The sequence below is a fragment of the Lissotriton vulgaris genome, unplaced genomic scaffold (genome assembly GCF_964263255.1).
Source record: "Lissotriton vulgaris unplaced genomic scaffold, aLisVul1.2 SCAFFOLD_1763, whole genome shotgun sequence".
Taxonomy (NCBI): domain Eukaryota; kingdom Metazoa; phylum Chordata; class Amphibia; order Caudata; family Salamandridae; genus Lissotriton; species Lissotriton vulgaris.
The window spans coordinates 42,552-186,730 of NW_028248454.1; the positions used below are offsets into that span (position 1 = coordinate 42,552).

Here is a 144,179-nt window from a genome sequence, read left to right on the forward strand (position 1 = left end):
ATGGCGGCCGGTGGGCCTGTGTGGCAATAATGGTGACCGGTGGCCACGTGTAGGGATGTAGGAACGGGGCACCCGGCACCGGGTCAGAGCATGCAGGACGGGTTGTGTAGGGCTCTGGGCGGAATGGAGACAGGCCGACCAGTGGTTCTCGGGGTGCAGGATTGTGCGTACAGGGTGCTGAGGATCGGGGGGAACCACACCACGAGAGAACTACCCATCCTCTTGGGCGTTCTCTTCACTGAGGCGGAAGAACCGGGACAGGCCGTCTGCGTTGGTGTGGTCAGCACTGGGCCGGTGCTCAACAGTAAAATCCATCCCCTGGAGGCAGATGGACCAGCGTAGCAATTTCGGGTTCTCCCCTCATTTGCATTAGTCACCGGAGAGGTCGGTGGTCGGTTTGGACCAGGAAGTGAGTAGCGAACAGGTAGGGCCTCAGCTTCTTCAGGGGCCAAACCACCGCGAAGGCCTCCTGTTCGATGGTGCTCCACCTTTGCTCGCGAGGAAGTAGCCTCCAGCTAATAAATGCCACGGGGTGATCGATACCCTTGTCGTCTACCTGGGAGAGGACTGCCCCGATGCCGTGCTCGGATGCGTCCGTCTGGACCACAAACTCTCTGGAGTAATCGGGGGCCTGCAGTACTGGGGCGGTGCACATGGCAACTTTCAAATCTTCAAACGCCTTCTGACAGGCGGGGGTCCAACTAACTTTCTTCTGGTTCTTTTTTGGCGGTCAATTCTGTGAGGGGGCCTACAATGCTGCCATACCCCTTTATGAACCTACGATAGTACCCCGTGAGTCCCAGGAAAGCCCGCACTTCGGTTTGCGTCATGGGGGCCTCCCAGGCATTGATTGCATCGATTTTGGGTTGGAGGGGGGCGATGAGGCCGCTTCCGACCTCGTGCCCTAGGTAGATCACTGATCCCTGTCCTATTTGGCATTTGCTGGCTTTAATGGTGAGGCCCGCGCGTCGCAGGGCCTCCAACACCTCCCAGAGGTGTTGTAGGTGTTCGGACCATTGGGCACTGAACACCGCAATATCATCGAGGTAGGCTGTGCTGAACCCCTCCAACCCTGCCAGTACCTGGTTAACCATCCTCTGGAAGGTGGCGGGGGCATTTTTCATACAGAAGGGCAACCCTCTGAAGTGGTAGTGACCATCCGGAGTGGAGAAAGCGGATCTTTCCTTGGCCCCTTCCGTGAGGGCGATCTGCCAGTACCCACTGGTCAGATCAAAGGTACTGAGATATCGAGCCGACCCTAGGTGGTCAACGAGCTCGTCGGCTCGGGGAATGGGGTGCGCTTCGGTCCTGGTGCCTGCGTTCAGCCCGCGGTAGTCTATGCAGAACCTCAGCTCAGGAACAGCGCCGGGGGCGGCTGCCTTCGGAACCAGGACCACGGGGCTAGCCCATGGGCTGTCAGAGGCCTCGACCACTCCCAAGGCTAACATTTTGGCAACTTTGGCCTTAATACAGGCTCGGACCTGGTCAGGGATACGGTAGGCTCTGTGCCGTACCGGAGGGCTGTCCCCGTTGTCTACGTCGTGGACGCACCAGCGGGTGGCACCGGGGGTTAGGGAAAAGAGGTCCGAGAACTGTCCCAGCAACCGGCGACAGTCTTCACGCTGCTCGGGGGTGAGGGAGGAGGAGAGACTCACTCCCTCTACGGAGCCATCTTTTTCCTTCGCACACAGGAGGTCGGGGAGAGGCTCCGTGTCCTCTTCCGCTCCGTCGTCGGTGGCGAGGAGCAAACCCAACTCGGATCGTACGAAGTGGGGTTTGAGGCGGTTCACGTGGAGAACCCTTAGGGGGTTTCTGGCTGACTGCATATCGATGAGATATGTGACCTGGCTTTTTCGTTCCACCACTTTGAAGGGCCCGGTCCACTTGTCCTGAAGGGCACAAGGGTCCACCGGGGCCATTACCCAAACCTGTTGGCCGGGCTAAAACTCGACCAGAGTGGCGTTCAGGTCGTACCAGCATTTCGTTTCTTCTTGGCTGGTCTCGAGGTTTGCCTCGGCTAGCTCCCGGAACTTCTGAGTCTGGTTCCGGAGTGCCAGAATGTAGGAAAATACATCTGGGGGTGGATTCAGGGGGGCCGCTTCCCAACCTTCCTTGACCAGGCTGAGGGGTCCCCAGACGGGGTGCCCGTAGAGCAGCTCAAAGGGGCTAAACCCCAAGGATTTTTGGGGGACTTCTCGGTAGGCGAACAGGAGGCAGGGTAGGAGGATGTCCCACTTGCGCCTCAGGAGCTCCTCGAGACCCATGATCATTCCTTTGAGAGTGCGGTTGAATCGCTCAACCAGGCCGTTACCTTGAAGGTGGTATGGGGTGGTGAACTTGTACGTCACCCCACATTGTTGCCACAGGGACTCCATGTACCTCGAGATGAAGTTTGTACCTCGGTCACTCACCACTTCTCAGGGGAATCCCATCCGGGAGAAGATCCCCATGAGGGCCCACCCATTACGGGGGCCGCCACCGTCCTGAGGGGAATGGCCTCGGGGTACCGGGTGGCGTGATCTACCAAGACAAGGATGAACCGGTGGCCTAAGGAGGTCCGGGGGTCCAGGGGTCCCACGATGTCTATTCCCACCCGTTCAAAGGGGGTACTGACAACGGGGAAGGGTTGGAGAGGAGCCTTGCGCTTCCCTCCGCTCTTTCCGCTGGCCTGGCACATGGGGCAGGACTTACAGTGGGTCTCCACATCGGAGCGTGCATTCGGGCCAATAAAAATGGGTAACTAGGCACTGATAGGTCTTGTCCTGGCCCAAGTGTCCCGCCAGGGTCACATCTGGGTCAGGTTCAGGAGGAAACCGCGGAAACGTAGGGGTACAACCAGCACCCGCGCTGACCCTAGTTCGGCGGTTTTCTGCTCACTACATATCAGGCCATTTTCCCAATAGATGAAATGGGAGCCGGACTGGTCTCCGGCAGCCTGGGCGGCGGCCTGCTGCCGCGGCCCAACCAAGAAAGGACAGGAGGTCTGTTCCAGGCAGAATTTTTCTCAGGAAGGTCCTCCTTCCTGTCGCCACTGGGCTAACTCAGGGAGGTCGTTCAGGCTGGGATCTGTTTGACGGGGGCCCTAGGGGACCGTCGTCGGGGTCAATTTCTCTGCCTGGGGATAGGTCGAAGACCTCGGGTCGCTCGCTGCCCTCCAGGGCGTCAGAGGCCGGGCTAGGGATCTCTGGTTCCACTTCCCCGGGGGTGGCCATCCTGGCCGTCATGGCTCTTGTGCTCACGCAGGCCCAGTCGGGCAGGCCCATCATCTCGAGATGGGTCCTTCATTCTACCTGCTTCCTCAGGGAGCTCTCCAGGTCATTCCCCAGTAGGCAGTCCACTGGCATGTCAGTGCGTACTGCTACCCGTAAGACACCGGAGACTCCCCCCCACTCAAACGGGACTTAAGCTGTTCGGCAGGTGCAGATAGAGTTGTCGGCTGCTATTACCCTGCAGGAGGCGTGAGGGATGATCTGGGAATCAGTGACTAGGGTATATCTTACTAAAGTGATGCTGGCTCCTGTGTCGCGGAGGGCCCCTATGCTGCACCCGTTGATCATTACTTGTTGACGGTATTTCTCAGTGTTGTTGGGCAAGGGGTCTCCTGGGACCATCTCTCTATTCCCTAGGGATACTAATACCATGGCTGCGGGCTCCCACCCCTCGGGGTCCTCCATCCCTTCTTCCTCTATCGCTACGGAGGCTAGATGGCGCGTGGGTTGGACTCGCAGCGGCGGGTCTCTTGTTTATGGGGCATTGGGGGTCAGTGGCATAATGCCCTGGTTGCTGACATTTGTAGCAGGCTATGCTGGCGCGAGGGCCCTGTCTACTTGCGGGAGGAGCTGCTCTAGTCAAGGGAGGAGAGTTGGGTGGTTGGTTTCGGGGGGGGTACGCTGGGGCCCTGACTGTGACCCTTGCAGCCTACCTCGACCCCCCTCCTCTCTGGCGGGAAGATCCTTGGTCGTTCCAGTTGTAGTCCCCCACGGGTCCCCTCTGGACACGGGTGTTCACCCAACGATCGGCCTTGACAGCTAGCTTCCGTGGGTCTAGGGGAGGGGGACAGGGCACCCATCGTCAGCACTTTAGCCCACACAGGTTTAACTCAGCCCCCAAGCAATCGTCACACCTTCCGTCTGAAATGGGCTGGGGGAGGCTGAGAGGAGGAGCTGCGGCCCAGGTGGAGTCTGCACAAAGCAGCTTCCCCGAGATCAGAAGGTGTCACTTATGTAAATTTCATGGGGCCTTGCACATTCCCTTTTGCGCAGTGCCCCGAAAATCCTAGGACCGGTCCTGCCTGGGAGCCTAGCTGGGGGGGCGCGCACTGCACACTCGGCAGCTAGAAACAGAGGATGTGGAAGAGCAGCGATGACCCCGTTGCCGGAAAGGTGCTAGATTTGTGGTGGACGCTGTCCTTTGTCCCCAAAAAGCCAACACCCCTTCGCAGCGGTGCTCCTATTTCCCAGCACTGTGGTTCCCTATTTGCGAGGGGGAGAAGGTGTGAAAGCCAAGCGCCTGTTGCACGTGTTTTTTTTCTTTAATGGGCACAGTTATTACGGGGCTTGCTTTGTATGTTGTGTCACCGGTACAAAGCAAGCCCATTAAAGAAAAAAAACATGTGAACAAAGAACAGCAAAAGCGGAAGACACTTCAACATTATTTCACCACCATTAAAGGACAAAAAAACAAATGCGCGCACGAGTCGCGGTAAAGAAGGAGGCAGCAGAGGGAGGGAAGACTGGAGGGGGGGCCTGCGCTCGTTTCCCTTGTGGGAACGAGCAGGGGCACCATATGTTTGCAAGGTAATTACAAGCATATGTTGTCCTTGCTCGCTCCCGCCAGGGAATACCCAGACGTGCACGCTTTGCCATTGAAGGCAATGGAACGCGTGCACGTGTTTGCATAAAAGGGCGCATCGATGGCTATAGGTCTTTCTCCTATGCAACGCATGCACGTTGCGTAGGCGAGACCTAAAAATGAGGACCTGGTTTAGACGATTTCGAAAAAAAGGCGCCAGTTTAATACGTTGTGACCCTGGAGGCAGTAATTACATCTATCATTTGTTTGGACCAATCACAGCTTAAGAAGGCAGGCGCCTGCTGTTGCTGCAGCCAATGACAACACGCATTCTGTGAGTCACTATGAACCTTATCTGTTCCGAGGACGGAATTGAATGAGGGAAAAAACTGGAAACTGCTAATAAAACGCACTATTGACACTGCTGAGTTATTTACTGAGGATGTGGTAACGGTCAGAGTTGCCGATTTTAGATTCGCGCTATTTAAAACTGCCCAAAAAAAAAAACGTTCCAGGGATGAGCCGAAAATTATAAACACAACTGCTCCTCCCAACCCAGGTAGAGAGGGTGTGTCTACGAGGGTGATCGTGTCCAATGAGGGAAGAGAGGAGTGTGTGTGCGCGAGTGTGCAGCATTTTTCAAAAAAACAACCATGCGGCAACAGCTGTCTGTCGGCAAGTATGACCCTCCCTGTTATTTGGCGGCTTCAGCCGACTGAGACTGGTCTCCTCCGGCTCAGAGGCCAAGGGTGCACAGTCAGTGACCTGCCGGTACCGGGCACAACGCCTGTGTCACCTTCTCTGCCTGCCAGAGTGCGCATGCCTTCCAGGTAAGGGAAAAGCACCGTACACTGCGCCTCTGATGTGACACCCGATCCTGCAGCAGCACAATTACATGGAAGGCTCCTCCGCTGTGTCCAGGTTGGATTCAATGGCCTCCTCTTCAAAGCACCCTGTGGACCCCTGCAAGTGCCTTGGGAGTAAAACCTGTGTCTCAAGCAGAGTTTCCAACTCCGTTTATGTTTGCATTATTTAAAACCTGCGATAAAATAAAATGTTGATGTTATGCACCAGGCACTTCGCCGGAAGCTAACAACCAGCGTGCCTGGTCTTAGCAGACAAATGTGACCGCCCCTTTTCTAACACCACTAAAAAATGTTGCACCAGAACAAGCAAGTCCTGAATGTGTGGATTTATTTCTGATGCCTCCCTAAGCTGTTTACTTGCAACCGCACATGCTGTTCCGATCTCGGGGCACCGCCTCATTTATAAAAAAAAAACGCTTCTGAGCAATGGAAGGTTTTAGAATTTATTTTTTTACAATTCTGTCAAAACTCGGCGACGAGAGTTTGGACGGGTCGCCCGCATCTACCTCGTAAAGGAACCCCTCCGACTTTATTTTATTTCTTTGAACAGCGCCACGTCAGCTTTGCCCAGCACAGACCCGTTTGTATATGCCGAAAGGAGTTATAGGGGGTGCTATAGCATGCTCGTATGCACACTTGGGTGTCCGCACCTTTGTTTATGCACATTTAAGAGCAGTAGCGTCATTATTTGCACACTTACCTACACGCAAACGCCGGGAGAGGCCCGAAAGCGCCTTCCCTAAGAGTGGTCGAAATAGTTAAGTATATGGTTTCAGAAATAAATTCTCCTTAACATTATGTCCTCGCTGTTTTTTAATCAGTGTCAGATTTTACAGGCTTTTCCAGTTTGAGTGGGTTGTAGGCTCACCCCGTGCACGTTATTTTCTGTGCAGGTATAGCAGTTGTATATCTTTTCTTTACAGTTAATTAAATCCTGTACATGATTTAAAAAAAAAGTGCAAGTTGCATATATGAAACTAAATAAAAGACATGTGCACTGTCAAATCACTTAATTCTTGTGTGTCTTGGACTGGAACGAAAATCCGCTAATGTATGTTCACAATACGTAGTTGTGTTTGCACTTTGCTAGTGCTTACTGTATAGTTCATCTTTGAACTTGGTTTTTACAATGTTTATTGTTTTACATGTAAAACCTTCTGGAACTGTAACTTCGTTGGGCATTACAGAGCTCTGGGATCCCAGGGAAGGCCAGCTGCCTGCTGGTGTGGTCGTGGGTCCTTTTCGAAAATAAAAGTACTACAAAACCCAAGCTGGAAACTCCCGTCTTTCCCGTGAATCTATGAAAGCATATGTGGCCGTGGGCTACATTAGTGCGCGTTGCGGATTGCGAACAAGCTGAGAAAGAAACTGACAGTGCGTACATGTTTGTGACTAAAGATCCCCGCATGTATTCATTTTATTTTGTGATACTGGGGGAAGGGAGGATTTTCCTTGTGAATGTTAGTGCATGTGCTAGCTCCTGGGTATGCGCTGTTACCGCGGGGCGGGCCTGGTGTTGTACTACTCAATGGCTAACAAAACTTGAGGCCCCCCCCTGCAAACTACATGGAGGGCCCCCCCCCCCCTCCCATCCTCTGTGCCAGCCCAGAGCTCTCAGGCCAGTGACCCGCCATACTGCGGGGGATGCAGGCGATTGTTAATCCACTGTCACCAATACAGTTGTTATAGGTAACACTGGATGGTGGAGTCAAAGGTTGGGCTTAGTCTGGCAGCAGGCTGTCATAGGTGGCGGTCCATTCGTTGTTGTTGTAAATCTTGATTCGGTTATTTGCAGAAAACAACCATAACAGCACAATTTAATAGACATCACAAAAACGAAATAATTAAAAACCACATTGTCCCCGGGTATAAAACACAATTAATCTAGTAGAGAACATATACAACATAAACAGGCATTAACCCTCCATACTGTTTCTAAATTTAAGGGCTAATTTTAAAAAACCCGATTACAAATAAAGTGCATTCATTGTTTAGCAGCTGTAGATAACAAAGCGCGGGTTTAATCTGGATAAAATTCAGTCTTTTAAGAAGAGGCTTGAGATAGACCCTCCAGGGAATATCATAAGAAGGGGAAAAAAATAAAAAGTGCACCAGATCCTGCGGAGACACGCAGTCGCAGCCGCAGGAAGGTAGCACTTGGCTTTGGTGGCTGCCTCTTGGAACGGCTAACAGTAAGTGAAAAAGGCCCAGCCGGAATCTAGTTAACAGGAAGCGGTCAAAGCTCGACATTGGCCAAGTCAAGTAAGGTTCCATGCTTAATGTGGTTTGTAGATCATTACATGTAATGGGGTAACCCTGTAACCCTCAGAACCTGGGTGGGTAATAGACAAAATAATAATGGTTCTGTCGGACAAAAATACACACTGCTTTAGTATTTCAATGTTTCCTTTTGCAGGTCTCGTTCCTAACCAGGATATCAAGACAGGTGTACTAATACATTCACAAACGAACACACTGACCACAAAGAAAAATGAAAGCAAATTTTTACTCAAATACTTTCACATGTGAAGACAAATTACTTCAATCACTGTCCCAAGACGAATATTTAAAACATATATGGCACAAAACCTTTGTGCTAAAGCATAATACACACTAAAAACAACAAGTAAAATGTGTTACTTCATATACGTTTTGGAATCAACAACTATATATATACAATAATCCTGTAGGTACATCAATTTAATCTTGGATCCTACAGGGTTTTGAATAGTTTGTTCACGCCAAAAGCGGCCTTCACCTTCCGTTTGTGTCAATATCTGATATTGACACAAACGGAAGGTGAAGGACGCGATCCAGGAGAGTTAGAAATGCAAAGGAGCAACCTTTCAACCATCTGTATAGACTAAATCATTACAGAGGTTCATTCAACATCTAGCCGGCCTGACTAAGACGGACCGACAATAGGATTCAGAAAGAGACCAGGACTCCATGCAGAGCTAGGTCTGCAAGAGGCTGTCCCACATATATATACAGTCCTGATGAAGACCCGCCCCTGATGCGTGAAAACACTGCATCGTCCCCCAGGGTCGAAACGTCGACGCAATCCCCGCTTTTGACGTGAACAAACTATTCAAAACCCTGTAGGATCCAAGATTAAATTGATGTACCTACAGGATTATTGTATATATATAGTTGTTGATTCCAAAACGTATATGAAGTAACACATTTTACTTGTTGTTTTTAGTGTGTATTATGCTTTAGCACAAAGGTTTTGTGCCATATATGTTTTAAATATTTGTTTTGGGACAGTGATTGAAGTAATTTGTCTTCACATGTGAAAGTATTTGAGTACAAATTTGCTTTCATTTTTCTTTGTGGTCAGTGTGTTCGTTTGTGAATGTATTAGTACACCTGTCTTGATATCCTGGTTTGGAACAAGACCTGCAAAAGGAAACATTGAAATACTAAAGCAGTGTGTATTTTTGTCCGACAGAACCATTATTATTTTGTCTAATGTGGTTTGTAGGACAACATAGTTTCTATTGCTGCTTTTCTTTAGATCCACCTCCGCCCGTTGTAAAAGCTGCAAAAGGGAGAAAGTGTTTTTCACAGACTCTACATCAAGTAAAGTGATGGAGTCGGGGTTTGAGAAGAGTTCAGGACGCTTCAGTGCAGTGAAACATTTTTTCAAGTATTTCAACCACGGGATTTTTAACATATTGTCCCATGTCAGTGCTTCTCTCAGGAGCTGATGATTTAACGGGAGGTCCTTATTTAGCCAGCATTTCAGCCAGAATGTTAGAGGCCGGAGTACAGCAGGGCCCAATTTCAGTTGGTTATCAAACAGGACCCCCAGATATGAAAACGTTTTTGTCGTGGGAATCTTCTCCCCATCTACATAAAATGAAAACTCCTTGTTATGTGCTGTACCTACGTTCATAACAAAAGATTTTGAGTTATTAATGGAGAGATCCCGGGTTTTCATAAAAGTGAAAAAGTAGTTGAGCAGCAATTGGAGCCCTTTTGCGGTCCTTGCCAACAAAACGGCGTCGTTCGCATAAAGTAAAAAGGGTAACCCTTTACGTCCGACATAGGGGTAATCAGCATGTGTTTTTAAAAGAGTGTTTTCCAGGTCATTGATGTACAAGTTAAAAAGAAACGGGGCCAGGATACAGCCCTGTCTGACGCCCCGGTGTACTCCGAAACCCCTGGTCACCTTCAAGTCCTGGGTGTATCGCACATTAGCTCGAGTGTCCTGGTGTAAATCTGCCAAAAAGTTAACCAGGTTCTGCTCCACCCGCATGTTTCTCATAGCCTCCCATAGCTTGGCCCTGTTGACACAGTCAAAGGCTGAAGACAAGTCCATAAAATCCATGTGGACTGTGCCCTGACGTGCCAGCGTGTATTTTCCCAAGACCATGTATAAGTTGAGACACTGAGAGATGGTAGAGTGGCCTGGTCTAAAGCCATACTGAATTGGGGAAATTATGTTATTTTCGGCAGCCCAGGTTGTTAACTTATTCAGGATTACACCACCTACTACTTTTACGACCGAGTCGATTAAGGATATTGGCCTGTAGCAGGATGTACTGTTACGGTCCCCTTTTTTGAAAACGGGGACTATTGTGGACATCCCCCAGGACTTTGGGCATCCATGGTCAACGGCTGCATTAAATACAGCAGAGAGAACGGGTGCCAAAGTTGATATCCTTGATTTAAAAAGGTCCAGGGGCAGACCATCAGGTCCGGGTGCTTTCTTACTAGTAAGGCCCATAATGCCCTTCTCCACCTCATGAAGCGCAGAGGGTTAATCCCTGGGACACTTTTGTCATATATAGGCCGTGGTATATCGCTATTAAAAATACAGCTAAAATGGGAGACCCAATCATCTTCTGATATATTGGTGCCTATAGAGGAATCACCTGGGGAAACAAACAGGGGTTTATTTATGATACCCCAGAATTTAGCGCTATTACCAAGTATTTCGGGGTCTATCAGGTTTTCCCAGGTGGTTGCTTTTACTTCTGCTTTGCGTTTAACCAAAGCCCTTTTATAGGCAATCCGAGCTGCCCTAATATTTACCGGGTCCCTGATGAGTTGATGGTGGGCGTTGGTGGCGGCTCTGAAGTTGTTGTGGGCTTCTGTGGATTTGGTGTTTCTCCAGGCCTTTTCGAGGCGGCGGCATGTGCGCCTGGACTCTCGAAGTTCGGTGGTAAACCATCTGGCTTTCTTGGCACGGGTATTGTTGTTTTTCTTGAGGGGGGCTATGGTGTTGGTGCTGTCCGAGATCCATTTATGCAGGGTTCGGGCTGCAGTGTTGGGGTCGTCATTTTCCGCGATGGTTGGGGTGGAGTTGTTGAGTGAGGAGATGAGCTGGTCGTCGGTGATTTTGGTCCAGTTTCTTTGTGGAAGCAGGTGCTGGTGTCTGTGGATGGTGGGTGTTCTGAAGGTGAAGTGGACGCAACGATGGTCGGTCCATGGGAGTTCGGTGGTGTGGCTGAAGGTGATGGAGTTTCCTGTAGTGAAGAGGGGGTTGAGGGTGTGCCCTGCTGAGTGCGTGGGCTCGGTCACGATCTGGCAGAGCCCAGTGTTGTGGAGGTTGTCCAGGAGGCATGTGGTGTTGGGGTCCAGTTGATTGTCGAGGTGGAAGTTGAGGTCTCCCAGCAGGGTGTAGTTGGTGGATGCGATGGCCTGCGGGGAGATAATGTCCGTGATCAAGTTGGCGAAGGGTCCGCGGGGTCCAGGGGGTCGGTAGATGAGGGCGGCAGTGGGGCTGGCCAGTATCTTGAAGTGAAGGTGTTCCATCAGTTCTGTGGACTTGTCAGGGAGTGTGCTCAGGCGGAGGCTGGATTTGTGGACGATGGCGATTCCTCCTCCTGGGTGGGTGGGGCGGTCCTTCCTGTAGATCTTGTATCCTTGGGGGATGGCGATGGCGATGTCCGGTCCTGAGGTGGCGTTGGTCCAGGTTTTGGTGAAGAATGCTACGTCCGGGGTGGTGCTGTCGAGGAGGTCCCAGATTTCTGTGGCGTGTTTGTGGAGGGATCGGACGTTAAGGAGGATGCATTGCAGGGTCTTCGGTTCGGTTGTGTTCTTGTGGGCGGGTTGTTCTGGATCCGTATTCTTGGCGGTGCTGCAGGTGTGCCAGCAGCGGTGACAGCTGAAGGGTCCATGGGTGTCGGCTGGTGATGCTAGCTTGCAGTTGTTGTTGCAGCCTGGGTTGAGTGCGTGGAGTGCTGCTGGGTCGTAGTGTTGGCGGGGCGGAGGTCCAGGGTTCCCGGTGCTGGTCGCGGACGGGTCGCGGACGGGCGCAGACGTGCTTGCCTTTGACGCGCCTTCGGTGCACCAGCCGCGCGCCCGCAGCCCGCGGCCGCGCAGTGGCCCCATTAAGTAGGGGTCGGGGAGGGCTGGACAGCTGGGAGGCGGGAGCAGACGTCTCTTACCGTCCGTACATTTTAAAACCCCTCTGTCTGGTCCTTCTTCTCGTACATTGAGGAGCATACCTCCCAAGTAAATGCAAACGGGATTATGGTCACTCAATGAGTTCTCTAGAATTTTGAAGCCAGATATACAGGAACTAAGGTTGCTAGAATGAAGTATGTGGTCGATGTAAGAACCACCCACACTGCCTGGTGGTCCATTCATTACAGGGTTCACAGGGTCCCTGCCATCAGTGGGCCGGGGAAGTTTGCCCAATTTTAGGTGGGTTTCCTGATGCAGACTCCTGTCATGATATACAACACCGGGCCCACTCATCGTTCAGTTTTGACAAAAGTGCATCCACTGCTCCTTCTCGTTTCCATTTTAAAACATTAGACAATGCGACAATGCAGTATTTCAAAAGCAGATGTAACTTCAAAGAGCACATTTCGATAATACATTTTTATTAGTAGACTATAGCAATCTTAAGAGACATTGCTTAGCTCCATACACACTGTGACCCTAATTCCATCACAGTCTCAGTCTCTGTCTGTCTGTCTCTCTCTCTCTCTCTCTCTCAGTGAGTCAGTCTCTCTCTCTCAGTCAGTCAGTCTCTCTCTCTCTCTGTCATTCAGTCTCTCTCAGTCAGTCAGTGTCTCTCAGTCAGTCTGTCAGTCAGTCTGTCAGTCTCTCTCTCTCTCTGTCAGTCAGTCAGTCAGTCAGTCTCTCTCTCTCTCTGTCAGTCTTACTATCTGTCTCTTTCTGTCCATCTCTTTCTCTCTCTCTTTCAGTCAGTTTCTCAGCCAGTCAGACTCTCAGCCAGTCAGTATTCAGTCTCTGAGTCAGTCAGTCTCTACTCTCTCGCCACTCTTATCGCTCGCTCTCCATTCTCTCTCTCAACTCTGTCCACTCTATCTCCACTGTCTCTCTCTCCACTCTCTATCCACTGTCTTTCTCTCCACTGTCTCTCTCTCCACTGTCTCTCTCTCCATTTTCTCTCTCTCTATTCTCTCTCTCTCCACTCTCTCTCTCCTCACTCTCTCTCCTCACTCTCTCTCCTCACTCTCTCTCCTCTCTCTCCTCACTCTCTCTTTTGCACTCTCCACTCTCTCTTCTCTCTCTCTCTCTCCAATCTCTTTACTCTCTCCACTCTCTCTCTCCACTCTCATTCTCCACTCTCTCTCCACTATCTCTCTCCACTTTCTCTCTCTCGACTGTCTCTCTACACTTTCTCTCTCTCCACTCTCTCTTTCTCCACTGTCTATCTCCACTCTCTCTCTACACTCTCTCTCTCCACTGTCTCTCGCTCACTCTCTCCACTGTCTCTCCACGCTCTCTCCACTCTCTCTCTCCACTGTCTCTCTCCACTCTCTCTCCACTTTCTTTCTCTCCACTTTCTCTCTCTCCACTCTCTCTACTCTCTCTCCCTCTTTTCCACTCTCTCTCCACTCTCTCTACTCTCTCTCTCCACTCTCTCTCCCTCGTTTCCACTCTCTCTCCACTCTCTCTCTCTCCAATCTCTTTACTCTCTCCAGTCTCTCTCTCTCCACTGTCTCTCTCCACTGTCTCTCTCCATTTTCTCTCTCTACACTCTCTCTCTACTCTCTCTCCACTCTCTCTCCACTGTCTCTCGCTCACTCTCTCCACTGTCTCTCCACGCTCTCTCCACTCTCTCTCTCTCCACTGTCTATCTCCACTCTCTCTCTCTCTACTCTCTCTCCACTGTCTCTCTCCACTGTCCCTCCCCACTGTCTCTCTCCACTCTCTCTCCACTGTCTCTCTCTACCCTCTCCACACTCTCCACACTCTCCCTCCACTCTCTTTACTCTCTCTCTCTCTCTCTCTCCACTCTCTCTCCACTGTCTCCCTCCACTCTCTCTCCCCACTCTCTCTCTCCGCCCTCTCTCTCCCCACTCTCTCTTCACCCTCTCTCTCTACACTCTCTCTCCACTCGCTCTCTCCACTCTCTCTCTCTCTCTCCACTCTCCACTCTCTCTCCCACTCCACTCTCGCCCACTCTCTTTCACAAAGTAGTGTGCATTGCCATGGGCATCCGCAGAAATGTTTCCGGGTGTGGGGGGGAGGCACATTTTTTACTTCATCACCATCTGCCTTGCACCTTTCTCTATCCCCCGGCCTGCACCCTTCTCGCCCTCCCCCTTGCACCCTTTTCTACCTTGCACCATTCTCCCCTCTGCCTTGTACCATTCTCCCCTCTGCCTTGCACCCCTTCTCCCCTCTGCCTTGCACCCTTCTCCCCTCTGCCTTGCACCCTTCTCCCCTCTGCCATGCACCCTTCTTCCCTCTGCCCTGCACCCTTCTCCCCTTTGCCTTGCACCCTTCTCCCCTCTGCCTTGCACCCTTCTCCCCTCTGCCTTGCACCCTTCTACTCTCTGACTTGCACCCTTCTCCCCTCTGCCTTGCACCCTTCTCCCTTCTGCCTTGCACCCTTACCCCCTCTGCCTTGCACCCTTCTCCTCTCTGCCTTGCACCCTTCTCCCCTCTGCCATGTGCCGTTCTACTCTCTGACTTGCACCCTTCTCCCCTCTGCCTTGCACCTTTCTCCCCTCTGCCTTGCACCCTACTCCCCTCTGCCTTTCACCCTTCTTCTCTCTGCCTTTCACCCTTCTTCTCTCTGCCTTTCACCCTTCTTCTCTCTGCCTTGCACCCTTCTCCCTTGCACCCATGTCCCCTCGCCTTGCACCTTTCTTCTCTCTGCTCTCTCTCTCAGTTATGAGGCTGATGATTGCGAGGACCCGCGCTTCTGAGCCTGAGGAGCCCTTGGATTCGCCAGGGTCAATCCAGACTAAGGCTTGACTTGTGGATTCACTGAAGAGTAAAGTCCAGTTGGGTCTTCAGAGTATCCAGAATTACCACCTATAAAATGAATTCACATATAATTAATTTTAAATTCGATTCTATGTATATTTGACAGCCATCCTGAAAATGTGACTGACATATACTCATTGTCCATTTGACCCCAGAGCACGTTGACGTTTTGACTGCGCAGTCCATGTCACATGAGGGGCAGCACAAGTCTCTGTGGCCCCTCCTGTAGTTACCCGGGACACTTTTAATATGGCGTCCAGCGGTAAAAACTGCCCTTTTATAGGAGCAATGGTGTGCCTCATGTGCAGCTTAACTGAGACAGAGGCCCCCCTGATCCACTACTGGACGCAGAGTAGAGTTCACCTGCTTTAACTCGGCCCCCACCCCATCCTCTTTTCGGCCTGGCACCTCTGACTGAAGAGAAACATGTATGGTGATACTTTGTTTCTCTTCAGTCAGAGGGAGGGGGCGAGGGGCTCGGAGCAGGCTGCAGACAGCCTACACCTGCTTTAAAGGGAGAGAGGCTGGCTTCAGCGCAAGCCTCTCTCACAGCTCTCAGAAGAGCTGAGGGGGGGTGGGGGGGGGGGGGGGGGGGGCTGGCCCCCTTCATTTACCGGAGAGTGGGGCGACCTGCGGGGGCTTTTGTTACGCCCCTGGTGGCTGGTGCTACTGTTGTGAACCATGCCTGCCTCGCTGGAGGAGTGTTTACAGGGACGTGGGTGTGTGACAGGCGCATACTTACTATAAATACACATAACCAGTATCCAACTCCTCCCACCGCGCACTCTGGTGTCGGCGCAGCCTGCGACGGCTCGGGTGCACTGGGGGGCTTTCTGTACCGACCACTTTCTTACTAACAAACATTTAAAAAACAGAAAAGCTCAGTGTGACCATGGAAGAAGACCTTTATTTTAGCTCGGATCCCGCCTGCGCGCGCGCTTGACCATGACCACTGTCTGCGGATCAGCCACACTGAAAATCTCCGGGAGCCGTGAGCGCCCCCAAATGTCCCCCCCTACACATCAGTACTTTTTTTTATCCGTTTGTCAGCACGGCCCAATGCTCCAGCACAAAGAGGCGCATTTCACCCCGGAGAAGGGCTACATATGGTCACCTCATTAAGGCTGCGGATGCTCTTGTTTAACTACGTTACGGGCGTCCCCGTCCGTCTTCCATCCGTGCCGTCTCGAGGGTACTTATGAATTGCGAGGTCCCTTTAAACTGCTCAGCTATGGAAGCACGCGCACTCACTGAACGTCTGGAGAACGGGAATGGCGCCTGCAATTCGGGGACACTCCCTAAAAGTACACTGTCTGCCCCGACAGGTGAGTCAATGCCTCGACCCGCCCCCCGCAGCTCTGAGACCTTCGGGTAAAGTCCGCGCTTTATAAGAATGCATTAAATAAATTAAATAAATAAATAAAAGCAAACCTATCACACACAGCATGCGAACACATCCTGCACTGTGGTCTTCCGATTCACCAACATGTCACGGGTAGCGGAAGAGACATCACACCTCCCTCTTGGCCATGTTGGCTTCACGGAAAAGCCATCTTTCTGCAGTAGAAATAAAGTAAATTTATAAATACATAACGACATACAGAGGGTATGCATGTATACAGAAGATAATATATTGAGATTCACATTGTATTTTATAAACGAAGACATTCAAGTGTTGCTATACTTAAAGCTAATTTACTTGAGAATTTTTAACAATTATTTTTAGAATTTTTCTATATTTTAATAATGAAGCAATTGTAGACAAAATAGTTATGATAATATTTACATATTGTGATAAATAAAACAGAGACCCATAAGCATCTAATCAAATATCTTCTATGAAAAATATGCAGTGACCTATATATATGTGAAGCATAGAACAATGTATATATAGCTATAAGTAATATGTTAGGCAGATCTAAAGAATATATATATATATAAGTGGAAAACATAATTAGTAGACATCTGTACAATGAAATACACATATCTAGATACATATAGTCAAATTAAATGTTTATATACACAGGGATATGCTGTAAATTTACGTTTGAGTATGGTGGTTATGTAGTAAAGAACCTACCCCTGAGTAGTCTTCTGAAGAAAAGATTGTTATCCATGGATCTTGTGTTTGGGGGTAAAGAGTTCCATAGTGTTGGTGCTTGAACAGAGAAGGTTGTGCCGCCTGTGGTTTTTTCATGTATGGTTGTATTTTGAGGTGAGGCACCAATCTGTAGCAGATTTTTCTGTGTTTAGTGTATTTGATGATTTTATTCCTGATGAAAAGTGGTCCTGTCCCATGTATCGCTTGGTGGGCGATACAAAGCAGCTTAAAGGTGATCTTCAGGTAACCAATAACCAATGTCTTGGCAGGGGAAATGTGAACCTGTGGCTTTACATATAAGAGTTCTGAATCCGTTGTAGTCTTTTCATAGTAGATAAAGATGATCCGTGGTAGAGACTATTGGAGTAATCGAGTACAAGAGATAGTAGACTAGCCTGGACCTTGTGTGGAAATCCCAGGTGGGGGAAGACGTGTCACATAGTTTTCATGGTAATGAAGCTTGATTTTGCTGATTTGTCCACTTGGGCATTCATTGATAAATTGGAGTCCATAGTAATTCCAAGGTTACTTAGGCAATCAGTACCCTAAATCCAATAATATCCTAGCCCTAAGAATCAATCAAAACCCACACCTATCAGCCAATCCGAACTCTAACCCTAAGCCGAAAATAAACCCTAGCCCTAAGAACAAATCTGAACCCCAGACCTAGCAGCCAATGAGAACTCTAGCCCTAGGAACCAATCCAAACCCCAGATTTATTAGCCAATAGAAACCCTAGCCCTGGGAACCAATCCGAACCCCAGACTTATTAGCCAATAGAAACCCCAGCCCTGGAAACCAATTGGAGCACAGATGGAAAGAAAATCATTAAGAAACATATGTAAGGGCATGTGACTTTAAGCATAGGCCGATGGGCATGGGCAGGGTCCTGCTCATGAAGTCTGAATCGACTTGGACACAGACGGGCTCAATCCACACTTTTCAGATCTTGTTCAACCCTGCAACTAAGGCTCAAATCCTAAGCAACTAAAAATACTGCTTTTTGCGCACTTTTACATAACACATTTTCTAGCTAAAAACGAATGCTACATACACTTTCCAAACACAGTTTGCAAATCCTCTTTTTACTGTACAACTTTGGTAAGATATAGTGTATATTTTCGCTCTTGCTTAAGGCACATTATTTTAGAAACTGCATTTTATCAGTGACATTAAGGATAAAAATGTGAACTATGGCCATTTCATATATGCTAAACACTAGGTAGCAGATTTACAAGCCCCTTGCGCCACTTTTGTGTCATTTTTAACATGGGAAAAACGACACAAAAGTGACGCAGGGGGCTTGTAAATCTGCCCCTAGTTGAGAAACTGTCCTTATATGATTCAATATGAAATGCTTGAACTACTGTGTATGATAGTTTTCACATATCTGACTCCTCCCTCACATGTTCTACTCTCATATAGTAATTTAACGATATGGCTTTACTTGCCCCAAATGAAAGGATACCACAAAGTTTAGCCCGAACACCTCAATATCCCATTGGGTACAATACCCCATACATCGGACCGACTGATACAGCTCTGTGGACGGAAATAAAATGTACTGTTTGTTGTAGGGGTGGGTGGGTCCTTGTGGTGTGACGACAGGAGGTGTGAGGAAGATGGGGGGACAGGGGGTTGATAAGGTGCTAACAATGAAGCTGAGGTACATTAACGGCTGAATGCGAAGTCGACCAATTGGGACGGGCGAGCAACTCCCTGCTGCGCCCCTCGGAATATTGGCGGCCTGGGCCCAGCTCACCCAAGGCCAGCCTTGGCAGTGCACTCGTATGTTACATCATCGTTCTGACAGTTTGAGAATTATTGTCCTACCTGTGTCTGTGTGCTTCAGACCCCATGAAGGTCATCTTGTGTGCGCGCGGGTGTCTGCAGGCCAAGACCCCCTGCGGCTGCGGACCACACAGCATGGTCTTAAAGAACAGACAGCTCCAAACTCTTTTCATGCCACACCTAAAAATGGCTGGAAACTCAACATTTTGGGTTACGTTAACTGGATAGACATCACATTTATCTGTTTCTTTTATAGATCATGAGTGGTCCGACAGTGTGAGAAAAACGCCGAAAGGAGTGACCCGATTGCACGCGGCGCTGGGGCTGGCAGCTGTTCTGCTCATCATTACTGCATGTCTCGTAGCATACATCATAGGTGAGTATCAAACACTTCAGTTAATTGTACCCCTCCCCCCCCCCAACACCAGTAAAGGGACAGTGTTAATGGAGGACGTGCGACACCTAGTGGCCATTACTGGCTCTGCATTCAATTTATTGGATGAAACTGTTTAATTAACATTGTGCCTGGACAGGATTTCCTGACTTATAAAGGAAATGGAGTCTTGTACGTTTTTTTGTTGTTGACATGACGTTAAAGTAATGACAACACGCACATTTAGTGCCTCGCTCCCCCAAAAAGAAAGCATAATGGCATACTGTCCGCTCAGCCCAAAGAAATCCTACCTTGAATATTAACGAATTTATGCACCTTGCTCGGAGTGCAAATCCATCCGCACGACATTTGTTGCTCCTTTGGTGAGGATAGTAAATATATTTGCACCATGGCAAACGTGAATTAACAGCACTTAGTTGTATTTGTGTAAGATAATCCAAAACATATATTTCAGTTTTTGAATTTGAAAATTGTTACTTTGTGAGAGGCAACATCAATTTGGTTTAATTTTTCTTATTGCAAGAGCGACACAAGAGTACACAAGCACTTTACCATATCCTTGAAAGGTAACTTTTGGGTCGAAGCTCCCTTGTGTAAATGCATTACTAATTTTAAATGATTTAAAAGCAGTAACTGTTTCATTTGTTTTCACAACCCCCTTTCTCCATTCATGTTTTGTTGCAAAAATCTTTCCATGATATCAACAGGAGCCCCCCTTCAGTTTTTCAGTAGAAGTATGCCAATGATAGTGCAGTTGTAATCTGCACAGTGCTCGCGATACCTTCTGCCCAATTCCCTGCCTCCATGCTTGTATTGCTGCGCATACTCGATGTCCTGTCATTAATTTCACACCAGACCAGGTGTACAGGCTCCAAATTCCAAAACATGCCCGAAGCCATATCGGTAGATGGAGTGCCCAGCACTGGCATGTGTAAATAAACTAGTTGTGGTAAAGTACCTCTAGGGCCAACCACTCAGTTGACCCACAAACTGCAGTGCTTTCACCACATAGTAACTTACAAAATTAGCAGAAGGACTTGAGAGTGGTGTGATTTAATCCCCCCTCACAGCCTGAGATGAACGCTGCCCATGTGCAGATAATGACCGTGACGCGCCTGTCAGAAGTGTTATGTCCTTCGAGACACGTTCTAGTGTCTCAACAGGCATAGCGTTGATAGTCACTCCCCTAGGGGAGTGGGCACACTTGCACTCCCACACGCATCCCTCACAGGCATCACGAGTGACGAGAGCCCGTGAATAAAAGGGCCCGGGTGCACGTGCTCGTGGCCAGTTAACCAGTATGCGTCATGTGCCTATGGCATTCATTTCAGTAGCATGTGGGCCCAGGGCCCACAACACAACAATGGTGACGAGGCGGTCCTAGCCCCGCGTGTTTTGCTGGTACTTGCTCTGTTCGTGGGAGGAAGAGTAGCCTACCCCAGCCACGCAGCTAAAACAACTGATACTGGAGCAGACAGATCGAGACACTGGATACGGACGGAGCTGTAATGATGTCAATGCAATAGTGCCCAGTGACCAAACTGGTCAGGCACTAGGACCGGCCCGAGCGAGGGACGAGGGCGGGCGGAAAGGGAGGAGCCGGGGATCAAGGGGTCAGTTAGCCGTTAGCCCTGTACAAAGAAGGAGCTGAATAAAGGAGCTGGTACCTTCAACCGTGTCTGCGTGCATTCTGTAGAAAGAGCAACACTACATCTGGCGACGAAGGTGTCCTGTCCCCACGCGTGCATGAAGAAGGCTAACTCGGCACCCAGCGGTTATTGACCCGCCTGGAGCTCGCCCCACGTCCGGAGGTTTGAGCGTGTTGCCCATAACGCCCACCGGGAGCCACCCCGGCGGCGGAAATACCGGAGCTCGCCTCATGCATGGAGGCATGAGCGCGTTACCCACAGCGCCCACCGAGAGCCCACCTCGGCGGTGGAAACAGCGGAGCCCGCCTCGTGTCAAGAGGCCGAAGCACACTGCCCAAAGTCCCCACCGGGAGCCCACCCCGGTGGTAGAAGCAAAAGAAAGCTGCCCTACCTGTTTGTGACTCCAGCGGTGGATCCTGGCTGCATGCGGTGAGTGAAAGCACCGATTAACTGTGTCCCCGGTGAAGAAAACAAGAAAAACGGCCGAAATCTCGCCAGAAACGAAATTTACCGTGCGGCCATCTTAGAGTCAGGCATCATTGGCCAATCCCCTGCGAGGGATCATCGGGGGCCATTTTGAAGTCAGGCAAAGAGCCTGAAACAGCAAACAAGCATTGGCGAGTGATAAACAAGCATTGGCAAATGTGACAGGACCAACAAACAAGCACTGGTGAGTGCAACGGAAGTAACAAACAAGCACTGGTGAGTGCAATAAAGACAGCAAACAAGCACTGGCGAGTGCAACAAAGTAACAATCAAGCACTGGCGAGTGCAACAGGAGTAACAAACAAGCACTGGCGAGTGCAACAGAACATAACAGAGAGTAAATTAGGCCTGTAAAAGCAGTCAGGAACCACAGGTGTACAATGCCCGACCCAGCCCCCACAAGCATGATGAGAGCCTCATTTCTGCGCCGCCCCGAGCCCCTCGTTCTTGAATCTGGCGGGAGCATGGGTCCACAATGGCAAGAATGGATAGAAGATTTTGAGGACTTCATGAAAGCATCCAAGATGACAGACCTCGAAGAGCAACTGTTTGCGCTCAAGAACCTGATTGGCAGGGAAGGTGGACGAATCATAAAAGAACTGCCAGAAGAGTCCTCTGATTCCTACGATAAAGTACGCGAAGCACTAGACCGCAAGTTCCTACACAAAAGGAACATCGACTTTGAGCCGTACACATTCAACCTGGCCGCACAAGAGAAAGGTGAACAAATGGGGGCGTTCGTAACACGTCTGAGACGATTGGCGAAGTACTGTGATTTTGACAAGTTTTCAACTGAAGACGCCCTGCGACTAAGAGTCATAGATGGTTGTCTCTCCGAACCACTGAGACGCAAATTGCTCAAGAGAAGCTACGCGTTGGAAGAGATCGTAGAGATGACGAGAGTAGATGAACAAGCTGATGAACATGTGAAGAAAATGGAAGCCGGGAAAGGTGAGAGACGGGAACAAGTATTCAGGATGCAGTCTCGACAAGTGCACGGACGATCCCCACCACAGGTGCGTTCCTCCAGATCCAAGAGACATCACCACCAGTCAAGCAAAGGACACAAAGATACGAGTCACACGAGGGGACGATCAGACAGACAACTCAAATGCTACAGATGTGGATACGACTTCCCGCATGCAGATGCATGCCCAGCACTAGGACAACAATGCCGGAAGTGTGGTAGAGACAACCACTTTGAAAGCATGTGTGAGGTAGTACCAAAGAGTGACCACAGGGGAAGGCACCGGCAACACCAGCCTTCAAACAGTCGTCATCATGTCAGAGCAGTCCAGGATAGACGAGACTCATCCACTGGGTCGTCACAATCCAGCTGCCATTCTTGCAGGACATGTCAATCTCGGCAGTCGTCATCAAGAGAATCCCGATCCCCATCACCCATCTCTCAAGACCGAAAGGAATATATTTATTGTGTAGCTGACCCTGATCGGCTGAAAGAGTACCAGCGGCTAGACATCAGAGTTGGCTCTCACCCCACCAAGTTCGTGCTAGATAGTGGGGCAACGCTAAACTACTTACCAGTAACCGAATACCAACGCATGAAACAACTGCCAAAGCTGGCTAATGCCCATGTACAAGTGTATACGTGGATGTCCAAGAAGCCACTAACGTGTCTTGGGAAGTTCGCGACCGAACTGTCATACCAAGATCGCACAATATCAGCCTACATCCATGTCATCGAGGGGCCTGAAGCAGACTGCCTCCTGAGCCTAGCCACTGCAGAACGATTGAAATTGGTGAACATCATATTCAGAGTCACTGACAAACCACCACTCATCCAGAAGTTCCCCAAGCTCTTTCAAGGCCTGGGAAAAATGAAGAACTGCCAAATAAAATTGCATATAAACGAACAAATCACACCGGTGGCACAACACCACCGAAAAATCCTGTTTCACCTGCAAGAAGCCGTGGAGAAGGAACTCCAAGACCTGCTAGAAGCCGATATCATCGAGAGAACAGATGGACCAACCCTATGGGTCTCCCCAGTCGTGGTAGTCCCAAAGAAAGGAGAAACCAGCCGAGTCCGTCTGTGTGTGGATATGAGAGCACCCAACACGGCAAGAGAGAGAGAGAGACATCCAGGCCCTCACATCAGTGACATGATCACTTCACTCAATGGAGCCAAGATCTTTTCAAAACTAGACCTCAATAAAGGATACCACCAACTAGAACTGCACGAAAGGTCAAGATACATCACAACATTCTCGACACACCTCGGATTATTCAGATATAAAAGACTAAGTTTCGGGGTGTCATCAGCAGCGGAAATATTCCAAGAGGCCATCAGGAGAACAATACATCACATTCCACATGTCCTAAACTATAGTGATGACATCCTCGTATATGGAGCAACGACTCAAGAACACAACGAATCACTAGATCAGGTCTGTCAGGCGCTGATGGAACCCAACCTCACACTCAACCAAAATAAGTGTGAATTTCACAAACCCACGCTAAAATTTTTCGGACACACATTCTCTGGAAGTGGCATGAAACCAGACCTAGAAAAGGTAGCAGCGCTAAACGACACACCAAGCTCGCAGGACGTAGGCGATGTACGATCATTCCTAGGCATGGCCAGCTACTGCTCCAGATATATACCTGACTACGCCACGCTAAGCTACCCGCTAAGGATGTTCACTAAACAAGGACAGCCCTTCCAGTGGTCCACTCAATGTGAAGGGGCCTTTCGAGAGATCAAGAGGACTGTAGAGTCAGCAAAAAACCTGGCTTACTTCAGTCCAAAAAAGAAGACGGAGATAACAGTGGATGCCAGTCCCGTAGGATTAGGAGCCATCCTCGCACAATACGATAGAGAAGAAGACCAACGACACATAGTAGCATACGCCAGCAGAAGTCTAACAGACACGGAGAGAGCATATTCACAGCCAGAAAAAGAAAGCCTGGCTGTTGTCTGGGCGTGTGAACACTTCCACATTTTCATCTTTGGAAAACATTTTACACTAGTGACTGACCACCAAGCCTGGACCACAATCTTTGGAAATAGAGCGATGGGGCCTGCGGCTCCAAGAATACACCTACACCATAATTCACAAGCCAGGAAAAGATGCAAACCCTGCAGACTACCTGTCCCGGCACCCCACCAGATCCAGCAAATCAGAACAATCAATCGCGGACGAATACATTCAATTCGTAGTAGATCAAGCGAGGCCTCCGGCTGTTCCACTGGAGGCCATTTGTGAAGCGAAGCAAACCGATGCCACCCTGCAAGAGGTGAAACATCTGATCCAAACTAACAGCTGGAGACACACGCAAAGCAGTGAACAAAACGACCAAGATATGGCGGCATTCAAACATGTCCGCGAGGAACTGTCGATAGCAGCAAATGGTCTCATCTTACGAGACACCAGAATAGTGATCCCATGACGACTCAGACAAGGGGTCATCAACCTAGCACATGAAGGACACCGGGGCATAGCAGACACAAAAAGAGCACTCCGTGAAAGAGTCTGGTTCCCAACACTAGACCTGATGGTGGAGACGACCCTGAAGGACTGCCCGCAATGTCAACTGCTGAGCCGTCCGGATCCTCCTGCACCACTACAAATGTCTCCCCTACCAGAGGGTGTCTGGCAACACATTGCCATTGACTTCTTTGGGCCAATCAAATCAGGCCAATACGTCCTGGTCACCATGGACGAATATTCCAGATTCCCCATCGCACACCTGTGTGCATCCACAAAAGCATTGAGTGCCATACCAATCCTAGAGGAGGTCTTTGCCGGATGGGGCATTCCCCTAGTGGTGAAGTCAGATAATGGGTCTCCATTCAACAGCCATGACTTTGCTGATTTTGCTCAGCACCTTAACTTCACACACCACAAGATCACACCATTATGGCCGCAGGCCAACGGAATGATCGAACGTTTCATGGCCACGATCAAGAAGGCCATTCAGCAAGCAGAACTCACCGGAAAGAGCCTTCAGGCAGCACTCAATGAGGTATTGCGAGCATACCGAAATACGCCTCACTCCACCACAGGCAAATGTCCTGCCACTCTCATGCTGGGATGCCCAGTGCGCACCAGAATACCAATGATGAATACGGCAGCGAACGAACATTATCCCGACTCTGACCATGAGGAGATCGCGGCCAGAGACAAAATAAAGAAGGAAAAGATGAAGGACTAAGCCGATGAGCGGCGTCATGCTACTCCCCCTCAAATACAAGAGGGAGACTGGGTGCTGGCACGACAAGAGCAGCACCGGAAGACTGACTGCAGATGCCATGAGGTTCCGCTGAAGCTGATACAACAAAAAGGAACTATGATCACTGCAGAGACTGACGGAAGAAGACTTACCAGGAACGTGACGTACTTCAAAAAGTGCGGACCCAATGTTAAAGAGCTACTGACTGAACCGAAGCTGGAGCAGAGAGAACCAGAGACGCTGCCAATTCACAGTCAGGCATTGATGGAGATTGCCGATGAGAGTGAGCGTGACAGTCCCGACCTCCAGTCACGCCCCAGACGTGTGATCACAAAACCGTCTCGCCTTATCGAAGAACTTTAAAGAAAGACAGTTTGCTGTGGTGTCTATATTTTTGTTTCTTTTATTCACAGAGGGGGGAGATGTAATGATGTCAATGCAATAGTGCCCAGTGACCAAACTGGTCAGGCACTAGGACGGGCCCGAGCAAGGGACGAGGGCGGGCGGAAAGGGAGGAGCCGGGGACCAAGGGGTCAGTTAGCCGTTAGCCCTGTACTAAGAAGGAGCTGAATAAAGGAGCTGGTACCTTCAACCGTGTCTGCGTGCACTCTGTAGAAAGAGCGACACTACAGGAGCATGCAAGGTATGCCAGAGCTTGACATAGCCTTGCCCAATACCGCGTGAAGCACCCGCATTGTCTCTGAGCAGGATACCATCACAATGCCGAAAGGAGAAGTGCTGTCCCAACGAAGTGGAGTACTCCCCAGCTGCACCGCTGCTCCGGGTGTCAATGCCATCACCTGTATGAGGCTGGCTGCAGCCTAGAGCTTGAAGCGATCACAGCAGCAAATGAGTGTCCCCACTGCCCTCACACGGGGTGGAGAGTCAGCGGCCCCACCACCCCCACAGAGGTCTTGGAACCGGCAACTGCAACCCCCGCCAGCCCACAGAGGAGTAAAGCAAAGCAGCAGCAATGTGGTGGTGCATTGTGCAAGGTCCAAGCGGCCCGCTGAAGTCAAGTGCCTTCAGAAGTTACAAGAAGGCCCTGCCCTCTGCATCAAGAGTCTACAGGGCCCGAGACTACCCGACGAAATGCAGAAAAGAAGCACAGCTGCTGCATCAGTCTTCCGCCATGAACCTGAGGTGCCCTCTCTACGGCTCAGACTCACGCAATGTGGTGTGCGCCATATAGCAGCTGCACTACTCACCACTTACCGCCGTGACTCGCGGCAGAGGCCTTGTCCGGAGTCAACATGAAAATTAGCCGCAGCTAGCACCATGGGCCCTGATTGCTTGATGTGCCAACTCTGCCTGGGAAGTGAGCCATAAAGCCAGGATAGGCCCTGTGAGGCGGTGAGGCCCCTGTGCTGCCAGCTAGTATGAAACAACTGGGCGGCATCTCAGGCCGTTTAAAAAATGGCTGCATCTGGTGAAAGCCTCTGTGCTGCAAATCCCTGTGCACCCTGCAGCTGAAAGCAGACTGCCTATTACCACTGTGGCCCGCAAGCATAAGGCTGCCGTGGCCCTCTTTTGAAGTGGCAGCACGGAGCGGCAGAAGGACTGTCATACCTGACCTGACCAAGTAAGTGATTCAGGGCCATCGGGAGTAGCAAAGCCGCTCTGCTGCCCAGCGTGATGCCTGCAGTGACCTCCACTTACCTCCTTGGAATGCCCTCAGCAGCGAGAACTGCATGTGAGAACTGCACTGTAAAGTTCAAGCTCCCCAGGGGAAGGACACTCTCACACAGGAGGTTGCAGGTAAGTAAATTTATATTTATCATAGAAATACAATTAGGGAGAGCGCCGGGAGACCTCGGCTATGCTCGCGGGCTCCGCGCTCTTTCAGCCGCACCCAAAATGGCCACTGCGCTCTACGTCATCACGTTACATCGTGAAGACTAGAGCGCGACACTACATATCTCCCTCCTTTATGGATATACATTTCAAACATTAGGTAATGTCTCTCTTTCTACCTGCTGGTGGGCTCATTCCCGTCTCCCATCTCAAAGACTCGGTACTTCAACGGTCTTACCACAGCTCTGCCAGTGCGGGTATGCCTCACTGGGGTACTGGAAGTGTACACAGCAACTTCTTGGGGATTTCTTGCTCCACTTCTTTCTGTACTCAGGGGAACACTTCTACATGACATTTCACAGGTGCTTCACAAGAGTTCCAAGGCACCAGGATCACTCCCCATCTCTGCTTCCTCCTCTGTCTCTCCTTCTCTAGCATTTCCTGTTCCTTCTTCCACAGGAATGGCTTCAGTATCTTGAGTATGGGGGATTTCTGCCTGTCCACTTTCTCTTTCATTCCATCGCAATATCTTGTTGCATTTGGACATCCTGTCCAGAGACCAAACTTTCCCATCACTCAGCAGGGCTACTCGGTTCTAAACCTCTTCCACTTGCATAGGTGCACTGAACTTGCTATCACCTTTCTTTCTTAACTGGGCTAGTTTGAGTCGAACCCACTCTCCTCTCTTTAACTCCGTCTCCTTGACATTTCGTCTTCTATTGAAGTGTTCTGTATATATTCTTTGCGCCTTTCCCAGATTGTGGTGCACTACTGCTGGAGACCACTTGCTCGTGATAGTGCGCTCCTTCCATGCAACATTGTCCTTCGTGAATAGGTCTCGACCTCTTAAGATCTGGAAGGGGCTGTATCCTGTGCTGGTCGGGGTAATCCTGTAGGCCCACAACATGCACTTTAATTCTTCCTTCCCGGCTCCGATCGCTGACTGTACCGATCCCATGATGACTCTGTTGAACCTCTCGGCTAGACCGTTTCCCGCCGGATGATATATGGATGTGTGTTTGACCTTTATACCATTCCTTCCCATGTACGCGTTCCATTTCTCCGACGTAAACTGAGGCCCATTGTCACTTAGGATGGAGCGTGGAATACATTCTCTAAGGAAGATGGTTGTTAGAAATTTTAATACTTTGTCGGTGTCCATGTCTTCCTGTATGTCGATCTCAGGCCACTTGGAATACCGGTCTTCGAGTACTACCACATATTTCTGGACTCCCTGGGCATCCAATACTGGACCCAAGATGTATATCGACAGATCCTCCCATGAGGTAGCGGGGTTGTCAATCTTTCCTAAGGGTGGGCGCATCAGGCTTTGGGACTTGTCCGCTCTTTGGCATTGTTTGCACTCCCGCACGTGCCTTTCTATCTGGCTATCTATAGCAGGCCACCAGTACATCTGTTTCGCCCTGAGCTTCGTGTTCACAATACCCAGGTGTCCTTCATGCATAAGACCAAGTAAATGTGGCACCAGCGTGTTGGGAGTAACTACCTTTTCACCTCTCCGCAGGAAGATTCCATGGCCACAAACTGATAATTCCTCTCTCACTTCAAAGAATTTTCTGAGCTCAGCCTCCACGTGCCTCTTCTCTGGCCATCCTCTTAGTATGAACTGCTTGACAGCCCGATGTCTGATTCGTTCTCGTATGCTTCCTTCCATTCCTGTTCACTTATCACACGACCGTAATCCTCCATGAACGTCACTCTGGTATCCTCAGCTTCGGAACCTCGTGGAGCTTCTCCCATGGCTGAGGCTCGACTGAGATAGTCGGCTACCTTGTTTCTGGCTCCCCGGATGTGTTCTACATCATACCTGTAGTCCAACAATTTCAAGGTCATCTTAGCGATGCGGGGTGTCGCATTCGCATGTCCAGATGATATGAGGACTTTGACCAGAGGCTTATGGTCTGTTCTTAGCCTGAATTTCATGCCCCATAAGAACTGGCAGGACTTCTCCATGGCCCAGACCGCCGCCAACATCTCCTTTTCTATTACACTGTACTTCTGCTCCATAGGCGATAAAGATCTGGATGCAAAGCTGGGGGTGGCCAGTTCCCCATCTTTTGTCTCTTGCATTAGGACCGCTCCTAGGCCCCTCTCACTCGCGTCCGTCGTTAATACTGATCTTGCTTGCTGATCAAATCCACATAGAGGGACTGCTGTGCTGATGTCTGCTTTGATCTTCTGGAATTCTTCTTGTCTCTCCTCCATCCACTCAAAGGTTGTCTTGTCCCGGAGGAGTTGGCGCAAGTGGTGTGTCTTGGTGGCGAAATGCTGTACTAATTTGCTGTAAAACTCAGCCATACCAAGGAATGACCTGACTTCTTCCTTGTTTCCCGGAGGTGGTGCATCACATATCGCATTGACATTGGATTGTTTAGGTGTGATGCCTTGGTTGCTGATCTCGTGACCTAGGTATGTGACGGATGTCATTGCAAACCGGCACTTGTCCCACTCCGCAGTGAGTCCATTGCGTTCCAAGACATGTAGGACCTTGGACAACTTAGCGTCATGGTCTTTGTTTTGTTCATGCCCATCACCAAGATGTCATCTTGGAAGTACTGAACTCCATCCACTTCCTTGAACAGCTTGTGCATAAGTTTCTGAAATACGGCTGCTGCCGAGGCCAGTCCAAATGGCATCCTGCGAAACTGATAGCACCCGAAGGGGGTTATGAACGATGTCAATTTCTGGCATGTATGGTGTAGGGATATTTGATGGTAGGCTGAGGTGAGGTCGATGGTTGAGAACCATTTCACCCCCTTCGTTTTTGCCAGCATATTGTCTATTCTTGGTAGTGGGAATTTTTCCACTATGATGTTTTTGTTCAATTCCATCAGGTCCACGCAAAGACGCACCTTGCTGTTTGGCTTCATTGCTACTACCAAAGGTGCCAACCACTCTGCACTGGTTATCGGTTCTATGATGCCAGTATCTTCTAACCTGCGTAATTCTTGTTGTACTTTCTCTCTGATAGCCACTGGGATATTTCTCACCTTGTGGCACTCCGGTTTTGCAACAGCCTTGAGATCGATCCTGTGCGTGAATTTAGTCAATTTTCCGACTGTGCCTCCGAACACGGTGGGAAATTCTTCCTTCAGTCTTCTGATGTCCGGTTGTTGCTCGACGCTGGTCATCAGAACTTGTGTGGTGCCGCCGGGGTTCAACTGTATTCCCAAGTCTCCTTGGTCGATCCACCCCAGGACCGAAGGACCTTTCTCTGCCACGTATAGTTTGCACCTTGCGCTCCGTTCCTTGAATACAAATTTCAGGCTTCGGTATCCTACCATAGGAATGGGGTCTCCTGTGAATGTGACTGGTCAAATATCCGGGGGTTCCAGGTGGTGTCCCAGCTGGTCTTTGAAGTCTTCATCCCACACCGTCCGTTGTATTATGGTGTACGGGGATCTGGAATCTGCTACCATCTTTATCGGTATTCCTCCTATAATTAGGTCGCTTTGGGGTTTCTTAGAGCGGTTGCAGTTGATCCCCAGTATGTGTTCTTCTATGAACAACACGCTGTCTTCTTCTTCGCCTTATCCTTCTACATACTTTCTCGTAGTGCCCTACGATCCCGCAGAACATGCATTTTGCCCGAAAGGCTGGACGCCACTTATCATAGGCTGGATGGGACAGACTGCCGCACCTGTAGCGCGTGTTCTTGCCTTCATTGCCAGGTTTCTTCGCCGGTGCTGGTCTGGACGTCCATTTGGCCTTTGTCCTCATGTCCCCTGTTTCTCCCTTGCCTCTTTCCGGTGGTTCTGCCTCAGTGACTTTGTTCACCATGGGCCTGGCGGCTGTCTCCTTTTTCCCTGCCTCCGCACATCTTTTCAATAGCTTTGCCTTCTTCACCATGGCTATGACTTCCTTCAGGGTCGCATCTCCATTTAGCCATAGCTTGTCCTGGATCGCTGAGTTCGTGGTGTGCATGACAATTTGATCTTTAATGAATTCATCGTGTAAGGTGCCGAATTTACACGTGATTACCAATTTCTTCAACGCTGCTACGTACTCATCTATGGACTCCCCCACAGCTTGTTTCCTTTGTTGGAAGTTGTATCTGTCTATGGACATGCAAACACCGCCGGCCTATAATGTTTATTCAAATCATCAATGGCATGCTGGAATGCGTTGTCAATGGCCGCTTGTCGTGGAGTCAGGACAATATTCTGGAACACTCTGATGCCTTCTGGACCTAGGTTAAGAAGCAATATCCTCTTCCTTCTTTTGCTGGGAAATGCCTCTCCATTCTCGTCCCCCAGGGCCTCCAGATAGTTCAAAAAGTATTCCCCCCAATCTTCCCACTTTATCGAGGGATCTCCTGGTTTGGGTAAGAAGGGGATCGGAGTTGTGAGCGAGGACGTTCCAGGTGGCTCTTCCTCTCCTCGGACTGCCTGGCGCGCTTTGTCTGTCCAGGCGTGGGGGGCTCTGTTGCGATAAAGATCCGCCCCCTGTGCTGTGTTCTGCTTGCTCCGCCAGGGCCCCAGGCGTTCCTTCTATCTTCTTCGAACGTGGTACCAGCTGACTCTGCGCTTCAACAGTTGTTTTCTTGCCCTACTGCTCTTCTCACCTATGGGCAATATCTATTCTGCAGTGTTTGTTCCCTTCTGCGTCCTTGCATGTGTGTAGGGTGGCATGTGGTGACTATTGCCTTCCTTTTCTTGCCACGTGGGCAGATCACACTGGCTGCAGTCAACTTGGATGCAGCTGTTATGTTCAGGACTGTTTCTGCGCGTGGCTGGCTGCTTATGATGGTGAGCGTCCCCTCTGCCACGCTCTCCCTCTAGTTCCGTACCTGTTTGTAGCTGGCTTCTACACCCTGGCTGCTGGTGTGTGTTAAGCTGGTTCACTGTACCTGGTTTCACGTGGCCCTCGTGTTTCTCCCGTTTTTTTTTCTCGAGTCCCGTCCTCATCGCCAGTTGTAAAGTTCAAGCTCCCCTGGAGAAGGACATTCTCACACAGGAGTAAATTTATATTTATTATAGAAATACAATTAGGGAGAGCGCCGGGAGACCTCCGCTATGCTCGCGGGCTCCGCGCTCTTTCAGCCGCACCCAAAATGGCCGCCATGCTCTACATCATCACGTTACATTGTGAAGACTAGAGCGCGACACTACATACACGGCCCACAGTTTCGAGAAAGACTTCTTCGGCTTTGTAAAATACTGTGCTGCAGTGCCACCTAGTGGCCAGTACAGTTACCACACCTGAAGAACGAAAAGAAAAGTGACCTGTTTGAAAACAAGGCGGCCCGACGTGGCCAACAAAAGAAAACATGCAGCCCGATAATAAATGACTAGCATGAAGTAGCCCCTTTGCAGCTAAGGATTTTCAAACGGACATGCCACTCGACTAAATAGCCCTCAGTGCTCGCACATACCTCTACTAAAACCCGCTCCAGCAAAGATGAGCTCCGGTCTTGCCCATGAAAGCTGCAGGCCCTTGGCCTCACAAAGCTGTTCGTGTCTGTCAATCGTAGATGCAGTGACACCTGCTGGTGTCTCACCGCACCCTGTATTGGAAATAGCCAGCCACCGCCTGACGCAAATTCCCAATGCTACAGGGAAAGCACACGAGGCACCACAGACACTTCCTGGGATAAAAGCCACAAGCCTCCTGCATGCAAAAGGGTATGTTGTGAATGAAGGAAGGGGAGGTCTTTCCCATGGGAGACACATATCTATAAGCCAGTATTGCAAACAGGGAAAGGCAGCACTGCCAGAAGGACAACTGATCTGCCTGATGAAGATGTCAGCCGCACAAGCCCTACACTGAGCAAGAGGGAGACATGTGGTTAAAGGTGTCCTCGGCAGTGCCTCCAAGGTCTCAAGAAAACAGTGGTATTTAGTGATTGTGCACCCTGTGCAGAGAGACTGTTGACCCACAAGAAGGTCAAAGGTACCTCAGCCAATGGTAGCGACAAATGGCTAAATAAGGTCCAGCAGAGTGAGTCGGACTAGAGGCAGACAAACAGAAAGCAAGCCCCATGAAAGGCACAAGAAGGGAGTGCTCTGAGCACACAACCCCCTGTGGCGGTCTAACACCACCGCAAGCAAGAAAGAAGAGCAAGCACGTCCAGTGCCAGAAGAGGGCGCCCATGAAGGAGAACCAAGAGCGCTGTGTCCGAGGTGCGTCAACACGTACACCCAGAAGAGCGACCGCACAGGCTGGCGCCCGGGCAATAGAGACATCTCCACAGAAAATAAGCAATGCTGAAAGCAGCAAGACGAGCATCCACATCTTTCCTGCACCAGCAAAGCCCCGCAGCGGGCCAAAGACAGCACAGCGTGTCCTCCTTCACATTGCCTCAAGACGGAGTCGTCAGTGACCCAAGACACGCAAGAGGAGAGTTGAACACTACGAGTGGCCAGCCACCACCACAACTCACCACTGCCCATGGAAGCCATTCCCAGGAGACGGAACGCCCGGAGTAGGAGCACTCGGGACGAGTGGCTGCTCGCCATGGAGCAGAATGACAAAAGTTTTGCCTGCATGGTCAGGAGACCATTGAAGTTAGTAGGCCCAATTGGCCTTCGTGAACATAGTGCATGTCACTGCACCCGGAGGAGAAGCAGAAGAAGAGTGGAAATCGTGTCACCCAGAAGAGCTGGACAAACACAGGTGTGTCACAGACAATGAGAGGAGGAGCACGAGGACTCTTAGCACCACAAGCCAAGAACACCTCCAAAGACACCAGACAGTCACCAAGGGAGAACCACACGTAAGCTGCAGCAAGCGCAAACCGCGTTGCTCCCATCGCTTCACCGTGAGACCGCCCAGCCCGGAGTGCTTGCAGTTGGAGTCGAACGGCATCCCTGCCCGCAAATGCCAGAGGTGCAAGAGAAGATTCAGAAGAGGCCGTCATGTGGCTACGACATTTATTTTGAAACCTCTCCTAGCTCATCATCGCCACCTGTCATTCAGGCCCAATGGCAGCTACATCATCAGTGCCAAGTGCATGACACCGCACTCAGCAAGAAATGTGGAAGTGTGGCTGGAGGGTCTGGACCAAGAATCGGACAACCAGCTGAGGTCAGAAGAGGAAGTTGTGAGTGGCAGGGCCGGACGATGAAGAAAACCCAAGCTAAAACAGGAGTGAGTCCTGACACAGCGACAGTAAGCGAAGAGGGGGATAACCCGAAGAGGAATTGGCAACTGCACAGTCTGCTCGAACCGACTCTCATGCCTCATGTTTCTTAGCGGATGCATCACTCCTCCATCATCAAAGTCCCAACAGCCCAAGAATGCAAGTATCTCCCCAGAGAACATGGAGGTACCTGGCCACTCCCTGCCTCAGGTGATCGACTCCAGATTAAAAGCCTGCAACCACCAAGGCAAGTCTTCACCCGACATTGTCCAGATTCACCACATGGCTGGCAATGCTACCAGGCCAGTTCTCATCAAGTGCGTCTACCAACACCATCTTGAATACACATGGATTGGAGTCCTTCACTATTGCTAGTCTAGTCAGCAAGAAAACTCAGAGTCTATCTGCTAACCTGAACTGCGGCAGCAAGAGCATGTCCTGACCAAGACCCATATACCCTTGAGGTTTGTGCGAGAGACTGGCTACTAGCTCCTCAGTGGTTTGCAGCTGCCCCCAGCCGGCACATACGCAGCCCCATGGCAGCCTACCAGCAGTCCCGTGGCAAGTCGGACAAAGGGCCTCCCCAGGCGGGAGAGCGAAAGAGAAATTGCCTCCCGACAGGTCACCGGACACAGCAAAACAGCCTAAGAGAGACTTCAGGCGATCCAGAAATAATCCAGTGAACTTTCACCATGGACTCCCCACCATGATCTTGACGCACCCAGTTAATGAACTATCATCCAGGTCAGTGGACGGAAATTACGTGGGACTAAAGGACATGGTTACACCGGCACGTTCCTAGTGCGCAGACGACATCTTCAAGCAAGAGGTTGTGTCCTGAACCGATCAGGTTAAATGATGATTACCTGCTGAGAGTGTCCTGCCACAGTCTAATTCACCAGCCCTTGTCTGTCTTCTTCCTGATGCTGGACCCGAGAAACTGATGGACCCTGTGGGGTGTTTCGTTACTGGTTATCCCTAAGGGTTGAACTATAGAGCTTTTTGTTTTATTAAAATTTGGGAGGAATGTTATGTCCTGTGAGACACGTTTTAGTGCCTCGACAGGCATAGAGTTGATAGCCACTCCCCTAGGGGAGTGGGCACACTTGCACCCTCACACGTATCCCTCATATGCGTCACAAGTGACGTGAGCCTGTTAACAAAAGGTCCTGGGTGCACGTCCTCGTGGCCAGTTAACCAGTATGCGTCATGTGTCTATGACATTCATTTCAGTAGCATGTGGGCCCAGGGCCCAGAACACAACAAGAAGGTTTGTGTGCAGCACGTGCGCTCAGAGCCTCTTTGCCTTTACCCCGTGCTGCAGTGTTACAGTTCTGGGCCCATGCAATGGGGATTCCCTCAGGCTTATGAGGCATGTCACTATTTTAAGGAGACTCTGCAAAAAGAATTGTCACAATTGTTCCTAGACTATTTCGACAATATGAAGTTGCACACCAGTGTGCACTTTACAAATGTTGTTGCTTCAGTATTTGGTGTCGGTATAATCCATTTCCTTGCGATCTATTGTAACAAACGTGAAAGGCTGATTAGTGTGTCAACTGTGATTTTAACATACAACTTGCAACGTGGGACCCCGATGTTCTATTGCCGGGGCCCTCGTGTCCCGATTCCACCCCAGAATTGGCCTCCCCTGGTGACTTAAGAGTGCATATCGCCCGAGAAGGACCCCTGTGCACGAGTGTTACCACAGAGCCTGCCCTATTGTCATGACATTACCCCGTAGAGCCTGCCCTTGTGTCATGAGAGATTACCCAAAAAACTACAAGGGGGTGGCTCTAATCAGTATGGCTGAGCCAATATCTGGGAAAACAAAGCGAAAATGCCAGTACTGATGCAAAAGATTAATTAACAAATGTAAAAACACAGAACCTGAAAGAGTAATTCAAGACTGGGAGCTGATTGGTAGCTTTTATTATTTTGTTCAATTTTGTCAAAAAGCAGCTATGTTTTAGAAAAACTTGTTCAAAAAAGTAGACAATATTACATGCTAGGTACAAAAATAAGAGATAAGGGAATCTTTCATCATATCAAACATGTCACAAGCATACAACATTCAACCATTCAGGAGCAAAAGAAAAGTTATGACGTGTGTAATATATTACAGTGAACAGTATTTACAGTGAACAACAAGCACAAGAATGCTGGAGAAGGCCACGGTCTGCAAAGTATTTTGGAGGGTATTACTAGAAAATTATTTATACAAAACGTACATTCCTTCAACAAATTCAGATATTCTCAGTTTTTTTGTAAAAGAAGAAAAAATGAACGAAGTAATGTACAAGGAGTAGTGATAAGCAACAAGGCAATTCAGACGAGCTTATCACCCATGCAGACTCGAGAGTGGCAATGGGCCTACGCGTTTCGAATCCTGCTGGTCTAAGAGGATTCTCTTCAGGGCCTTTAGTTATATCTAGAAGAAGGAAAAGAAAGATTTAGGGGGAAAGTTATACAAGATATGCATTCAGTGAATCAGCATCAGATTCCCCACTCAGGTGGCACCCCCTCCTCCACAGCTTACCAAAATGGTGAAGTTACATCCAGATAATAAAATTCACAGCATCATGGCTGGGGGGAATTGTACCTGAAAATGATCAAGGCAGACTTAGATTACCTACGGGACTTAATCAGGGTGGCTGAAGGATGAAAGAATTGGAAAACTTTTAATCTTACCTGCCTGGGCGGGAGTGCTATACTAGAGGCAGAGTCACTTGGAAAAACGATTGTAGTACCTATAAATCAGTGGACACGTATATGATCAGGGCAGGTTTCTTACTAATAAGGAGCGAAAAGTTCTAAGATAGCTGCAGCAGTCCTTACCTACTATTCTTGAGCCTTTATTTTAGAGTGCAACCGCCGTCGAAATGGGAGTAAAACAAGGTGCGAGGTCTATAAAAGAGTAATGGAGCAAGAGCTTCAGTTAACTGGGACCGCCTCAAGATACTAACGTATCGATGTGTAACTGCTGAAATTTCTTACCAGAAAAACTGAACATTCAGTGTAGAAATTACTGTAACCGACACTTTTTCTCGAGTAGTTTGGGGAACCTAGGGAGGAACCAACATTGCGCCCGTCAGTACATTTGGGATATTAACCGCCAGTGATTAAACAACGCTCGGTGGAAGCAACGCGGCTTACCGTAGTTAATTACGAAGGGCGTGGTCCGCCGAACGCGGCTCGCTGATTACAAAGAAATCACAGGCCCTAGAAAATGTAACATAGCGAATGTCAGGAGACCATTGAAACAGATAAGTAAGACTAAATTTAAAATGGTTGTGGGTGTATTACCGTCAACGCGGCGCTGCACGCTGAGGGCATTTTTGAAGATGATTACTGCGATAAAAAACAACAGGGTAGGAGTTGGTTACACGGCGGTAAAGTATCACTGGCTAACACTGCGAGACATGCGTTTAGTAATACTCACAATTGAATCACTAGTCCAGAACCTCGGGCGACGGCGTGGCGAGGAGGCTGCACTCTGGCAAAAGCGCCTTAGCTGGCTGGGCTGCCGTGCGACCGCCCATATATACAAGTCGATAATTAGTAAACGCCCACTGTGTTTCCCGGTAGTCAGTTTGGAAACGGAAAACCAGGACCGGATTGACAGGTCCGCAAGGGTTTCCAGTGGTCTACTAGAAACCAAGGAATTTGCAGGCATAGGAGGAGTGAATAAAGGTGAAACAAACCTGCTTATAATTTAAATATTTCACTTAGTTCATTCAGCCCAGACACCGCTGTGTCAAATTTGACTATTAAAAAAGCTTCCCGTTTCGACAATGCAAGATTCTGATCGCCCCCACGAGGATTTTTTTCCACTTTGGAAATTACAGTCCATTTGAGGTCACTTACAACATGTTGCATCCGCGTCCAGTGGAGCACCAAAGGGGCGTTTTCGACCTTCCTTTTGATTCTCGATTTATGTTGCGAGATCCGCTGACGGATCTCCTGATTGGTTTTACCTATGTACAGTAGGCGACAAGGGCATGTGATGCCATAAACGACAAACTTGCTCTTACAGTTACTAAAGGATTCGTGTTTCCAGAAAATTCCGTTATGCTGGAACAGTGAACCCTCAATAGAAGATTCACAACAGAGGCAAGTGCCACATTTGTGATGTCCAAGGATGGGGGGCATCCCCATCATTTGGCGCAACGTCGCAGGTTTGGGTGCTGGCATGGCAGCCCGGACTATATGGTTGGCGATGTTTTTTCCTTTTTGAAGGCAAATAGGGGCATGTCTACAAGACTGTCATCCAGATCTTTCACTAGATGCCAATTCTGCTTTATGACTTTTTTCAGATGATTGGCATTAGGGCAATATGTCGTGACACAAACCTGTCGTTTTAATTCAGGTTTAGTCTTGCGTTCTAGTGTGGTCTCACGTGGTGTCCATTGTGCTCTCCTCATACAGCTCTTCACAAGTTTCTTAGGGTACCCCCTATCACCGAGGAACTGCACATTTAAAGAAGATTTTCAACATCACTCGGCAAAATTAACATCTAAATTGTGTGATAGGGGGTACCCTAAGAAACTTGTGAAGAGCTGTATGAGGAGAGCACAATGGACACCACGTGAGACCACACTAGAACGCAAGACTAAACCTGAATTAAAACGACAGGTTTGTGTCACGACATATTGCCCTAATGCCAATCATCTGAAAAAAGTCATAAAGCAGAATTGGCATCTAGTGAAAGATCTGGATGACAGTCTTGTAGACATGCCCCTATTTGCCTTCAAAAAGGAAAATAACATCGCCAACCATATAGTCCGGGCTGCCATGCCAGCACCCAAACCTACGACGTTGCGCCAAATGATGGGGATGCCCCCCATCCTTGGACATCACAAATGTGGCACTTGCCTCTGTTGTGAATCTTCTATTGAGGGTTCACTGTTCCAGCATAACGGAATTTTCTGGAAACACGAATCCTTTAGTAACTGTAAGAGCAAGTTTGTCGTTTATGGCATCACATGCCCTTGTCGCCTACTGTACATAGGTAAAACCAATCAGGAGATCCGTCAGCGGATCTCGCAACATAAATCGAGAATCAAAAGGAAGGTCGAAAACGCCCCTTTGGTGCTCCACTGGACGCGGATGCAACATGTTGTAAGTGACCTCAAATGGACTGTAATTTCCAAAGTGGAAAAAAATCCTCGTGGTGGCGATCAGAATCTTGCATTGTCGAAACGGGAAGCTTTTTTAATAGTCAAATTTGACACTGCGGTGTCTGGGCTGAATGAACTAAGTGAAATATTTAAATTATAAGCAGGTTTGTTTCACCTTTATTCACTCCTCCTATGCCTGCAAATTCCTTGGTTTCTAGTAGACCACTGGAAACCCTTGCGGACCTGTCAATCCGGTCCTGGTTTTCCATTTCCAAACTGACTACCGGGAAACACAGTGGGCGTTTACTAATTATCGACTTGTATATATGGGCGGTCGCACGGCAGCCCAGCCAGCTAAGGCGCTTTTGCCAGAGTGCAGCCTCCTCGCCACGCCGTCGCCCGAGGTTCTGGACTAGTGATTCAATTGTGAGTATTACTAAACGCATGTCTCGCAGTGTTAGCCAGTGATACTTTACCGCTGTGTAACCAACTCCTACCCCGTTGTTTTTTATCGCAGTAATCATCTTAAAAAATGCCCTCAGCGTGCAGCGCCGCGTTGACGGTAATACACCCACAGCCATTTTAAATTTAGTCTTACTTATCTGTTTCAATGGTCTCCTGACATTCGCTATGTTACATTTTGCAGGGCCTGTGATTTGTTTGTAATCAGCGAGCCGCGTTCGGCGGACCACGCCCTTCGTAATTAACTACGGTAAGCCGCGTTGCTTCCACCGAGCGTTGTTTAATCACTGGCGGTTAATATCCCAAATGTACTGACGGGCGCAATGTTGGTTCCTCCCTAGGTTCCCCAAACTACTCGAGAAAAAGTGTTGGTTATAGTAATTTCTACACTGAATGTTCAGTTTTTCTGGTAAGAAATTTCAGCAGTTACACATCGATACGTTAGTATCTTGAGGCGGTCCCAGTTAACTGAAGCTCTTGCTCCATTACTCTTTTATAGACCTCGCACCTTGTTTTACTCCCATTTCGACGGCGGTTGCACTCTAAAATAAAGGCTCAAGAATAGTAGGTAAGGACTGCTGCAGCTATCTTAGAACTTTTCGCTCCTTATTAGTAAGAAACCTGCCCTGATCATATACGTGTCCACTGATTTATAGGTACTACAATCGTTTTTCCAAGTGACTCTGCCTCTAGTATAGCACTCCCGCCCAGGCAGGTAAGATTAAAAGTTTTCCAATTCTTTCATCCTTCAGCCACCCTGATTAAGTCCCGTAGGTAATCTAAGTCTGCCTTGATCATTTTCAGGTACAATTCCCCCCAGCCATGATGCTGTGAATTTTATTATCTGGATGTAACTTCACCATTTTGGTAAGCTGTGGAGGAGGGGGTGCCACCTGAGTGGGGAATCTGATGCTGATTCACTGAATGCATATCTTGTATAACTTTCCCCCTAAATCTTTCTTTTCCTTCTTCTAGATATAACTAAAGGCCCTGAAGAGAATCCTCTTAGACCAGCAGGATTCGAAACGCGTAGGCCCATTGCCACTCTCGAGTCTGCATGGGTGATAAGCTCGTCTGAATTGCCTTGTTGCTTATCACTACTCCTTGTACATTACTTCGTTCATTTTTTCTTCTTTTACAAAAAAACTGAGAATATCTGAATTTGTTGAAGGAATGTACGTTTTGTATAAATAATTTTCTAGTAATACCCTCCAAAATACTTTGCAGACCGTGGCCTTCTCCAGCATTCTTGTGCTTGTTTGTTCACTGTAAATACTGTTCACTGTAATATATTACACACGTCATAACTTTTCTTTTGCTCCTGAATGGTTGAATGTTGTATGCTTGTGACATGTTTGATATGATGAAAGATTCCCTTATCTCTTATTTTTGTACCTAGCATGTAATATTGTCTACTTTTTTGAACAAGTTTTTCTAAAACATAGCTGCTTTTTGACAAAATTGAACAAAATAATAAAAGCTACCAATCAGCTCCCAGTCTAGAATTACTCTTTCAGGTTCTGTGTTTTTACATTTGTTAATTAATCTTTTGCATCAGTACTGGCATTTTCACTTTGTTTTCCCATGAGAGATTACCCAGCAGAGCCTGTCCTTGTGTTGTGAGATTACCCAGCAGAGCCTGCCCTTTTGTCATGAGATTACCCCCACAGAACCTGCCCTTGTGTCATGAGATTACCCCGCAGAGCCTGCCCTTGTGTCATGGAAGTACCCCGCAGAGCCTGCCCTTGTGTCATGAGAGTACCCCGCAGAGCCTGCCCTTGTGTCACAAACGATTACCCCCGCAGAGCCTGCGCTTGTGTTGAGAAAGATTACCCCTAGAGACCCTGCTCTTTTGTCAGGAGAGATTACCCCCTACAGATTCTGCCTTGTTTCATGCGATTACCCCCGCAGAACATGCCCTTATGTCATGAGATTACCCCACAGAATCTGCCCTTGTGTCATGAGATTACCCCTGCAGATCCTGCCCTTGTCATGAGAGTAACCCGCAGAGCCAGCCCTTGTGTCCTGAGAGATTACCCCCACAGAATCTGCTCATGTGTCCTGAGAGGTTACCCCCACAAAGCCAGCCCTTGTCATGAGATTAACTCACGAAACTACGAAAACGAGTAAACGAGCATGCATGGAGATTTTTTGAGTCCCAGCACTTGGGTCCTGTAGAGTGGTGGAAATGGCAACGAAAGCTGCAATAGGAGTGAAGGATAGGGATGAGCCCACCTTCTAAAAATTTTAAAAGGAATTTGTGATTACCAACAAAGGACATAATTGTTGGGATGCTCAAGTACATGGACCATATCCCATAGAGGAGGTTTGACTTGAAGGGATGAGCAGCAATACACTGTGACAGTCATTTATTGCCATGTTTCTGGGAAGAAGTTGTGAGATTCCCGTTCAATTCTGTGATTTTTATGCTGATGAACAATTGACATCATGAGAAAAGTTTTCCCTGTAAAACAGCCTATACGCCTAGGTCATGATAAAAAGTGATGGGATACTTTTTAAATTTAAAGCCTGAAGAAGGTGGTTGGACCTGCTGATACCACTGAAACACGTCACTTCTTGGTTTTCTTTAAAAATAATTCTGTATATACCATATGATGTTCTCTCAGACATAATAAGAAAAGAATATTATTAAATGTTGAATTGATCATCATTGTTGGTTTTGGAACTATACATTTGACTTGAACTTTGTTTTATATTTTGTTATGTATTTTGAACGAATTTTTGATAAAATTGGGATTTTAATATTAGAGTGGATACATTCATTTTAAATCAATTTTTAATAACTGTATTGACTTAATGAATAAACAATCCTATATTGGGATTTTTGGTTACTGCTATACTCTCTAGGTGATTGATTTTTGAATGTGTTGAGTGAATAGTGCGTTATGCTATTGCTGTATCCCGAAGGGGATTTATTTTAGACCTAGTGTCCATTTGGTGTCTTGTCCCTTTGGTTAGTAGGACCCCTCTCTTTTTTTGAGATTAACTCAGCAGAGCCTGTCCTTGTGTTTAAAGATTACCCCTGCAGAACTTGCACTTTGTGTCATGAGAGATTACCCTCCACGGAGCCTGCCCTTGTGTCTTGAGAGATTACCCTCCACGGAGCCTGCCCTTGTGTTTTGAGAGATTACCCTCCGCGGAGCTTGCCCTTGTGTCTTGAGAGATTACTCTCTGAGGAGCCTGCCCTTTTGTCTTGAGCGATTACCCAGCAAAGCCTGCCCTTGTCATGAGATCAACCCTGCAGAGTCTGCCCTTGTGTCTTGAAAGATTACCCTATAGAGTCTGCCACTGTGTCATGACAGATTACCCCCGCAGCGCCTGCCCTAATGTCATGAAATGTTAATTATGGCAGGGAAAATAACAGTAACAACCAGCCCAGCAGACCATAAAACAGGCCAACAAACAGCAGGGCCGGCTCTAGGCATGTGCAAGCTGTGCACCTGCACAGGGCCACCAAACCCCAGGGGCCACCACACCAATATATATCCTTAATATATTAATCCTCTGAGGATGGATACATATTTGCGGGGTGGCCCCTGGCAGGGATTTGGCGGCCTCCGGCTCTGTTCCTCTTCTAAACACCCTGACCCCCTCCCCTCTTTACTGGCCTGTGCACTCCGCCCCGCCCGGACCCCCTCTTCCGGGCCCCCTACCTATTCTCCTTGCCCAGGGCCACCATGAGCCTAGAGCCGGCCCTGCAAACAGCCCAAAAGAACACGGCACACACCAGATGCAGGACAAACTCTTCTGGCACTGCCTGCTTGACCTATAGGCCAGTCCGGCCCTGCCCACACCAGAGAGTTTGAGTACATCTTCCTTGCCCACTTTTTATAGCTATGTTCACTGCATTTCATCACAAAAAGTCTTAGGCTCATTTTATTTAGTTCAATATCTGCTTTACTAGTTCTAAAGGGAAGCCAGTGCTCTGAACATCCCCAGACAAAAGACGCACAACGCAGCACGGCTGCTGATGGAAAGGACGATAAAGAGCTGCCCCCTTGTGATGATGACTGGATCTGGTACCGGAACAGGTGTTATTATTTCTCTGAAGCTGAAGGAAACTGGACTGAGGCCAAAGACTCCTGCGCTGCAGTGAACTCTTCCCTGGCTCTGATTGACACCCAGAAGGAACTGGTAAGAACTGGGAAACTCTGTGTCTCTTGCTTTCTTTTATCCAGGAAACCATGACGAACTTAGTGGAAGCATGTAGGAAGCTGGCTCTTTATATGGTGTGTCAATAATCTAATATATCGTGCAAAGAGTCCAGCGGTTCCCTTATGAGTGGACACGGTCTTGCACTATCAATCCCAAGGTGCTCTCTTAAGGGGTAGTGTGGTCGAACTGCCTAAGGCTTAACCGAGAGGAGTGCAAGACATCTGCAGATACACACAATAGTCAATAAATGACCCACACAACTCAAGAAGGAGGTCCACCTCAAATTATTAAAAAAATAGCAAGTATCTTTATATATGTATGGGCACCAGAATCAATTCGATCAGTTAAGTAAGTTTTTAAAAATAATTATTGAAGTGTTCAAAAAGTCAACACTGCAATTTCTTGGGACTGCAATGTTATCCTATGAAAGAACAAGTTCTGCTAACAGGTACTGACATCAACTTACAGGACTCCATGAGTTAAGGTGAGTGGTGGGCAAGGTCCAAGGCAGCACCAGCAGAACACCACCAGTGGCACTTGGGTGGCCGGGTGCAGTGTGAATAACCGTGTTGTAAGCCCAATGTTGCTCTAAGGGGATGCGTCTCTGCGAAAAGAAGCTGCAGGTTTTGCCTGGGAGGCCAGTTGGGCTGAACCAAGAAGGGAACTCAGACCTTGTGATGATCAGGTACAGGGGAATATCTTTGGTCCTCATCTCCAGGGCCCAGGGGTGACGGGTGCAGAGGTAACTTTAGGCATTTGTTTTTTTTTACTGAAGCAGCCGCAGTAGAGGGGGTCTGTATGGAGAGGCTGCAGGCAACGTTGGAGGGTCCATGAGGGGGGAAACCATGGTGGAGTCCAGCTCAGGAGGCCTGGGGACCGTGATGACACATTTGCTCCACATCAACTCTGATTTGGAGTAAAGGGTGTAGTGGAGCTCTCTCAGGAGTCTTTGGTTGCCTCCAGGGAAGCAGATCTGCTACATCTCGGGAGGTTTTGGTTCCTGGGTGAAGTGCTGGCAGAGTTCCCAGGCTTTGGGGATTCAGCAGCTGCAGGACTTGTTGGCTTTTACCATAGTTGTTGGAAGTCAGCTGGCAGGGTTGGTGCCGAGTCAGTTGCTGGGACTTCGGTTCTTACTGGTTTGACTCTCCACGTCTTCTTTTTTCAGGTCGGCAGGATCTGATTCTCTGGTGCCAGGGGCTTCCGTAAATACTGAATTTAGGGGCTTAGGGGGGAAGTTAGGGAAGGAGCAAATGGGATACTGACTCCTTGGGTCACTAAGCCCTCTAAATGACAACTTCCTGTTGGAAGTGAGGATAACTCTCTCTCAGAATTCCTAAGTATGCCATCACAAAGATGGCTACTTCTAAACAGTCATGTCTACCTCTGTTTAACCCACCTAAGGGGTGGCACGCCTACCTGACTAGCTAATTTTCTCGCCTTTCCAGGTGGCAAAGGGGGCTCTAAACAAGGGGGTTGGCTTCCTCTCCTGTGAGGGGGAGTCAGATTCACATTTCAAAGGCGAAAGCTATTTGAAGCTTGAAGGCCCAGGAAGGCTAATCAGCAGGTCATCCTGTGGAAGGTGGATGTGACACTCTTTTCCCGAACAAGCTATTGTTCTCGGTCTCCTGAGAGCAAAAGGCTCTCACCCCAAAGGGTCAGAACAGTGTCTTGGGTGGCAGGCTGGCAGAAACCAGTCAGCAAGCACACCAGAGGCTGGTAGGTTTTCAGGGGGCATCTCTAATGTATCCTCTGGGTGCAGGCATTGGCAAATCCACACCTGGAGTCAGTGTGGGGTTATCAATACAAGATGTTTGATATCAAACATCGTTATCTTCAGTGAAGCCTTCATGTAGCTGGGGAACTTATTTTCACCAGTGTCAAGTACATGGTTTAAGATGAGTTCCCTTGTCACTTTTACTGGCAGTAATAGAACTGACCAGCACAGGGGCATATCTGCTCATAGAGTTATGACCTCACATGTATTATTAAGCACCCTGCCATGGAGCTGTAAGGATGCTGTAGGGTTGACTTACTAGTACAACGTGAAGTGTTGGGGGACATGGAACACAGGGATGTGTGACGTGTCTTGTTTTCACTTTTGGCTGCTTCAAAGCACGCAGTCTGCAATGGCAGCCTTGCATGTGGTTGGTAAGGGGTCCTTTAGAGTCGCATAATTCAAGCTGCACCCCTCAGGGACCCTCTTTAGTACTTCAGACCCTAGGTACCAGGGGTACCATTTGCTAGGGACTTACAAAGGGTGATAAAGGCATTGCCAAATGCGGGAAGCAATTGTACAGTTTTGGGAAAGAGATCTGGCACTGGGGATCCAGTTCACTTCAAGTCAAAATTACATCAAATGCCAGGCAAAAAGTGGGGGCAACCATTTCAAAAAGGGGCACTTTGCTACAAAGCTGTTTTTTGGAGGTGGCCAATAGGAGTGGGTATAGGAGGTAATGTATAGCCACTGGAAGCGTATCCAGGGGTATTATCACTCTGTGTGGCTGCGAATGGGAAGAGGCTCCGAGTAGGAGCAGTGAAAGGATAGTGAAGAGAAGACCAGTGATCATCCGTCTACTGCCAGCGTATGAAACGTGGTGTATGTATCTGCTGTTTATTTTCGAAGAGGAACCTAACAGTTGTGGGGAAGAGGAGGCGACCAAGGAGCTGAGCAGGAACAATGAGAGGAGAAAGACAGTCTCTCGGTACGGTCAAGCGAAATTTGCAAGTAAAATAAAGGAAATGCAGAAAATCTCAAACACTGGAAGCAGAAAATTAAAATAGCAGCCTATATTTTTGTTAATTCCCCGAAGCTACGCAAAAGGAACATATGTGTATTGTGCACATCGCTACCTTGACTCCACTTCCACTATTTCTCTAGCCCTCTGTTTCTAGAACAGTGTTCATGCTAGCTCATTTGAAGTGGATGTTTACATCTGCATTTGAAACTCAATCTCTGCACTCTCCCATTGGGCGGTTTAACACTTTGTCTACTGGAAATAGATGCATCAGTTTACAAATCCCTTTTCACACAGGTGACAAGCTGTTCCTTGACCCCAGACCATTAGCCATTCCGGAGTTTTTACCCAGACCTTCAGCTTAGAATTGGCTGATGGTGTCACCCACGACTCTTGGTAGCCATGCTTTAAAATGTTAGTAGTGCTCTAGCCCATGGCAATAAATCTGCTGGTTTCACAGGCAAAACCGGAAGTAAGCATGGCTTGCATATTATGTCCTGCATTAAAGCAAGCACCTACAATGTCAATCATCTTGGCTTTTTGTAGCATTAAAACAAACACTGGCAATGTCAATTATTTGGATTTTTTTTTTAGTGTAATATTTTACCGCAATCTTCAGTAGTGCAGAAAAAAGGACACTAAGATTAAATCAAGAATATGACTGAGCAGCGCACACGGAGCCTAATTTACGAGAAGTGGCGCATCACTGCGTGAAAGCAGCAATGCGCCACTTCTCAGTGCGCCCTCCATGCGACACCAATGATGCGTCATATTTACAGTATGACGCATCATGTGGCAAGGAATGATAGATACGTCAGTATAACTGAGGTATCTGTCGGCGAAAAAAGTGGCACATTGCTGGCGTTGTGTCGGAAGCCTGACGCAACTCCAGCAATGTTCCTCTCACGTGGGGCAAGCCCCATGTGAAAGAGCCTACGTCACCCTTACGCCTGCCATGAGGCAGGTGTAAGGTTTTGATGCATTGGCGTCCTAGAAGTGGCGCAGCAAAATCTCATAGATTTCACTGCGCCACTCCTACGACCCTTTCTTGCGGGGGAACACCCACCTTGCATACATTATACCTGGTGCAGGTATAAGGTAGCACAGGGGTTTACGAAGTGACACATCTACCTAGATGCGTCAGTTCGTAAATATGGGAATTTCTTTTACGCCACTGGTGCATCACAAAAAGTGACGCACCTGTGACGCATAAATGACGCAGGGGCTCATAATTAAAGCCCCATGGTTTTCACGCCCAGAACAGGTAGCAACAGTGCAAGTTTCCTTTCCTCACAGAATATGCACAACTGGAGCATATATGGTGCACACATCTCTCCCTCATACCCGGCACTGTAGGCGATAAAAGGGAAATTGCTACTTCTTTAAATGACAGCTGCAGCAGTGTGAGCATCTCTCCCTCTCCCTCCCTCCCTCGGTACAGCGTGGGGAGCAACAGTGCAAGCTTCCTCTCCTGACAGAATATGCACAACTGGACATACACGGTGCACACATCTCACCCTCATACCCGGCACCACAGGCGCTGGCAGGGAAATTGTTACTTCTTCAAATAACAGCTGCAGCAGTGTAAGCATCCCTCTCCTCTGCACTGGTACAGCGTGAGGAGTAACTCTGCAAGCTTCCTCTTCAGCAGACGAGGAAACTGCAGTGGAAGGGCGCATTCTTCATAGAATAGAAACAGTATGGCAGCAGCAAAACCAGCTTTCCTCTCCCACTGAACGACGACTGCAGTGCAAGCTTCTCTTCCCTGCAGAACAGAGCAGCACTGCAGCAGTGGAAGTGCAAGCTTCAGTCGCTCACAGGGCATGTACAGTCACTGTGAGTGGCTTGAAGGTTACACATCTCTCACTGAAGCAGGATCTTAATCCTCAGAAGTGTGTGTATAGAGATGGTTTAGCGAGCAATTGAGAACCTCTGCCTTTCTTCCCCAGACAGACTGCCTCCTAGATTACTATAATGGTACGTTGAAGCTCCCCTTAATGAAATAATGTTGGGCTATGAAGACCGACATTTGGATACGCTTTTGATTTGAATCCTTTTTATCTTCTGATGCTTGGTGTTGGGTTCAGGCAAGCCCTTGCTATTCACCCTTTAATCTCTAGTTCGTGAAGAAACCACACCCTTAGGTCTTCCACTCACTGCAGATTCTCTGTACCCCGTTTCAAGCGTGCCAGAGTCGGCGGACGCTCGTTCTCCCACCTGGCACCTGCGCTCTGGAACTCTCTTCCCATCCCTCTGCGGTCTGAAACATCTTATATCAAATTCCGCAAAGGTGTGAAAACCTGGCTGTTTTCCTTATAACCGATTCCTTAACTTCCGTTGTCCTCTCTTACTTCTATTTTCTTAGCGCCGGGAAACCTACGGGTAGCTGAACGCTCTACAAAATCAGATATAATAATAATAATAAACCAAAGACTGTGCTGGAAATGACTAGAGAATGCTAGGAAGAGACTCAGACAGAAGAAACCCCCGTTTAGGATATGATATACTCTTAAGTTCTTGGATTGGGAAGTTGAAGCAGTTAATGAGCGAGAATTTGGCCAGAGCACAAGAAAGATAAATGATATATGACAGGGACGCTCACTTCAGAGTATGCCAGGAGGAAGACTGGTTGCTACTGTGCTTTCCTGGTAATGGCCAAAAACGTGTCTATCTGTCATGTGCCATAACCTACTTTAGAGACGATTAAAGAAGCTACCTATCGGATCCAGGTGTCTGAGGGAAAGGAAAAACAAATCTTCCATGTAAATCATCTGAAAAAAGGGAAAGGTCCGGTTCTTCAAACGGTACTAGCTGACCACCTAATGGATAAGCCTGTCTTTGCTTTAAACAAATGAGTAATAGGTAGTTAGTTTACGGAAGAAAGGTTGGAATTGATGAGAGTTCTATCCATTCTCATCTATTTTCAGAATCACATGATAGAACGGAGTTAGTGTCTCAAAGAATGCATACAGAACCCGATAAAACCATCTTTTGTTCCCCCATTTTACAGCCCCTGCGTAATATTATTTTTAGTAAGTCTTGGTCTGAACACCAAAACATCTAGGGGCATATTATCAAGGGGGTTTATCTCCGCTTTTTTGGCTTTAAAAGCCAAGAAAGCGGAACCAGACGTTTTGGGAACATTGCGCTATTAAAAGAAATTTATCACAGACTGACTAATTTGTTACAGCAGAGTTCTTCAGATTAGGAGTTAAAGGACCGCAATGATGTGGCAGTAATATAGGAATTAAAATACTAAGACGTAATGCTTGTAAACCAATATTACAATCACTGAAATTTGATTGGCCCTTCATCCTGCAAAATTACGCCTCTAACTTAGATATTGGTGCTCTACTCTCTCAGCTCAATGAGAATCGGGAAGATGGACCAGTCGTGTTCATCAGCAGATTCCTGTTTCCTGGAGAGGAAAGGTATGCAGTAATTGGAAAGAATATATTGGCAATCAAGTGGACCATTAAGAAGATCAACTATTATTTGGAAGAAAGATGGTTCAATATATACTAGCAGCCCGTCCCGACATTGTCCGGGTATGAATTGCTGCCGGCCAGTAGTATATTGTTTTGTAGGATTTCGTTTTGATAGCATTTCTTATCTGTGACAGGCCTGTGAAACGCTCCGATTCACAGTGCACTGCTGATGCACTTAAGAGTGCGCGTTCAGTAGTGTGTGAACTCGAGTTTCCCTACTTTATTTTTCCTTGCAATATTATATAGCGCGAACTCGACAACATGGCATGAGCACAATTTACATTACAGAAGAACACATTCATTTGTGGTAGGCACGGGGAGACAAAGCGATTTGCCTGGAATCACAGGATGTTGAGCTGATGTCGAGATTCAAACGTAACTCCCCAGCTCTAAAGTTCGCAATTCTAGAACTTGTGGCGGGAGGTGTGTCTAAAAGTGTATGTCGGTGCTGGCCATCAATGAGAGAGACCTGTGCATTTTTCAAATGGGTGGTGAAAAAATATGAGTATGTTGCTGGAGATGTGGGCCGCCGTGCCACCAATGTACTTATCGGGGGAGGGTAAACACCCATTATTCCGCAACTTTTTTTCCGTATACCATCACTCCGCATACTTTCATTACGAAAGTACCATGACTCCGCAATGCCATTATAACGCATGGCATTACATTTTATATGCTTTTACCACGCATACATTTACAACGAAATTTGTTGTAAATGCATGAATGTTAAAAGCATGTTTTTTTAAATGTTTGGATAAGGTAAGTATGGGTATAGGGGTATATGTTTTGGGGTACTGAGGTATATGTTTTGGGGTGTTTGGGTATTTTAAGGGTGCAGATATAGTTTTGGGTTATGGGGTACAGGGGTAGTTTTAGGGTTTAGGGATAGGTATGGGTTTTGGGGTAATGGGGTATTTTTAGGGTTCAGGGCTAGGTTTGGGGTATTTTTTAGGGATCAGGGGTAGGTTTGGGGTACAGGGGCATTTTAAGGGTTCAGGGCTAGGTTTGGGTTTCGAGGTACAGGGGGTATTTTTAGGGTTCAGGGCTAGGTTTGGGTTTTGGGGTACAGGGGTATTTTAGGGTTCAGGGGTAGGCTTGGGTTTTGGGGTACAGGGTTATTTTTAGGGTTCAGGCCTAGGTTTGGGTTTTGGGGTACAGGGGTATTTTTAGGGTTCAGGGGTAGGTTTGGGTTTTGGGTACAGGGGTATTTTAAGGGTTCAGGGCTATGTTTGGGTTTTGGGGTACAGGGGTATTTTAGGGTTCAGGGGTAGGTTTGGGGTAAAGGAGTATTTTTAGGCTTCAGGGCTAAGTTTGGGTTTTGGGGTACAGGGGTATTTTTAGGGTTCAGGGGTAGGTTTGGGTTTTAGGGTACAGGGGTATTTTTAGGGTTTAGGGATAGGTTTGGGTTTTGGGGTACAGGGTATATTTATAGGGTTAAGATGGGTTAGTGTTTAGGGGTGTTGGGGTATTTTAAGGAGTAAGGGTGGGTTATGATTATGGGGTGCAGGGGTATTTAAAGGGAGCAGGGTGGGATTCGTTTTTAGGGTGTAAAGGGGTAATAAAATAAAATAATAAATTAAAATAATATAAAGAATGCAATTTAAAAGAATAAATGTTTTAATTAAATTGAAAAAATGCATATATATATATATATATATATATATATATATATATATATATATATATATATATATATATATATATATATATATATATATATATATATATATATATATAAATACGCATATGTACAAACATATATTTGATGTTTTAATAATGTACTTTTACAATGTATATGACTTGACCACACATGCATTTGCGTTATAATGGCATGCGTGATCAAGTCGTATGCGTTGTAAAAGTTTTAGAAATTATGTCTTTGCTGAGTAATAGTCCTGCGTTATAAAAATTGCGGAGTGATGGTATGAGGGATGTTGGTTTGTGGAATATCATCACATATTCCCGGGTCAAGGATAGTCCCTTTCTTGCTATTTCCGGGCCTTGTGTCCGGATGTGCGTGGCGCGAGACTTGTGCGCAACAGAAGTGGAAAATCTCCAGTGTGCGCTTCAGGCGTCACCGGAAGTTAAGGCGAGAATACATTTCCTGCACAATGGCCCCTGTTTGCGCTCCTTCCGGCCCTTGGGAATAGCGCCATGCCTGACCTCCATACAGTAAAGTAGGTGCACGTCACTGGGAGTGCGGGGCAAGCACACCCGGAGCTGGAATGTACAGAACCTGGGAAGAAAAACCAATGAAATATTGGGCACAACGCTGGCTTTTTTTCCCGTAATCCCGCGCCCCTCACACGCCCACGTCCACGCCCCCAGCACACGCTAAGGGCACACCATATGAGACATGGCATGAAGGGCGGAACGTACCACACGCCCCCAGCGTTTGTCACGCCCCCATCACATGCCCACAGCACAATGCAGACACGCCCACTTAAGAGTGCGCGTTCAGTAGTGTGTGAACTCGAGTTTCCCTACTTTATTTTTCCTTGCAATATTATATAGCGCGAACTCGACAACATGGCATGAGCACAATTTACATTACAGAAGAACACATTCATTTGTGGTAGGCACGGGGAGACAAAGCGATTTGCCTGGAATCACAGGATGTTGAGCTGATGTCGAGATTCAAACGTAACTCCCCAGCTCTAAAGTTCGCAATTCTAGAACTTGTGGCGGGAGGTGTGTCTAAAAGTGTATGTCGGTGCTGGCCATCAATGAGAGAGACCTGTGCATTTTTCAAATGGGTGGTGAAAAAATATGAGTATGTTGCTGGAGATGTGGGCCGCCGTGCCACCAATGTACTTATCGGGGGAGGGTAAACACCCATTATTCCGCAACTTTTTTTCCGTATACCATCACTCCGCATACTTTCATTACGAAAGTACCATGACTCCGCAATGCCATTATAACGCATGGCATTACATTTTATATGCTTTTACCACGCATACATTTACAACGAAATTTGTTGTAAATGCATGAATGTTAAAAGCATGTTTTTTTAAATGTTTGGATAAGGTAAGTATGGGTATAGGGGTATATGTTTTGGGGTACTGAGGTATATGTTTTGGGGTGTTTGGGTATTTTAAGGGTGCAGATATAGTTTTGGGTTATGGGGTACAGGGGTAGTTTTAGGGTTTAGGGATAGGTATGGGTTTTGGGGTAATGGGGTATTTTTAGGGTTCAGGGCTAGGTTTGGGGTATTTTTAGGGATCAGGGGTAGGTTTGGGGTACAGGGGCATTTTAAGGGTTCAGGGCTAGGTTTGGGTTTCGAGGTACAGGGGGTATTTTTAGGGTTCAGGGCTAGGTTTGGGTTTTGGGGTACAGGGGTATTTTAGGGTTCAGGGGTAGGCTTGGGTTTTGGGGTACAGGGTTATTTTTAGGGTTCAGGCCTAGGTTTGGGTTTTGGGGTACAGGGGTATTTTTAGGGTTCATGGGTAGGTTTGGGTTTTGGGTACAGGGGTATTTTAAGGGTTCAGGGCTATGTTTGGGTTTTGGGGTACAGGGGTATTTTAGGGTTCAGGGGTAGGTTTGGGGTAAATGAGTATTTTTAGGCTTCAGGGCTAAGTTTGGGTTTTGGGGTACAGGGGTATTTTTAGGGTTCAGGGGTAGGTTTGGGTTTTAGGGTACAGGGGTATTTTTAGGGTTTAGGGATAGGTTTGGGTTTTGGGGTACAGGGTATATTTATAGGGTTAAGATGGGTTAGTGTTTAGGGGTGTTGGGGTATTTTAAGGAGTAAGGGTGGGTTATGATTATGGGGTGCAGGGGTATTTAAAGGGAGCAGGGTGGGATTCGTTTTTAGGGTGTAAAGGGGTAATAAAATAAAATAATAAATTAAAATAATATAAAGAATGCAATTTAAAAGAATAAATGTTTTAATTAAATTTAAAAAATGCATATATATATATATATATATATATATATATATATATATATATATATAATACGCATATGTACAAACATATATTTGATGTTTTAATAATGTACTTTTACAATGTATATGACTTGACCACACATGCATTTGCGTTATAATGGCATGCGTGATCAAGTCGTATGCGTTGTAAAAGTTTTAGAAATTATGTCTTTGCTGAGTAATAGTCCTGCGTTATAAAAATTGCGGAGTGATGGTATGAGGGATGTTGGTTTGTGGAATATCATCACATATTCCCGGGTCAAGGATAGTCCCTTTCTTGCTATTTCCGGGCCTTGTGTCCGGATGTGCGTGGCGCGAGACTTGTGCGCAACAGAAGTGGAAAATCTCCAGTGTGCGCTTCAGGCGTCACCGGAAGTTAAGGCGAGAATACATTTCCTGCACAATGGCCCCTGTTTGCGCTCCTTCCGGCCCTTGGGAATAGCGCCATGCCTGACCTCCATACAGTAAAGTAGGTGCACGTCACTGGGAGTGCGGGGCAAGCACACCCGGAGCTGGAATGTACAGAACCTGGGAAGAAAAACCAATGAAATATTGGGCACAACGCTGGCTTTTTTTCCCGTAATCCCGCGCCCCGCACACGCCCACGCCCACGCCCCCAGCACACGCTAAGGGCACACCATGAGACATGGCATGAAGGGCGGAACGTACCACACGCCCCCAGCGTTTGTCACGCCCCCATCACATGCCCACAGCACAATGCAGACACGCCCACAAGGGACTACTTTGTTGGCACGGTTCTTTTACCTGGTAAATGTATATGGTGGGCGTCTGCATAGCCTATGTCCTTCTGCTGCAACTGCCCTTTCCAAATCTGTATTGGGTGTTGTGATTGGTGCTGTGGTTCCTGAGATTACCCACCTCAAAGGTTTGGGCTCTCTCTTTATTATATTAGTGTATATGTGTGTATATATATATATATATATATATATATATATGTGTGTGTGTGTTACATATAGCATCCTAGGACTGGTTTCAGGGGTTCGCCTCTCATCAGCCAAGATAGCTTGACTCCAGCGGCATGGAGAGCACGGAACCCACCTCTGGGCTTTGGCTTGCTGGTGAGGAGCGTTACCCCGAAACCGGTCCCAGGATGCTTCTTTCCGGTTAAGGGAAGACCTAGCTTGGCAGTTCGGGCTGGGCTGGACTGTTCTCATGAGGCACAGGTCAAGATTGATTTGCATGTAGCTGGGTCTGAACTGAGGTGGCGAAGTGAGCTAAAGAATGATGATGGATTCAACCCTGAACTGTGACTGAGGGTGAGTGTCTGAAAAGTTTCAGCGCTCCATCCATCATCTCCTTGTGTTCGCTTAGTTCTATATGAAGACCTTTCACCCTTCTCATGGGTGGCTTAGAACAAAGGTACACATTTCTGTGTTCAATTTAGTAGTTCCTTTCACTACAATCTTATAGTTTTGAAACTAAATGCAGTAAAGGAAAATAGCATGGAACTGTTGGCTTTTCTTTTTTATCACGGTTTCCCCTAAAACAATTCCAGAGTGGAAGAAACTAGATGAGGAGCTATGTTGCAGCATTCGTGCGCTTCCACCATGAATGGTAGAGGCAAGTAAGAAGGTGACACAAGAGAGAGTATAAAGACAGAAGATGTCCACCTGGAAACCAGAGACAGCAAGGAAAACCGACTTGAACAGAACAGTGAGGGAGAAGCCAATGCAGACTGCAGAAGTCACACCAGTCAAAGTGAAGGAGAGCCAGAGGAAAGCGGAATGGTCAGGACTCCAGAATAAGGAGGCACGAGGCAGTCAGAGCATGGACCACCCCTAGAGAAAACCACAGAGCTGCAGTACAGAGGAGGATCCATCTGACTTTACATATGAACCCTGCCACGATCCAAGAGGCTTCTAGTTTCTTAAAGTGGGTCAAACAAAAGTGTGGAAAGGGTCGATTCATGTGCTGTATCTGGGAAGGCGATTGGCGACATTTTAGCAATGGATCAGAGTTCCTTTATCCAATGGTTCTTGCCATGGATTTCTGTATTTTTGTAACATATATGCTACACTACTAGAAAGGTGTGGGGGACATGCCCCTGTAGTCACACATTCTTCAAAGGTGTCAGGTCTCCTGTTGCACCTACATGGGTCCCGTCTCCTCCCTGATGGGTGATCTAGTCCTGATGACAGCCCGGAACCCTATGGCCATTGCACTTTAGGACTGAAACATGTAGACTTTTAAATAGGGGTAGGTAGGATCATTATTACCATATACACACCCCTCCCAACGGGAGAATATCCAAAGTACTCCCTGGAATATATTTTTGAGCCCATCCCGTTTTTAAGGACCTGGATAAGACCCAATGATGGAGCATGATATACATATATACTGTGTGAGGGTCTAACAGACAACATAGTAATCATGTTTACTAGTTAGTGTAAAGATGTATACCCTTTGCAAGGGATTTCTGGCTCTCTACCCTATAAATACATAGGATACTTTTTGCTATACAGTCCATATTGGGGCAACCCAGTGATGTGAAGGGCCAGTTTACCCCAGCATGGTATTAATATATTATATATATTAGACCTTGCTGGCTCACAGACAATTGCTATACCCCCTCCTCTCTCGAGTAAGAAATGTGAAGAACTTGCCCAGTATTTTACATCTAAAATCGACACAATCTATAGAGATATTAAATCTCTTGAGGAATCTACTGCCTGCCCTTGGTCACCCCCTACTACCACTTGCCCTCCCCTGGCTTCTTTGCAGACTTGGCCTGACCTTGTACCTGCCACTCTCTTAGAAATTCTAAACAACATCAAATCTGGCTCACCCATGGATCCTGTACCTATTTCGGTTCTACGCCAGCTTGAATCTTCCCAACTTGAAGTGATCTGTTCCTTACTTAACGCTTCTCTTGCTTCAGCCACGGTCCCCCATTGCTGGAAGCATGCAATGGTTACCCCACTCCTTAAGAAACCCACTGCAGATCCTAATGTTGCTGCTAATTTCCGGCCTATCTCATTGCTGCCAGCCTTCTCAAAAATTTTGGAAAGACACGTTCATCTACATCTCTCACGCTTTGTCACTTCCAATAATCTTCTTCACTCATCTCAATCTGGCTTTCGCCAAGGCTTCTCCACAGAAACCACCCTATTAGGTGTTACTGAGAACATTCGCCAATTATTAGATCAAGGTCAAACGGCTGCACTGATTTTGCTTGATCTCAGTGCAGCCTTCGATACTGTCTCCCACAGTATCCTTCTCGATAGCCTTGCCTCCTTTGGCATTTGTGACAAAGCCTTACTCTGGTTTTCGTCCTTTCTTTCTGACAGGACCTTCCAAATTTTTTCTAATACTTCCACTTCAAACATCTACAATTCCCCTCATGGTGTTCCCCAGGGTTCTATCCTTAGCCCTCTCCTCTTCAATCTTTATGTTGTTCCGTTAGCTCATGTTGCACAGCTTTCTGGCCTCAATCTTTTCACTTATGCTGATGATTCTCAGATTGTGTTTTCCCTATCTCAAGCAGACCCTTTCTTCACCTTCCTCTCTGCAATCTGGTCTTAGTGACATTTCTCGCTGGATGAGCCGTAATTTTCTAAAACTTAACAGCGATAAGACGGAGGTGCTCGTCTTCGGCAACAAGCCTGACCTTTGGAGTCCGAGACACTGGCCGTCAACCATGGGCGTTCTACCCACTCCATCTGAACGTGCTAGGAACCTCGGGGTTCTCATTGACAGGGATCTGTCGATGAAAGACCAGGTCAATAAAGTCTCAGCCACCTGCTTTACTATTCTTAGATGGCTGAGAAAGATCTTTTGGATTTTGCCATCTGACACCCAAAGATCTGTTGTGACGGCCCTGGTGACCTCTAGACTGGATTACAGTAATGTGCTCTACCTGGGGGTTACCAAGGCGATCCTGCGTCGTCTCCAATTGGTTCAGAATGCTGCTGCCCGGCTCCTGTGTGGATGCCGGAAATATGATCCAATCACGAAACGCATTAAGCAACTTCATTGGCTTAACATTGAAAATCGAGTAAAATTTAAGGCACTATGCTTTATGCATAAGATTAAAATTGATGTTGCTCCCATTTATCTTCGAGCACTCGTCAAGCCTTATTTACCTACACGCTCACTTCGCTCTTCTTCCCAACATCTGTTCTGCGTTCCTAGGTTCAGGCTTTCCAGAGTGGGAGGCCGTTCCTTTGCTGTACTGGGACCCAAACTGTGGAACTCTCTTCCCGTGGACTTACGAAAGGAGCAGTGCCATCTCCGTTTTCGAAAAGCCCTAAAAACCTGGCTGTTTGCCCAATAATCCTTTTTCCTTCAGGATCAATCATGTTGTTTCTGTCAATTAGCGCCGGGAAACCCTTACGGGTAGCTGTCGCGCTCTATAAGATTAATAAATAAATAAATATAAATATATCTGAACCACCACAAGATTATACCATCTACATCTATCTTGGAAATGTCTATTAATCTGCACTCTGCAGTTCCATGAACTATTGTACTCAACCCTAATCATCGTTTCTGAATGTCCCTTTATTTTGTTGTGTTTACAGGATTTCACGATGCGTTACAAAGGGAAGCGTGATCACTGGATTGGTCTGCAGAGGGAAACTGATCAACCATGGAAATGGGTCAATGGCACAGAATTCAGCAACTGGCAAGTCCTCAGTCTTTTCTTTATCTCACTCTGACATGTTTTTCACTAATGCTATATGATGAACTGGTCACAGAATGAAGCTTTCCAATGGCCGAGTCACCAGTCGCAGGAGGACCGCCTTCAATAAAGAGACCAGTAGCCATCTTGAATTAAGAGACTAGGGCTGCTGTAATTAATAAAGACACAGGAGAAGGCAGAGGTCATCGGTGACCCATGAGCTTGTGGCCAAACCATATAAAAGGTGTGTTGTTGGCAGAACTCCTTTCAGAGGGCTACGGGGCAAGCAGGAGATCTATGGGCCCAACTGTGGTGGTTGATGCCTATTACACACAATGTCATGGGTCCGACCCACAATGGGTCCTGAGCAACTGCCCAAGTACAACTTCAACACTTTCAGTGTTAGTGTGACTTGAGCGGTTCAAGGCATCTTGGGGAGGAGGTAGGTTTGGGGTGAACACAGGCTCACAACTTAACATACGTTTAGCAACCTCAAAAACAGAATGTCCAACCAAATATTTACTTTTATAAAAAAGTAGTATTTATGCACACGCACAAGGCACAATACAGTACACACTAAACAATACCACACTGTTTATAAGTTCTGTATTCTAACACTCTCCATGTTAATCGAGTTAGACCCTGTGAAAGATTAGGAATTTTCGAAGTCCCATAGTGGTTATTAAAAGTCAAATATCTCCGCTCCATTAGCGCTCTAATCAGAGCAGATTCCCCCTACAAAGTCTTTGTAATTCGAGGTGCATTCTTACCTATTCTCACTGGAGATGAGACAGAAGTCCTAGAAGCATTTAGCTGTCCTAGATTGAGGTCGACTTCGGCTGGTGATGGCCAGGAGTGGTAATCTTGACAGACAGGGGTCTAGACCTTCACGTAGCTCCTCTGTCATCGCAGTAACTATTGTCTTTCTGTGATGGTTGACCTGTGGTACAACTCCAGTTCCAATGACAAAGTAGCAGGTCTGAGCTCATCGTTGCACACTGTTCATGGGCAAATTTCAGCTTCCTGCGTGTCAACCCCACCTGCCCCCTGAACTTGTTCCCTCCAGGCAATATTTGTCTCACAGAGTCCTTTGGTGTCTGGTCAGGATTTAGCTGGTGCTCCAGTCTCCATGTGAGTGTTCTTGATGCTCCTGTGTAATGTCCCCTCACCCAGCTGGGAGACTGCTATAGTAATGTCATTATATGATTGCTGTCCTAGGTTCCCAACTATAGGTTTCTAATAATAGCCAGAATGTATAGATATTTATGGCCTACCAATGCGGGTTATGGTAGAGTCCTCAATCGGCCAGTCAGTGTGTATCAAAACTTTTTCATCTGTCCAATTGATTTTAAATGGTCAGTTATAGTGGACTGGATGACAGCAATCCATCAATACGGATGGTATAACAATTTTATTTTTTGAAAGAAATATGAGCGACATTCCTGTCCTGTAAAATTGTTAATGGTTACACCCTAGAGCATTGCTTCAAACTTTTTAATGCTGCAACACCCCTCTTCCCCCCCGCCCATTGCAAAATAAAAATCATCGGGTCCCTTATCAAAATGTTTCACAATTATTCAGTTAAACTAGCAACGTGTAAATATGTCTAGACTTATTTAAACACTGCAGGTAAGCTCTGTTACCGGTTTATAAATGCAATCGAAAACATGATTGACACACATGCTGTTCTGGCCAGGTAGGCCTTACTGTGTAAACGTATCCTTAGTGTTATTATTCGAAATGGGGGTGGGGGTTTTGAAGAATATTTGGAGTCCATTCCCTTTTGACACCTTCTCCCAGCCAGAATATGAATGACAAAATGTTAGTGATGGCCCGTTACAAAGCGGCTTACTGCAGCTTATTTTTTGTTGTTGCTTAAACCAAAGCTCTTATCAGCTTAATGCTTCTTTTGGCTAAAGCCCATCCCCCCCACCTCATTTGAAGCCCCCTGCCCTAGAGCAACTAACCCTTAAAGTCCATGAGCCAAGACTTTGCACCAAAATGGAAGCAGGAAACAACTTTCAATATTTCTGTTCTGACCTTGACACGTTTCATCAGAGGGTCCCTGACCATAACAAGAGGGGCTAGTGTATCTAATAACCTATGAATGTGTGGCCCTCACAAAATATATATGGACATATGGTTTGGTGGGCTTTACATGGGGATTAATCGTTCTTTATATGTTTGTGGGGTGGGACTTGTCCCATGCAACATGGAGGACTGATGACGGAGGGGGGTGGAGCAATATTGGCGGGCACAAGGAATACACAAGGGAAAATAGGAAGGGGAGTAGGAGCAATGAGGAGTTCACAGGGATCAGTAAAATAGCAAGCAGTGGTTCCTTTTTTTAAAATGTTTTTTTTCATGGTTTTACATTTATTCCCCCCACCCCCAATCCCCCATATGACGGACAGTAAGCATACGCACATTAACATCATGCGCATTACATTGTTTTTTCCTTTTTGTTTAACCCATCGTTACAAAAACCAAACTTAAAAACAAAGTCCTATATACATTACAGCCTTGTAGGTACATTAGATTATGTTTGTGAATCCCGCCATTGTGTAAGAGGGGTCCAGATTTTCATACCCCTTTTGCGCCGCTGATTACCTTTTCGTTGATTTATGGCTGTCTCATTATTATGTACCGCCAATAGCCTAGCTAGCCACTGCTGGAAAGAGGGCGCTAACGGGTCGAGCCAAGCGGAAGCTATGGCATAACCGAAGGACAGCCATTGCTACAAATATGAACTCTTGTCCACTTTCAATTTTATCTGTTCGTCTGCCCCAAGTACCATTCCCTCTTTTGACAAAGTCACCTCTCTATGAAGAACGGATGATAAGAACCTCTCTATGTCTTGCTTTAAAGAAATTAACCCAGGGCAAGAAGCAAAGATATGTATGGAATCGGCTTTAGGTAAGTTGCATCTCGGGCAACAGGTCCCTTTGCCGGTTCCCCATTTTGCAATCTTGTCAGGTGTATAATAAAGAAAAAAGCAGGTTTTGTAGAATTGTGCCTGAAGTTTGGTGGAGATCAGAATAGTTTGAGCTAGCTGATAGGTGTGTAGAAAGCCTTTGTTTGAAATCTCAAGTTTGCTTTGCCACTTCAATGATGTTTTCTCTAGGTCGTCCGGGAATATGGTCAACAGCAGCACATAAACTCCACCTATAGTATGATTTTTAGAGTGTATGATCATCTCTACTAGAGTAGATTCTTCCCCCAATGTCCTGACTCCAGGTTTACGAGTTAAAAAATCCCTAATTTGGAGGTATTTAAAGAAATCCCGCCAGTCTAAGCTGTATTCTTTCTTCAAAGCTTCAAAAGATTGAATCCCCTGTGTTGTAAACATGTCCCCTAATTGTGTAATTCCTATTCTATGCCATTTGCTAACACAATTGTCCTTGAAGACCATTGGTGGAAGAATTGGATTGTTCCATATCGGTGTGTAGTGAGAGATTTGTCCTATTCCAAATGCTTCTCTTACGGCCTTCCATACTTTAAAACAGCTATAGAGAGTCTTAAATTTGACCTTTTTGTGCTAACTGTCATGAATATGCCTCCATAGATAACCATTACAAGAATTTCCAACTAGAAGCTGGAAGATCGATACTGTATGATCTTCTGTGTTATCCCCCTCTTGTAGTAGTTCCTTACTATAAAGTAATACACATGACCAATAATATCTTCTCAGATTAGCAAGGGCTAGTCCGCCTCTATCTTTAGGAAGGGTGAGATATTTATATGCTCGCCCGGGTTGTGCATATGCCCATATAAATCTTGAGAATATACGTTCAATTGAGGTGAGCCACTGGTTAGAGAATTCCAAACAAATTGCCCTAAATAAGTATAATATTTTTGGAAAAAATACCATTTTGATTGCGTTTGCTCTCCCAATTATGGACAGATGAAGGTAATCTAGGCGTCGTAAATCCTTATGCATTGAGTTCAGCATTGGCTTGACATTAATATCCACAACTTCCTCCAGGTTTGAGGAGATGGTAACCCCCAGGTAAGTTGCTCCCTTTACTACTCTAGGGTCGTCCATCACAGTTTTTTGATTTAAAACAATTTGTGTCTTCCCCTGATTGAGTGCATAGCCAGAGACAAGTCCAAATTTCACCGTCTCGATGTTCAGCATTGCACCTACAGGATCTGGGGTGACTATAGCAATATCGTCAGCATATGCTAACGTTTTGGTAGCGTGTCCCTGTGATATGATAGGTGCAATGTTGTCATTTTTTTCCAGGTAGCGAATAAAAGAGTCTATGTATATTGCAAAGAGCAATGGCGAGCAAGGGCATCCCTGGCGAGTACCTCTGGATATAAGGAATTCCTTAGTTAAGTTTCCATTAAGGGATACTACAGCCTTAGGATTAACGTACATTTTTTGTGTAGCCTGGATAAACCCTGTTCGAAATCCCATCTTTGCCATTGCTTTCCAGAGAAACTGCCAGGAGACCCTATCAAAGGCCTTCTCTGCATCCAGAAGGATTAGGGCCATAGGGTCTCCTGCAGTTCCTGCTCCATCAAAAAGCGTGATAACCCTCTGGATAGGATTTATTGTTGACCTCCCGGGAACAAAACCATGTTGGCTACTGGCAACTACTTTTTGTATAATTGGTGCTACCCGGTTTGCCAAGATTTTTGAGTATATTTTGGAATCAGCATTTATAAGAGTTATGGGGCGATATGACCCCAGGAGTTCAGGGGGCTTCCCTTTTTTTGCAAAGATCACAATTTTAGCCCTGGACCAGGAACTAGGTGGTTGACCCCCAGAGAAGATATGAATAATCAAGTCAATCAATATAAGCTTAATTTGATCTATAAATGTGCTATAGAACTCTGAGGGGATACTGTCAAGTCCTGTTGCCTTCCTTTTCAGGAGATTCTTGACAGCAGTTAGCATCTCCTCCATACTAGGAGTTTCCTCTAGAGCCTGCTGTACGTTTTCCTTAAGGCTGCCACTTTCACAGTTCTTTAGGTACCTTTCCATTTCGGCTATGTCCCCACTGCCATCTTCAAAGTATAATTCTGTATAAAACCGACAAAAAGCTTCCCTGATTAATTCTGGGTCTTTTAATTGTCCTGCCACTGGGTCTTTAATCTCCCTAATTATGTTAACATTAGTTTGTTGCCGCATTCGAACCGCTAGTTGATGACCCACTTGTTCATTTACTTCATATACTAGTTCTTTTCGTGCAGTGGCTTTCCGAATTGCTTTGTCTTTGAAGATATTAGTAATTGCTGCTTTAGCAACTGCTACTTGGGCTAAGCTACGCGAGATATCCCCAGTTGGATCACCATTGCTGGTGGCTCTAACAAGATCTACTTCTGCTATCGTGAGCTTATCCTGTAACCTCCGTATCTCCTCCTTCTCCTGCTTGTTTGATCTGAGTGAGAATAGCATGGTCTCGCCCCGTATCCCGGCTTTTAGAGCGTCCCATACAATTTCTATTGAAGTGCTGTAAATATTCTCTGCTAGAAATTTGGGGATCCAATTTTTCATATGGAGACAATATTGGGGGTCATTCAATAGGGCTTTCTCAAATGTCCAGGGGTTTCAATGGAGACCGAAGCATACACCTAAACGGTCATTAATGCTGACTCTATCATATCGCATAATCTTACATGAAGCGCCCTTGCAGCATCGGGGAGGGTGTTAACCTCCAGATATGAGGAAAGGTGCACCTACAGTTAACAGATTGACAACAAATAAATCCGCCTAGTCAATTGAATATGCCTCAAGACAGCTGACGACCATTAAAGTTAGGAACCATGAAGGTTTATTAAATAACTTCGGTACAACGCAAAAGGCCGAAATAATGGCCAAAATGCATAATAGATCAGCATATGGGATTAGCATAAAGCTGAATCAAATGCAACAGTGTCTGACATGAAGTCAAGTCTCAGAGTGAAAATATTCTAAATCCTAAAGAAGGGGCAAACCAGACTTAGCGCGCCTCCTGAAAGGAGCCTTTTTAAAATAAAGTGCACTGTGAAAATCAAACTTTCAGCATAAAGTTATTTAATTGTTACACAGGTTGACAAATCGAAATACAGAATATAATGCATTGTCACTTAACATAATTCCAACCCCAAAATAAATATTATCTAACCCTTTTTTGAACTAATTTCATTGGATACGACAGAATAAATCTAGGTACACTCAAAACACTGATGGTGTCATATAATGAAAAGTTTATACAGTGTTACAGGCAGGAAGAAACCTGATTTTTTTTTTTACAAAGGAATTAAAACTTTGTACAGAGTTCTTCTTCAACAGTAGGGCAACACCGTATTTCATAAATGCACAGTTTGCTACATGCAATGTAAGTAGAAATGAAAACACCAGCCCGGCATGGCTGCTTTTGAGATTCAAGATGGAGTCAGGTCTGTTTGGGCCTAGTTCAGCCAAGCGCAAAAAAAAACTGTTCTAGAGAGGGCAGTGTTTTCTTTATTAGTGCAAAATTTTCATGGTGTTAAGAACACATTATTTAAAAATCAGAAACATCATTCTCACTAGCATCAGATGAGAGCGAGAGATACTCCCCTGGACTTGGTTGGGCTTCTCAAAGACTCAAGCCAATGGCTCAGAGAGAGACGGATAAAAAAAAGGCAGTGGTTGAAAGAGGCGGTCTCCAAGTCCAGACTTTGCATATTGTACGCAACAGACTTTTAGTTCTAAGTCTGAGAGGCAGCTGTCTAACGAATGTGATAAGGGCTGCCATCTCAACCGTGTTCCCACTTTCAGAATGCTAGGGTTCATTGGGTGTGAATAAATGTAGAAAGGGAGAACGTGTGGTGTGGTGAAGCAGAGAAGTTCTTGTGTTGCAAGTCTTTCTCGGGAGCCAAGGGCAGTGCATTTTCTAACATTGCCTCGTAACTAGTGTAGGTGCTTAGCTATCTCTACAAAGAACAAACACTTTCCACCAGCCAGAAGCCAATCATTGTCAACATTTAAGAAAAGCAGAAGTATAAAAGACATAATGCAGAAGAGTCATTTGAAGAGTATGAAGAAGTTTTCATCAGGTGGGATTTAGAAGGTGCAGCACACACTCTAGGGGCCATATCATGCATTGTGGCTCACAGCGTATCAGCCATTTGCACCTGCTTTATGGACCCCCAGAGCACTCTGGTATTATAGAACAGACCACAGACGCTTGTGCATCCCCTTCTGTAATACGGATAGCACGGACACACCTGTAGCGCCAGCTCTATCTTGTGTGGGTATTCTCCTATTTAAATGGGGGCGTGGCACCAGGAAATTAGGAAATCACTTTGCCTCTGTGCTCTATTTACTCCAGCACAAAGGTAAATATGCCCTTAGGATGGTCACTGTCAGTGTGCCCCCTCAGGGCTTCCATCTGGAGTGGTGAAAGTGTCCCAGGGACACTTCCCCCACCCCCACCATAAAATCCCCTGCAAGTTGGTGCAGTCACTTACAGACTCCTCCTTAAAGTGACATGGAGCGGCTTGTATTCAGCCACTTTGTATTTCACTTGTGCCCGACCTGACTGCATCGCATTCATCATAATAGAGGGCACTCTCCTGGTCTGCACCTGCTGTACCCGCTGTACCCTTTGAAAGGTGCACCATGACTCAAAATGACCCAGTGCACCCATAGTTTAACACGGGGCAAGGTGATGAGTTTTAGGGCTGTTGAGAAAGAGTGGTATAGAAGACAGTGCCTTGATAAAGAGCTAATGTTGCCAGATAGGAGTCCTAGAGTAGAAGCGTCTATTGAACAATTACCCCACAGAAAGGTGACCCATCGGATTTTGTCTTATTGGGTTCATTATCTCACAACCTTAAAAATGCTGGACAACAGACTTTCATTATTAATAATTTTTTGACGCAAGGATGATAAGCCTTCAGCTCTTAACCTTTTGACTTCCGTGGACCCTAATTAATCATTGCAGAAACTCTGGGACTCCCCTCCCCCCACACTGAATCATTATTGGAATCCGGGTACCCTACTGAGACATTTTTAAAGATGGAGACCCCAGCTAAGCATTTTTGATTATTTGAACTGCAAAACGATAGGGAAGCAATCAATCTTCATTTCAAATTCCTTTGCATTTACAGAACAGGTTTAAAAAAAAAAATCATTTGACCTGTTGCTTCTTTTTTATATCCGTGTTAATATTATCTACATTTCTAAGCAGTTGATGACCCCTTGAAAAGTCTTTCCAGATTCCCAGGGTCCATGGAATAAACGTTAAGCAACACTGAATTAAGCCATTAGCCCAGCATCACAGGATGTTTACCTGACAGCAGGATTTATACTGGGTTCCTTAGGTTCAAACGTCTGGAACTTTAGCTGCTCGGTCACATCTCCTCCCCCATAGTTAGTAGAAACTCTTTTTAAAATAAAACTGTCCTTTTACCCAAGCACTGCAAGTTTGGGAAGGAAATAAATGACAGTCCTTAGAGGTAAATGTAATGCACAGACCTGCTGCACAAGTATTTGTGTATGCTTTATAGCACTAAATCCTGTTAGTTTTGTCAGTGTTTGTTGACCTGCTATAACTTAAAAGTTGTTTGGGATCACTTTTAAGAGATTTTCAACTACTATAACGGGTAAGGTATTTAATAGCTGTGCTTATAGGAAACTTATTTTAAAATGATCAGGCTTTCTATGATCAGATCTATAATGTTTGCTACTTATGCTAATTCCCTTCCTTCTTTTACAAGGCCTGTAAATATCCTCTAGCTGTGCAATGGGCAAACCAGTGTTGTGTCCATTTACTTTACTGTTTGTCTTTTCTATTAGGTCTGCTGTGACCCTGTTCTACGTATAAACTAATCTGTTTTGTGAACAGTTTTTGTAATTTTATTCCTGCTTTCCCAGCCCCCAGCTCAATATTGTGACCGGTTAATTACAACAACCATTTAAGTTAATTAATGTAACCTCTTTCGTTGTGTCCATTTCTCTAATAAGGTCTTCTTTAGGTAGTTTATATATTTTTTGCCTGTCTTTTTAAGACTTGTGAATTAAACTATTTGCTATTATGATATTCCACACTGAGTTGTCAGCCTTCGTAAGTTTAAACTCCAAAAATTGTGCAAAACTTCTGAGTCCAGGCCAACTGTAAAATATAGTACTGGATAGATCGATATGGTCCGGCTGTCATAGGACTTCGCCGCAGATTGATGGGTTTCAGTGCGCGCTCCTAAAAAAACATACATCACTGCTCAGAGGGAGTACGCTCTGAATAACTGCTTGGTTCACCCTGTGCCAGCTATGCGATAGGAAATTGGCATTTTATTTTTGCACAGGTTTTACATTTACTTGCGTGGTGCACCTGCCTCCAAAATTACATGGGAGCTGTGTCAGACTTTTTTTCTCTTTTAGGTTGAGCCCAGACAGGTTTGCGCTGTCTCTTCGAAACATGTTGTATATGCTTTGTTGGCATACAGCCTACCCATTGCTTTTGATTTGTTTATTTAAGTGACCTTTAAAAATCCTTACTTCCAAGTGGTTAATCTTTTCTATTTGTTCCTCTTTTTTGTCTTTTAACTCCCACAAAGCAGCACCCCATTACTTGTAGCCTTCCACCTGTGTGCATTTAAGCTTGTTTGTGTGCACAATTTTTATTTTGTTACTGCAAGGCAGCATGGGAAGTCTCTCTGTTAGCACAGCTGCTCCCCCTGGTTGAAAACACCTGTAAATCTTGTCATGATGCCCGCTTTCATGTTTCAACATCAGGCATCTAATAATATTTTATAACCACGACGCCCCATAGCTGGTCATCGGACTGCAAGGACTCCGATATGTGAAGCCTTGGACCAGGGAGTCTACAGGCATGCACTTTTTTGCCCTCTGTAAACAGGGCTGTAAATCTTGTTCTTATCTCGTTACATTTTAGCACTTTACAGACTCAGACCTACACAGGCATGGATAGTTAAGAGGCACGGAGGTACTACATTATTTTTTTTAATGTATTTACAAACAAGCACTGCATCTGCACTCTCGCCCTCCTCCCACTCCCGGTTTTGTAGCGTTACCATCTGCAGCACACATTACATGTGCTTGCAGACATTTGAATTATTTTCTGAAAATACACGTTACTTGATTATTGTTGGCAGCTATGCTTGTGTTGTTAAGAAATACCAGCCACTTGCCAAGCGGTGCTTTCTTTGGACTTCTTGAAAATGCTGCCTGTGAGCAGGCTGCCAATGGCGTCCTCTTGATGAACACTTATCTGCAGAGCTGGCAGTCAGATGAAACCGGGTGTTGAAGTATTTGTGCATTGAAGTAAAATAAACACAAAAAGTTCCTTGTGTACATTTTACGATTGAGAAATCTTAAGGGAACTAGATGATCATTCTGAATACTGGTGCCCTGCCACTAATGCTTTGTTTGCCCCAGTCATTTGTTCCTGGGCTTGTCACGTGCCGTGCTTCAGCCTTCCTGCTTGCACACTCGCCGGCTGCCTCTCCTAGAGGTTCCTTGTAAAAATATTGTGCCTCTGCCCGTACCAGACACAGCCTGTTGGATGTAAGGGTGTAGCTGTGAGCAAGGAAAAGCTCCCAAGTTGTCCCAGCACTGGGCTGTTAGATGAAGGTTATGCAGGCAGACTCCACCTCTTATTCAAACAGCTTATCAATATCTAGCTCTCTCCGTAGTCACACTCCGCTGTACAGAGAACATTATGGACACTACAATGAGGGACAAAAGCCACTTCAATGGAACTGAATATACGCATCTGTCCAGCATTTATTATCGAGTCCTTCCTTGATCACCAAACAGATCATCTTCTATGGACTCGCCACTCTGGACTCTGAATACTAAAGGTGGGCGAGTCAACAAATTAACAGGACGCAAACCAGAGTCAAACCATTTGTCTGGCTCAAATCTTTGAGCCCGTGATTGAGCCGAGCATTAAAAATGCTTGTTGTGTTAATCATTGGACAAACCTCAAATAAATTATGATAGGCTCTTCAAAATTCAAAAAGTTAAATATTTTTTTTTTAAAGTGAAAAAGCCAAAAGATCATGCTTAGGCAAAACCTATTGGCTTTGCCAATGCTTCTTTAATAAGTCCCTAAGCTGCAGAAAAATGATGTAAAGAAATTTGTATCTGTTTCAACTGAGTGCATGCTACATTGTACTGCTTATCTCACTGTTAGTGAAAGCGTTTTCCTTCTTAAAACACCGATGAAGCTTTACCTTACAACATGTTACTTCTGATGTGCTCAGACAAGGGTAGAGACACATCATTAAACACACAGGTGGGATGTAGTTTTCCACTGGTTCTGGGCAGTTTTGCTCAGGTATTGACCATTTGCAGTCACACTTGCACTGAGGTGAAGAGGTGTGCAAAAATGTTTTGTATGTCTTGTGGCACTCTCGCCCCATATTAAGGCATCGAAAGGTAAAATTAATCAAACATGCTTCCTTGTAGCTTGGAAGATTTTGTTTGTTTGTTCAGCTGCAGTGCTTTGGCTAGAGTTCAGCCGTCAAAGTAAACCGTGTCGCAAAAATAAACGCGTCCATTTCATCACAAACTTAAAATTCGTTTCAGAGCACTTAAACAATTTTAATTCTTAGTTTAAATGGAAGACTACATTTTGGGTAAAACAACCCACAGATCGTGTAAAACGACATCTCTAAGTAAAGGCATGGACATAATCTCTATATGCCTAAGCTTGTGTAACTTTAGGCATTCTGCACACCATGGGGATGTGTGCAGCTTGGCTAAAAACCATTGGCAAAGCCAACAGCTCGCAATGTGGTGACTGTTAGTTTTGCCAATGCTTGTGTTTCGATGATGTGTGCCGGTGACACAATCGGTGACCCAACTCATGCTTTGCCAATACTACTGAAAAGCATTGAAAATATAAGGTTAACTAAGGTGTTGGAGACGGAAGGAGGTGTGTTTCTGAGGCCGTACTATCCGTTTTATTTTCAGGTTTTCATTCCAGTGCTCGTGTGGAATCTGCCAATCAAAATTGCTTTTACCTGCGTTCATGTATCACTCCGCTGAGGGACTCTGGCACCTGCGTTCATGTATCACTCCGCTGTGGGACTCTGCCGAGCGAGTGCGACGCTAGAAGAGGATAGGAGACCTCTGTATGTCTTCTTTTGCACCTCATGGTACCAACTCCAGCTCTGGTTTGGTTTTTGCGGTGAGTTAGTTTACGTAAATGATATACCGTTAAGGCACTGAACAGTTGGATACGGAAAATAGTTCTCCATTTCTTTCATGCGCTGCAACAAGTATAAGAGACTTATTCTGGGTCTGTTGAATGGATTTCGCCGCTTTTTTTTATGTATGCGTCTTGTGTAAGAGCAACATGGAGGCTGCCTCGTGGACTGGAGTCAAGTGCGTTTTCCATGTTATTGCGTTAATTGACTGCACCTTGGCTCTTATTATTGCTTTCAATCACTGCACTGTGGCGCCTTAATTTTGAAGATGCCGTTAATGCCCCGGTTACTTACCGGTAATCTTCATTACTCCGAGTATAGTCTTCCTCGCCACATGACTAACAAAGTGAGCTTCAGCTCCACACCAGAACCCTTCAAAGCAAAAACAAGTCAACCTCCCATGCCTCCCATCCCTTCCCAATATGGCCAACCCAATACACCTTGACCTCTATAAGAGGCGGACCGGCCCAACCCTTCAGCCTGAAATACAAAGCAGAAAAACAGGAAGCCGATAGCTATACAGGGAGGGAGGGATGGGAACTCATGTGGTGAGGAAGACTATACTCGGAGTAATGAAGATTACCGGTAAGTAACCAGGGCATTACCTCCTCGTTAGTCTTCCTCGCCACATGACTAACAATGTGAGCACATACCAAAGCCAAGCGGATTCATGGAAACTCACAAGCAAACCAACGGACCAGAATGGGACCCCCAGGGAAGAGGGCAAACCCAACAGGCCAGACGAGCGGAAGAACCACCCAAGAGAGAGGCAAACACGAGCAGGAAGAAAACCGCCCGGGACAGAAAGACACCGGGAGGGCTGAAAAACACGGACCCCCGAGACACAAATGCAGCCAGAAAATGTGCCCAACCAAAGATCGAAGGAGGACAGAGAAGGCACGACACCAGACCACATGGAGCCAAAAGCAACTGCAAACAGGCCCGCGAACAGAAAGCAGCAAGCTAGTCCAAACACACCAAGACCGCCCAATGGACAGCCCAAAGCGAGAGGGGAGCAAAAACCCCACAGTACAAGAGTCACAGGAGCTCTATAGGAACTGAAGAAAAAGAGGGCAACCCCACCACAGTGACTCAACAAAAAAGCCACAGCAGCAAGAGGCAGTCCGACCAAAAACCAACCACACCGCACGGCGGACCTCCAACAGCGAGAGAGTCGAACCACAAACAAACCAAACACTGGAGTGGAAAAGAAAACAAAATCCACCAGGCCCGGCGGCATTCAAGGGCAGAAGCAAAGGAACCAGATGGAACCAACCCAGAACTGGCAGGAGCCGCGAGAACGGATGGAGGTGCAGAAAAAGAAACCTGCACCCCACCCGAACAACAAAAATGAAGGTCCCCAAAACCTCACCAGCTAGGAGAGGCAGGCAGGACACAGACCACAGCCACCCAAAGTAACCCCGGACCGGAGCGTGACAGCAACATTAAAGTCCAGGCAGGTGCAAGGCAAAACAGACTCTGGGAGCCGCAGGAAACCACCACAAAGGTACCCCTCCATCAAGGGTACCGAAGAGGACCAGGACCAAGGCCAAGACCCAAACAGGAAGGCGAACACCCACCAGGGGACCTCATGCGCAAGAAAGCATAACAAACCCGGAAGGAAGGGGAATGCAGAAGGAACAAACAAGACAGCCCAGCACAGGGAACAAGCAAACCGCCCCCGCAATGTTCCACATGCAACAAATGAGCCACCGAGGCAAGCACCCAAGAGCACAAATGCACAACCAACACCCAGGACCGACCCAGCCGAATAACGGAGATCGGACAGGAACCGGAGTGAACACAGGGGCAAAGCCACAGGCAGCAACCCACTAAGGCGAGAAAGACAGAAGAGCCGGGCGGAACGAGCCCGAGAAATGTCAACATCCCCAGGGACCAAACCCAAGCCGGCAGGACCCAGTACCCCAAAACCAGGGACAAAGAAGAAGAGGATGCAACCCGCACAGGGAACGCCAATCCCTGGCCGGGGAAAAGAACCAGAAAAACCAGCACCCCCGGACAATCACAAGCACAGTGTGACTTTCTGGAAAAGGTGAATGCTATTTATCGGGCCTTTCCTCTGCCCACTCCCCTGGCTAATCCATCTTTTATGCCATTACCATCTGAGGGACTGCATTCCTTTCCTATTTTAACTTCTGATAGCCTTGGCACATTGGCTCGTCAAGTGAAGTCTGGGTGCCCAGAGGATCCACTCTGCCCAGACGTATTCAAAGACCTAGCGGTACATGATATCTCGCCGCTATGTTCCTTGATTAATACGTCATTAACCTCTGGCGATGTTCCACTGAAGTGGAAGCGAGCCATGGTTCGGCCTATCCTTAAGAAACCCAGCCTGGACGGGAGCAAGCCGGAGAGCTATCGGCCGATTTCACTCTTGCCGTGGCCGGCCAAGGTTACGGAGGCGCACGTAAACGCTGTCCTCTCGGAACATCTCCGCCGCGCAAATATCCTCGACGCGACGCAGAATGGGTTTAGGGCCGGTCATAGCACGGAGACGGCTCTGCTTTACATGGTGGAGCACCTTCGCTCCGTGCTTGACGCGGGACAAACGGCAGCGCTTGTGCTATTAGATCTGAGCGCTGCCTTTGACACCGTCTCGCACCCGATCCTTCTGCAGCGCTTAGAGAAGGCTGGTGTGACCGACATCGCTCTCCAGTGGTTCCGGTCGTTTTTAGCCAACCGGGCCTTTAGCGTGACCGTCCCACCTTATCAGTCCAAATTCCATCCGTTGAACCTGGGGGTCCCCCAAGGCTCCTCGCTGAGTCCTACGTTGTTTAATCTGTACGTAAGGCCGCTAGCTAAGGTCGTCAGGCAATGGGGTATGACGATGGTGTCATACGCCGATGACACTCAGCTAGCGGTCACGATCAGCGGGGATGCCGAAGTGGACGCCCCCAGGTTTCAACAAGGACTGCGGGCGGTCGCCAGCTGGATGACGTCCAACTGTCTCCAGCTGAACGCTAGTAAGACCGAGGTCATGGTTTTTGCCAGACACCCGGAGCTCTGGGGAGAGAGATGGTGGCCTGGGGATTTGGGTCCTGCTCCCATCCCAGTCGCCGAGCTTAAGAACCTCGGGGTCTGGCTGGACCCTTCCCTTACGTTTGTGTGTCACACCAAACGCACGGCGGCATGCTGCTTTGGCATCCTGCGCGGGCTCCGTCCAGTGCTTAAGTTCTTCGATGCCCCCACCAGGCAACTCATGATCCAAGCCACAGTCATCTCGAGGCTGGATTATGCTAGTTCCTTACTGGTTGGTTTGAATCAGGCGGAGATTGGGCGCTTACAACGGGTGCAGAACGCCGCAGCAAGAGCGGTGGTAGGCCTTCCAAGATTCTGTCCCACCTCCAGTACCCTGCGGTCACTGCATTGGCTCCCGGTGGCCCAGCGGATCCAGTTTAAGGTCCTCTGCGTCGCCTATAAAATCTTGAAGGGGTCCCCAGCTATGATCTTGATGGCCCTCCTCGCCCATTACACCCCAGCGCGACTTTTGAGATCTGCGGACCTAGAACTAGCTGTGGTGCCGCGCTTCAAGCGGAGCAGAGCTGGAGGACGCTCGTTTCGAGTGCGTGCGGCGGTCATGTGGAACTCCCTGCCCCCGGCGATTCGTGCTATGAGGGATCTGCTTTCCTTTCGCCGTGCGCTGAAAACCTTTTTATTCCCTTAGTTTGGTTACACTGTTTGTCTATTGTTTAGTTGTGTTGTGCAGCTGCCTTGTCGGGCGCCAGGACGCTCCTTAGCTGGAGCATCTGTGCGCCAAATAAAAACGCATAACATAACATAACATAACATAACAAAAAGCCCCATGGGAAAAATAAAAAACCGTGGCCGGAAATGAAACCTCAAACCCAAGTGAGCCAGCGCCCACAGAGGCACAACACGGACCACCGAGCAAAATCACCCAGAGCCACCAACGGGAAGCATCCAGGCGAGCCCAACCAACAGGACAAACATCCCGGCAAGGCCAACAAGCCCAGGCGCAAAGCCGTGAGCCCGGATAATAAGGCAGGAAAACCAGTACCGGGGACACAAACCCGAAGAAAGGGACCGAGGCAAGTCCGAAAACCCCCTGGAGAATGAGGCAGTGTACAAACCGCCCAAGAGAGCAACAAGAAGCCCCCGCGGGCAGGGGCAAAAACAAGCCAAGAAACGGTCAACAGAAGGCAGACGAGAAATCCGCCAAAAGGCATACCAACTGACCCAACATAGAGCGGGAACCCATGCACGCCCCACAGGCTGAAAAGGTCGCCAACACCCAGGAAGGGGTGACCAAAACACAAAGACCACAGGCCGTACTGGCAGACAGGACGGGAAGGGAGCCACCGGGGCACGAGAAGGGACACCCACGGGAACAGGCGAAGTCGGAAAAAACCCACAGAGCACCGGGACCAACCAGACGGGGCTGACCCCCAACGGACAGACCAGGCAAGCACCGCCAGACACCAAGGGTCAAGAAGCCGAAAACCCCCCCTACGGAAGGACCTCACCCGGGCAGACAACCTTGTCATGACCAGCCGAGGGGCCACACAAAACCAGACGAAGGGGGATCGCCACCCAAGGGAGGAGAACAACCACAGAGCCACAGCATGTGGGACCAGCCCCAAACAGTCCAGGATTGCATGAAAACAGTGGCATGGAGAGCACCGGACCCACGACTGAGCAAACCCGATTCACTCTGGGTGACAACGCAAAAAGAACAGAAAGCAGAACAATGTCATGCATTCACCCCAGGACAGAGAACTGGGCCTAAATCCATTGAAAACTGGAGCACACCACCCAGTAAAAATATCTCCAGGCAATACCAATCGGAACTTGTGCCTGGGAGCATGTGGGGAATACAGCACTGAACACAACTGGAAGCTGACACCACCAGAGTCCTCAGAGAAGCTGGAGAAGTGAACATACACCACATGCACCAGCGGAGAACCGTGACCACGCGAAAAGGAGGGCACAAGGGACGCCAGCCGAGCCACGGAGCAGGAACACAACTGGAAGCTGGCACCACCAGAGCCCTCAGAAAGAGGCTGGAGAAGCGAACATACACCACATGCACCAGCTGAGAACCGTGACCACGCGAAGAGGAGGGCGCAAGGAATGCCGGCCGAGCCACGGAGCAGGAGGAGAAGGGGACACCAGTGCCGCGGCCCATGGCAGAAAAATCCAGACACCAGGAACAGGAGTAGAGGCCAAAGCCTACCCGGAGAACACAGTAGCAGCCTGAGAAAGAAGAACAGGAGCAAACAGAGGACCACCTCCATCAGACATGCAGGCGCCCACAGCCCCGGAATCCCTGAAGGCCATACCAAACAGGACCGACCCTGACAGACCCAGCACAATAGTGGAGAGCAGGCAGGGACAGGGATACACAGGAAGGGAGGACCGCCGGACCAACATCCGGAAGTGAAGCCCGGGAAGGGGAAACAGTCCAGTCCAGCCGAAGCCAAAGCCCAAGAATGCGCGAACAACCAGCACATACATGGAAAAACAAAGCTCAACAAGAGGAACTGAGTGCCACCCCCACGGAACCGGAAGGGCCCAACACTGCACCAAGCAGTGCACAAAATAGGGTAACCAACCTGGGAACCTGACGAGCACGGACTCCCCAAACGGAATCCGGGCACCGCAGAACAGAAGAGCACCACAACAAGGCCCACAATCAACACCCACAGATGAAAGAAAAGCCTGAGACCCATGCACACAGGCCTCCACAGCGGAATGCAGAGAGAGGACACCCCAACAATGACCCACCATGCTGGGAGAACAATCGAAGAGCACAGAGACAGGAACCGCGAGCGCGATGGCAGCGAGACTGGAACCCAATACACCAGCGTCAAGGGCGGCCAATGCAGACTCACTACAACAAATGTGCGAAGCCTCGTATCCATAAAAGAGTGTAAATCAACCACTCCCGTTCACAACACCCAGAGTAGCCTAGAGCGCGAACTCGACCCGAAGGTATCAGAGTGTGCCACATGAGCACCAGGGAGAGTCAGTGAGCTGCCCAGGATCACAAGACGGTGAGGGTCCCCGCGAGACTCGAACGCGGCACCTCAGCATTGAGGTTGACCGCACCAGCTGTAGGAACGAAAAGCCGGGAGGGCCCAGCCCAAAAGTCTGGAGGTGACGGGGACTGAACACGGGACCGCATACATGCAAAGCATGCGCTATCACCGAGCTACATCCCCATGTCATTCAAGGTTTACTGCATGCATGTAAACCCTGACAAGTGGCAGAGACCCCTAAGGTACAAAGAAAGAACAAAGTACACTCACCGGAGGAAGCATTCCCGCCGCCCAGCACAGGGCCACTACGACCCCAAAATAATGCAAACGTGGACCAAGAGCTGCCTACCACCACTGCAGCCGTAAACGAGGCAGACCGACCTGCTGGAACGGCTGCACCTGAATGGGAAGACGAGGAAAGACAGGCCCCGCCCCTCGGAACCAGCGAGGAATGCCTGCTGCCAATGGCTGAACCAGGACGAGACAGCACGGCTCCATCCCACGGAGGCCTCGGAAAAACCACGCAGGAAGAAAAAAACAGCACCTGCCGCGAAACAGTCCCCCGTAAAACACCCGAGAAGACCCCGGAACGCCGAGGACTGCCAAGGTAAGCCACAGAGACAGTGATAAGGGGCCAGCAAAACTGATGGCATTAAAACTCCCCAGGAGATGCCCTGTAAGCGAGGAAACCCCCCATAATTGCAATGAGGGACGGGAATACCCCACAGCAGCCCGAAGAGTACAGAATCCACAGGGAATGAGGAGTGAAACTCACGGGGCCTCAGACAGTGTAAAAGCAGCGGCAAGGACAGCAGTGACCTGACGTGCATTGTAAAACACTGCAGCAAGAGAAGCATAACTGGCGTTCACACATCAACGACATAGCCTCTGTTTAATAGGCACCGGAAGAGTACGTGCAAGTATGCGCCGACCACAGAAAAGGAGGTAGTGCAAGACAGCACACAGTGGCCACCCGGGAGACGAAATCACACCCCGCCAGGGCCCGCCAGCCATCCCTCTAGCTGACAGCAGGGCCTAAATCACAGAGCCCGCTAAAGCAGGGCACAAAGCCAAAAAATGGAGGGGGCGCATGAAGCCTAGGAGCCCGCCCAGAGCCGGCTAGAACAGAGCTGGGACTCCAAATGGACAGTGCGAGGGCCAGAAGGCTTGGGAACCAGAGTGTGAGCCCGCTCGAGCAGGGCCTCTCCCTCCCCCCCCAGTGCACCGGGACCTGCTGGAGCAGGACCTCAGCCCTACTTACCTGATCAGACGCTCTGGAGAATCTGCAGCGCAGAACTAAAAAAACAGGCTGAAGGGTTGGGTCAAAGGTGTATTGGGTCGGCCAATTGGGAAGGGATGGGAGGCATGGGAGGCTGACTTGTTTTTGCTTTGGAGGGTTCTGGTGTGGAGCTGAAGCTCATGTTGTTAGTCATGTGGCGAGGAAGACTAAAGAGGAGGTAATGAGCCGCAGTGTGGTGCACTGGGGCGATTGGGAGGATCATCGGATCTGTATTGACAAAAATCCTTCGCAAACTGAATCTCGATTGTGTCCTTGCATACGCGTATGGAAATGTTTCACTACTGCCCGTTATGAAGGAGGTTTCCTTACACACAGGGAATGTGCCATATGTCATTCCTGGCATTGTGCCCATTCCCACCACTTCGTGACAGAACTTTGAATCGTGGGACAATCGAAGCTAAGACTTACCCGAGACGGGGGTTGCTGTTTTAATGTAAACGTTTTTAATACAAATGATGCATGTTATTGTCTACCTTACATTATGTGAAACCGGAGACCCATGCTTTTTTTCCATTTAGTTTTCACTTTGCTGGGTTCACAAGTTGCCTTGGTTCAATTCATGTGGTCTTTGTTATCCAGGTCTTTATTGCCCCCTCCCAGTTGATATTTCAGGTTCCCCAAGATCCCTTTGTCTGTTGGCTTTCCCTTCCCTTCCACCCGCCCTCCTTTCCTCCATTGACTGCTGGCTTTCCTAACTTCCATCCGTTGCCAACATGCTTCCCCAGCCCGTCCCGCCTGCTCTTGAGTCGGCTTGCTTCCCTTCCATCTGCCCGCCATCCGTTGTCAGCTTGCCTCACCATTCCCTTCCATCTGTCCTCCGTTGTCACCTTGTGGCCACATCCTCTTCCACACGCCCTCCATTGAGAGCTTGCTTCCCCAACCATGGTGGCCAGGTCATAGCACTTTAAAAAAAGATTTTTAGCCATGCTGCACAGCTGCTGCTCTGCCCTAAGCCTAACTAGAATTAATTGCCAAAAGTCAGTAGCTCGCACAGACACGACCTATTGGCTTTGTCAGTTCGTGATCCACTCAGTACCCATGCAGTTCTTGCCCACTGCTGCAGAATGTTACATAAGAAGGGCTAGACTGAGCCCAGGTTCCCTGGAAGCCCATGTGCCACTGGTAAGGGCATCCAGTCCACTCAGTTTAGAGTCTGTCCAGTGACTAGCCTTCCAGGCTGCCATTCCCACGCTGGTGCACTTGTATATTGTTTTTTCCATAGCATTTTGTGTTTCAAATATGTGTTAGTGTCTACGCCCTTTAGCAGCATTGAATCCGTGCCAATCGGAAACTTGCAGAAAATTGGAATCTAAAATTGTTTTCTTTATGTTGTAGGTTTGTGGTTGAAGATTACTCGGAATTTGCTTATCTGAACCATGGCAGAGTTAAGAGTGCGGAATCTTACAGCAAACGCAAGTGGATCTGCACCAAAGTGTCCGCAAATGGACGAAAGCGCAAAAAAAGATCCTTAATCATACAGAACTTTCGTTAGTGGCATTGAGAGAATGTATAGCACACACTTATCCACAGTTATTTGTGACTCACAATTGCACTGTGCTGATGAGACTCAATAAAGTCGAAATAAGTGTGCAGCTTTTCACGGCTACAATCAGTTTATATTGCCGCTTTATAGACTCAATCAACATATCAAAACTTTTAAGTCTTTTCTTTCACTTTTACAGGAAATTCGAGTATTAGGGGTGAAGGTGGATTTCAGCGGCTAGAGTTTCTCACATATTGAAGTCTGTACATTTTCCTTATAGCCCACTACTGAGGGCTACGTTGGTTCTTAAAGGCCATCAACCCAATATATACGACCTAGAAGAGGAAGCAGCCATTTGCCCCGAGGCTGAATGGCTATAAGGCCACTAGGGGTAAAGTGATCCAAATTAAAAAGGGAGAAATAACGTCAAACCGTGGAATATTGGAGGAGAAGACTCATATCGGATATTATTAGTCCTGAGGCTCTCCATTAGAGCTCCCTCTATGAAGAGAAATATATATATATATATATATTTTACCATACATTACCTTTTTGTTTTTAATTATTCAAGGTTTTACCCCAAAATACCTTTCAACACAAGTTTTGTAAACAATATAAGGATTCTGCCCTGCCATTTGGAAAATTATGGTATTTTAACAATGTAGCCCGAACAAAATGTTCACGCACCGTAACTTAAGTATTGTTTGATCCCTCAAGGGCAGTGCTTCTAAACTTATGGTCCAGAACCCTCTTGGAGTCTGTGACGCCTACTCGGGTGGGTTTGCAACTGCTTGAAAATTAAATATTAACAGAATAATGAAGTGTATATAAATAAGGAAGTAAAATGCTGAATTTTAAAACATTCTATAAATGTGGAGAAATTTGAAATTGGAGGCTAAAAATTAAGTTGGTACCCTCAGTCCAAGTGCATCAACTAGACTATAGTATGGTCAATGTGTGGCCTCAACTAACTTTTCAAAAAAACTTCAAACTCCCCATTAAAATCTGTATGTATATTTTAAAAGAAAATATCTATTTGTGAATTAAATAAAGTATTTCATCATTCATGCATTTGTTTGATGAATGCTTGTTTCAGAGTTTTTGTGAATGTCTTTGAAGTTCATATCATTGAAATTGCTTAGGCAGGAACCCCAAGTCTAATGATGATACAGTGGGTTCACAGAATTCCAATTATCACATGGTGGTGGTCGTGAGTTCCAATAAAGACTCAGGGCCTGATTACACGTTTAGTGGTAAGGGAACTGCCTTCACAAACCTCGCCACAGGGGTGGCGGTCCGCCCTGCTTCTAGTTGGCGGAATCTAAGGATTTGAGGTGCATACTCACCCATTTCCTTTTCTTGCCTTCAGTCTATCAAGTGGATCCCTTCCACCAGGGCCCCCATTCACAGTAGCATCCTGAGCCCTGAAGAAAACGACTCGGCTGGCGCCAAAATCCAGGTAAAACCGATTTGCTGTGTTTACCATTGACTGGACTGGGCACATATGGTCAGGTGCATATGTGTACATTTAACACTTGTGCAGTCAAAATACACACACCATAGATCACTACTGAAACCTGGGGACCCCCACCTAACCTATTTCTATGATGTGATCCACAAAAAAATAACAATAATTCATAAACAAGTGTACCTCAAAATACTCAATATTTAATATTTATTTCACAAACCAAAAAGTACATACGTCGGAATTGTAATTTAATTTCAAAATGTGGTTTTATTTCTAAAATGTTAAGCAATATGCTATACTCTTGCATATCACTTTGACTTTTTTTGCGCCTAATGATTACTTTGTCGGCTCATACCACAGCTTTATTTGAGGTCACTAATCTGCCATACTCGATTCTGTTTGCTAGACTTGCACTGCTTCCATTAGTCACGCTATAAGGATACCAACTTCGTTTTCATAATGCAGTTTCAAATTCCTACATGTTTACAGAGCCTCTTTTTTAATTTTGCATTTTCATGTGTATACTTTATTAATCTAGTATCATTTCATTTTCTAAATGGTAAGTAATCCCATTCTTTCACTAACCTGTGGTGACGTGTATTTAATCAGATTTTAGAAACAAGCAGACATTTGATTTATGCTTTGAGTTAATGTGTGTGCTATACTTCTCTAAAACAATGCCATATTTATCTTAAATAGTCAATTCAGAAAATGCATTTTTAATGAATCTTTTTTTTATTCTTTATCGTGCTTTTTGGTTTGGATTATAAAAAGTGTCTTGATTTGAGCTGTCAGAGATGTTTGCCTTCCTGGACTAGCTAAGCATTGGATACTGGGATACTATGATGATACATGTTCGAAGTCTTTGCCGTACCCTCGTTAAAGGACGTTAAAGAAACGAGCCAGATGGTAGATGACTTCTGACAACCATTTTTTACATGAAAAAGATTGTGCTTTAAGATTTTTTTACCTCTCCATGCAGAATTCATTGTAAATCGCGAGTGCAAGTGTGTCTTTGACTTTACATGCAGTACATGGAAAAGAAAGGACTTCATGTGGTCATTGGTGCTGGGTGAGTTCCCCAAGATATTGTGGTCCGAGACCCACGCCGACAGCGTGGTGATGGACTGCGGACATTCTATACAGTCGGAGGGGCGGTCTGCCCATCCCAGGTATCCTTTGGCCTGCTCTGATTGGATGAGAACTCTGCAGCTGCACCTGATTTACCAGTGGTATCCTGAAAGAAAATAAAACATCTGAATGTGACCACCCTGCAGTGGCTGGTTGTGCTGAAGATGTGGCTTGAGTAAAAGAAAAACGCACTTTGCCCCGATAGGGCCCTCATTGAAGTTTGAGGCCAACTTTGAATCTGAGTGGTGAGTTAGAGTTCAACTGCCGCTCTACTTTTTCTAAGCTGACCCCTGAGTTTCTCCAGTGTTCACCTTTTACTCCAAGATGCTGTGCACGCTGGTGGAGACGAAGGCTGGGGTCAGAGATACATTTTTGGGTTCCTGTATTGTGGACTGAAACCCTGCTCCCTGGGGTGACAGTCTCCTTTTCTGCTGCAGCTGAAAGATCAGCAGCTGGACTGCTGTGTCTGAAGGATCAGCCTTTTGCACCCAGTGCACGTTTAACATTTAAGTGTATCTTGAGGAGGACAAGTGTTTTTCACTGCACTCCCACTGGAAGCCTGCAGAGTGCGGGCACCCTGAACAGAGGCTTCCCTCGGGAGTGACTGATGCCAGAGGGAGACCCCTGGTGTGCTTCACCCCCTCCCCATTATGTGAAAGACGCCATCTTTCACAGCGGAGTTGTTGGCTTGAGTGGCATCACCCTGGAACTCCTTTCAACAAAGTTAACATCAGCAGGCCGAGCTGCTGCACCCACGAGCTGCGCTGCATCCCCACCGACAAGAACCGCACCCGCTTGTCGGGGAGTCACGGGTGCACTGCTGCTCGCATCCACTGATTGTGACATGAAATGTTCCCAAAGTTTGACTGCCTTTCCTTTCCTACAGCTGGGGGTAACAGACTTTGACACAGCCCCGAGCAGCACACCGGGCTGTGAGAAGCCGCGTGCACGACAAACGCACAACTGAAACATCTGCTGAACTGTGTGTTCTCTGCTAAAAACATAATTCTAACATTGCTGAAGAACTTAAAGAGTAATGAATAATGTAGCAGTGTAGACTAATGATCATGCAAAACTATGCCATGAAAGTTATATATTTTTTTATATGTGAATATCATTTTCTATATTTTTTTAATGCATGTAACGTTTTTTGGACATTCTGTTCTTATCAGTAATGTGTGTTCAGATGTATACAATAAATCAAGCTGATTTTGCTATGAAAATGTTGAGGGCCTCATTTATGAGCTCCTTGCGCCTCTGAAACGCCACTTTTTGTGACGTTCTGTGGCGCAGAAGTTTGCATGATATTCAGGGCCGGCCCTATGTCGGTGCGATCGGTGCCACTGCACCGGGATTCGACAAATATATTTTATGCAGAAATTTGGGCTTAAAACACTGTGCTCAAGCTTGTAGAATTTTAAGATTCGATACTTCACCCCCTATTGTGTTCTCGGTCTCCCGCTTTTTATTTGGTATGTGGCGTAGAAGGTCTACTCTGATTAATTGTGTTAAAATGTGATTAATTGAACCGACTGTCATCCTTCATTTGATATGTTATTGTTTAATACTTTTTTAACCAAGGTTTTTAACTATTTATGTATTCTATGTATTTTATTTTGTATGTACATATTTTATCTGTGCTTTTATGGCCTTGGCCGAAATAAAGTTATCAAATTGAGCAAATATATTATGGCTAGAAAACCACTTGCTACCGAGTTCCTTGCCTCCAGTAATTTTCAGACATCAATAAAAATGTCAAGTTTACTCCGGGGATTAATGTTCTTCCTGGAGAGAGACACATTTTTGTCTAGTTGGAAGTTTGACTCCTTGTAAGGTACCTCATAGAGTTAATATGCCTGCTGCTAAAAAACTGTTCCATGCAGATCACAAAGTGTATATAATGTTAATAGGTTAATGGTTTACAACTATTGTCAGTGAGATCTTTTTGTTACTTGCAGTTTATAAGTTAAAATCCTAATCCAGAGCAATGAGCTATTAACTGTTCCCAAAAAGGTCTGAATGCAAACTTCAAGGTTTATGTTAGACCAACATGATTTTTGCCCGGTCTTTCCTTAATTTAATCTTGCAAAAACGGTTAATTTGGGTAGAAATAAATTATCAGTATTAAATAGAACCCCTAACAATTAGTGTTATGTTTTCAATTCTGAATTTGTGCTTTTGCAGAACAAAAACTCATAAACTATACTGCCTTCCAGTATGGATGACATGTGACTCCTACATCTTGTAATCATCTGCCTTACGTAACGTTTCCTATACACTGATTTACACTTGTAATTGTCTATGTTAAATGTATGTATGATGTAAAGTGCTCTGACACCGCACACTGCTATGAGTGGCACTATAAAACTAAATGAATCTGAGTGACTGGTTATGGAGATTTGAGGGGCACTGTTAACTGGTGGTAGTTAGGGAATCCGTGACAGAGGTGGTCATTTTGGGGTGCCAAAAAACATTGTCGCACAGGGCGCCACCAGTGTTAAAGCCAGCCCTGGTGAAATTTATCAGGCAGCACTAAGCCACTTTTTTTGGCGTAATGCTGCCTTATAACTATTCGTCCCTTTAACGCAGTGTTTTGCGTTAGAGGGGCCTGCAATGGGTGTTCCTGGGGGCATTCGCAGCAACATCCATGGCCTTTTGACACTGCCACAGATTTACGAGAAATCGTGAATCTGAGGCCGCGCCAAAAGCTTATGCCTCCCCAGGGGAGGCACAATGAGGAGAAATATCTTTATTTCTCCTCGTTTTTCCTATTTTTATGTGTGCTGCATTCTGCAGCACACATAGAAAAAGGAAAAGCCTCTTGTGATTATTTTTGTACAGAAAGGTTTTCCTTCTGTTAAAAAAAATCCTCCAGGCAACGCAAGCACCCTTGCACAATGGTGCAAAGGTGCCTGCGTTGGCGCACAGCAGACCATTGTACGACGGTGCAGGGGAAAAGGACAGGGACGTGCTGTATCTTATAGATACGGAGCATGCCTGCCTTTTTCATTTGTCGTAGGGAATTGCAGCAGGAAGGCCTGCTGCACTGCCCTATGGCAAAAAATCATAAATGAGGCCCTGAGTATTGTATATCGGTGTATCCTCTGCTGTAATGCAAATCAATAAAGATCCACCCGCAAAAAACGGAGTGCTATATATATGTTCAGGGTAAACTTGGAGTTCTCTCTGTCAGCACTGCATAGGACTTAGGGCCATATTAGCAAGCCTGGGCAATAAAATTATCGCCACTTTATCGGCAGGAAACGTCCGCTAAAGTGGCGATAATGGGCTTGATAATATGCTCTATGGAATGCCAATCGAAACTCATGTTAGATGTGAAGGACATCTAACATGAGCTTCGATTGGAATTCCATAGAGCATATTATCAAGCCCATTATCGCCACTTTAGCAGCAGTTAATTTAATCGCCCAGGCTTGATAATATACCCCTCAATTATTTACCTGGCTTCCCCGTTTTAGTTAATGTCTAAACAACAGGCCATCCAGTGAGCTCTCAGCAGAACCTGCTTCCTGTGTGTCCAAAAACAGTCGCAATACTTGTCACAGGGATTGCCAGGCTGCCCTGAGTCTCAAGGGTCCTGGTGAACTGGCCTGGTGCTTCTACATCATTCTCCTTGAAACGTTCCAGCTGCCTGCCTCGCTCACAAAGACTCAGAGAAAGTTTAATACATTACATTTAGATATTTTTAACTCCGTGTCGGATTTCAGCCACTTCGAAAACACACACCAGGATCTCACACTTGTGTATGTCTTAATGCCCAGACTGAGTGGAGCACAGCTGCTAAACGCCCTATCATACCAGTGTGAAAATTATCACATTTGCCCAGCCCTTCTGGCTGGCACCTAGGAATTAGGTGGTTTGGTAATCCTCCACACCCATTCAGGCTCGACCACGGGCTAGTTTCTCGACTGCTCGGGTTTACTGAAGAAAAGGGGAAAGCTCTTAGATTTCAAATGATTTTGGCGCAAAAGTTAATGAGCTGCCCCACAGACATGCACTAAAGTTGGGCAAGTCAATAGAAACATTAAAGTTGGGCAAGTCAATATATGGATAGATGAGAGTTTAGTGGACATGGCTCTTGCTGCTGAGATCCATCTTTGAGTTTTAGGCCCCAGACACATATACTGGCAGGGCCAGAACTGCTTTAAGACATTGTTTCCTTGAGGACTCCTTAAGGTTCCAGATACTTCAGGCCTGTTCATTACAGCAGCTTGCTCAAATCGTGCTTAAAGCCATACACGTCAGGCTTTAAAAATTGTGGGGCATATTATCAAGAGGGTTTATCTCCGCTTTTTTGGCTTTAAAAGCCAACAAAGCGGAGATAAAATTATCTCCCTATTACCAAGCTGTCGCTAACACCAGTTAGTGACAGCTAATAGGAGATAGCGACCATCTTGGGCCCCACTTTGCATGTCAGTGATATTTATCACTAATGACATGCAAAGTGGGCGTGCCAAGATGTTAGCGACTGAAAACAGTCGCTAACATCGCTATCTCCTATTACCAACTTTTGGAGATATTTGCGCTAAGCGCGAATATCTCCAAAAGCTAACACCTGCCCTGAGCAGTTCTTAGCCATGTTATCCAATGGGAGGTGGATAACATGGCTAAGAGCATTCGCTCGGTAATGCATGAATATCGCTGACTTTTCAGCGATATTCATGCATTGTGGCGATTTTTATCGCATTTGCGATAAACCTTGGTAATACCAAGGTTTGTTTGCAGTAAAAATCGCCGCAGCTGAGCGGTAAATATTTGTCTCTAACCAAGCAATAGCGATAATTATCGCTATTGCTTGGTAATATGACCCTTTGTGTCTTCTGTATCCACATAGCAACCAAGTATCCACCCACCTCCATAATACTTTGTCACCTGTGTCAGGAAACAGAAACCACAAATGTTGCTGGATTCAAGGTAAAATACAAGAAAGCAAATTATTGCGCCCATATCTTCAGATGTTCGCAATGGGGGTATATCTTAAGCTGCCAGAACAATTATTCAGTTCTTTGATCAAGAAGTTTATGGGCCTGTTGACCAATCTCCAAGACTGGAGCCGAGTGACTCCTCTCCTGTTGTTCCTTCAAGATCCTGTATACGTCCTCGGGTAGATGGAAGGAGATGTCCTCTTCCAAGCGGCATTGTTTTCTCTGAAACCCGGGTAATCATCTGGACTGAGTTTAGGAGTGCCCAGCAGTCTTTTTTTAAGTTCAAGTAAGTTTTATTGATAAAAATAAAGGTGTCAATAGAAAGTACACAATATTAAACTCATGTCATTACAATAGAAATCTGCTACAATAAAGTTCTATGAATCAGACTCATGAATAAAAGTAGAAAGAACAAAACAATAAAAGTGAATCATGGATAGCATTGGAATATCGAAGTTTATAGGAACATTTGGGCGGTTCAAGGGGGTTTTAGAACTTCTTGTTGAGATGGTTGTAGCTGGGAACGTCATCTGGCACATGCGTTAAGGTAGATTATAACGGGTGACCACAAATCTAGATGTTTAGTTGCCATATGTATAGGATATACAAAGGAGGTGTCTAACCTATGATTATGGCAAACAGCATACACGCCTTATAAGAGAATGTTGTGAAATCTTTCCAATTTATGGTAATTTGCTGAAGAGCAAACCCTAATAACAGATCAATAATTTTTCATTAAGCGTAACATTTTCCCAGATAGAAGAGAGACTTCCTAAGAAAACGTGAGTAAAGGAAAAAGAAAAATTAGTTCAAAAGATTAGGTAAATTTGGAACCATACTTGCTTCCAGAAATTGTACACAGATGGACAAGAGAATAACATATGAGATAAATCAGCATCAGTTAATGTTAATGAGATTTATAGAAGAGTACACATACCAAATGGTGTCTTGGTGTGGTGCTGAGGACAACAATAACCCTGCTGTACACCTAGCCCTGAAACAACCAAGTTTTCAAGTTTCTCCTAAAGACAGTTAGGGAACTGGCGTTCCTAAGCTCGAGTGGAAGAGAATTCCAGAGTTTAGATGTTTCGTAATGGAAACCACGGCCACTCCAATGTGAAGTCCGAATTCTAGGCACTGACAAAAGTCTTGCGCCCGTCGACCTAAGAAATCTAGTTGGTTGGTACCACACAAAGAGATTCTGAAGAAAAGCCGGACCTGACTGATTCAAGGCCTTATAGGCAAGACACAGCGCCTTGAATTTAATGCGCTGAAATTTGGGGATGAACAAAATCCAGCAAGCATCTGGTACAGTTGTAAACCTTTTGCTTAAAGCTTTCGGGGCTAATAAAAGTCTATTGTATGCAAAAAACAATTTTTGCATTGTGTTAGCTGCTCTGGATGATTTATGAATCTTGGTCCATAAGATCTTCCATAAAGACACTGGCCAAGATATCATAAAATCACATTCCCATGCCTCTTCTATTTTGGATTTCTGCCTAACAATGTCTTTACCTTGTAAATAGCTGTATATAGTGGAAGTTTTGGGTAAAGTTTTTAACAAAGTGTGAAGTTGTGAAGATGGGTCCGAAATGGTAGAAGCAGTAGGTATAATAGATAATTGGGTGTATGTATCCATCACAGCTTTCTTAAGTAGATTATATTTATGATTAAATGATGCAGGAAATTAAATAATTGGCTTAGTATAGAAAAAGGTAAAAAATCTGATTGTGATAGTAGCTGATGGATCCATATTAATCCTTTTTGTCTCCAGGTCTTCCAGTAGAATTGTTTATTTTGAATAAGCAGGTTTTTGTTGTGCCAAATTGTTGAATTGAAGAAAGAATCTATAGTACTCTGAGTGGGAAGAGAAACGGACTCAAGGAGTTTGGAGGTCAGTTTAATTATAGGAGTAGATAGGGCCTGTGGTTTGCGTGAGAATGAAAGGTATTCATTAAAGGAAAAGGGGGCAGAAAAAGTCGCTCAATTGTAGTCCATAGAGGGCAGTCTTCTGTGGGATCAAGCAACCAAAGAGAAGCTTGACGTAAGAGGAATGCTTTCTGATACGCCTGAAAGTCAGGAAAATTAACTCCACCTTCTGTTTTAGGGTCCGTTAACTTTAGCAGAGACATTTGGGACTTCTTATTGTTCCATAGAAAGAAAGAAAGGATGGAGTTAATCTTTGTAAAAAATTTAGCAGAAATAGGGACTGGGATATTAGAAATAGTATATAGAACTATGAGCGACATCATCATCCTTAGTGTCTAAACGACCTCACCAAGATAAATAGAGGGGATGCCATTTAGTGGTTAGGTCTGAGAGCTTTTGAGTGCATTTATTCATGTATAATGCTACTGTGTCTGAAATTGAAGAGGTAATATGTAATCCTAGATATTTAATGTGATTAGACTCCATGTGAAATTGGAAGCACTAAAATCTGATTTAAAAGTGAAATTAGTTAAGGGCAAAATCTCACATTTATCATTATTTATGCCATAGGGACATATACACTTGCATTTTTATGTCCACACCTTGCGGAGAGAATGTATTGTAATGGCTGGAGCGGTCGACCTCGAAGCTGAGGACCTGGGTTCGAGTCTCGGCAGGGACGCTCATCATTCTGTGATTCTGGACAAATCACTTAATCGCCCGTGCCTAACAAAATGCATGTGTTCTTATGTAAAGCAACTGGTGCTCATGAAAGTGCTCTGATACCGTCAGGTCGAGTTCACGCTATATAAATGTCTGAAAAAAATACACTGCACACTGCCTCCTGGGCTTACGAGACCTAACTTAGGGGTGACTGATATATATTAAAGATAGTGTGATGGTGAAGGCAAAGTCTAGTTGTAGCAGTTTGCACTGTTACTGCAGTCTGCACTGGGAGGCCTGCTGTCATCTCTTTATATGGGTCACTCAGGGTGGCACAAATAGTGCTTCAGGCCCTAGAGACCCCTTTACACCCATGCCCTGGGTACCCTTGGTACCACTCTACTAGGGACTTACAAAGGCGTTAAAGTACTTGCCATTTGGGGGTACCAGTTTGCTACATCATGTTTAGGGAGAGAGCACTGACACTGGGGCCTTGGCATCAGACTCCCAATGCACTTTCAGAGTCATACCCATCAGCACTGGGCAAAAGGTGTGGGGTTGCCAAACAAAAAGGGAACTTTCCTACAGGAGGGGTTGCTCATTTCCTTTGCCACATCCCTGTGGTGGGCACAGGAGTTCTGCACAGAGGCGGAAATGCTCTGCCATGTTTGGTTTGTGCAGAGAGGGGCACTATGGAATTGTTTACTCTAAAAGACACAGGAAGAGCTGTCTACGTGGCTAGTGTCCCCCCGGGGACTTATACCTTGTTGGTTAGAGAGAGGCCAGGAGTTTCCCACACTCACCACGTAGCACTGGGCATAATTGTGACATCCCCAGCAGCCTTCTCAGAACACTGTTGGACCTGAGGAAGATTCAGAAGAGGACTTCCCTGCTTCTTGAAGACTAGAGAAGACTTTATCTGATTCAGTTGTATCCAGGAACCCTGAAGAGGGGCCAGGGGTTAGAAGGCTGGCCTCCTCTTTGAGTTACAGGGACATGCATTCTCACCTGTTCAGATGAACCTAGACCTGCTTTGGACCTTGCTGATACCCTCTGCTGGAGTGAGTTCCGACCTTCATGCTGTCTCCAAGGTCCTGAGCTTGTGTCAGAGTGCACTTCTGAAACCTCGAACTTAGAAAAAGTATATGAACTGTCTCCCTGGAGAATCATCGAAAGACTGAAACCAACCTGCCAACCTAACCCGGCAAGGGTGCATTGTACCTGGGTCTGACTTCATAGTAGCGCCTGCTGCATTTTCTGCTCAACATCAGAATCCATCTACTCTGAGGCTGCTTTGACTCCATCCTGCAGTTCCGTCAATGCCACTGTCAACGGTGAACTGATCAATGTCAAAGGCCTCTGGTACACCAAAACCTATACATCTCTCGCTGAGCATTTCCGGCCGCAACTCAATACTTCCACTGAGGCTAAATCTCACTGCCTGAGCTCATAAACCTAGAGCCCCTTTTCATTGAAAGCAGCCCACTGATGGCTCTCACCATAGGCTGTCGACATTAGGAGGTAAGCTTTCCACTGGGATGAACCTGGTCCTTCTATAATACCTTTACTCCATCTAGGTGTCCCTTAAAACGTACCTTTGTCACAGTCAAGTGCAACCAGATACACCGCGGTTGATGCTTAACGTTTTTTGGTGTTATTTTTTAATTCAAACTTTAAAAGTTCCCAACTCCTGTTCTACAGATTGGACTTTTGTTGTTCTGGTATCATTTTATTTATTAAAATATTCTCTATTTGTATGAAGTGGATTGGGACTTTTTTGTGTTGTGTGACTTTATTGCTGTTTGGGTAGTACATATATACTTTACACATTGTCTCTAATATATGCCTGTCTGCTCCGTTTCATAGCTACAGGGTGTTGAGCTCAGGTTAATTTTGTAACTTTAAAAGTTCACCCTGAAAAAGGTTGTGATTATATTTTGAGGTGTGTATTCACCCCGTCAACCAATATGCCAGTTCCTCACAGTGATAGTGTAAACATGACTGTAGGCCTGTTGTATGTAGGTTTAAACTACATATTTGAAATGTTTATTAGAAACCCAATTCACAGGGGAGGTTGGTTGTGTAATAAATGTTTTGGGAAAGGTACTTTTACAAAGTTACTTTTTCCCTTTCTAAAGTCTGTGGATGCACATTAGCACTAGCACCAACTGTCAACCACAGACAGACTGAGGTGTGAACTTGATCCCAAAGCTCAGACAATGGCCTTGGTTGTTGGGATGTGTTCTGTTTCTGTAGTAGGACCTTGATTCATTATAAAGAGGCCTCCACTACCATAGGCAATTGTTAGCAGTCACCTTGGTAGGGCCCCTCTTTGCTCCCTCACTCAGGCAGACACCAATCCCAGTGGGAAAGGAGCTTCCCAAAACTGGCCTAGAGTGACTGCAGAGGAGGGGTTTCTCATTTCCCTAGCCACACCTGGGAGGGAGGGGGGGAGCTCACAGGCTTTGCAACACAGACTCTGCACAAGGGTAGAAGGTTTTCCCCATCTTGGATTTAGGCAGAGAGGGGCATTGTGGGATTGTTTGCAGCAGGGCACACAGGAAGCACTGTTTGCGGTAGAGAACGCAGGACGTTCTGCAAAAGTGGGTAAAGTAGCCCCTGGGAATTTTTACCCTATTTTGTTTGTAGAGAGGGGCCACAAGTCACCCTCACCCTCCAGCTGGTGCCATAAATAAATACAGTACCTTCCTCAGAACATTTTCTGGACATGTGGAAGACTGAAAGAGGATTGGACCTGCTGTCTGTGACCAGAAAAGCTTGTAGAAGACTGGAACAGCTCTCCCTCTTGTACCCAGGGCAAATAAGCGGAGTCCAAGGCTCGTGGGGCAGACCTATTCAAGCTACAGGGACACAATATGCTACAAGAAACCGTTCTTGCAACTGCCAAGCTGACCAGTTCCAACTCAAACTGTCCTGGACTCTGTTGCTAGCCTCTGCTGGAGATAATCTTTCCCCCTAAGTGCTATACCCAAGGTCCTGGCCCATGGCTTGTGTCAAGTTATACTCTCCTTAACATATCTAGAAACTAAGGACTTCTTGTGTTGTGCTTTGATATTATTACTGTTTCGGTATTGAGTAAATGCTTTAAACATTGTCTTTTTTTGTAAAAAAAAAAAAAATTATTGATTTTTTAGCAAAAAGCTCCCAACTGTGGTTCATAGCATGTATCAGGAGGGCACAAGAGACAGCATCATTTGTGACATAACATCCACACAGTAAAGTAATAATGCAGAAAACATGGTACAACAGCAATGGACTTCATGGCAAACGCCGAGCCCCTCACCCTTTATGTGTGCTTTGTAAGCATGTATCTTCAAAAAAGTACCATGGTCTGGCTGGGTAGGGCTCTAACTGTATACCTCTTTGTGGTGTTTCTGGGTGCACTCCCTTGCCAGATAGTTTGGGCGTTCCAATCCCCTGCAGTCTACTGCCCTCTATATCGTCTGTGATGTGCAATAGAATACATTTGGTATCCCTGGGAATGTTACAGCCCAACACACCCTCCAGATGTTCCAGGACCCCATTTCAAAAGTATGATATAGCAGGGTAATGCCAGAATGCATGGGATATGACCCCTGGTGGGTCATCGCACCTCAGTCATTTCCCTGGGGCTATTAGTCCCATGTAGAGCAGCCTTGCTCTAGTGAGGTGTATGCGGTGAAGCAGCTTCAGCTGTATCAGTCAAAATTGGGAGGCTATTACCCTCCTACTTCCTTCCCACCCCGTACTTGCATCCCAGAAGCATCTGTCACCCTAAAAAGGGAAACTAGAAAGGAAATTAACATATATAGAGGGGGAATCATGAACACTGAACCCCCCAAGAGTTGACGGATAGGTGACTGCCATCGACATAAGTGGAACAACTTCCAGTTAAGAGAGTGATCATGTCCTGTGGACATTAAGTAATGAGGTGTTACAGTGCGGGACTTAGAGAGAGATCCATGTCTGGCTGGTTCTCTGCATGTAATATGGAAGTTGCGCCCAAATGAGTCTCCTGGTCCGATTTCTGTTCCCCCTCACTGGGGGCCCGGGGATGATGTGACAGAAAAAGAGAGTGTTCACACATTTGAGGAGATCTGAAAGGTGACGTGGAGTGATTGGCCTGAAATATCTTACGGGAGTGAGTGGGGTATCTACACAGCTTGGATGCTAGTATGCTCCAAGCAGGTCTGGTGTATCTAGAGTCTTGTGGTGAGGTTTCCGTGTGGGTTCAAAGGGGTTTCTCTACTGTGAGCCACAACCAGGCCGACTCTGGTGTTTTGAAGAAGCGAGATTTGTTGATGTGGATCACGCGGAGCCTGGGGGGGAAACAGAAGATGGTATTGGAGAGCCATGGCCCTAAGTTTCTGCTTGACCTTGATGTTGGAGTGGTGTTGTTGCTGTACCTCCCGTTGTGTAGTCAGGGAAGAGGAGAACCCTGGTGTCTTCACCAAAGCTCTGGCTGGCAACAGGCCTCCCTCAGGATCGCATTTCTGTCCCTGAAGTTTAGGATTCATGTGATCCTGAGGGAGGTTCCTTTAGGAGGTTTACGGGTCAAAGCATGGTGGTCTCTTTATTTTGCAAACCAGGAGGACAGCTGGTCTGAGGGCATCCAGGACTTAATCCACGTCCGCAACCTGCTCCAGCTCAGTTTTTTCAAGGATGACAATCACTCTCTCATTGTTGCTCCAGGAGAATTCTTTTTGCGTCTTCGGCGTGGTGGTGCAGTTCTGACATGCACATGAGAAGGCTTGAAGCCTGGGACTTAAGGGACATGACTTCATCCTCTACTGTGGAAATCCAGGTCTCCACTGCAGTGATCCAGGCCGTAGAATTTCTGAGGTCTTGGTGGAGCAGCGCCGCATCCATGCGTACCTCAATTTTGCATTCCACAGCCGCTTGCAAGGTTTGAATGGCTTTGAGGATCATAGCAAGATCTCTGGCCAATCGGGGGCTGTTGTACCTTCCCGGTGCCTCGATGATGGCCATTTGCTGGTCCGGCGCTGTAATGCTCTATTCAGATCTGTGAGGTCGCTGGATGGGTGGGCTTGTTTTTACCCATGTTGGTAGCGTAGAAGCTTTGCACAGCACTTCTTGTGGCAAATGTGTTGTAAATAAGATGGTGATAGATGACAGGATACTTCTAGTTGATTACATGTAGATTTATAGTAGGACACAGCTGAGTACAAACCTCGCAAGCTGACCAGACCATCAATTGACACAGGTAGAACACTCTGGTAAAAGTTAGAACACTCACAGGTATGAGGCTGAGAAGGTGAAAACACTAAGGAAGGGCTAATTACTACTGTCAGCCATATTACAAGAAGAATCAATATACAACACATCTTCCTCCCTTACAGAAAAGGAATGAAACAAACATAAAAATAAAGCTTAAAGTATGGGAGACAGCAACATTAATATTAAAAACAGATAGGAGGACTAAGACGACTTGAACTATTTTAGTTCATGAAGGCAAAAGAGCATTTTGGGGCAAAGAGTGTAAAAGTGAAGTGTGAGGTGAGACACAACACTCGAAACAACTAATAGGCATCACCACTACCTACTTCCCTTAGACTGACAAAACAAGAAAAGATAGCCCACTCTCTCCAATCCCTCTTTGACCAGCAAAACAGGAAGAGACAGTCAACTCTCTCAAATCTGTTTCCGTCTATCAACACTTTACGCTCTGAGTTGAAGATAGACAGTTCAACATATGCCTTCGTGCTTTACAAATACCACAGTCTTAGATACAATTGGAAGATTCCACCCATAGGTACTCTTCAAGATTACTAAGTGCAGTATCACAAGCGATGTAAAGAGATTCATTTTTTTTGCTTGAAGCTTTCAATTCAAAAGATGGATACATAGTCCTAGATGTGACTAGCTTAGATGCAATCTGGACCACTGTCCATCCCCGGTGAAATCCTGGAACCTTTGTCCCAAATTCAGGCTTTCTGACCTTTGCCTCCATTGTGGACTTACTGTCCAGACTCTGACCTAGGACTTTTGTCCCAGTTGTGAACTTTTTTTTTCTAGACTCTGACCTGGGACCTTTGTCCACGTTGTGGACTTACTGTTCAGACTCTCACCTGGGACCTTTGTCCCCGTTGTGGACTTACTGTCCAGACTCTCACCTGGGACCTTTGTCCCCGTTGTGGACTTACTGTCCAGACTCTCACCTGGGACCTTTGTCCCCGTTGTGGACTTCCTGTCCAGAATATGACCTGGACCTTTGTCCCCCTTGTGGACTTACTGTCCAGACTCTCACCTGGGACCTTTGTCCCCGTTGTGGACTTACTATCCAGGCTCTCCATCTTGATACTGAACACTCCGCTCCTTGTTCCGGGAAAACCTTGTCTCCTCTTGCACAACCATTGTCCATACTTTGTCTTTTGGAGAAACCTTTGTCCAGTCCTGTATCTTTTACATCTATCCTCTCGCTTTTCCAGCCCACTTATGGACTATAGCCCTGCTCTTCAGCTTTCTGAAGATGACAAATGCTAGATGTAGAAGATTGTTCCGAGTCAACAGACGCGCTTCTGATTGATAACATTTACTTCCTGCAGGTTCCGTGCACCGTTTGTTATTGGACTTGATCCAGCGCTCCGATTGAAAAACTGTCTCACAATCACTATCTATCACCTTAATACTCACCATTCACCTTTAAACACTAATACAAGGCCCATAACACCAATGAGACAATTTTTGAGCATCCGAATGAAGTGATTTGATTTATAATCTATTCACATAATATTTATACTAATATGTACAACTGCAGTGTATCTTTCATTGTCATGATTTTAAATCAATTATTAACAAAAATCAAACCTCATATGGCGGATGGATCAACTAATGGAAACTAGACCATGAATAAACAAGACCAGCTTGTCACTTCAAATCTAATTTTATTTACTTTATTATCATAAAGATAGAGCATTTTACGTTTAAGAATCTTTATTACTTAAGCAAATAGGTAAGCAGCATTTTAATAAGGAAATAAGAATTAGAACTGACATTTCAAGGTAAGCTCAGAAACATGAAGAATTAGCAAAATAACAGTTTCCATTCCCTGAATCTATTTCCCTGTCTAAATCTCTCTTTACCTAGAAAAGAATAAATCATTAAAAGTCTGCTGTCCTTACATGCACCAAAAGTCCAACAGCTTGACACACCACTCAGGAATCGGAAAGTAAGAGTTTTTTCCCTACTTATGGTGTCATAATTTATACCTTTATCTCTAGCTAAACTTTCTACATTTTACATTCTTTCGTACGAATCCAAGCTTTTCATTGGCTATCCCGTGTCAGTCCATGATAACATTTATTAGATCATTCGACTCTTGACCAAAATCCAGGCTTCATATAAGGCCCATTGTCTTTCATTTCCACATCCGATTTCCTCAAGAATGATACTTTACTCGAGTCTAGGACATCTACTTCCTAACCTTGGCAGGCATAACAAAAAAGCTGTCCTTGGCTGGCCTCCGTGAACACGTTCAACACGACAAAGAAGTCGCTCTTCATTTCATAACGGCTTTGCAGCAAATTCTTCACAGCTGCGCACGTGCAAGAAATCACTCTGTCAAAGCTTTCGTGTCTGCAGCTCTGTCAGCCATATTCCTGCATCATCTTTAGGCCTTACTTCGGAAACTATTATTAAACAAACACAAGACATCAATTAATTAAAGAATTGAGACCTAATCTGTTACCCTCCCCCATTGCTAATTAACCCTGTTAATTATGTTACCTGGCAATAGCACGAATAAGCAGCATTATATTTACTTGTCCTTTTCGAATGACAGGAACTCCAAGAGCTTTTATCACAAAAGACATAACATAAGCACATAAAATAAGCACATGCCATTAAATTAAACTGCCGCATTTAATACTGACAAAGACAATAGACAAGGTTAGTTTATTAATTTTTCTTTGCATTTGCAACAAAAAGCACATTAGTCCCGCGTGTGTTTCATGAATGTATCTTTTAAACTAAGTTGATTAATAATTTTACCACAAGCTTATTAGACTGATTACTTTTGTTAGGAGAGATTACCTTCGCAAGTTTGAACAAAATTTTATTAATTACCTTGCTCCATCAACTCCCTCATCTGGTGATTTCTTAATCACCAAACAATACCCAAAATGTTATACATTTTCAACCCTTGAACATGTTTTGGACTTTCTTAATATTAGTATTTCTAAACTTTGGATTCATTTGATTTTCTGCATTTCTCATATTGAGTTCTACGAAACTCTTCTAATTCTAATTCCTTTTCCTTTTCATCTCTTAGCTTATAAATTCTTTTCCTTTCTGTTATATATTTTCTTCTCTTATGTAGCATGCAACTAATTTTTAACAAAAGTATCACTATAGCTATGATCATTAAAGGGAAAACTATTTTACCTATAATTGATCTACCAATCTCTTGAAACCAATGTTTAATCGCTGTAAATCTTTTTCCCAACCGTTCTGAAAAACTCTCATCTTCTAAGGGTTCTATCTCCTCATGTAATTTAGTAATATTTTTTATGTACATCTCTATATTCTGACTCTTGTCAGGTATGTATGTGCAACAATGTTGAACATGTAAGATTCCACAAACTCCATCTTCTTTAGCTAACAGAAAGTCTAGTGCAAGACGATTCTGCATCACCGGTGTCCTCATTGCAATAAGTTCTGTATTCACTAATTGAAATCCACTTGCAGTGTCTGTTGATAATCTATCAACAATGGTGGACATTTTTCTAATCTTGTTTGCATTCAGGGTTATTCCTACCATAGGTATTATTGCACCAAATATGTTTCCCAAGATTTCTGAAAAGCTTTCTCTCCTAAATCTGTTCACGTGGTTGCTAATTTTAAATGAACATTCTGCATTTCTGTCTACATGAAAAATGTTCGGAAAAAAAAACCTACATAGCACGTTCCATACCAGTGGTCTGGAAGGCTGTAATAAGCTTTATTCCCACAAATAAAATAAATTCCAGGAAAAATTGGATCTTTGCCTCCTTTAAATCCCCAACCCCCTATAATACGATAAGTATCTTCACATTGACTTGCACCTACAAAGTAATTATCATATATCTTCTTATACAACATTTTCAACCAACAGGTTTATCTATGTGGATTGCGACATTTTCATTTTTACCATTGAGTTTTTCATCTTCAATCTGCCAAAATTTTGACTTAGTAATTTTCAACATTTCATTTCGCTTGTAAATTGCCCTTCTCTCCTCGACCATATTTAATAATGACTTCTCTTCTGCTCTCAATTTACATGTTAAATTATTTCTATAAGCATACTCATAAGTAAGTTCACTAGTTGTTAGGAAAAAATCCCTCATCTGTTTAGCAGGTCTCACTTTATTCAGGTTATTTTCAACTTTTAAATTTGCAAAAATGTCTTCATAATCAGAATAATAATATTCCAGACGACCAGTCTTATAAAACAAACTAGCTATTACACTACATGTTATACCATAAGTAAGAGGAAGCATATTATAATTCACACCCTCAGACACAGACATAACAATCTTTTGCATTCATCACCCTAACATATTCAGATAAAAGTCTTGAGAAGGTATTGGTAGAAAAATCTCCAATAGATCTATCTTGATGAATCTCTGGTTTATATACAATGATTCTGTAAGTCTTATCAGTGTTGTCAAGTTTAACCACAACTTTACTTATCATGTTAGCTTTATACATCTCTTTATCTACACCGAAAGGAAAAACAACAGCTAAAATTAACCAAACTAAAATAATCAATATTACACATATTGAAGACAGCTTGCAACATCTTTTGAGAATTGAGCATCTCGAATTTTCATTAGTATAAGGCATCTTTACTTAAAATACAGCTAAAAATAAAAATAAAAATTGTAAAATTTGAAAAATTACTAAATATACTCCCCTCTTTTTTTTTCTAACAGATAACCTTATTTTCTAACAGCTTTCCTTCTAACAGCTTTTCTTCGACCTTATGTCATACATCAAATGTGTTTTCCAGCTAACACAATTTCTACGACCTTGTGTCACCTAATCAATAAGTTCAATCATTTTCACTTGCATCCTCAAAATTTTCTTGACTACTGTTTACTTCCACTACTGGTGTGATTATTATGTAAGCCCACTCTGGCGATTTATATTTCTGGTTTGGCCTAATTGTTCTCTTTGCTCTGTTGCTTATCACTTCTATTTTCTTTTCTGCTTGTTTTTTCTTACTCAAGTCTTCCTCTTTTTGACTTATGATCTCATTCACCTGCTCTTTTGCTTTATTTTCTAATTTAAATGTTATGCCTCCAATTTCCTTTGCCCAATTATCCCCTTTTCTTGTTAGCTTCTTTTTTGGTTCTTTCAAATTATACTCCACTCTCCAAGCTCTTTTTCTTGTTTTCTTCAATTTAGATTCATCTTCACTGTCATCTATTTTACTTTCTGTGTTTTCAGCTGATTCATTAATGATCATTTTTTCTGAGTCAGATTCTTCATCAGATTCAGGTACTTCTTTACTCAGCAGTTTCACTTTGTTAGGAATATCATCCTTCTAGCTGGTACTTGGAATTTCTTCTTCTTCTTCAATTACTTCCAGTTCACCAGTTTCAGAAGTTTCATTCCTTCTTCCAAAGTTTCTTTTTCTGCTTCTTGATCTAGCAAATCTTTGTCATTTTCTTCTTCTGAATCCTGTATTACAATTTCTTCATTTTCTTCATTCAAAGCTTCATTCGCATATGAATCTTCCAGATGTCGACTATCTTGTCGATCTTCAAGATCTAGATTTCTTTCAGGTTCTTCTTCTGAATCTGAATCAGCTGTTGTATCACCTTCTTCGTCAGGGTTCTCAGGTTCTGGCACTCGTGTGGTATGACTCGCATGAATCCACCTTTTCAATATTCTACACTTAACTGCATTTGTTGTAACCAAAATCACCTGTCTTGCCTTTTGCTACCTTGGTACTAGGCAATTTCTCCTTCGATGCACTTTTGTCCTCACCCAGTCTCCTGGTAACAGATCATGAGCTTGTTCTTTCTCTTTTGTGAGCACTTCAGTTCCTACATGATGGAACACAGAAGTCACCACGTCAGATAGATTTTTGCAGTAATCCATAATGACGCTATCATTTATACTCAATAGCTTATCAACTGGAACAAATGCTTGCCTCATGACCCTGCCCATTAAAATTTCATGAGGGCTCAATCCTGTTTTCTTATCTGGAATGCTTCTCAGAGTGATCAAAACAAGTGGTAGTGCATCTGTCCACTTCATTCCTGTTGCTAAACACATTTTACTTATTCTGTTGTTTATTGTTCCATTCACTTGCTCAACAACACCTGATGCCTCTGGTCTGTATGCACAATGTAATTTTTGCTTTATACCCAATGCGTCGCAAATCAGTTTTAGCAATCTGTTTTCAAAATGTGTGCCGGGATCTGTCACGACCGACACTGGAAATCCATACCTTGGTATGAACTCTCTCAAAAGCAATTTTGCCACAGTTATTGAGTAATTATGGCGTGTTGGAAATGCTTCCACCCATCTTCAGAAAAAACAAACAATCACCAAGACATATCTGAGTTTGTTGTGAGGTGGCATGTCAATGAAGTCAAGCTGTATTCTGGTAAAAGGACCTCCCTCCGTCCTATGGTTCCCAGGCTTACAACTGTTTTTCTGTTCGGGTTGATCTGCTGGCAGATCAGACATCTTTGACAAAAGGACTCTGCAATTATTCTGAATTTTGGATTGTCCCATGTCTGCCTAAACAACCTTATCATAGAATCTCTGCCTATGTGTCCTGGACCATGGTACATGCGTGCCATGTCAGAAATCATGCTGTCTGGCATTACTGCTCTGTCATATTTGCAAACCCAAATCTCATCCTCTTCTCTTTGACTGCATCCTGCTTTTCACCATGTGTCTTTTTCCTCATTACTTGCTTCATCTTGCAACTGCTTTACTCCTTGCCAAGTATCAACTACAGATATTAGCATAAGTGACTTCAAAACCTGTTCATTTTCTTTTTCCCGATTGACTGCTGTATTATGTTTTGCACAAAATTTTGCTATTTCATCAGCATATGAATTTCCTTTTGTTATGTAGTCCTCTCCTCTCTTGTGCGCTGTACATTTGACTTCCGCAATTTTTTCTGGTAATTGAATTCCATCAATCAATCTTTTTATTAACTTAGCATTCCTTATTGGTGATCCCGCAGAAGTTAAATAACCTCTTTGAGACTAGAGCTGGCCATAGTCATGGACTACACCATAACCATACTGACTATCAGTCACTATGGTGATCTTTTGCCCTTTTCCCAATTCACATGCACGAATCAAAGCAACTAATTCTGCTACTTGAGCTGAACGAATTGCTTTGAGACTAGAAGCTTCAATCACATCTGCAACCGTACCCACCTAATATGCTGCACTCAGAACACCTTCATCTGTTCTTAAGCATGAACCATCAACAAACAAAACATAATCTGATTCAGGCAATGGGACATCTTTAATGTCCTGCCCTGGTTTTGTGCAATATTCTAGTACATCCAGGCATTCATGATCAATAATTTCATCCCTGATTTCTGTTTTAGAAGTGTTAGGTAACAATATGGAAGGATTCAAATTCACACATCTCGCAATCGAAACATTATCTGATCCAAGAATCACTTTTTCATATTTCGTCAACCTATTACTTGTCAAATGCTGTGTTTTGCTTCTAGTAAGCAGAATTTCAACTGAGTGTGGTACATATACTTTTACAGGAAATCCCATTATTATTCCTTCACTTTGTTCCAAACTCACACTTGTTGCAGCTACTGCTTTTAAACAACCTGGTAATGCTTTTGCAACAAGGTCAAAAACAGCTGAGAAATATGCTATTGGCTTTCTCATTCTTCCATGTCTTTGAATCAGAACTGATAATGCACATCCTTCTCTTTCACTGCAATACAGCTCAAACTCATTTTCGTAATCAGGCATTCCCAATGCTGGAGCTTCACACAAACTTCTTTTTAGCTGCTCAAAAGCTTCCAATTTAGTTTTTGTTAGACTAATTGTGTCTTTTATATCTGCTTTTGTCAATCTCTGCAATGGCTTTGCAATTACTGAAAATCCACTAATCCATTGGCGACAATAACCTACCATACCTAGAAACATTCTAACTTGTCTCTGTGTTTTTGGAGGTTGCATTGCTTGAATCATTTTTATTCTTTCTGTTGTCACTTGTCTGGTACCTTTTGCAATTCTGTGACCAAGATATTTTAATTCTTGTTTGCAAAACTGTAATTTCGCAGGAGATACTTTGTGTCCCTCATCTGCCAGATGATATAAAAGAGTAATGGTATCTGTTACACAATTATCTCTTGTTTTTGCAGCAACAAGGAGATCATCAATATACTGCACTAACATAGATTTTCCAGGTAAATCTAGATTCTCCAATGATTTCTTCAACAACTGATTAAAAATAGATGGACTTTCGGTGTACCCCTGAGGGATTCTACATCATGCTAGAATACGCTCTTTGAACTGGAACGCAAACATTTGTTTGCTTTCTGGATGCAATGGAACAGTAAAGAATGCATTACATAAGTCAATAACTGTATACCATTCTGCATCATGCGGAATTTGATATAAAATTACCGCTGGGTTTGGTACGACTGGGCAGCACGGAACAACAATTTTATTAACTTTTCTCAGGTCCTGAACAATTCTGAAAGTTCCATTTGGCCTTTTGATCCCCATAGTCGGTGAATTACATGGACTGCTTTCGATTTCTCTTAAAACACCTTGTTTTATAAATTTTTCAATTACAGGAATAACTCCTTCAATCACTTCTGCTTTCATTTTATACTGTGGAATATTTGGATAATCTGCTCCTTGTTTTACTGTTATTTGTACTGGATCTACATTTTTCATCAAACCCATTTAATTTCCAGTGAAATCCTAAATTTTTACATTCACTGTGTCTTTTAATTCTTCAGGTAAATTATTTTTATCAAACACAGGAAATAATTCGCTTTCTTCTGCCTCAACCATTGACATTGTTAAATTGTAAAGACCATCCTCTTCTGGAGTTTGAAGCTCTATACCATCCGGTGAGCAATATATTGCGCAGTTCATTTTACAAGGTATGTCCCTACCTAACAGATTTACAGGACTGCTGTCACAAACTACAAATCTATGCATATCTTTAAATTTACCTATTACAACTTCAACTGGTTCAGTTAAATCTGTTTTGATCTGTTGATTAGCTACGCCTACTACTTGGATTTTTTCACAAGAGAGAGGAAGGTTTTCTATTTCCACTGATCTAACAGTAGAACGGGTAGCACCTGTATCCACTAGGAAAGTAATTTCCACATCATTCACTTTACCATTCACAAATGGACCAGATTGATCTACCTCAAGAGTGGCTCCAAGCACGCACTCTTCCTCCTCTCTCAGGCACCGTCAGAAGTAAACCTCAGATTCACTCCCTCCATCTTCTTTCAACCAAAATTGTTGAGATACATTCGACACATTCACTCTTGGTGATCTGTTTACCTGTTCACCTCCGCTGAATCCTGATTCTGTACTGTATCTCTGCAAATTTACACGGTTTGGAAGTGGCGGTTGTGGTAACTGTTGTGGTAACTGACTTTGCTGAATCACTACCTGTCGCTGTAGCTGTTGCTGCTGATTTATCTCATTCTGCATCTGTGGATTTAATGATGGATTTTTAACAAAATTTCTGGGTGGATTCTCACATTCACGCTTCCAGTGTCCAATTTCGCCGCAATTAAAACATGGGAGTTTCTGTTTCAACTCTTCTATATTTCCCATCAACTTTGGCTTATTATTATTACCTTTACATTTTCCTTGATTCTGATCAGCATTTTTATTTCCTAAAGTTGCTATTTGTTGTTCAGCCACTTTCACCTGTGCCCACATTGCTTTTTCTTTCAGCTTCTTTTGTTTAGCATCTATTTCATCACTACAGTATTTTGCCTTTCTCAAAATATCATCAACTGTATGTGATTGCCAACCAACTATTCCAGTTCTTATCATTTCACTAATTTCAGGTCTCAAGCCATATACAAATCTGTATATAAAATGGCTCATATCCTTTTCACTTAGATGCTCATACCCACTGTATTGTTTAAATACCAGCAGCAATCTTTCATAAAATGAATGTACTGATTCTTTTGTCTCTTGAATTGTTCTATCAATTTTAACCCAATCTATTTCTTTTGGAGGAATTTTGTTTTTCAAAAATACAATCACTTGTTCGTATTTTCTCATCACTTCTGATGAAGGAGCACCTGTTACTTTATCTCATTGAGGTTCTTCTCTAGGCCAATTTATAGCAGTTTTACATTCTGTCCAGAGATCTGATGGAACAATTATGTCAAATAATCCATCAAGGTCTGCCCACAAAACTTTAGAAACTTTCACAAATCTTTCTACCTGTCGATACCATTCCACAGGTTTTTCTCTTAAACGGGGAAAATCATTTGTGAACAGTAAAATGTCCTTTCTTGTCCATGGGACATGCACAAACCCTCCTCCTGCTATTTCCCTCATTGGAAATTCATTTACTACCTTTTCTTTCTCTCTTACAGGAAAATTTAAACTTATTCTGTCTTCATCTCTTTTCTTTGTCCATTTCGCTCTCCATTTACTTAATTCACCCCACTATCTCAAAATCGCAATTAAATCTTTTATATGTGTAATTCTTCCTGAAGTATTCATATTCTCAGTATCTTTTTCAGAGAAATCCACCCTATAACTTTTCTGCAAATTTTTCTGCTTACGTAGATCTACTTCAAATTCAGAAGCCATTTCTTCCAATTGATCATATCTGTTTTTCGTTTTCCATGTTATGCTTTTGCAAATAAACAACAATTCATCATCCTGATATGCCTTTAAACTGTCAGTTCCAATTGTTCCAATAATTAATTCTTCTATATCTGGTTTCAGTTTTCCAACATCAAGTAATTTACCTACTGGGGTTTGCGTTACATTTATTTTATTTATACTCTTTTCTGGCGATCCAGAATCAGAATCTACACCAATTGGGGCTTTACATGACAGACTTTGATTAAGAGTTAAGTCAGGCCTCATCATTCTCTCTCGATGTATTTCAGACAAATCGGAATAACATTTTTCTGTCACTTTCTGTATTTCTGAATTTAATGGGACAGTTAAAGCTGAATGTCTAATTTATTTTTGATCAAATACTGGAAGAACAGGTCCAATCGTTACAGGCACTGTTACTGCTTCAATGCTTTTAGTTAACTGTTGTATTAATTCATTTGCTGAACTAATATATTCTGAAGTATCTGGTATTGGTAATCCTTCATACCTATCTGCTCTGATCCCACTTGTCGGGGTTTCATTTATCTGAACTGGGGTTTCAGTAAAATTCCTACTTTCTGGTGATATATTTAAATTACGTTCTGTTTCTACTCTTTCTGGAGTTTTACTATTAGTCAAATTTGTTTCAGGGGATGTCTCAACAATAATTTCTCTAGGTGGGGCACTTGGAGGAGTAGTCCATGTACAAACTGGTTGATAAGGTGGTGGTTTCTTAGTATAAATTTCTTCTAAAACCGCATCTTCTGAATCACTTTCTTATCTAGTATTATTTTTCTTTTGGGAATGCTTTTTTCCAGATGTCTCATTAACTAGTCTCACTGGGTACAAGCCATCACACATGTCTGCACTTCTCCATCGACGCATTCTATCCTGATGTGTTTCTCTAACTAATCTTTCTGGAATTCCTCTACTCTCTTGTTCTAATTCATGCATCTCATCTTCCCATTCAACTAAAGCTTCAAATTGTGTAGATCTAGGTTTTGGTACAAGATTTATCATTCTTTCTCTTAAGTTTTTCAAAACCGCTATGTTAAATGATCCATCTTCTGGCCATGCTAACACACCATCATTCTCAGTACATTTCATCAAATTCTCAATCCAGAGACAGGTATGATAACCATATTCACCCAACATATAAGCTGCAGGTGTTTTGTACTTATGAATTAATTTTCCGCCTCGCGTTGCAATTTTCTTGTCAGGTTTAATTTTATTTTTCAATTTCTGAAACCATGAAAGTTTCTTTTTCTCTTTCCTAAAATAATAATCCATGTTTTTAAACAATTTCCTCAACTATGGAAAAGATTGTAACAACTTATGTAACAAGGAAGTTGTTATTCCCCAACACCAACCAATCCGTGCGCGAAACTCACCAAAGAACCAATCAGGTTAAGCTACGTCACTATTCTGTTCAACCAATAGAATTACTGTTTTTTTCAGAATGAGCCAATCAGCTGTAAGCTTGTCTTGTCACGTGAATCAATCTGTGCGCAAACACTGTGATGTATGTTAGCCAATCACAGCGCGTCACTCGTCACGTATGCTACTGCTGCAGAGAAGCTGCTCTGTCTCTCGCTGCTCTGTCTCTCGCTCCTTAAACTGACCCCTCCTTTACAAAAAATTTTCACAGCACCATATTTACAAAACTTTCGATGAAATTCAGTTAATAACTCCACAAAAAAAACATTTGCCTGTTTCGCTAAAATAAAGTGATGGTTTTTCTCATACATTCAAGTATTCTTTTCGCGTGAAATAGATGCCGCTATTTTCACAGAATTTTTGAATTGGTCGATAAAGTAAATAGCCTTACCCTACCCTTCTAGCAAGTAATAACAAACTCGTTTCTCTCCAAATACACATACAGAGATTTTTTACACCTCCTTAGAGACAATTCAGAGCTTCACTCCATCGTATATTATGAATTCATTTACACACATTCACACAGAAAAATCCCTAACCATGCATACTTTAATTCTTTAGTAGGACTTTAACCCACCAATAGAAATCCTCTTTTAAAACAGGACAGAAGTCCCTATACTCGTAAGCTACAATTTCATAGACAATCCTCACTATACATTCTACCTTATACACCTAAAATCCCTAAACTCGGGCTGTACAACCACAACACTAGTGATATACAACAATACCACTATTTTGAAATAGAACAAATGCACTGTGTAATTTCACTTGTCACACTACTCATGCCAGCACAACCAGGATTTTTCACACTGCTGGAAAAAACCTTTCGACTACATATAACAACTAAACAAACTTAACATGTTTTAGACATTAATCCTATGTAATTACCATGTAACATGTTAGTTACCATAGTAACCAAACTCTGCTACCAAGTTATTGATCCAGCGCTCCGATTGAAAAACTGTCTCACAATCACTATCTATCACCTTAATACTCACCATACACCTTTAAACACTAATACAAGGCCCATCACACCAATGAGACAATTTTTGAGCAACTGAATCAAGTGATTTGATTTATAATCTATTCACATAATATTTATACTAATATGTACAACTGCAGTTTATCTTTCATTGTCATGATTTTAAATCAATTATTAACAAAAATCAAACCTCATATGGTGGATGGATCAACTAATGGAAACTAGACCATGAATAAACAAGACCAGCTTGTCACTTCAAATCTAATTTTATTTACTTTATTATCATAAAGATAGAGCATTTTACGTTTAAGAATCTTTATTACTTAAGCAAATAGGTAAGCAGCATTTTAATAAGGAAATGAAAATTAGAACTGACATTTCAAGGTAAGCTCAGAAACATGAAGAATTAGCAAAATAACAGTTTCCATTCCCTGAATCTATTTCCCTGTCTAAGTCTCTCTTTACCTAGAAAAGAATAAATCATTAAAAGTCTGCTGTCCTTACATGCGCCAAAAGTCCAACAGCATGACACACCACTCAGGAATCGGAAAGTATGAGTTTTTTCCCTACTTATGGTGTCATAATTTTTACCTTTCTCTCTAGCTAAGCTTTCTACATTTTACATTCTTTCGTACAAATCCAAGCTTTTCATTGGCTATCCCGTGTCAGTCCATGATAACATTTATTAGATCATTCGACTCTTGACCAAAATTCAGGCTTCATATTAGGCCCATTGTCTTTCATTTCCACATCCTCGATTTCCTCAAGAATGATACTTTACTCGAGCCTAGGACATCTACTTCCTAACCTTGGCAGGCATAACAAAAATGCTGTCCTTGGCCGGCCTCCGTGAACACTTTCAACACGACAAAGAAGTCGTTCTTTATTTCATACCGGCTTTGCAGCAAAATTCTTTACAGCTGCGCATGTGCAAGAAATCACTCTGGACAAGCTTTCGTGTCTGCAGCTCTGTCAGCCATATTTCTGCATCATCTTTAGGCCTTACTTCGGAAACTATTATTAAACAAACACAAGACATCAATTAATTAAAGAATTGAGACCCAATCTGTTACCCTCCCTCTTTGCTAATTAACTCTGTTAATTATGTTACCTGGCAATAGCACGAATAAGCAGCATTATATTTACTTGTCCTTTTCGAATGACAGGAACTCCAAGAGCTTTTATCACAAAAGACATAACATAAGCACATAAAATAAGCACATGCCATTAAATTAAACTGCCACATTTAATACTGACAAAGACAATAGACAAGGCTAGTTTATTAATTTTCTTTGCATTTGCAACAAAAAGCACATTAGTCCTGCGTGTGTTTCATGAATGTATCTTTTAAACTAAGTTGATTAATAATTTCACCACAAGCTTATTAGACTGATTACTTTTGTTAGGAGAGATTAACTTCGCAAGCTTGAACAAAATTTTATTAATTACCTTGCTCCATCAGACTCAATCCTAGGTCCTCGTTTCTGAGCTCCTAGCCAAGAATTCCGCTCTTTTTTTTCCTTAGAATTGTCCTATAGTGAAGAACTAATTTTAATTACTGGTTAGTTCTAGACTTATTACAAGGAACAGGGGTCCTAAGGGGTAACAATGCAACAAACAGTAATAATATAGACCACAATAAGTACTATATTTACTCCCAACCCAGCCGGGTAAGGAGTATTTTATTTTCAAGAATGACAAAAAGATAAATTGACCTAGAGGGGGTCAGTTATGAACATTAAAATGGGGTACAATCCTGTACCTATCCCAATAAAGTAGAAAAAACCATAGGTTGAGAGAAAGATAAGTAAAAGGAAAAAGTTTTTACAGGCAAGTAGAAATTTCCTTGGAGCCAGAGGGTGGCTTGCGATTTAAATAAATAATTCCGCAAATCACACCCAACAGTGTAACAATTGAGTATTTAACAAAAGATTAAATGTCACACTATTTTCAGCGTCAACGTTTCGATCCCTAAAGCTCCTAATAATTACGGGATCATCATCAGGACTATTTTATATCAAAGCCTGTTTGCAATATGAACGCCTGTGGAAGTAAGGGAGAGAAGAAAAAAATGGAAAAACAATATAAGGCATTCGCCTGAAATCAGGAAGTTAAAAGCATTCAGCAGGGTCCATGCACAAGTTACCGGCAACACTTGGCTACATCTCAAAGTGAATTTATCCGAGATAACGGTGAATTGTGCTGTTGTATCGTGTATATTATATACATAAATGCGTTTTAGCGCAGTGAGAAAACGGCGCAGTGACTGGGTGATATGGTGGTCAGACATTTCTTGTTTTGGCTCTTGTGGTGCTCATTCGGAATGGTGACACGTGGGTGATTTGAAGTGCCTGTGATAGTGGTGAACCCGTGGGTTGAGGGGTATTTTCTCCGGTAAATTTGGGGAGAGTTGCAATTATCGTGGATACCGTGAGGTGATGAGTGAATGATGGTTCAATTTGCAAAGTCCAGTAAGCTTGGTATGGCGTGACCTCTTTTACGTATTTTCCGAATATTAATACGGTATTTCGGAGCCAGGGCTGATTACCTTCATGTATCCAGTTTCAGGATCGTGATAGCGTAATTGATTCTTCTGCAGAGGAGTATTTCCTATTCCTTTTGGTCTAGGGGAAGGGTCCTATAGCGTTAAGGAAAGGTATTGCCATTAATAGGATCATGGTTCTACTATTAATAATAGCGCATGACCAGCAGGACGGAATGAAGCTTACCTTGCTTCAGATGGAAGCAGCGGCGAGTAAAATTTAGGCTAGCAGTGATTATTTCATAAATTCAAGGGAGTCAGTTTTCTCCCTCGGTTTTGTCCGCAGGCTCGTTGCTAAAATGGAGAATAATTACATTTAGTATGGCTCCTTGTATTGTGAGTGAGGACGTAAAAGGGTCGGAATGGGTGGGGGGCCGCCGGCTAGGGCTTACCTTGCTTCAATGGGAAGCAGCACCGGCTGAAAGACGGGAACTTGGGGGATATATCCTTGGTTTAAAGGAGTCAATGGGCTCCTTCCGTCGGTCCGTCCGCTTGATGCTAAATTAAAAGGTAATCAATAATCAGCATTTAGAAAAACTTCCCGTCATGGAGTTAGAGTATCCGAATGGGAAGGGGCCAGGCTTACCTAACTTCTTGATGGAAGCGGCGGTGGGTTGGAGGAGAGAAACACGATGGTCTTCTCCCTCTTCTGTGGCAGCGCGATCCCGCTGTAAGAGTGTGCTTCCTTGGTGGGCCATTGAAGCCGGCAGGGCACGAAATTGAAAAAGGACTGGGCATGGCTTCCTGATTTTGGCGGCCATGATGGAGTGGTAGCCATAGGGTGAAATTAAAGGGGGACTAAACACGGGTCCCCGGTGTTTGGCGGCCATGATGGAGTGGTGTGGGAGCCACTGAGTGGTGTTGCAGTAGCCAGGGTGGGATAGACGAAGAATTTTCGTCAGTGAATTTAAAGGGACCTGTGAGGGCCTATAGTGCATATCAAGTGCTCAACACCATGAGAAGTGCCATATCAATACACATCCGATTCTTAAAGCAATTTTTCACAAAACAAAACCATGATAATAGTAAAATTACACTTATTCAGTTTTTGCAGTTTTCTATACATCTCAAATTGTTTCCGGTTTTGTGGTACTGAAATGGAGTAACATCTGGAAAAACATTACTGCTGGTTGTACATTCCGGTACATTTTAGATTAGTGATGTCCAGTCCTACGTGCGGTTAAGTCCATTTTGGATAGAGTCCAACAATATTATACACTTCAGCTCTTCTCTGTTAAGGAGGCTGGACATGCTGCCCCCTCTCTGGGGAAGTTTCAATGCCTTCAAGACAGTCCAGCGAATGTCGTCCTCGTCATGATTTGCCTCCAGGAAATGTTCCACCAGTGGGGCATTTGGCGTGCGACATCTGATGCGGCTCCTATGTTGGCATACGTGGGTTTTGATTTTTTGTGAGGTTTGGCCAACATAATTTTTGTTGCATGGGCATTGGATGAGATAAATTACGTTGCTTGTATTGCAGTTGGTGAGTGTGTTACATTTAAAAGTGACATTGTTAAATACAAACGTTTTACCCTCAATTGTTAGATTACAAACTGTACAGCCACCACATTTGACATGTCCAACTATGGGGGACAGACCCCATGCTGTCTCAAGAGTAGAGGAGTGGACAGGGCTGGGAAGCGCTGCGCGAACCAGATGGTCCTTTAGGTTTTTGCTTTTTTTGAAGGCAAAGATGGGTCGCTCAATTTCTAGAATACCCGCATTAATCACCGACCAGTGTGTTAGGATCATTTTTCTCAGATTGTTTGAAATAGGGGAGAAAGTTGTGACGCATGCTATTCTGTCCATGTTTTTCTTTGGGTTGGGGACAAGAAGCGTCTCGAGACGACGGTACCAGGCTCTTTTAAGGGCGTTTTTTACGATTTTTTTCGGGTACCCCCTGTCTTTAAGTTTATTGGCTAAGATGGTGCTTTCTCTGAAGTAATCCTCCCTGTGGGAACAGTTACGTCTAATTCGTAGGAATTGGGAAAATGGTAAAGAATCCCTCAATGCCCTGGGGTAATTGCTGGAGTACTCGAGCAACGTGTTTCTCTCGGTGGGTTTTCTGAATAGTTTGGTGAGTAATTCACCTTCCTGGTGAAAGATTGTCAAGTCCAAAAAATTGATGGAGTTTTTGTCAGATGTTGAGGTGAATTGGAGACCCAGGCATTTATTATTCATCCAGTGTAAAAAGAGGCGCACCCTGGCTACTGCAACACCACTCAGTGGCTCCCACACCACTCCATCATGGCCGCCAAACACCGGGGACCCGTGTTTAGTCCCTCTTTAATTTCATCCTATGGCTACCACTCCATCATGGCCGCCAAAACCAGGAAGCCATGCCCAGTCCTTTTTCAATTTCGTGCCCTGCCGGCTTCAATTGCCCACCAAGGAAGCACACTCTTACAGCGGGATCGCGCTGCCACAGAAGAGGGAGAAGACCATTGTGTTTCTCTCCTCCAACCCACCGCCGCTTCCATCAAGAAATTAGGTAAGCCTGGCCCCTTCCCATTCGGATACTCTAACTCCATGACGGGAAGTTTTTCTAAATGCTGATTATTGATTACCTTTTAATTTAGCATCAAGCGGGCGGACCGACAGAAGGAGCCCATTGACTCACTTAAACCAAGGATATATCCCCCAGGTTCCCGTCTTTCAGCCGGTGCTGCTTCCCATTGAAGCAAGGTAAGCCCTACCCGGCGGCCCCCCACCCATTCCGACCCTTTTACGTCCTCACTCACAATACAAGGAGCCATACTAAATGTTATTATTCTCCATTTTAGCAACGAGCCTGCGGACAAAACCGAGGGAGAAAACTGACTCCCTTGAATTTAAGAAATAATCACTGATAGCCTAAATTTTACTCGCCGCTGCTTCCATCTGAAGCAAGGTGAGCTTCATTCCGTCCTGCTGGTCATGCGCTATTATTAATAGTAGAACCATGATCCTATTAATGGCAATACCTTTCCTTAACGCTATAGGACCCTTCCCCTAGACCAAAAGGAAAAGGAAATACTCCTCTGCAGAAGAACCAATTACGCTATCACGATCCTGAAACTGGATACGTGAAGGTAATCAGCCCTGGCTCCGAAATACCTTATTAATATTCGGAAAATACGTAAACAAGGTCACACCATACCAAGCCCTTACTGGACTTGGCAGATTGAACCATCATTCACTCATCACCTCACGGTATCCACGATAATTGCAACTCTCCCCAAATTTACCGGAGAAAATACCCCTCAACCCACGGGTTCACCACTATCACAGGCACTTCAAATCACCCACGTGTCACCATTCCGAATGAGCACCACAAGAACCAAAACAAGAAATGTATGACCACCATATCACCCAGTCACTGCGCCGTTTTCTCCCTGCGCTAAAACGCATTTATGTATATAATATACACGATACAACAGCACAATTCACCGTTATCTCGGATAAATTCACTTTGAGATGTAGCCAAGTGTTGCCGGTAACTTGTGCATGGACCCTGCTGAATGCTTTTAACTTCCTGATTTCAGGCGAATGCCTTATATTGTTTTTCCATTTTTTTCTTCTCTCCTTTACTTCCACAGGCGTTCATATTGCAAACAGGCTTTGATATAAAATAGTCCTGATGATGATCCCGTAATTATTAGGAGCTTTAGGGATCGAAACGTTGACGCTGAAAATAGTGTGACATTTAATCTTTTGTTAAATACTCAATTGTTACACTGTTGGATGCGATTTGCGGAATTATTTATTTAAATCGCAAGCCACCCTCTGGCTCCAAGGAAATTTCTACTTGCCTGTAAAAACTTTTTCCTTTTACTTATCTTTCTCTCAACCTATGGTTTTTTCTACTTTCTTGGGATAGGTACAGGATTGTACCCCATTTTAATGTTCATAACTGACCCCCTCTAGGTCAATTTATCTTTTTGTCATCCTTGAAAATAAAATACTCCTTACCCGGCTGGGTTGGAGTAAATATAGTACTTATTGTGGTCTATATTATTACTGTTTGTTGCATTGTTACCCCTTAAGACCCCTGTTCCTTGTAATAAGTAAATGACCCACGGTCCAAAGCCCCTTTCGGGTTTCTTTGTTTCCAAAAATGGTTAGTTCTAGACAGCATAGGCATAGTGATAATAATAATAGTTGCTTCACAATACACAGTTTGTTTTCTTATGTCTGCTTACTGACACGTTTCTTGGTTTCTCCCAGATCTGTAATGAATACCCAAAATATACACTAGATGGCACACTTGTCATAACATTTTACACTGTGACTCGTATTCTATTATTGTCACTCGAGATGTTTTACGCTGCTTAAATGATGCTCCATTAGTTGGAAAATATGTGCTGTAACGTTAATGATTGCTCTTTAACTGTCCGAACAGCACAAACACACTGCTACAGCTCACAATCAGCCTCACGCGAAACCTTCTGAAATGTGGAAATTAACAGTATTAATACATGATATGCTTGCCAGGAGATGTGCTCAGATGTCGGATGAGCCGCGTGTATATTTCACAGTTGAGAAACACTTTTGGTGGAGTGCGATCAGCTGTATATTCATACTAGGCAGCAAGCATTGTAACGTTGCCATGGCAACAGGGTACGGTAAAATGAAGAACAGGGCTGCATTACGTCGCGTTGTGATGCTTCACGTTGCGCGGTGATGCGGAATGATGTGCCCAGGATTCTTCCGCACGCTGCAATGACTCTGAAAGCACCATGCTCCTCCACTGAGTCACACGGAGATTCTACCATGTCATCAATAATGAAAGTTGCGAAACAGAAAAACAGTGGCTAGCCAGACTACTTTGATTTAAAATTAGAACCCACACAGCCCATGAGTACTGCGTGACCAGGCCATTTGTTTAGCAAAGCATTTATTTTGGTTCAAACTCAAGTTTTCAAAGTTCATAAAAACATGACATCAAAAAAGAAGAACACACTGTCAAAAACAGTCAAGTCAAAGGCAAAAACAAACAATTGTGTGCACCATTAATACAAAATATACAGACATGAATACTAAATATTCAGACATTTACATGACACCAAAATACAACTTAGAATCCAATACATACGATCCGAATCAATTGTAATTAGAGGACATAAAGCGTGGAAGGACAAAACAAAACCAGTCATTTGACTAAAATACCAGTGGACAGGCGGAATTAGGGATGGAAAGCAACTGCCTGCCTGTCACACAAAACCTGTGACTAAATATTCAGTCTGGTTGCACGCAAGGGCCCACACCAGTGGGGTAAGTTGATCCCTAGCTGCACCCTTCTTTCTTGTCACAGGCTGGGGGTCAACGCGTTTCGAACCAACCCATGTGCCTTGTTTCTGCTTTTTGCAGCGGCCCCGCGCGGCAGATTAATTCCTTTGACTTGACTGTTTTTACAGTTCAAAGTAGTCGGCTAGCCACCGTTTTTCTGTTTCGCAGCTGTTGAAGTCCAGGCTGGTTAGTGTTTCGGACCCAAAACCTTTTTGTATACACATCAATAATGAAAGTGGCATGGTGAAGAGCGAATCAGCTCGGGGCAGACAACGGCAAGCATAGTCAAACAGTGCTCACAGCCAAATGAAAATTTAACTATGTAGCAAACTCACTGTGGAACAACTTAAATCTTGCTTCTTTTCTTTCTTCGTTAATGTTAGTAGATATCTTGTTTTCCGGAAGCATGCGTGTCCTACACACAAATGATTTCTTCGTTTAGGTAACAGCTTTGTCATTTCCTCGTTTTTGGCTTTGTCTTGAACTCTGAAAGTACCAGGCTCTAATTGATCAAGTCACTCATGTTCAACACTTCCTTTGTTAAATTATCAACAGCAGAAGAGAAATTCTCTGGACAGATGCCTACAAATTACAAATGTCTTTCTGTTAAAAAGTCTTTCACAGCATTGACAATTTCTTAAGATCCTGGTTGACAGCAGATAATTGATTACTTCATTTTTCACGGCGCTTCAAAGATTTCTAGTTACTTGACAGCTTAATTTCTCTACAGCTTAAATCTAACCGCAGTTGAGAGATAATGAGTCATTGCTTCTTATTGTGAAGTGTTTCCAGGGATGAGAAATAGACTTACAGTTCTTTACTTCTTTAGTTCCTTTGACTTTTCCATCAATCATCCGGTTTCAATCTTCCTTTGAGGATGTTGTTGGCAGGAAATAGATGGACAGCTGTGGGTTCTTCTGCGAGGTGTAGCTCAGGCTGTGTTTAATGGTTTTTTATCTTGTCTGGTCAGCAGAAAACGTCGCCAAAATGTTGTAAATAAGATGGTGATAGATGACAGGATACTTCTAGTTGATTACATGTAGATTTATTGTAGGACACAGCTGAGTACAAACCTCGCCAGCTGACCAGACCATCAACTGACACAGGTAGAACACTCTGGTACAAGTTAGAACACTCACAGGTATTCTGGGAGGCTGAGAAGGTGAAAACACTAAGGAAGGCTTAATGACTACGGTCAGCCATATTACAAGAAGAATCAATATACAACAAAAGGTATGGCCCGCTTGCCACGACTCCGCTGCAGCATGAGCAGGCGCTCTTGTGATGGTAGAGAGTGTGTTCCACGACCTGGAGATAAGGGCAGAGGCAGTTAGCCAAGGGCCGCTCCCAGAGCAGAAGTGGAGCAGAGATGGAAAGTGGTACGTAGCCCCCCAGCCTGATCATAGCATAGAGGAGGGAACTGCACTGTGTGATGGTTTAGTGGCATCAGGTCCTGAGACAGACAGATTGAGGTACATTATCAATAGGCCCAGACAGACACAGCAAGAGGTCCAGGCCAGAGAATATGTTTTTCTGAGTGCTGCTATTGAACACTTAAAACATTTAATTTTCACATAAACATTTTCTAGGTTTTTGTTTATTTATAACATTTATTTAAACAAAAAAACACATGCTACTAAAATGTCAGATTTCACATCTACTTATAGACTGTTATATTTGATGAGAAAATGATTTCTAACATTCTCCATGCTTTTACCATGCGGTTTCTAAATTAGAACTTCATTTGCGAGTTTCTTAAAGTGGAGCCTAATACACATTTTAGTCATTTCATGTAAAATAGTGTCACAATTAATTTTGTGTAAAATTTGTCGTACACAGATGAAAGGTAAAACTTCTGCTCTATCACCATCCAGCGCAATTTGACAGCACCATGGCCAGTAGGTCAGTGCTGTAGGGTGTTTTCAGCGTCTCATGTCACCTCGGCAGCTTTGCCTTGCAGAGTAGGATGTAATGTAATGTAATTTGTACTTGTAAAGCACACTAGTACCCCAACTGGGGTGTCCTGGCGCTGTAACGCATACCGCTGTGGAACCCTTCCTGGCTTTTCCCTGTGAAATGTCCCCTCCTGGGCACCCCCAAGGTGAAGCCAGGCATCCCAGCGCTGTTGGTGCCGTTGTGGAGATTAAGCAAGTTATTGCCCAGAGTTGCAGAGTGGGACCCATGATTAGAATAGGCACCAAGGTGAGAATGATCAGGTCCGAGGAAATTGAGCCCAAGACCCGCCGAGGCAGGAATTGAACCCTGGTCCAGGACCAGACCTCTGCATCAGGGTCCGCTGCGCTAACCATTGAGCCACACTTCTCCACAGTGGGGATATGGGGACTGTAAAGGAATCATTGAAGCTGAGTATTTTGTCGTATAACTGCCAGATTAGAGGGGTTCCTGGAGCTCTGTTAACCAGCGCTCGCCTTGCTGGCCTCTCAAGCCACACCCTCAATGTGCCAGGAGTTGCAGTGAATGTGTTGGACATTCTTCCAGCAAAATCAAGGGGCTTTGATAAAACACCCCGAAAGGAAGAGAACCACCAAGATGAGAGATTTTACAAGCTATGAAATATGTTTTCCTAGCTTGAGAAGCATTCCTGTAGCGCTGGAATAAGGTCTGAGCCTTTAATTATACATCAACAATGCTAAAAGTTGTAGAACTTTTAAAGCCTTCACATACATCAGTACCTGTACTCCTTTCAAATAGCAAATATTCTATTTCCCACCAAAACTATCATTAGAAGAACAAACCAGACAAGTGGGTCACTGTTGTAAAGTACAATTGTAGTCACGAGGTAAACCAAAGTCACACTGTCCTGCAATCATCTGTTGTGCTTGTTATAGGTGGAAAAATCTGAGGCACGGTTACAAGACAGGAATTTATTTCTTGTGAGTAAATGACAAAGGCCCATGAGAAGTAGACAGTATGTCTGCATCAACAATGCTCAGAATAAATTACAGCAATCCAGAACTTCAATGACGAATGCAGAACGATCCACATTCTAGTCATGGTAACTAAATATACATCAACAAGCCCTGGCAACGGCAAGTAGAGTTATATTGAGATGGGATGCAGACAACATTGTAATACCACTTCTTCTTTTTCTAACAAAAGCAATATGGAAAGAAGAATATTACATACCAGAGAAACTAAAATGCTAGAAGATAACAGAGGCTTACTGAAAATAATGAAGTAAATAAAGAACGATGATAGTGGTGGTGATGTAAGTTAATATAGACTGAAACAAGTCAAAAATACAATTTAATACACACCGTAATCAATTTAATTAACTTTGAAGGGAACTAGATACTTCTCATACAACATTGTCGATTAACAGCCACATCTTTATTTTAGTTTTCAGGCCAAATATTGAGTTGGAAATGTCATGACACAGAAATATCAACAGCAAGTATATCGTGGTGAAGAATATTGGATTTAAGGTCAGAAATATTGATGTAAAAATATAGAAATCAATAATATCATTTCCAAAAATATAGTTGTTTTAAAATATCGCTTTTTAATTAGTGTTCTGTATTTTAGTATATATTTTAAATGTATATGATGTATTTTTTGTATAAGTATTGTTTATGTTTTTTAATATATGTGTTAAATTTTTAGTGGTTAGTAATTTTATTTTAATTACATTTTGCGGTTTTTCTTTTTGTAGCGGGTTGTGGGTTTATAGGGGAATAGGGTGAGAAGTAATGTAATTATAATACATTATTAAATATTTGTTTACTTATTATTATTTATTTTATTGAGATTTTATAGTGTTAATTGTTTATTTTTATTTTTGGGGTAAATTTCATGTATGGGTTGTGGAGTTTATAGGGGTAAAAGGTGTGAAATAATTTATTTGAATGAATTATTAATTAGTGGTTAATTTATTACTTGATAATTAATTATGGGACCCTGACTGCAAACAATTTCTATCTAGAGTCCACGACCCGAACTACTATAAACGAGTAAAGTTCAAGAGAGCCAGGGATATCATAAAAGTCTGGAATCTGATCAAGATTTATGGTAGGATTTCTCTTTATTACGCAAAATTACAATTATGGGGTAATCCAGGACTTCCTGGAATCTTCTCGGATGGAGCTGGGGCTATATGGTCCAGCTGTGGTGTCAATACTTTAGGTGATCTCTATGGCCCTGAAGGAATACTTGATTTTGCTTCACTAAAATCTCTTTATAGACTGAATGATGGTATGTACTTCAATACATGCAAATTCAGGATTTCTTAGTTCGGAAAATGAAGATCAACGCAGTCTGCCATTCTGACCTTTTAAATTGTCTATATTCTGAACGGACTAAATCACTTATTAGTGAAAGTTATAGATACTTAATTCAGATGAAAGGCAATAATTGCTTTAATTTGGCGGCTAAATGGACCACTAGATTAGGGATAAATCTAACACCAAATCAGATATCTGCTTCTCTTAGTAAAATCAATCAAGTGGTCCAGTCTTCTCATATAAGACTTCAACTGTACAGAACCATTTGTCAACTGTATTATACTCCTCAAAGAATTATTAGCTGGCCATCAAGAAATTTATTGAGTGATCGTACTAAATGCCCTAATGTGATTTGATTGCTGCTAATCTGGAGCATATGCTTTATTCTTACCCTGCTCTGTCCGAGTTCTGGAAAGGAATAGAAGGTGTTCTCATTAAGAAGCAAATTACATTTCCGTTTTTATCTGCTCATATGATTTTATTAGATTTACAGGATGTGAATGGCCCTCATAAAGACCTGAATACTATTCTATTTGGCTGTGTAAGACTGACAATTGCTAGGGCTTGGATTTCTTCGAAACCTCCGCATGTTATGGAGTGGTGGACTCTAATCAATGAAATTTATACTATGAAAATATCATTAGCAAAGATAAGGGGGCCATCCTCATTGAGAAAAAAATAGAAAATCTGGGGAAAGTTTATTTGAGCATTTGACTTTAAAAATGTTGCTAAAACCGCCACAATATGTATTTATTATATTTGCTTTCTTTTTGAAAATTGTGTTACAATTGATTACTCTGCATTAATTATGTATAATGATATTTTTTTATATTATGGTTGTAATTAAGAAATGTTTTTGCTTTTCTTGCAATGATAATAAAAAATGTAAAAAAAAAAGATAATTAATTATGGTAATTGTGAAATTTCTTTTAGGTGCAGGTTGTGGCATTTGTAAGGGTAAAGGGTGGGAAGTAATTTACATTTAGTTAAGAAATACTTTATTGATAATTAATAATATATATTTGATAATTAATTTTGGCAATTGTTTAATTATATTTTTTGGGATGTGTGTTTTGGATTCATTGGGGTAAAAAAGGTTGGAAGTAATTTATTTTTAATGACTTAATAATTAGTTGACCATTAATATTAATTAATTGGCAATTAAATAAGGAAATTGTGCAATTAATTTTAGGTGCGGGTTGTGAGTTTATATGAGTAAAGGATGGAAAGTAATTTATTTTTATTTCAATAATGATAATTTTTGCTAATTAATATGAATTGATAATTAATTAGGGTAATTGTTTAATTATTATTTTTTGTGTGTGGGTTTTGAATTTATAGGGTAAAGGGTGGGGAGTAACTTAGGGCCTGAGCACGATGGCGTGGAGACCACCACCGACAGGCTGTAGGTGGCGGTCTCCCTGCCATCAGAACAGGGATCTCTGTCTGCCATATTATAATGGCTTCTGGACAGGTGGTGGTTGGAAAGTCTGACTGCCACGGTCCCGGCAGGCGGTCTGTAGCCGACCACCTGTCGGACCTCCCTGTAGTCCCTATCATGGTGGAAGTGCCTGCCAGGCATCGCCGTAGGGATTACAGTGTCCCTTTCCACTGGCCTTTTCATGGCGGTTAACCTGCCATGAAAAGGCTGTCAGAAAGGGACATTGGTGGCCCTCCTTTCCCCCTAGCCCTTGATTTTGTGTGTTGGGGGGGCACAAAACATATCCCTGCACCAGTTGTAGGCAACACATAGTGCCTGCCATGTAGCGCAGGGATATGAGTGGGGTGTTTGTTTCATTACTTACCACCAACGCATGCACCCTTTCACCAGAGTGCAAGGGTGTCTGCAAGCAGGGAGGTTTGTTTATGTACAGGAAGGTGTCCCTTACTATACAGAAACAAACCTTTTAAAAAAAATGCATGCATGAAGCAGCACACAAGTAAGATACTAAACAGCATTTTAGGTTTGTTTATGTGCAGGAAGGGACTCTGGTGCAAGGGTGCCTGTGTTGGCGTTAAGTTGTGAGACTTAGCGTGGGGGGAGTTCCCAAAATGGTGGACTGACGCCGTCAGTGCGGAGAACGGCTGATAAGGGTCCGGTCATGCATGCTATGTTAACCGGTCACGATCCAATCTGAACGCCTATGCAAGAAGAATTTTTTTGGACAAGCAGAGAGGTGCTCACGTATTGATATCGCCTTACCTGTCTCTATGCGGTGAAGGAACGTGGAGCGGCGAAGCTGAGAGTGCCTGCAGCTGAGGAGGAGCGGTCTGCTGGTTCACGGCGGCGAAGGAACACGGAGCTGGATCGAGCACGGCTGGTCGGGAGTACAGCGCTTTGAGGTTGCGGAATTGAGCTATGACACTTTGGTTTGTACTGATTTTAACGCTTCAATTAGGGGGGTAGCAATACTTAAACATAAGCAGTATAAGGTAGAAATTAACAAAACGCTAACTGATAAGGCTGGCAGATGGGCGATTGTACAGATTACAATTGAAGGGCGTAAATATACAATCGGCGGCATTTATGCGTCTAATTCGGATGAACCTAGAATTATCGATCAAATTAATTTAGAGTTGCTTAGCTGGGAAGGGGAATGTATAGTATTGGGAGATTTTAATTGTATTATGGATTATAATTTAGATACAACTAGAAGGGGCTCATTTCAGAGAATGCGGAAGACCAGGGCTGCAATTCGGGATCTTGCTGCAATACATTTAATTAAGTATGCTATACCTATTATTCTGCCGCACATACATTATGCTCACATATTGATATAATATGGGTCTCGGATACTATCCTTGAAACTAGCACTATCATGATATGTCCAAGAGTTACCTGTGACCATAACCCTATTCTTTTGTCATTCAATGTAACAATTGAAAGACAAACTCCTCGTTCTTTTTCATTTCCCAGATATTTATTTTTGGATTCTGTTTTTTTAAATCTATTAAAAGATCATATAAAAGAATTTATTGGTTTAAACATCCATTCAGCACTACCAAGGATAGTGTGGGATGCATGTAAAGCAAGCATTCAAGGATTTACACAACAGTTTATATGGCGACAAAACAAAGAACGTAGGTATCAAAATGAGAAAATGGTAGCCGATATACTTCTCGTTGAAAATCTACTGTCTGAAGCTTTGTTAAAAGGGGACAGTGTGGAAGAATTAAACCTTAAACTAATTGAGTTAAAATCAGCGGTAAAAAACTTATTTAGGGAGAAAAGTATTATCAAACTTAAAAAATATCAATTTGATCAGTATGAAGGGGCTGACAGGATAGGTAAAATCTTAGCGTATAAAGTGGCTGAAGATCGAGCTCAAATGGCTATTAGTGAAATCAAAGGGGCTAATAATCAAAAATTCCAAGAACCCAAATCAATACTACAGCAATTTGCTGATTATTATCAGGAGTTATATACAACGGAATATGAGGTTAGCGATGATAATATCAAAAGATATTTAACGTTAAATCCTTCCAGATCCTTCCATTTGTAAATGGCACAGACTCTCTTAAAATTACCGTCTATGCTGACGATGTTGCGGTATATTCCACTAATGTTTCTGAAGCATTGAAAGGCATTTTAACAGAGGCAAGGGAATTCGGCTTGGTTTCGGGATACAGGCTTAACACTGGCAAGACCCAAATTATAATGAATTACAAACCACTAAGATCAGTGACAGGAGTATGTAATATAGCTACCTATCTGGGGGTTAAAATTTCCTCGAATGTTAATTCAATAATTGCTCTAAATTATGAATCGCTATTAAAAGAAAGTGCTGCTTTATTTAAGAAATGGCATAAGCTACCTTTAAGCATTATTGGCCGAATAAATTTGGTTACAATGAAGATACTACCAAAATATCTTTATCTTTTTCGATCCATCCCTTTACGGATTAATAACTCTTATTTCAACAGATTAGATGGTATTATCAGTAGTTTTGTTTGGGGGTATAAGAAAGCTCGTCGGGCTGCCACATTTCTTAAACTTCCATTCAATCAAGGAGGACTGTCTTTACCTGACTTCAAATCTTATTATTGGTCCACTTTTTTTACTAGATTTCGAAGCCTGATTATCCCCGAGAAATGTTTGTATTTCCACAAATTTATGCTGGGTGAGGATGTAAATATGTTTCTTTACAGATTAAACGACCCCAATTACTTCAAACGCGTGAAATTCAAGACGCTACGAGATAGCATTAGCATATGGCGCTCTATTCTTGGTAAATGTAAAACTTCTCTCTTTCATTTGAATACCCCCTTGTGGCTTAATCCGGGTCTACCAGGAATTTTTCATGATACAGCTGGTTTAGCGCTGTCAGATTCCGGTATTAAAAAATTGGGAGACCTATATGACCATCAGGGGTTTTTTACATTTGAAAGACTGAAGATATGTTATAATCTCACAGAAGGGGCTCGGTTTAAATATTATCAAATCAGAGATTATCTACTGCGGAAATTAGGATTTACTAATATTTTTGACTGATTTATGGAACTGCATTTATAAAGAAACGTATAAAGCATGCATTAGTATTGGATATAAAAAAAATTCTGGTCTTAGAATTGATGATTCTACAAAATTATCCGAGAAATGTAGTAGGCAGCTGGGTACTGATGTGACCCCTAACCTGATCACTTTTTCCTTAAATAGCTTAAATCGCTCTGTTCATTCCTCTAGCCCTAAGCTGCAGCTATTTAAAACCATCTGCCAACTCTACTATACGCCAGACAGGATTTTAAAATGGGCTAATAATAATAGTACCAGTGAACGTACGAAATGTCCAAAATGTAATTTAAGATCAGCTGATATAACTCATATGTTTTTTACGTGTCCGGAACTGAGTAACTTCTGGAATGGTATAATCAAAGTTATGTCTACAAAACTAGCTTGTCCAATAGTATTGACATCTCTCAACGTGCTGGTAGGCATCTCTGGGGCGAATAGCTCTTCGTGTGACTTGTTGAATATTCTAATTTCATGCGCCAGACTAATAATAGTTAGGGTCTGGATCCAACATAACCCACCGACGGTTCACGAATGGTGGATCCTTGTTAAGGAAATATACAATATGGAACAGGCTTTAGCAACAACAAGGGGGCTTCAAACAAAAATGAAAGTAGAAAGGATTTAGGGAATGTTTATGTCTTAACACTCGTTTATTCTTCTTTTTTTTAATATTAATTATCATTAATGTCTAATGATCTATGATTACCTCACTGAAATTACCTTAATGTATTAATTATTTTTTGATGTTTGTATGAAATGTTACTCTTCATTCCTTTCTTTTTTTTTTGCTGCTGTGTTCTTGTCCCTGTTGATGCTGCAATAAAAAGATTTTTTTTTTAAAAAGAGAGAGATTTAGCGCTATTGCAGGGGGTAACCCCAAGCTGCACCACATTCTTGAGAATAGGGTGCAGGCTGGCGTTTCCGAAGTGGTTGTGAGAGGTGTTAAGCCAAGGAGGCTAACGATTCTCACCGCCGCTTCCTCGTGAATATGCCCCTAAAAGTTTAAACGCAAAATCACATCTGCCTTGTTAACGTGGTCAATGTGATCATGTACCATGAAAATGAAAAAGGTATTGCAAGTAAACAAACAAACTCTCCATAGGTGAGATGTTAAAGGGTCATATCTAGCTAAACGAAAATGAAACAAGAAAAATACACTGAAAGTCTCCATTAACTGTCTGTGCTGAAATGGCCATAAAACAGTGCATTTTGATTAAATCATTGAACAGAGAACAGGCATTTCTAAACCGATTTCAAAAAACTGCTTCTAGCTAACTGAGGGGAAAAATAATGAAGTCTAAAAAACGGAACATAAAGATCTCAGGTGGCACAGCCAGTTAAAAACATGAAATGAGTCTATAAATAGCCACGTTTGATCTCTGTAAATACAAATTCAAAGAGGCAGCTTAGTGAATGAAGAATGATGAGCTACCTGAGTTTTGTGTGTGCAAAATTAACCAAACAACCTGCACAGGGCGGGAGGCGTTGTGTGGGGGGAAGGCTTGGGGAGATTAAATGGACTGGAAGCAGCGTCGTGCGCCGGCGAGCAGCGAGGGGATGGCGGAAAGAAAAAGTAGTTCACTCAAACAAAACATATGGCCACAAATGAAAGAATCAATTTAGCAGGGGCATTCGCCAAGGCGGTAACAAAACAGCCACAAAGCAGGACAAATGTACACTATTCACAAACGAAAGCAATGGAATTTGTAATGGCAGATGAAGCAACCAATTAAAAAATGGTGGGCGTGTGTTTAAAGCCCACAGAAGGATTACAGCATGCCTCTCAGAGCAGCACATGCACGCTGACTTCAGGCTTGACCGAAAAATGGTGAGGGTCCTGCTATGGAATGTAGTGTACATAATTAACTCCAGACTTTTTCGCTCAAGTATTTGTTATATCCAAGTTATAGGCCAAAGCAATTTGAATGCCCTCTTTAAGAAACTTATTTGACTGTTCCACTAAGCCATTTGCAGAAGGAAAGAACATAGTGCCAATATCGGCCCTCTGACCATCCCTCCTACAGCAACATACATGCAGCATAAAATAATCAGACAAGACAACTTTTTTGTTGGGAAAAATATGCTGCAGGTTTATTAGCATAACAAAATGCCAACAAGGTGGGTTATCTTATAGGCGATCCAAAGGCAAGCCGCCCCTCGTGGCCTACCACGTGATGGGCCAAACTCGCATCGTTGCCTTAGCCAATCGGTGCTTAGCGGTTGTGGTTAGTGGGTAGCCACTCCCACTTCCTGTGAACAATCGGTCCACCCTCTTGCTCACGCCCCCCCCTACGAGGGGCGGAGCATTCGACCCCCGGTTATATAGGTTTCCAACCGCCCATAGGATAACAGTGCGCCGTCGCACCCCAGGGTCCACCGCACAGACTTCCTGGGGATATTAGGCCTCGGCATCCTTTCTGCTCCTGAAGAGGGTACCCCTGAGTATCTTTCCGCCTCTGGATCACCCTGTAACTTCGCCTGCAACACGAATAGAAAAGGATTAGAAATATTCCCCCCCCACCCTGACGATGCCGGGTACGCGGTAGGGAGGGAAACGGCGTAAGGGTGAGGGAGCAAAGAGGCCGTCAGGAGGGTGAGGGAGCAAAGAGGCCGACAGGGGTGTGTGGTAGGACTATATACACCTCCCTGCCCCGCCCAGGCCGGAAGTGACGAGCGGGACCCACGGGGTCCGGAGACACTAGGCTGGTCCGTGTGCCATCTTGTGGCACTACGGGGGCTGCCCTCTTATGAGGGTCCCCTGCGTGGACGAGTCGGTCGGCCCGCAGTAATTTTTTTTTCTTGTTTGGAACCATTATATAAATTAACCTTTTGGTCAAACACAAACTGTGCCATTGTCAGAAGCGACAGTTTCAGGTACGCCTTCTTTAACAAAAGCCTCATGTTGAAAAATCAACTCTATCAGTAGTAGGGCAACCTACAAAAATGTAAGTGACCCATTTTGACTATTAATGAGTTATCTTACATCTGGTGGTAACATGTGATAATGCTCAAGAAAATCAATGACCAATTTCTGTTATCCTTTACTAGGTAATGGCTTTCCTCTGTGCCTTTCTAATGTTTGTCCTACATCATACACAAGACATGAAACAACTTCCCTCTACACATCAGGTGCTCTTCCTCACTTCTTGAGTTCCTGAAGCAGATGAAGTCTTGCCTCTTTCTGTAAATATTTTGGGGACCACACACCTACACACCTGCCCAAGCGCCTGGATACCCTCTCCGGTGATTAGTGCGCTATACAAATCAATATAACATAACAAACACTGTGGACATTTATTTATACATCACACACTTTTTCATGGGAGGCAACCAGTGAAAAAGTTGTAACAATCTTTTAGTTGCTGTCATTCCTGGATTCCCACTATGTGCAATTTCAATTAACTTTTCTCTCAGACTAACAGGCAGAACAAAATGTTCCTGGCGAATTATCTAATCATTTGCAATGCTCAGCTCAGCTCACCTCAGCTCAGCTGCAGCTAGTTGATAAGGTGAACTGGCCTTATCTAACACTCTAATATGAGGCCATTGAACAACAAGATGTTTTCTTACCTTATTCAAAACAACATCCTTCTCATACTGTTGCAACCATTCTTTCTCAGTTATTACTCCTTCACATGCCTGTACAACATCTACTACTGCTACCACACACTCATAGTCTTCAGCTTCATCTTCTTCAACATTGTTTGTGAGTGGCATATGTGATAAGCAGTTGGCATGCATATTCTTGCCTCCAGGAATATATTGTATGTCAAAAACATACTCCTAGAACCTTGAAGTTAAATGTACCAAACTATCAGACGTTTTCATGTGCCAATTCAGTTAATGAGAAATACAAGTAGTTTGTGGTCAGTACGCAAAAGTAGGTTTGAAATCTTTCAACAACCACAGGCTAAGACGTCATGTTCTATTGTACTTTAATGTAATTCTGCTCCTTTCAAAGTATGTGAACTAAATCCTACTGTACTGTGTGCTACTTACTGTCATGTCATTGTGTAAGAACACCACGAAGACCAGAAAAACTAGCATCAACTGTAATTGAGCATTTCACACTAGGGTCAAAAGGTTTGAGAGACGGTTCAGATACAATCAATTTATGCACAATGTCAAAATCCTCTTCTTGCTCCACCCACCCCCACACACACTTATTTCTCCATTTTCCTGAGCCATTTCCTTAAAGGTACCACAGCATACTCCTCTGCAAAGCATGACAAATATTTACTTTAAAAAACTACCTAAGAGAATCTTGCGTTGTGTGTCACAAACAATAACCTTCTGATTTTATAATGTTTCATTCTTATTTATAAGCCATCTTGCCCCTTTGTGATAATATGCCTTAGCAGCTTTAGCAAAAATCAAGATATCTTCTTGGAATGCTTGAACCCCTTTAATGCCTTTAAAAAGTATGTCCATTAGATTCTGGAAAATGCAAGTGGCACATTGGTCCATGACCCTGCCGTGTCAGGAATTGAACCCTGGTCACAGGCCGTTCTCTGTTTCCGGGTCTGCCGCCTCTAACCAGTGAGCCACACCACTCCACATAGACACCACTCCTGATAGACACGCCACCATATTAGAGCTTTTCTGCCGTGGGACGTGACGGAAAAGCTGCGGACGGTCTTCCCGACCCCCCTGCCATCCTAATCTGGCGGGGGTCTTTTCTATCACCGCAGCGATGAATCCGCATCCTCCGGGCCGGCGGTGGCTTCTGCCAGCCCGGAGGATGCGGATTCACCGCAATCATAATCGGCCCCTTAATTAGGATATAAAAGAGCAATACTTTTCATTAGTGTTTATGGTATCCTCTTATTAAAGGTGAAACCAGGCATCCCCGGCGAATGTGGGGGCCGTTGTAGAGATGAGGCAGTGCCCAGAGTTGCTGAGTGTGCTCCCTGGTTAGAGTAGGCACCGAGGCGAGAATTATCGAGTCCGCTGACCCTGGTCGCTGTGGTTTGGGGGTCATTAGGACGGCCGAAGGACCGCCACCGACAGGCTGCTTGTGGCAGTCTTTCAGCCATCTTACTAGGGATCTCCATTCGCCAGATAACAATGGCATTTTGAAGGGTGGCGGTCGGAAACACGGACCGCCATGGTCCCGACAGGCGGTCTGTCAGACGTCCCTGTGATCGCAGAATTGCTGTAGGGATTACAATATCTCTTTCTACCAGCCATTCTGGATCAGTCAACATGCAGCAATGCGGTAGGCAGAAACAGATTGGGGGGCCTTAGAGGGCCCCCTATACCCCTGGGCCATCGACATTGGCCATGGGAGGCAACTATGTTGCCCCCCCTACATAGTCCTACACCATGTGGTAGGCACCGCATGGTGCCTGCCAAGTAGTGCTGGGATTTGTGTCAGGTGTCTGTTTTGGCTTGTGGCTGGTGCTGCAGAGCGCAGCACTTGCCACAATGCAAATCATGGGCAATGCGACCACCACAGTGGCAGTTGCAATTAATTTGCCCTGTGTGACCGCTGCCTCGGAGGCAGATGGTCCCAAATATGATTGGATGGAGGACGAACGAAAGTCTGCCTGCCGTCCTAATGACCCCCTTTGTTTCTTGAACAGAGTTTTCCAAGCTTTATCCTTGTCTATGATGGTGTAACCTGAAGTAGACATAGAAGAATCCTCAGTAGCCAACACTTGCTCGGTGATTCCCAAACTGTGCACCGTGACTCCCTGGGGAGTCGTGAAACCTAGCCTGGGGAGCCATGCACCAAGCACTTTAATGATTTAATGTTGAAGGTTCTGTTGGCTTCAGTTAAACTATTTGGACTTAAATGCATGATGTGGATGATTTGTAAATGACATGCCTAAAGCTATTAACCTAGTGTTTAATTGATGGCATGTCCAGGGATATGACTTTCATATTTCACTGGAGACCCATGTTCCAATACTCCCAAAGTAAGCAGAAGATGCCATATTTATTTTGTTACACTTGTTAATAGTTTCATGTTTTTCCAAATGCATTTTACACCAATGCAAGTTATCAGGAAAGTACAGTTGTCCTGTCTATTTAACACACTAAGTATTATTAAGTATTGACATTTGTATTTGAATCATAGGTATTCCCAGTACACATTTCTTTCGGTAGACACACATTTCCAGACAGGCCTGCTCTCTCCTTAAGCACACAGCATAATGCCAACATTTGGAAGGAGGAAAGAGTGACGTTTAAAAAAAAATCATAGGATATTTATTTACTTGCATAGATTTGGAGGCAATTTTAGGAAGGAGACAGCAAAAATACAGCTGTATGTTTAAAAAGAAATCATGAGTCACCCTGCTGAGACAGGTGTGTAGGCACGTATGACATGGGTAGAAATGGAAATATTCTTCAAGCGCACAAACATTTTAACATAGATTTGTACCTCACATCATTAGATTTGGACCTCACATCATTAGATTTGGACCTCACATCATTAGATTTGGACCTCACATCGTTAGATTTGGACCTCACATCACAACACATAACAGGTTTGACGCACTCTCAGGACTTGAGATGTGCGATTGACGGGGGGCCGGAGAGGGTATGGTTGATGAAGCTATAGTGGACCCTGCCCCTATGGCACCTGTACCTTCTTCTGCTAATGATGGACATAAACTGGTATTGGGTACCCCTGACAAGGGGGATAAGGTCAGGCTGTTAAGTTGGAACATTGCCGGTCTACGGTCCAAGAGAGAAGACCCCAATTGGTTAAACTTTGTAAAGCTATATGATATTGTTGCCATGCAGGAGACTTGGGATATGGAATGCGATTTTTGGTTGGATGGCTTTACTTCATTTTTTGTACCTGCTTTGCCCTCTCCGGCGGGACGGAATAGAGGGGGACTTTTGATGTTGGTGTCGGTGAATGTAAAGGATAAAATTATAAAGGTTGATTGCGCCACACATAGGGGCTCATTAGGATTGCGGTTTTTCCATATCCTCGGGGCCGTCGGAAGCCACCGCCGGCCCAGAGGATGCGGAAAAACCGCAGCGGACTGACGAAAGACCCACCGCCACATTAGGATGGCTGGTGGGTCCTGGTTTCCGTCTGCAGCTTTTCCGCCGCGGTTGGCTTACAACCGTGGCGGAAAAGCTCTAATCTGGTGACGGTGTCTCTCAGACACCCTCAGGCAGATTAGGATGGGATGTAAAACATGCTTTTCCGCGGCGGCTTTTCCGCCGTGGAAAAGCATGTGTAACTTCACTGCGGGGGCCCATTGCGGGCCCCCTAGGTGAAGGGGGCGTGGGGGGTGCACATGGGGGGTACCTATGGTACCCCCCTGCATTTGTATGCAGAAAGCGGCAGGCACCGCAAGGTGCCTGCCTCTTTCTGCATGCAAATGCAATGACTGCATTTTTAACATTGCCGCGGGTGCAGCTTGAAGCCGCACCCGCCGCAATGTTAAAAATAGAGGATGTGACCGCCAGGGTGGCGGTCACATCCTAATCGCACAGGAGGGGACTCCGCAGCCCATGCGGACGTCCTCTCCTCCTCAGTGATCGCGGACGGACGCAAGTCCGTCCGCGATCATAATCGGCCCCATAATTTCCTTGTTATAGAGGGAACCCTGGTTGATGGCAGCAAAATACTCTTCGTAAACTGTTATAACTCACCACATGGCTACCCTGCTAATGAGCATTTAGTGTGGTTAACAGATTTTTTAACTGCCTATAAGGAAAAGCATACCACTTATTGTCATTTTATTTTGTTGGGTGATTTTAATGTACATTTGTGTTCAAATTGTGACCTAATCGATTCAGATGGCCCTAACAGTATTTCCCCCCGCACTTTGAACATAGCCAGAAGGGGGAGGTTCTTGAAAATCTACTAGCTAGTTATGATCTGTATGAGGCAGAGTTTTATGAGAAAAGTTCACGTGTAGCCACATACACTGGAAGGGACTGTGAATCGATAATTGATTACATTTTTCTATCGTTAGGTCTTCTCAAATATGTGATTTTATATAATGCTTTATCCATGCCATCGAGTGATCACAACCCCGTGGGGATGGAGTTAGCCAATGGCTTTTCTCTCCTAAATTCTTCTGTTACCCCACAGGCTGTACTATCTGTTAAAGCTAAAGATCAGGGGAGGAGGATCAAATGGGAACAGGTAGTTCCAGATGATTTTTTCCTCAACATAACGACATTGGCTGCAGAAGATTTAAATCCTCTTTCTAAGGGCGAGGAGGTTTTAACTTCCTTTGAAGGTATCTGTCGGTCAGTGGCCATGAAATTAACAGCTAAAGGCCAGGGAGATAGAAATAGACCGGTAATGGGCTGGTTTGATAATAACTGCAGTAAAGCCCATTACCTCCTTAAAAAAGCACTTAATGCTCGCCCGAGGGACAAAGTCTTAGTGGTGCGGCTCAGAAAGGAGTATTCCAGGGCAATCCAAGCACGTAAAAATGGATTAAAGTGTGAAGCTTGGGCCGAGCTCATGGACAAAGCTACCCTAAAAAATAGTGCCAAGTTTTGGTCAATTATTAATACCCCATTGTTCTCTCGTGACTAAAACGCGGTGTTGGAACTTAACATTCCTGAGGAAGACTGGCTTAGCCATTTTGAAAAAATCTACGGTAGTAACATGGAGCAGGAATCTTTTGAGGTCCCTGCGTCCGAACCCCCTTGGCGCCAGTTAGATTTGATACAGTTGAAGTTATTAAAGCAATCGAGGGTACTGATGGTCGAAAGGCCCCGGGCCCTGATGGGGTTCCCTCTGATATGTTTAAGGCAAACTCTTTGTACTGGGCTGATATTTTAACTAAAGTTTTTAATGCCTCAGCCATTGTGGGATTTCCTAACTCTTGGTCCAGAGCTACTATAATCCCGTGTTTAAAAAAGGCCAGAGGGGAGACCCAAGATGCTATAGGCCTATATCATTGTTGGACTCCTGTATTAAAATTCTAGGGAAGGTTGTCCTGGCTAGAATAACATCTTGGGCAAATGGGAATAATATTTTGACGGATGCACAATACGGCTTTAGAGAGGGGAGGAGCACGGAGGACCAATGTCTCAATCTTCACCTCATAATATCCAAGTATACGAGGGCAAAAAGGGGATCCATATTCCTAGACTTCATGGACCTATCCACAGCCTTTGATCTAGTTATTAGATCAAGGCTGTGTACTATGCTTTTGAAAATGGGCCTTGACTGCTCATTGGTGCATTTCCTGGCGGAGTTGCATAAAGATCTGAATGCCTCCATTAGGATGACAACAGAGGGGAAATGTACAGCGAGTTTTAGGTCCTGCAGAGGGGTGCGCCAAGGCTGTATTTTGGCCCCCATGTTATTCATGTTATACGTGAATTCATTGTAGGCTAACCTAACAGCTGTCACTCAGGATATTCCATGCATGGGGGGTACGCCAATTCCGGTGCTCCTCTATGCCGACGACGCAGTGCTGATAGCCAGGACCCCGATTGCCCTGCAAAAGCTGCTTGATTCCTTTGGAACTTTTATGTCCAGTCTAGATTTGGTGATAAACAGTGTCAAATCCCATACAATGTCAGTGGGTTGCTCTAAAAGTAAAGATAAAACTTTTTTGTGGCAGTGAGGTTATCTCTAGCGTAAAGGTTTTCACCTACTTGGGTGTAGTATTTGATCAAAGGGGTACATGGATACCACAGCTAACATCCAAAGCGAATGCGGTGAGAAGTTCTGCCACCGCAGTTTTGGGGTTCGCTAAAAGACTAGGGGGGAAACCCACAGAGGCGATCCTGGCTATTTACAAAGCCAAGACAGTCTCCATTGCTGGATATGGGGCTGCAATTTGGGGGTTTGTAAAACCTGACCGCATCCAAACGGAGGAAAACAAATTCCTGCGGTCATTGCTGGGCCCACCCCAGTCAACAGCGACATACTCCCTACACCTTGAGCTAGGTCTGGGATACATCACAGACATGTTAAAACTAGCACCGATCCTGTTATGGATTAAGCTCTGGCTAAATCCGAACCTTAGCCTTAATCATAAGATCATAAAAGATTGTCTCAAACTAGATCACATGAGGGATATTCAGTGGTTGTCCTATGTAGAGTCCTTGGCTGTGAAGCTAGGACGCCCTGAGATTTTTGCTAGACCAGAATCCCTGTGTAAAGCAGATCTAGAGTGGGTGAAGATTAACTTCACTAGGCTCTGTGTTGCAGAGCGTGAAGCGGATGAGCTAGGTAAACCCTCAGTGAGGGCACATGTAATGGTAACCACATCTCCGGAGTTGGCTCCTTATTTGTCAGTGGTGACAAATTTTTTCCATAGATGGTTACTGACAAAATTCAGTTTCAATCAAATCCATATGGTTCTCTGGGATGTGAAAGGTTGGTGTAGGCTTGAGGATTCGACTCCATGTAAATGTGATTACCAGTCCGCCCAGGACACTGTGCACTTTTTGTTTTTCTGCCCCTGGTATTCCGAACCCCGGAATAGGTTTGTAAAACCAATACTGAAAGAGTTGAGATTTTCACAGTATAAGCCCGCATTGCTATTTCTGCAAATGATGGAAACCCCCGTAATTATGTACTGTATCACCAGTTTTTTGGCTGGATCTGTAAGAATCAGGAGATCAAGATTGGACTCTTAACGCTGAAAGCTAACTATTCTGTATCATGTATTTAAATAATGGATTGTAGGGCTCGAATGGAAATGAATTTGTGTATTTATCTTTTTATAACAGGCTTCAATGGTCATTATGACTGAAATTGTATTAATTGACTTTTTAAACATGTTTTAAATAGTTTTATAAATGTCTAGTATACTTTTATGATTTTAATTAATCGAATAAAGTGGTTTTGAATTGATTTGACTTGAGTGACGTTTAAAAAAAAATCTGAGGATATTAATTTACTTGCATTGATTTGGAGGCAATTTTAGGGAGGAGACAGCAAAAATACAGCTGTATGTTTAAAAAGAAATCATGAGTCACCCTGCTGAGACAGGTGCGTAGGCACGTATGACATGGGTAGAAATGGAAATATTCTTCAAGCGCACAAACACTTTGGCAATGGGGCCTACGTTCATAGGGGTGCTATCTAGCACTGTAAGTGGGATAAAAACGTTTGAGAGGGTACTCTAAAAAAGGCATGGGCAAAAAATTTAAATAGGAATATTTTAATAGAGGTGCCGCCTTAGTAACATGAAACACCCTGCGTATATGATTATAATACCTTCATCAGCTTCATCCCAATTATTTTCAGGGATAAAAATGAAAGTACTCCTGAGGCAGGGCCTACATCCACCCCACCCTTCAAAAAAAGGTAACAGTGGAGAGCCAGTGGCAATGGCCAATGGGTCAAAGGAGTCGCAGGTCGAAAAGATTTGGGAACCACTGCTTTAGTTGATAATGTTGAACGTTCAGTGACTTTGGCTTTGTCAAATGTTGGAGGCTAAAATATGTAATAGAGAAATAGATTCATTAACCGTTTCATGAATCAATTGTTTCCTTTTTAAAAATCTGTGACTTTCGATCACAACACTAGGTTTTTCAGTGAAGAATTTTTGTAATTTTGCCATGGCTTCATTATACTCATTCTATTGAACGAACTGTCCTGTTGGTGGTTCTATTTCTATTATTGAGTTATCATAGGATTTCTTGGCCGGTAAAACCAAGATATAAACGGATGCCATTGTTTCTATTTAAGAGTAGGCTTCCGTGGATTTTGTAAAAATAAATTTGGCTGATTAATTTATCAACTTCCTGCCATGGTGCAATACTGGCTGCAGACATAGGGGCAGATTTACAATTACTGGCGCATCTCTGCATATCGGCAGGGATGCACCAGTAATTGTGCCCCGCAGCTCCGCCACCCTTGATGCGCCGCATTTACAATGCGGCGCACCATGGGGCAAAAACGGCACAGATGCGTCACGCATCTGTGCCGTAAAAGAGGCTCATTGCTGGGGTTGCGACGCAAGCGTGATGTAGCTCCAGCAATGATCAGGGGGGCACCTTTGTGCACAATGCTGCGTCAATCCTTACCCCTGCTTCAAGCAGGCGCAGGGTTTTGACGCAGCATGTGCCCAAAAGTGACAGAGTGAAATCTTGTAGATTTCACTCAGCCACTTTTGGGAGGCGTTCCTGCGCCAGAACGCCTCCCCCTGCGATGGTATACCTTTTCTGGCGCAGGGCTTTACAACGTGACGCATCTGGAAGATGCGTCACATTGTAAATACCCCGCACCATGCCGCATCTTTTGCGCCACCGCTGCATCACAAAAGTGACGTAAGGGTGTCGTAAAAACGGCGCAAGGGGCTTGTAAATCTGCTCCAAAGTATTTGTAAAATACAAAGATAGAGCACTCAATAGAAGAATGTGCAGTACAATGAAGCACCAGTAGAGGACTCAAGAGGCTTAATTTTGCCTCAAGCAGGCTTCAAACTTGTTAGAACGTTTTCAGTGTGAGGAGAGGCACAGAAGGCTGTAGCTGTGGGGAATGACCAGTAAATGTTTCACACTCTGTGCGCAAGTCGATATTTGTGTCCTGATCAAAGGTGAGACAGCCTACACCAGCGTTGGCAGGCCATTATGCAAGGACAGCGAAAAGACTATAATAATATTTACAAAGTTACGCAAGGGTCGATTTGCACAGCCTTTCGTGGCTTTGTTATGGAATGTGAACACAATGCAGCAGCTTGCGCTGTGTTACATTATATTTCAAGATGGACGGTGTTCCATGAGTGGAGCATGGTGTTGTATTTCATGCTATGTTTTTTACATGCTATGGTGTATTTTTTTAAGTAGTTTTGGTCATTAGTTTATTTATAAATATAGTACTGCAATCTGTTGCTATGGTTTGTATGTTCTACATTCTATGGTTGTATCTGACTGGACCTGTCCTGCTGAGCAGATGCTGTACTGTGTTCCTCTTCTGCAATAAATCCTTTTCTTCACATAAACTGAACTGGATTACTACAAAATTTGGCGAAGATTTTACTGGTTTGCTACATTTTCTGGGAACACAGGAGCGACCAGAGGATTTTGACCTGTGCTGCATTTTCTTCATTTCATCATTTTTTTGGATCTTCATGTGAGACATATTTGCTTTCTTGTATGCTTTATTGTTTTCCAAGACTTCTAGATTTATCTGCTTAATTTTTCAACCTTGTTTCTATTTTTAATTATTACTGCAAGTTACTCCTTCATTTTTCTACCTGCTCTACTGTTGCCATGTTTAAAAAAATATTGGGAATACTACTAGATATGCTGGAAATACTTCCGCTTTTTCGCTGCATTTTTCTGATATTTTTCTGACTTTTGCCGTTCACATTGCATCGATTTCTATCGGATTATTAACTTGCTTACTTTTGAAGTGCTGCCTCGCACCAACGGTAATTTCTCCTGTTCTCGCTCGCCTGCTCGCTCTCCATCTCCCCGCTGCCTGCACGTCATACTGCATCACTTCGCGCGTCTTGGATTACGCGTCTGCTGTCAACTCCACTCCTCCTTTGAAACTCGATGGTTGCACGTGTGCGCTTGATGTCATCACGCACACGTCGACGCCATCTATGTTTACTTGTATCCTAGCAACAAAGCTCTGTATAATTTTATCGCATTTTAAACACGGAGGAAGATATTCTACAAAAAGAAAACATTGTTTTAAACGCGAAGCAGGATGTTTTTCTTCAAATTTATCTAAGATATCATTTTAACTTATTTCTACAACAGGTTTGATTTCATTTGACTATTTTACTTTCTTGACAATTCTTACCACATTTTCTTTACTTTACATTTCATATTCACTTTTCATATACTTCAGTTATAAACACTTTTATCAAACATGCAATTTGATCCTCTGCCTAAGTTTCTACAAAATAAAGGAGAACCTCCTATCCAATGGAATCGCTGGAAAGAGGAATTCTTAACTTTCTTAAAAGCCATAGAAGGGGATAGATTCTCACAAGAAAGGAAAAAAAATATTTTATTACATTCTTTGGGTTCTGAAGGCCAAGTTGTATTCAGAACACTTCCTATACATGATGGAGGGGGAGACAGAAATGTTTTTGATGATGCAATGACTCGTCTTGAAGCTAGATTTAAACCAACTTTTAGTGTTGCTTTGAATCGTTATAAGTTTTATACCAGAGCCCAAGAAGAATCTGAAACTTTTGATGATTTCCTAACAGCCTTACGTTATTTGTCCACTAACTGTAATTTTGGTCCTATATCTGACGAGATGATTAGAGATCAGATTATAGTCCACACTAAAAGCAAGAAAATTCAAGAAAAACTATGGATTATGGGTGATCCAGATTTGAAAGATGTTATTGTTACAGCAAAAGCCATTGAGCAATCTGATAAGTGGATAAAATGTTTGGATAAGAAAGACAAAGATAATTCTTCTGAAGTATGCGCTGTAAAATCAGATTTGCCTACTGCTTCTTCTTCCAACAACGCACAACGCACTAGTAATTTCTTTCAACGCCCTTTCAAAAAGAATGACACATTTTTTCATTGTTTTAGATGTGGTAGTACTAACCATGCTGCTTCTTTTCCTAAGTGTCCTGCTATCAGGAAAGAATGTAATGGGGCATATTATCAAGGGGGTTTATCTCCGCTTTTTTGGCTTTAAAAGCCAAGAAAGCGGAGATAAAATTATCTCCCTATTACCAAGCTGTCGCTAACACCAGTTAGTGACAGCTAATAGGAGATAGCGCCAACTTGGGCCCCGCTTTGCATGTCAGTGATATTTATCACTAATGACATGCAAAGTGGGCGTGCCAAGATGTTAGCGACTGGAAACAGTCCCTAACATCGCTATCTCCTATTACCAACTTTTGGAGATATTCGCGCTAAGCGCGAATATCTCCAAAAGCTAACACCTGCCCTGAGCAGTTCTTAGCCATGTTATCCAATGGGAGGTGGATAACATGGCTAAGAGCATTTGCTCGATAATGCATGAATATCGCTGACTTTTCAGCGATATTCATGCATTGCGGCCGTTTTTTATCGCATTTGCGATAAACCTTGCTAATAGCAAGGTTTATCTGCGATAAAAATCGCCGATGTGCGGCGATAATTTTTGTCTCTAAACAAGTTAGAGACAAAAATTATCGCTAGTTGTTGGTAATATGCCCCGTAATATGTGGTAGGCAAGGACATTTCAGTAGTGTATGCAAGACTACTATAGAAAATAATGCAGCTACACGAAATCATAATAAGAGTAGAGTCTCTTTCATTACCGGTAGTATGGAAGAATCTGACATTCCGGACAAAGACAATGGAAATAATTGTGAGAGGGGTATAGTTGTTTCTATTATTGATGCTAATGAACAAGATTTGGTTTACCTTAAACAACCCGAATGCATTGTACAAGTTTTAGGAGTTGATCTTAAGTTGATGTTTGATTCAGGATCACCTTGGACAATTATTACTAAACAGTATTTCACTCAAATGTTTGAAGTGATTATCACTCTTAAAGATCTTAAGGAATCTGACATAATTGCCATGACTTTTGATGAGTCTATCATTCCGATGGAAGGGTATTTGGGAGTAGACATGCATTTTAGGGGTCATGTAAGGTTTGTCAAATTATATATTGCTACAAAAGGAGTGAATGTGCTTGGATGGAGAGATCAATGGAGTTTTAGTATAACTCTCAATCCCAGAAGACTTGATCCCATTGTCATTGCTGATGATAATTTCAATGAAAATCTGTCTGTCAAGACTATTATTAATACTGGTGAATGGATTAATGAGATCACTAACTTGTTTCCGAAAGTTTTTTCAAAAAATTTAGGAAAACTGCACAATTTTCAACATTTGATTAGACTTAAAAAAGGAACTATTCCAGTTACACAGAAGTTAAGAAATGTACCTATAAATGTTAGAGATGATCTTAAAGCATTGTTGAAAAATTTGATTGATGATGATATAATTGAAGAAATTGAATCTTCTGAATAGGTTTCTCCCATCGTTTTAGCCCGAAAATCTGAACAAAGTCTCAGGTTGTGTGTAGATTTGAGGGCCCTCAATTCAAATATCATAGTAGACTGCCATCCCCTACCTACCATAAATGAGGTAGTATGTATGTTAGAGGGAGCAAAAGTTTTTTCTACATTTGATTTGAGTTCAGCATATCATCAAATTGTGCTAGCGGATGAATCAAAACAGTTGACAGCCTTTCTCACTCCTGAAGGCCTGTTTCAGTACAAAAGAATGCCTTTTGGGTTGGCCTCTGCGGCATCAGTTTTCCAATGTACTATGCATCATATTTTCAAAGATCTGTACAAATTTGTAAGATGTTTTCAGGATGATATCCTGGTGTTTTCTCCTGATAATACATCTCATAAGGAACATATCATAGAAGTTTGCAAAAGACTTGGGACGCATGGTCTCACTTTGAAGGATAATAAATGCAAGATGTTCTGTGAGTCTGTGGAATATCTAGGACATACTCTTTCTGGTAATGGTGTGGTTCCCAAGAAATGCTTGGTTGAGGCTATAGTTAAAGCACCATGTCCTGACAATAAGGAAAAACTTCTCTCTTTTAATGGCTTGTGTGAATATTATAGCATGTTTATTAAGGGTTTTGCAACCAAAATGGAACATTTGAGAGAATTGACCAGACAGAAAGTAGAGTTTTACTGGGGAGAGAAACAGGAGTCTGCCTTTCAAGCTATTAAGCATGAGATTGCCAATGCTCCTACTTTGAAGCCTTTCTGTATCAATAAGGTTTGTGTGGTTACTGTGGATGCTAGTGAATATGGCCTAGGAGGAGTTTTATCACAAAAATGTGGGAAGGATGAGTGGTGTGTAGTGTTTGCTTCCCAGACATTGAGTGAAACAGAAAGGAAATATTCTGTCATAGAGAAAGAGTTGTTAGGATGTGTTTGGGGAATAGAACATTTCCGGAATTTTTTATGGGGCAGTCGTTTTCTGTTGAAAACAGATCACAAAACACTTGTTTCCATACTTTCTCCTGGAGGTGGTCGGAAAGCTACAGCGCGGATTGCTAGATTGATGTCCCGTTTGCAAGAGTATAGCTTTGATGTTGAGTATTTTCCTGGGAGAAGTAATGTAACAGCTGACTGTCTTTCAAGGTTGCCTTGCGACTTTAAATCTATGGGAGGTAACAAAGAAGAAGAGGATGTTGACTTTGTTGCCTCATTGAAAGATTTTGTGGCTGATGAATTTTCTGCCATTTCAGAATCCTTTTGGGAAAATGCTGTTATACCTGACAAGAGTTGGAGCATTCTTAAAGATTATATTTTGAAAGGTTGGCCTAATGGGAATATAGTACCTCCAGAGTTGAAATCTTTTCATCAGGTCCTCAGTGAGTTGGAGGTTGATAATGACTTGATTTTTAAAAGTGGGAAATGTGTACCTCCTGAGGGTATGCAAGAGGAAATTATCAGACTTGCTCATGAGTGTCATTTGGGAATGTCTTCTATGAAGAGATTAGTGAGAACCAGTTTTTGGTGGCCAGCAATGGATAAAATGATTGACAGAGTAGTTTGTGATTGTTCTATATGTGTTAATAGTGATAAAATGTTGAAAACTTACCCTGCTCCTCTCATACCTTTTTCTTGGCCAGAGAATCCTTGGAGGAAACTAGCATTTGATATATCTGGTCCTTTCAATTGCTTACCTCAAGATGCTCGTTTTGCTTTGGTGTTAATAGACTACCATTCAAAGTGGCCTAAAGTCAAGTTTGTTTCTTCTGCTTCTTCACAAGTTATTGTTGAATTCCTTACGGAGGTGTTTGCAAGCGAAGGTAGTCCGGAGGTATTAATTACTGATAATGGGGTACAATTAATATCTAAAGAAGTGGAAGATTATCTCAGTTCTTATGGAATCAAATATATTACAACTCCTCTTTACGAACCACAAGGTAATGGACAGGTGGAAAGATTTAATCGCGTGTTAAAGGACTCAGCTGAATGGGCAAGGAAAACTCCCAATGTGTGGAAAAAAGTTATTAGAGAAAGATTATGGTTGTACAGGATAACTCCTCACTCAGTTACTGAACTTAGTCCTTTTCGTTTATTGAGAGGGAGGGAGCCAGTGTCAAAGTTTTGTCCTTGGTGGATGAAAGAGAAATTTAGTACTTCTAATATTTCTACCCCTGTTGATATTCGCAGTACTTCCTTGAGGGTCAACCACCACCAAGAGAAAATGAAAGAATATCATGATTTTAAGCATAAAGTGAGAATCCTAGATTTTACAGTGGGAGATTTAGTCAGGATACGTAAATCTGATTTCTTGATTAAGGGTGCTTAAAAATTTGGTCCTGTTCAAAAGGTAGTAAAAGTTAACATTAACAGCATTGTAAATAATGATGGTAAAGTATGGAATGTTAGACGCGTTGTAAAATGTCCTAATTTTTCCACTGTGAAATACCCAAGTTTTTCCACTTTTAGTCCTGACAATGTTAAAGTGCCTGTAAAGGATGACACTGTCTCTTCAAGAGTTAAGATTAACAAAAGAGTTGTCAATGTACCTCTTCGATTTAAAAATTTATTTTTTCTTCTCCTTTTATTTTTTTTTCCTTTCCTCTTTTCTTTCCTTTTCTTCTCTTTTCTCTTTATTCTTTTCTTCTCTTTTTTCTTCCTTTTGTTTTTAGGGATAAGATGTGTTGTATTTCTTTTTTTTTTTTTTTTTATTTCAAATCTTTTTTATTGAAGAATAAGGACAAAAATAAAGACAATACAATAAATCTTTAAAGGTACAAATGAACAAATTCTTGGTATCATGACACTTACAATAATCAAAAAGCAAATCAAGGGAAGAAGATAAGAAAAGGAAGAGAGAGAAAGAGAGGTAGAGAAGGGAAAAGATAGAGAAGAAGAGAAGAGAGAGGTGAGAAGAGAGAGGACAGGTGTATCCATAGGGCAATAGTAGTTGGTTTACCCAGACTCGGTACACTGTGTGCACAGCAGAGAATATGCAGTAAGTATATAAAACCACAAGCGAACACCTCAAATTCCGCCTAGATACTGTTTGGAAAAGTCAATTGTTGAGATGCATATCATGGTGGCTCAAAGTGGGAGGATGACGTATCCAGGGATGTCCAGAGTTTTTTGTTCGAGGGCTTCCAAGTAGCTGACTGTAGTGCAGGATTATCTGCCCCTCTTAAAAATGAGAGCCATTCCAGCCACATTTTGAAGTTGATTTCATCAAAATGTTTCCATTTGTAAAGAATGACCTTGCACGCCAATGTCAGCATAATATCAAGCAGTTGCCTGTCATGAATGTCCGGCAATTGTGTTTCCAGAGGACCTAAAATGACATATATGAAATCTTGGACAGGCGTGATTCCAAGCACTTGTTGAATGTATGTAAATATTTTATTCCAAAATGTTCGTAATAGGGAACAATGAAAAAACATGTGTGCCAAGTCACCAGGAGCTGTATGGCAAT

The 144,179-nt window shown here is 44.4% G+C and overlaps 1 protein-coding gene across 1 annotated transcript; it reads left to right on the forward strand.

Moving 5' to 3' along the window:
• Nucleotides 1-15,647: 15,647 nt before the first annotated feature.
• Nucleotides 15,648-83,695, forward strand: LOC147664119 (C-type lectin domain family 2 member D-like). Its single transcript, XM_086949978.1, has 5 exons — nt 15,648-16,189; nt 19,013-19,132; nt 43,883-44,112; nt 58,820-58,923; nt 79,726-83,695. The coding sequence occupies exons 1-5, from the start codon at nt 16,063-16,065 to the stop codon at nt 79,880-79,882; spliced, it is 738 nt and encodes a 245-aa protein (XP_086806104.1). The 5' UTR covers nt 15,648-16,062; the 3' UTR covers nt 79,883-83,695.
• The last annotated feature ends 60,484 nt before the right edge of the window (nt 83,696-144,179 follow it).

Bases quoted from the DNA above. Each gene is read 5' to 3' on its own strand.
- LOC147664119 (XM_086949978.1), top strand. From the start codon at position 16,063: ATGAATTGCGAGGTCCCTTTAAACTGCTCAGCTATGGAAGCACGCGCA. The intron at 16,190-19,012 runs GTGAGTCAATGC...TTTCTTTTATAG, and splicing joins TACACTGTCTGCCCCGACAG to ATCATGAGTGGTCCGACAGT. The intron at 44,113-58,819 runs GTAAGAACTGGG...TTGTGTTTACAG, and splicing joins TTGACACCCAGAAGGAACTG to GATTTCACGATGCGTTACAA.